This window comes from Schistocerca serialis, chromosome 2, assembly GCF_023864345.2.
Source record: "Schistocerca serialis cubense isolate TAMUIC-IGC-003099 chromosome 2, iqSchSeri2.2, whole genome shotgun sequence".
NCBI classification, from domain to species: domain Eukaryota; kingdom Metazoa; phylum Arthropoda; class Insecta; order Orthoptera; family Acrididae; genus Schistocerca; species Schistocerca serialis.
Genome location: NC_064639.1, coordinates 884,888,354 through 885,032,532, shown reverse-complemented (window position 1 = coordinate 885,032,532; position 144,179 = coordinate 884,888,354). Strand labels below are relative to the sequence as shown.

Sequence of the window (144,179 nt, the reverse complement as noted above, 5' to 3'; positions counted from 1 at the left end):
TTTCGTCTGTGGAGGCAACAAGGACAACGTTTACAGCCTGAATATGCCATAGACTGCTACCCTTATCAAGGTGGTTCTGTCATGTTTTGGGGTGGAATCATATGTGACCGCAGGACACCCCTTGTGGCATAAAGTGGTACGATAACCAATGTGTTCACTAAATGGAACCATAATGCGTGCAAGGATGTAAACCCTACACCACACACCAATGTGAGATTCGTGCTGATGGATGACAGTGCACGCCTCCACCGCCAAAGTCTTGTGTACCCCTTCCTAATGGAGCATAGAATGAACTGGATGGAGTGGCATCCACATTCTCTGTAGTGTCCCTTTTGCAATATTCACCATTATCGAGGTGCAACATAAATAAAATGACTGTATGTGACTCAAAATGATTTACAAACATTGATTTATCTGCGAAAGGTAATAAGACTAACTGTAAAAATATACAATATAGATCGATAAATGCAGAAAAGACATTATTTTTATTGTATGAGATTATAATGTGATTACCTTTGTAAGAGTATAAAATACAATGCAATGCTCATTCTTCTGTCTAGTCTGTTTTGTTCTGTTTGTTCTGGTGTTAGCTGGAATAAGGCACCCAAGCTATTGTGCTGCGCTAGCATTTGTTTCTGTCGTAACGTAATTGGAAATATTTAGTGGTGTAAACTATAACCTAGTAAGAATATATTAGTATAAAGTGATCTCCGTGTGTTATTTCAAGAACCTACGCCACATTTATCTTATGAAAAGAATATTTAATGAAAATTATTTAGCATGTTTCCAGCTGCTGCGGAGCGAGTAACAGTGATCTCTGACTGTTAACAATTAGTCGCCATTACGCGGTACATTTAAAAATATTTTTTCACAGCACAATGTCTGATAGCCGGAGCGGAAGAAATTATGTAAAAATATTCAGTGAGATTAATTGAAGTAACCCAGTGAAATAATTTTATTAAAACTTGTCTATATTCTATGATAGTGAACTGGAGCTGAGTAATACTACGCTATTGCAGTTACAGTAATTTGTAGGGAGCCTAGCGCTCGATAAAACCAGATATAATACGTAATTGGCAACCTACGAAATTAATTATTTTGCTTATTATATCTCTTTTGTATTTTTTTTAAAGCTAAAAGTAAAAACTAACTCCACTAAAAATCAGTAACAGATCACGATAAATCAAAGGACAAACAAATTTACTAGGAGAGTGTTTCTTCTAAATAAATAGTTACATTATTTTTTTTAAGAGGTATAATATCTCCAGACCTCAACTGCATTGAGCGGTTTGCAATTACCCTGTCACAGTGAGACCTTACAGGACATCATAGAGACCACTGTGGAAGAATGTGAAAATATTAAAAGGCTTAGCTGTACAATTTGATACGGAGTATGCATAACCACATTTAAAAATGTCTCCAATTATGAGGGTGGCCAATTGGTTCAACAAAAATGTCTTATGCAAAATGGTGGTGAAATAAAACTTTGCAGTGGAACGTTTTGTAAGGTTTTGTTTTTATTACTTGTTTTTTTTGTGTTCATCTAGTGCAAATGTGTTTACTTGTGTATTATTATGACTGTGCCTGACACAACAAAATCAGTTTCGTACCGTATTCTATTACGTCCAGTATTGACAATGAAACAGTACCCAACAAATATTTTCCCACTGTATATGTTATGACGTTGCTGTCGCATGTCGCTACGCGATATGGATTCATTTTTGTCACCATTTTGTGGCTAATTTTACTTAGTGTACTGGGCACATTCTCTAGGAGGAAAGCTATGCATTTTTCTCACTGGGAAGGTAGTTTCCTGGTGTGGTCTCTTTGTCCTTGTCATCGACGGGAGACAGTCAGTGAATCTCCTGAAGTTAATAATGCGTGATTTTTTGCAACCTTATTGGGTCTTCCTATAGCAACCCTTACTTTCACCCCTATTACTGGCGTTCAGCAGAATCTTCTCCATTCACAATTTTGTCTCTAAGTTTTTCAGTTGTTCCTGAAATTGAGTTTCCCATATCACTTACTTTTCCCCTCCCACACATTAGTTTTAACTGTAACGTATGGGTGACTTAGCTCATTACGTTCTTCTTTTTCTTCAGAATCTTCATGTAACAAATCATTTTTGATTTCCTTGAAATTCATTTCTTTTGTCTTTTTCTCCAATTTTTTCTTTCTCAGTTTTTAACAAATTAATACACATTCCAGACCTTTAACATATGTTGGTTAAAAACAATTAGTTACACATTTTTGTTTAGTCCATTTCTAATTTTTTCCTGTCGGTTTAGATATAATCCTTTACTGATTCTTCCAAGTTTTTTCAGAACTCTTCCCAAACATCATTCCCATAGCAAATCTACAATACTCTGTAAAAATCTGTGTCCTGTGGCTTCTAAGCCTATATGGGCACTGCTCATAATGTAGTCTACAGATAAAGAAACTCTGAATACCGGGTAATACAAAAGGCGTTCAAAAAGTTTTACATAGTCGTCTCTAACTTTTTTATTTTTTGCAGGAGGAGAATGAAATTTTTTGTGAACACACTTGGAACATTTAACTGTAAGTTTGTATATAAAAGTATTTGATTTACAGGTGAGCAATAACACGTCAGGTTGCGACAACGGTCGTTGATGGAGTTGTTCTTCAAGGCTGGCGATCATTCTGCACATCGATTCACAGGATTCGCTCCCTGTTTATGGGGAGGCCACAGTGGATCGCAGCCGTATCCAGCGGTGCTTGCAGATGTTTAAAGAAGGCGATTTCTCGCTACTGCACAGTCCACGGTGCAGTAGACCATCGAAGGCAGTGGGTGATGTCAATAAGGAGACCACTGATCAAATCATTCAAAATGACAGATGTGTGACGACACGACAGCTTGCTGAAATGACTCGTTTGTCATTGGGTAGTGTAGTATCACTGGTACAGCAACTAGGGTGCAGAAAAATTTGTGTACTTTGGGTGCCTAGATTATTGACAAGAGAAATGAAGATGATGAGGAAGAATGTGTGCGAGGGTCTCATGAAGACCTTTACTGAAGAGTGGATACAGTGTTTTGACAGCGTCATTACCCAGGATGAAACATAGTTGTTTTTTTTTTCTAAACTTGAGGGCAAACCCAATCCATGGAATGGCGTCATCTAGGTTCCCCTTGGAAGAAGAAACTAAGACTTTCATGAACAGCAGGCCTAAAGCTGATGGCATCCAGCTTCTGGGATCAATGTGGTGTCATTTCCATTGACTTTTTGGAACCTTGCTCCACAATTAATTGGGACCGTTACTATTTGTCATTGGACAAGCTGCGACATGCCATCAAGGCCCACAGACCACTGCTTCAGGGTCAGCTCATCAGACTACACCATGACAATGCAAAACCCCATACAGCCCTTATGATGCAGGAGAAAATCAGGAAAATGGGTTGGAAAATTGTTCCTCATCCATCCTACAGTCCGGACTTGGATTTGTCTGATTTTTACCTCTATGGTCGTCTGAAAGCCCACGGGTGTGGTACAGCATTTGATAGTGAGAAAGACCTTATTTCCTGTGTCAAGCTATGGTGTAAAAGTCAATCGCCAGAATTTTACCAAAGTGCAGTTACATCATGGAAAGAACGTTGGTCCAGATGTGTCACAGCTGATGGAGGCTACATTGAGTAGGCTCAATGTACAGCTAAATGTTCAAAGGATGTTCATATAAAATTTCATTCTCCTCCTGCCAAAAATAAAAAAAATTAGAGATGACTGTGCAAAACTGTTTGAATGCCCTTTGTAATTGTTTATTTTATTGATCGCTTGAAAATACCCACTTAATATATAAACAGAAAACTGTCAAAAACATTAAAATAAAGTATAAAGGATAAATGGGGAAACAAAACTCAATATTTGTAGCTCATGCATCCCATATCTACATATACTTTGACTTCTCTCAAATCTGCATAATTCTCATTTCAATATCCTTTATTAAGTAGTGATTGGCCAACACTGGTACATAACTGATTTTCAGATATGATTTCCCCAATAATCTTCATTTCCCTAACCTCATCACTACAATCATAAATAGTTAACTTCATTAATTCATCTTCATTTATCTCAACAAAAGCTTAATTATAAATATCAGGTTCCTCATTACTTTTATTTCGTTCCTCCCTTTATATCTGATGTTCAGGATCATGTATTTCATTATTTGCAACCGCTAAATTGAATCTTATTTCATTAAACAGTCCCCTTCCCCCATTTCAGAACTAAGATATTGTTTATTTTCGTTTTTGTTATTTTATACTTCACTCTCATCCCAATTACAAAAATTTTGAATACCATCAATAGCCAAATCAGAATTTCTACAATCTTTTGTTATTATATTTAATGTATCACTAGCCATCATTGCATTACAAAACATTTCACCACAATTCAATCTTTTCATATGGTGGTTTGTACCTGATACCTATGGTTGTAACTCCCTTCTATATTCGAGGAAAAGGCATTGGCCCTTTCGTTATTTAATTTATGTGCCCCAGATGTGTGGACCCTCAGTGGAGCTCACTGAAGTCCCCAACTGGTTTCCCCTATTATCCTGTCTTTCATTTATTGCCATCTTATTTTCTCTTTCCGTCCTCTATATCTATTATCAATACCTCTTTCCTAATATCTTTATCTTCCATTTCCATTGAAATATCTTCTTATTTCACCATTCTGATAATCATTTCCACGATTTCTATATTATCTTCTCCCAGAGTTTACCTTATTAAAACCTGAATTCCATTTCCAATGCTGAAAACTTCCCCCACTGAAATGTTGACTATTTGCTCTTCCAAAACCCTGTGTGGTATAACATACTTCAAAAACTGATCTGTGGAATCATTCAAAAAACCTTTCTCATAGTGATCAAATGTTACCCATTGGCCAAAGTTTAGGTTTGTCTATGGCAGTGCTTCTACTTCAAGAAACTTTTCGACAAATTTGTTAAACTTTCTATCATAGTGCAGGCAAAGTTATCTTTACAATTTTGCAAAAAATCAACAGTATGTAAGTTATAGCAGGGAAAACTTTTAACTGGTAACTTGGACCACATAGTACCACTGTTCACACATGAATTTTTAGACACAATGTTTTCCTGAATTTGTTAAATTTTTTATCTAACACATTATCATTAGCTACAGTCCTTTCTACCACCTTCAGTTTTATATTTAATTGAATAACTTTTCCCTCTGTTTCGGTACTTGTATTACACTTTTTCTTCTGCACTTTTTTTACATTCGGCAATTTATCAAAATTTTTCCCTTGCTTACAACTTTCTTTAATAAATTCATTCTCAAAGACAATAACTCTATCTGAAATCCGTACCGTTTAAGCCAGCCTAAAACTGAATTTTTATTTCTGACAGGTATCTGCTAAGTTGCTGACTGATTTCATCTTCAAAAATTTTTAGTTGATTACTGTTTATCGCTAATTTAATTTCTACCAGTTCACTATTCTTTTTTATTTGATTTCAGTTCAGAGACATCAGTTCAGAGACATCATTACTAGCTTTCAGCTGTTTACCTGTTTGAATGAAATCTTTTCCAATAAACTTTCCCTGTTTGGATTCTTCACCTCATCTTATATATATATATATTGTCTGCTTCACTAAATGAACATTCAATTTTCGTCATTTTTACTGATTTAGTTACCCAATGACTGCAAAATAAAGGGATTTTATAGTTATTGTCCTTTTCTGTTTTCATAGCAGACTTGTGCTTGATGTTGTTTTTTCACTTTCATTTACCAGCAGTATTTCTCAGACAATTCAATCCACAAAGTATATTCTCCTCCAAAATTATGTCCAATACCTTATTTTCTTCCATGGCCCTCAAAAAAAATTATTTTTCAGGATAATTTACTTCTGAAACACGTAGCCAACATAAGTAGTCCAATCTATTGTTTCTTGTTTCCCAGTTAGAAATCACACTTAGAATATACCCTTGGATGTACTATTAAGATTCCAATCATGCATTTCTAGTGAACATCATTTTTGCAACATGCATTTCAATGCTCCAAGATGACAGGTTAGACAAGTATTTAACTTGTTTATGGCATCAGCATCTAGTGGTTTGTTTCGAATAAAAAATCTCAATTAGGTTGCATATCATTTAGCTTTTTTTAGTTGATTAAGTTGAAATTATTCAGGTAGTGAAGGGAGACGAAAATTTAATAGTCATGGGTGACTGGAATTCGTCGGTAGGAAAAGGGAGAGAAGGAAACATAGTAGGTGAATATGGATTGGGGGGAAGAAATGAAAGAGGAAGCCGCCTTGTAGAATTTTGCACAGAGCATAACTTAATCATAGCTAACACTTGGTTCAAGAATCATGAAAGAAGGTTGTATACCTGGAAGAATCCTGGAGATACTAAAAGGTATCAGATAGATTACATAATGGTAAGACAGAGATTTAGGAACCAGGTTTTAAATTGTAAGACATATCCAGGGGCAGATGTGGATTCTGACCACAATCTATTGGTTATGAACTGCAGATTGAAACTGAAGAAACTGCAAAAAGGCGGGAATTTAAGGAGATGGGACCTGGATAAACTGAAAGAACCAGAGGTGGTACAGAGTTTCAGGGAGAGCATAAGGGAACAATTGACAGGAATGGGGGAAAGAAATACAGTAGAAGAAGAATGGGTAGCTCTGAGGGATGAAGTAGTGAAGGCAGCAGAGGATCAAGTAGGAAAAAGGACGAGGGCTAATAGAAATCCTTGGATAACAGAAGAAATATTGAATTTAATTGATGAAAGGAGAAAATATAAAAATGCAGTAAATGAAGCAGGCAAAAAGGAATACAAACGTCTCAAAAATGAGATCGACAGGAAGTGCAAAATGGCTAAGCAGGGATGGCTAGAGGACAAATGTACGGATGTAGAGGCTTGTCTCACTAGGGGTAAGATAGATACTGCCTACAGGGAAATTAAAGAGACCTTTGGAGAGAAGAGAACCACTTGTATGAATATCAAGAGCTCAGATGGAAACCCAGTTCTAAGCAAAGAAGGGAAGGCAGAAAGGTGGAAGGAGTATATAGAGGGTCTATACAAGGGCGATGTACTTGAGGACAATATTATGGAAATGGAAGAGGATGTAGATGAAGATGAAATGGGAGATAAGATACTGCGTGAAGAGTTTGACAGAGCACTGAAAGACCTGAGTTGAAACAAGGCCCCGGGAGTAGACAACATTCCATTAGAACTACTGATGGCCTTGGGAGAGCCAGTCATGACAAAACTCTACCATCTGTTGAGCAAGATGTATGAGACTGGCGAAATACCCTCAGACTTCAAGAAGAATATAATAATTCCAATCCCAAAGAAAGCAGGTGTTGACAGATGTGAAAATTGCCGAACAATCAGTTTAATAAGTCACAGCTGCAAAATACTAACGCGAATTCTTTACAGACGAACGGAAAAACTGGTAGAAGCGGACCTCAGGGAAGATCAGTTTGGATTCCGTAGAAATGTTGGAACACGTGAGGCAATACTAACCTTACGACTTATCTTAGAAGAAAGATTAAGAAAAGGCAAACCTACGTTTCTAGCATTTGCAGACTTAGAGAAAGCTTTTGACAACGTTAACTGGAATACTCTCTTTCAAATTCTGAAGGTGGCAGGGGTAAAATACAGGGAGCGAAAGGCTATTTACAATTTGTACAGAAACCAGATGGCAGTTATAAGAGTCGAGGGGCATGAAAGGGAAGCAGTGGTTGGGAAAGGAGTGAGACAGTGTTGTAGCCTCTCTCCGATGTTATTCAATCTGTATATTGAGCAAGCAGTAAAGGAAACAAAAGAAAAATTCGGAGTTGGTATTAAAATCCACCGAGAAGAAATAAAAACTTTGAGGTTCGCCGATTGCATTGTAATTCTGTCAGAGACAGCAAAGGACTTGGAAGAGCAGTTGAACGGAATGGACAGTGTCTTGAAAGGAGGATATAAGATGAACATCAACAAAAGCAAAACGAGGATAATGGAATGTAGTCAAATTAAATCGGGTGATGCTGAGGGGATTAGATTAGGAAATGAGACACTTAAAGTAGTAAAGGAGTTTTGCTATTTAGGGAGTAAAATAACTGATGATGGTCGAAGTAGAGATGATATAAAATGTAGACTGGCAATGGCAAGGAAATAGTTTCTGAAGAAGAGAAATTTGTTAACATCGAGTATAGATTTAAGTGTCAAGAAGTCGTTTCTGAAAGTATTTGTATGGAGTGTAGCCATGTATGGAAGTGAAACATGGGCGGTAACCAGTTTGGACAAGAAGAGAATAGAAGCTTTCGAAATGTGGTGCTACAGAAGAATGCTGAACATAAGGTGCGTAGATCACGTAACTAATGAGGAGGTATTGAATAGGATTGGGGAGAAGAGAAGTTTGTGGCACAACTTGACTAGAAGAAGGGATCGGTTGGTAGGACATGTTTTGAGGCATCAATGGATCACAAATTTAGCATTGGAGGGCAGCGTGGAGGGTAAAAATCGTAGAGGGAGACCAAGAGATGAATACACTAAGCAGATTCAGAAGGATGTAGGTTGCAGTAGGTACTGGGAGATGAAGAAGCTTGCACAGGATAGAGTAGCATGGAGAGCTGCATCAAACCAGTCTCAGGACTGAAGACAACAACAACAACAAGTTGATTAAGACTTAAACACAATATTGACTTTTGATTTTAACATATTTTATTTTTGTTTTCTCATCTCAAGTTTGTCACGAAGCATCATAGGTCACATCACAAAAGAAACAATTTTAACACGGACCAAAAAAATTTACGTGCGGAATTTTCCATAGTTATAAAATGCGGCCTATATGTGCAATACACACAGAGTGCATAAAGAAGTTTTTGAACTGAAGTACGAAAATAAAGTGTGCATTTTGGTGTGTATCTCATGGTATGTAAAAAAAGTGTTACTTTCAAAAGCATGTAGAAACATCAATGTGTTAAGTTAGTAAGTTACACAAATTTTGCTTTGTGGAACAGCTACAAGCTTAAGTGTAATTTCATTTTTTTACTGCAAAATTCTCAGAAATACAATAGAAACAAAATGTGCTTATACAATTAATACAAAAATAAGTCTTTATTTAGCAAGCAATAACATTTTGCAAGGCATTACATAAATTAAATCTGAAAAATAATCATATATAAGTGCCATTTATTATGGTTCATATGAGTTGAAACCTGTAGGATAATTATGTTGTATAAACAAAAACCTTTATATTGAATTATAAAAACAAATTTCAATATGTTGTGTAATTTTTTGGAAAATTATAGAATATTTGTATACACTTCAGTATAATTGTTTAATCCAATAGACATGAATCCTGCACTTTATAATTGTAATCAGAGAAAATAACATTGCTGAAAAAAAGAGATAAAGTCGCAGTTTTCGTTAAAGGATCGTATCAGAAAATGGAAATGAGCGTTTGGCGTCTGGCTGGGAGGCCCATTGCAAGGTAGGTCTGGCCGCCTTGGTGCAGGTCTTATTACATTTGACACCACGTTGGGCGACCTGCGTGCCAGATTGGGATGAAATGATGAAGACAGCACAACACCCAGTCCCTGAATGGAGAAAATCCCCGACCCAGCTGGGAATCGAACCGAGGCCCATAGGACGGCAGTCCGTTACTCTGACCACTCGGCTATAGTGGCAGACATGGTATCAGAAACTGTTGGTGACTTAGGAATCCCATCATCTTGGTTTGTTACAGAACATTATGAACTATCATCAACCAAATCATCTCTTAGACAGGAACCAAGTTCTCCCTGTAAATAATTGTAAGTAAAATGCCCTACCTGTTACTACAAGAGTGCCACAAGTTTCTGTCCTGGGCCTTTTCTTTTCCTTGTATATATGAATGATCTGCCTGGTTCTTTGCCCTAAAAACAGCAATATATGCTGATGTTACAAACATCATAAAGTCTGACCCTAATACAGATGATGTAAAAAGGAAAACCCTGACAATGGTTGATGTCTATACATGGCTACCAAAAATCAACAAATGCTAAATGAAAACAAAATTGAAATATATACTTGTATCTCCACAAAATGAGTGAAAAAGTAAGACAGTGAGAATCTGTCAGACTATTAGGAATTCATTTGGACCAACAACTGAAATGGGATACATACACAGACCAATTGTGATTTACTTACTATGAATACGAAAATCCTGTCTTAGTAAGGAACAGCTTCAGTCTTCATATTACACTTTCTTCCTATCTCACTTGAGTTATGGGAGTATCCTATGGGACATGTCTTCTGGGGTGAAGCCAGTGTCCAGGTGGTTAAAAAAAATGGAAAGAATTCCAGGCACCTCAAGCAGAGAGTTGTGACGAGCACATTTAAAAGAATTAAAAAAATTAACTGTACCTTCCATCTGTATTAAAGCCACTCTCCCTCCCCCCCCTCCCCCCTCAAAAAAAGGGCAGAGACTTCAGTTTAACAGAAGTTCTATTTGGTACAAGGAACAGAAATGATACAGACTAAGACTGTATTAGATTAAGTAACTTCCAAAATATTTTCAAACTTTCTGACAGAGAGCTGTGTAATAAACTACCCCAACAGTAAGAGACCTATTTCACATTTCCTTTGTGTCATATGTAGAGAACTTCCTAATCGACATATGTGTTAATGAAGTAGAATTATTCTATAATAGAAAAGTATACTAAGCCAAACTTATATGTTTATGGGAAAACAGAAAACACACACGCACGCACGCACACACACACACACACACTCACTCACTATATAGGGTGTTTAGAAATGAATATCGGGGTTTTAACACTTAATAATATTTATAACATTAAACTTACAGTTATAACAAATGAAAGAGCAACTGAAACAGTTTTACCATGAACCTTATAAATGTTCCATGTGACTGTTTTTTGTGCTGTATCCTGGCGGAAAGTTTATGGGCCTTTCTTTTTTGGTGAACCTACTGTAACTGGCACTTCTTACCTTGATAAACTAGAGCAGTGGCTCTTCCCTCAGTTGGAAGAAGATGAATCAGAGAACTTCATTTTCCAGCAAGATGGTGCGCCACCTCACTGGCATAGCGAAGTATGTGATTGGTTGAACTTTACTGTACCCAAGCGCTGGATAGGCCACACGGGGTCCAACGACAGGGCTTGCTTTGCATGGGCTCCACGTTCACCCAAACTAACGCCATGCGATTTTTTCCTTCGTGTGTACGTGCCTCCACTACCAGCAGATCTCCCTGAATTAAGAAATTGGACTGAAGCAGCTGTTGCTACAATCACTGAAGACACACTTACCAACATTTTGGAAGAACTCTGCTATAGGCTTGATGTGTGCCATGTGACAAATGGTGCTCACATTGAACATTAATAAGTTTCTTGGTAAAACTGTTTGAGCTTCTCTTTCATTTGACATATCATTTATAACTATAAGTTTAATATAATAAATATTATGAAGCGTTAAACCTCTAATTCGTTTATAAACACCCTGTATAATGTTGTTGTTGTTGTTGTTGTTGTTGTTGTTGTCTTCGGTCCAGAGACTGGTTTGATGCAGCTCTCCATGATACTCTATCCTGCGCAAGCCTCTTCATCTCTGAATAACTACTGCAACCTACATCCTTCTGAATCTGCTCAGTACATTCATCTCTTGGTCTCCCTCTACAATTTTTATTCCCCATGCTTCCCTACAATACTATATTGGTGATCCCTTGATGCCTCACCATGTGTCCTACCAACTGATCCCTTCTTCTAGTCAAGTAGTGCCACAAATTCCTCTTCTTTCCAATTCTGTTTAGTACCCCCTCAGTAATTATGTGATCGGCCTATCTAATCCCTAGCATTCTTCTGTTGCATCGCATTTCAAAAGCATCTCTTTTCTTCTTGTCTAAACTGTTTATCGTCTGTTTCACTTCCATATATGGCTACATTCCACACAAATACTTTCAGAAAGGACTTCCTGACAGATTAATTTATACTCGATATTAACAAATTTCTCTTCATCAGAAGTGCATTCCTCGCCATAGCCATAGCCAACATCAGTCATTTTGCTATCCAAATAGCAGAACTCATCTACTACTTTGTGTGTCTCATTTCCTAATCTAATTCCCTCAGCATCACCTGATTTAATTCGACTACATTGCATTATCGTCGTTTCGGTTTTGTTGATGTTCATTTCCTATCCTCCTTTTAAGAGACTGTCCATACCGTTCAGCTGCTCTTCAAGGTCCTTTGCTGTCCCTGACAAAATTACAATGTCGTCGGCAAATCGCAGTTTTTATTTCTTCCCCTTGGTTTTTATTTCTGCTCCAAATTTTTCTTTTCTTTCCTTTGCTGCTTGCTCAATATACAGATTGAATAACATCAGGGATAGGCTACAACCCTGTCTCACTCCCTTCCCAACGACTGCTTCCCTTTCATGGCCCTCGACTCTTATAACTGCCTTCATTTTCTGTCCAAATTGTAAATAGCCTTTCGCTCTTATTTTACCCCTGCCACCTTCAGAATGTGAAAGAGAGTATTCCAGTCAACATTGTCAAAAGCTTTCTCTAAGTCTACAAATGCTAGAAACGTAGGTTTGCTTTTCCTTAACCTATCTTCTAAGATAAGTCGTAGGGTCAGTATTGCCTCACGTGTTCCAGCATTTCTATGGAATCCAAATTGATCTTCCCCGAGGTCAGTTTCTACCAGGTCTCCATTCGTCTGTAAACAAAATTTGTGTCAGTATTTTGCAGCCGTGACTTATTAAACTGATAATTCGGTAATTTTCACACCTGTCAACACCCGCTTTCTTTGGAATTGGAATTATTACACTACTGGCCATTAAAATTGCTACACCAAGAAGAAATGCAGATGATAAACGGGTATTCATTGGACAAATATATTATGACATGTGATTACATTTTCACGCAATTTGGGTGCATAGATCCTGAGAAATCAGTACCCAGAACAACCACCTCTGGCCGTAATAACGGCCTTGGTACGCCTGGGCATTGAGTCAAACAGAACTTGGTGTGTTCATGTACAGCTACCCATGCAGCTTCAACATGATACCACAGTTCATCAAGAGTAGTGACTGGCGTAATGTGACGAGCCAGTTGCTCGGCCACCATTGACCAGACGTTTTCAATTGGTGAGAGATCTGGAGAATGTGCTGGCCAGGGCAGCAGTCGAACATTTTCTGTATCCAGAAAGATCCGAACAGGACCTGCAACGTGCGGTCGTGCATTATCCTGCTGAAATGCAGGGTTTCGCATGGATCGAATGAAGGGTAGAGCCACGGGTCGTAACACATCTGAAATGTAACGTCCACTGTTCAAAGTGCGGTCAATGCGAACAAGAGGTGACCGAGACGTGTAACCAATGGCACCCCATACCATCACGCTGGGTGATACGCCAGTATGGCGATGACGAATACATGCTTCCAAAGTGCAGTGCGTTCACCGCGATGTCGCCAAACATGGATGCGACCATCATGATGCTGTAAACAGAACCTGGATGCCTCCGAAAAAAATGACGTTTTGCCATTCGTGCAACCAGGTTCGTTGTTGAGTACACCATCGCAGGCGCTCCTGTTTGTGATGCAGCGTCAAGAGTAATTGCAGCCATGGTCTCCGAAGTGATAGTCCATGCTGCTGCTGCAAACGTCGTCGAACTGTTCGGGCAGATGGTTGTTGTCTTGCAAACGTCCCCATCTGTTGACTCAGGGATCGAGACGTGGCTGCACGATCCGTTACAGCCATGTGGGTAAGACGGCTGTCATCTCGACTGCTAGTGATACGAGGCCGTTGGGATCCAGCACGGCGTTCCATATTACCCTCCTGAACCCACCGATTCCATATTCTGCTAACTGTCATTGGATCTCGACCAACACGAGCAGCAATGTCGCGATACGATAAACCGCAATCGCGATAGGCTACAATCCAACCCTTATCAAAGTCGGAAACGTGATCGTACGCATTTCTCCTTACACGAGGCATCACAACAACGTTTCACCAGGCAACGCCGGTCAACTGCTGTTTGTGTATGAGAAATCGGTTGGAAACTTTCCTCATATCGGCACGTTGTAGGTGTCGCCACCGGCGCCAACCTGGTGTGAATGCTCTGAAAAGCTAATCATTTGCATATCACCGTATCTTCGTCCCGTCAGTTAAATTTCGCGTCTGTAGCACGTCATCTTCGTGGTGCAGCAATTTTAATGGCCAGTAGTGTATTTCTCGGTGAGATTTAGGAATTAGTCACATCTACCGTCAGCATGGCATTGTCATGAGGTAAGATATCATTGTCATCACCATAAACTGAATGTGTGTGACACAAGGTGTGATTGGAAAGTTTTAAGAATGGACTTGTAACTGTTCAATACTGGCACTTAAATGCTACTGTGATGCATCTCCTTCAAAATAGTCCCCTTCTCACTGAACACACCAGCTCCAACGGTGTTTCTACTTTTGGAAATATTTCTGGGAATTTTTTTCTTGTAGTGTGTTAAGGACGTTATCAGTATTTGCCTGGATGTCTTCAATCGAGTCAAATCGCTTCTCTTTCAGTGAAAATTTCAATTTAGGAAACAGGTCGCAGGGGCCAAATCAGGGGATTATGACGGTTGTGGAAGCACAGGAATTTTGTATTTGGTAAAAAATTCAACGATAGAGAAGGTACGATTAGCTGGAGCATTGTCATGGTGTAGCATCCAACTCCTGTCTTTCCACAATGTAGGCGTTTTCTTCTGCACCTTTTCGCGCAAACACTCAAGGAAATATTTATAGTATTCCTGGTCAATTGTCTGTCCTCAAGGGGTAAATTCTTGATGCACAATACCAGTAGAATCGAAAATAATCACCAACATTGTCTTCACCCTCGACAGACTTTGCCGTGCTTTTTTCGGTCATGGTGAACCTGGAGTCTCCAACTGCGAAACTGCACTTTGATTTCAGGATCATATCCATGTACCCATGATTCTTCACCTATAATTACCCTATGTAACAAATCTGGGTCACTTTTAGTCCAATTAATCAGTTCTTGGCACACTTCAAGTCGGTATTGTCTCTGGGCACTTGACAACAATTTGGTTGGTTGGTTGGTTGGTTCTGGGGAAGGAGACCAGACAGCGTGGTCATCGGTCTCATCGGATTGGGGAAGGAAGTCGGCCGTGCCCTTTCAGAGGAACCATCCCGGCATTTGCCTGGAGTGATTTAGGGAAATCACGGAAAACCTAAATCTGGATGGCCGGACGCGGGATTGAACCGTCGTCCTCCCGAATGCGAGTCCAGTGTGACAACAATTTTGGAATGAACTTAGCGACACTCGACGCATGTTCAGATCTTCAGTTAAAATTGACTGAACTGCATAGAAACTCATCAGCCATCTCCCTAATTGTATGTCTACGATCAGAGCGCACTAAGCCGCGAACTTTCACAACATTTTCATTCGTTTTTGAGGTGGAAGGGCGGCTGGACCGTGGTCCATCTTCAAATGATTTGCGGTCATTTTTTAAATCTGTTGAACCAGACAAGAACATTTGACTGGCTCATACAAGTATCTCCAAAAGCTGTTTTTAATAGTTCATAAGTATCAGAAGCTGATTTTCCGGTTTTAAAACAAAATTTCACACAAACTTGTTGATCCGTTTTTACATCCGTTTTACGCAGACAGAATCCGGCAACAAGCCCTAAGAGACCCGCAGTCAACCAGCTGTCATAATGAACGCAATAAAGGAAACTCAGTATCCTGGCAGAGGGCGTTCAAGGGCAAGACAATGACTCACTCCCCACCCTCCGTGTACCTGCCCACCAAAGCAGTAAGCAGTAGCGGATCCACTCTTAAAACTTCCCAATCACACCTCTTATTCCCGTCTCTCGTCGATATAATCGACATTTTCGGTGTCACTATCATTTGTCGTTGTACCCATTGCGGCGAGATTTTGTATCTCTACACTATTTTCAGTAGCTGGCACAAACTTTTTACTCTGGATCCATTTTGTAAATCTTTTTTAAAGTTATAAATATAAAATAAAGTTGAATTTTAATTTTAAAACTGACTGTGAGGATTTTCCCGATCAGTACATGATGTAATCCACGTCAGTATTGCACCTTGCATTTGCAGTTTATGTATCCGCATTCCAAAACATTATTTTAATGTTAACTCAAATGTCTCTTGCTTTAAACAAAATGCTTCATATTTGACTGGATAGCGTGAGGTACTGATACTACACTTGATCGAGGCGTTACCATGCACAGTAATGCGAGCTGTAAGTTGGAGTTCCATCCTATCTTATAGATGATCTTCTTAAATGTTGTTGGTACAATTCCTCCGGTTAACCATTTGTAATTTATGCATACCACGTGGTGTTTGCACTTGGTTTTCTGTTGGCAGTGTTGTTTCTGTATGAAACAAAGTAAATAAAAAAATTAATACGATGGAATGTTAAACAAAATGTTTTATATCATTTAATGATTGCACCTGTCTAATTTGTTTGGCACCGTCCAGGGAAGGAAAGGACGCCAGTTCTACTGATTAATTAAAAATTTTAAGAATAATAGTTATGATTGAATTTTGCTGGCGCCACACAAGAGGTGCAACGATAGCAGATTCGCTGGGGAGCGTGTGTCTCGGCTAATTTACGGACAACGACGCACACTCCAGACATGCTTATGATTTTTCGTACACACGAAAAATCACGATTTTGTTTTGATATTGAATGGGCACACAAACTGAAAAAAAAATCTTTTTTACTATCTTCATCCAATAACTGATCTCAAACCAATATGTTACACCTACTGCAATTTTTTGCCTTTCTGGTTATGTACTCAATATTGTACAAAACCTTCCAACATACGTCAATTTTTTTCTTGGGGGCGGTTCATAATCTGCGATGTAGTAACCAAAAGCCTCTCGACGAGCAAGAATGGCTACAGCGCTATAGGGCCCAATTTCAAGTCTTTTCACATGACATTTTGAAGTAGGTAATACACCAGAATTTACTGCAATGGTGTGTCGGCGATCTGACCATCTTAAGGTAGACGATTGCCTTGTCACGAGCATTAATGCATACCACACCGCAGGTTGAAATTTGAAACTACACGTGTGATACACTTTGAAATTGCTGTAAGATTTGGACGGTGGTTATACGATCTCAAGGTAGCCAAATGCCTCGTCATGTGTATGAATGGTTGCTATAGGCCTCAATTCGAAAATACTCTCATGAGACACATGGAGTTTACTGTATGGATTTAGCCGACGATCAGACTATCTTAAGGTAGCCAAACACCGCGGCTCCGGCATGAATGGTGTAACGCTACCATTTCGTCAGTTTCCTTCAGTTACTTTGTATTCAACATTGTAATACACATATACAGTATTTCCGAGTCGCCTTGACGTTGACATTCTGTATAAACCCACTTGTAAATAGAACGTATGAAACGCTTCACGAATTTCGATGAAGCAAAGTAAACCATAATAAGCTATAAGGACTTTCTAAGATCACAGTGAATGGTGTCCTGTTCTTAGGCATAGATGAACTCGGGTTCGGTCGTCGTGGTGGCGTTATACTCCACTGGCATCGACAGCTGCAGCCGCCACGCACCGCGCGAACAGAACTCGCATTAGTAACGACCTAAATCGGGCAGACTTGAAATCCCCTCCAACCGAGTTAAGCCGGTTTGGTAACTCGAATTGACCAATCTCTACACATGTGATTCGCTACAGTCCACATTCCTCACAGAGTGTAAGTTTAATAACGTTGAGTGTCAGCGAATTTGTTGCTGTGGTAAGATAACCGATGGTACCTATTGGAGTGCAGGCACGCGTAGTTTTGCCTCTTGTGTGCAATCGGGAAGTATATAACAAACTAACATATCGTAACAGTTAAATACACTGTAGAGAAATACTTCGTACCGCCAAAAACAGACGCCAATTCCTTGGCGTACACACCTGATATGTCGTAACCAGACAACTCATGTAGGTAGCTTTAACCATTCATTCAGTCCAAATATGAAGGCGAATCAATATGTGTTTGCTTCTATTTTTTATTAGAAAAAGTAAGATACATACAGGTAATGACAAATATATAGTCGGACGGTGTGGCCGAGCGGTTCTAGGCGCTTCAGTCTGGAACCGCGCGACCGCTACGGTCGCAGGTTCGAATCCTGCCTCGGGCATGGATGTGTGTGATGTCCTTAGGTTAGTTAGGTTTAAGTAGTTCTAAGTTCTAAGGGACTGATGACCTCAGATGTTAAGTCCCATAGTGCTCATAGCCATTTGAACAAATATGTATCCTATTCTACGTATCTTACTGTTTTTCCACATTGTTCACACACAGATTCACATATTTGTCCCATCGCAGCACTAAATTCGAGATGCGCCTTCAATAGAATTCTTCTGGCTGACTATGGAACCACCATCGGACTGCTTGTCTTGGCTTCATCGTTACTTGTGAATCGTTGTCCTGCCAGGAACTTCTTCAGCAGTCCGAAAACGTGGAAATCACTAGGAGCGAGACCTGGACCGTATGGCAGGTGGTCCAGAATCTCCCAGCGAAATGCCCAGATCTTTCCGACAGTTCTGATTGCCACATGTAGTCTCGCATTGTCGTGAAGCAGAGTCACGTTGTTCACATCGATAATCCCTCGGTGCCTTCGCCTGATGGCAACCCTCAGACGTCACAGTGTGGAACAATAACTGTCTGCATTGATGGTTGCACCTTGTGGCACGAAATCCAGCAGGAGCAGTCCACAGCTATCCTAGAAGACTGTTATCACTTTCCCAACAGACGGTGCTGAATGGAATTTTTTTGTCGCAGCTGCACCCAGATGTTTTCACGCCATGCTCTGCTGCTTGTATTCTGTCGAGAAATGCAGTATTCATGTTTCATTGTCAGCAACAATGCAGTTCAACAAATCTTCACCTTCCTAGGAGTATCGTTCCATATGATTCTGTGAAGACATCATACGCTTGCCTTTCATCATGTCATCCAACTGCTTAGGCACCCACTACATGAAACCTTCCGGTACCCTAAAGACCCGTGAACAATGTCGTAAAGTACTCCCATACGATCTGCCAAGCTCCTGGAAAATGGACATTATGTACATACACGAGAAATGTTGTCATCAGTCAGCGACGAACGTGGCCTCCCCGACTGCTCATTGTCGTGCAAGACTTAACAGCCTTTGTCGAACTCGCAACACCACCATCTCACAGTTCTCAAAGCAAGACAGTTTTCCCCATATGTGGGGTCGTCCATCTACCTGTAGATCTCGATATACCTTCAACCCGCTTCATAGAAAACGAATCACATTTCATTGCTTTAGCGCTGTGGACGTGTACAGCACAACCGCCATCTTTAACAACTGACAGCAGTGCCATGCGGCGGAGCTACCAGCAGATAACGCCGGCACGAACCGGGAAAGGTCCAACACCGAGAATGGATATATTGACTTCGCATTTACAGCTGTAATTTGCCTAAAAAAGAGTAGGGGCTAAGACTTTCTGATTTGTCCTCATATTATAGCAAACACACTTTAAAATCTGTTGTAGAGGTACTTTAATTATTTCCTTTCTTTCATTGAGGAGCGTAGGAAAAACGTTCAGCAGTTATTCATCTAGTTTATTTTCATGTAGGCCACGACGGCAAAGAATAGTTGTTTGCTCTGCTCTGATAAGCCGTTTGTCGAGTTTCATTAGGACGACATACTAGTCTGTAGATCACACAATGTAATAACATTTGGGAGGCAGAAAACAGCAGTTTAATCTACACTCCTGGAAATTGAAATAAGAACACCGTGAATTCATTGTCCCAGGAAGGGGAAACTTTATTGACACATTCCTGGGGTCAGATACATCACATGATCACACTGACAGAACCACAGGCACATAGACACAGGCAACAGAGCATGCACAATGTGGGCACTAGTACAGTGTATATCCACCTTTCGCAGCAATGCAGGCTGCTATTCTCCCATGGAGACGATCGTAGAGATGCTGGATGTAGTCCTGTGGAACGGCTTGCCATGCCATTTCCCCCTGGCGCCTCAGTTGGACCAGCGTTCGTGCTGGACGTGCAGACCGCGTGAGACGACGCTTCATCCAGTCCCAAACATGCTCAATGGGGGACAGATCCGGAGATCTTGCTGGCCAGGGTAGTTGACTTACACCTTCTAGAGCACGTTGGGTGGCACGGGATACATGCGGGCGTGCATTGTCCTGTTGGAACAGCAAGTTCCCTTGCCGGTCTAGGAATGGTAGAACGATGGGTTCGATGACGGTTTGGATGTACCGTGCACTATTCAGTGTCCCCTCGACGATCACCAGTGGTGTACAGCCAGTGTAGGAGATCGCTCCCCACACCATGATGCCGGGTGTTGGCCCTGTGTGCCTCGGTCGTATGCAGTCCTGATTGTGGCGCTCACCTGCACGGCGCCAAACACGCATACGACCATCATTGGCACCAAGGCAGAAGCGACTCTCATCGCTGAAGACGACATTTCTCCATTCGTCCCTCCATTCACGCCTGTCGCGACACCACTGGAGGCGGGCTGCACGATGTTGGGGCGTGAGCGGAAGACGGCCTAACGGTGTGCGGGACCGTAGCCCAGCTTCACGGAGACGGTTGCGAATGGTCCTCGCCGATACCCCAGGAGCAACAGTGTCCCTAATTTGCTGGGAAGTGGCGGTGCGGTCCCCTACGGCACTGCGTAGGATCCTACGGTCTTGGCGTGCATCCGTGCGTCGCTGCGGTCCGGTCCCAGGTCGACGGGCACGTGCACCTTCCGCCGACCACTGGCGACAACATCGATGTACTGTGGAGACCTCACGCCCCACGTGTTGAGCAATTCGGCGGTACGTCCACCCGGCCTCCCGCATGCCCACTATACACCCTCGCTCAAAGTCCGTCAACTGCACATACGGTTCACGTCCACGCTGTCGGGGCAAGCTACCAGTGTTAAAGACTGCGATGGAGCTCCGTATGCCACGGCAAACTGGCTGACACTGACGGCGGCGGTGCACAAATGCTGCGCAGCTAGCGCCATTCGACGGCCAACACCGCGGTTCCTGGTGTGTCCGCTGTGCCGTGCGTGTGATCATTGCTTGTACAGCCCTCTCGCAGTGTCCGGAGCAAGTATGGTGGGTCTGACACGCTGGTGTCAATGTGTTCTTTTTTTCCATTTCCAGGAGTGTATTATCCATGATTGACAACGAAATACCACGCAGTATCGCAGGAAATACTTTTTGCACATTTTTATTGTTGACTTCTTTATCTAAATCACTCCCGGATTCTGCACCAAAAATTTCGTAAACATTCTTTTTGGTGCGAGTGAGTGAAACTTTTTATCCTTCAGAAATATCAGAATGCGCAACGAGAGGCTTAAGGCCCATCCACGCCAAAATCTGTTAGTGCAATATATCTGTACAGATGTTTGTGCGTGCAATAAGTCCTTGCAAATATGATTGTGTTCACACGACGTTAAGTTCCAGTCTGCTGCTCGAAATGGAGAGAACGATAATGCCAAAACGATCTTCTACTAACATACGCCTGGAGTTTATGCCACATTTCATCAAAATCGAAACACATGTAATCATAAATTTATTTATTTGAATACTCTGATACTGTTCTGTAGGCATAGATGCAACTCGGGTTCGGTCGGCGCGTTGGCGGTGCACTCCACTGTCTAATATCCACGACACTATGTTATAGCCACAAGATGTTAAAATGAACTAAGTGTACGAACTTCAACAAATATTATCTATACTACATATAAAAAAAGACTGTATCGTGTACAAATGACGATAATTATTTCATTATTTCTGTAATAATTAAATTTCTGTGTGAATTAAAACTATTAACAGAGAACTACTTTCATAGACAATGACAATCGTAATCTTTTTTGTTATCTGTGGTTCTGCTGTTCTTCCTGTGCTAACCAATGAACTGTTCGGACGTCAAACGTGTGAGGTCTGTAAAGAGAAAACCTGTAACTATATATTGATGCTGAGCGATTCTAGGCGCTACAGTCTGGAACCGCACGACTGCTACGGTCGCAGGTTCGAATCCTGCCTTGGGCATGGGTGTGTGTGATGTCCTTAGGTTAGTTAGGTTTCAGTAGATCTAAGTTCTAGGGGACTGATGACCTCAGCAGTTAAGTCCCATAGTGCTCAGAGCCATTTGAACCATTTATAATATGTTAATTATTATTTGAAAAACAGTTGCTATTGTCTATATGTGGATTTGTATTTATTCCAGTTGTAATCCAATCTAATTAATGTTTTTAAGTGTTAATTTTCTGCTCTGCAATTAGGAGCGCAGCCAATAGCGCTAGTAACTTACAGCGGAGTTTACTAGTAGCTGGTATAAAAAAAATATGAAGTATTTTTCATTGAGAATAATTTTAAATGCTAAAGAATAGAAAGCAGAAGGCTTAAAGACTTTTATCTAAATATATTAACTTGATATAAAAGGAATCGAGAATAACAATAGACAAATTGACTATCGTCTGTCTGCCGCCATCTTAGCAAAAATATATCCGTGGCAGTTTTGAATCGAGAATTTTAACAAACAAAAATGTTGTTGGACATAAATGAATGGAAGTAAATGTGCACTAGTGATCCCGAATCTACTTTAAAAGACAGAATTCAACTCAGATTGAATCTTCAAAAATAGTGCTCACAGCACATTACGTAATATAAATTTCTTATTTGCTGATGCATGAAACCTAATTATTTCGGGCGATTTACATGAAATATTTTAATAGGAGACATAGTCAGTGTTGCGTGTGGGTAGTATTTTGTGCAGGGGCGGCTCCTGTATAGGTTTGCATGTTTGTGCTACCCCCAAGTAATAATTTTTTTCAACTGGCTTTGCCTTCTGAGCGTTCTATACTGGTGGAGAAGTAGCGCTCCGTTTATCTCTTTTGAAATGCCCGGGCTCCAAACGCCGAACGCAGTGGAGTTGGACGGAATGTGTCGGCGGCGACAGGCCTTGTGAGTATAAACACCTCACCCGGGCCATCTTGCCAGACACAGGAAGAGGGCCCGAACTCTTTCGAAGGGAAACGGAACTATCGGATCTTCGAACAAAGAGGGATTCTCGCGCCACCTTACCAGTTCGCGAGCGAACTATTTCCTGTGCGTTGTGTTGGTTATTTTAGCGTGTGCTACAGTAAATTTTGAGGCTCAAGTGACAAGTGCATACATGAAATAATGAATCGGGTAATTTCATTGCTCTCTGAACCCTCCAGTTCACGGAAGTTTGAAGAAAAATTAGAAATCAAGAGGCTAGTTAGGCCGACTCCTGCTTTAACAAATCTGCAAACCGTTAAAACGAAAAGTCTGAATTGTACAACAAGCATGAATGAATGGCTGTGTGGTTGTGACACGAAAAATGCATTATTTTGTTTTCCTTGTTTATTATTTGGAGGAGATCTTTCATGGTCTAAATACGGAGTCTGTGACATTCAACACCTCTATGACAAAATTAGAAAACACGAACTTTCTTCAGTCCATGTAAATAACGTTTTGAATATGGCAAGTCTGGGCAATGTAAATATAGCTAACCAATTAGACAGTGGGTACAGAAGGTCCGTGGCAGTACACAACCAAAAAGTTACCGATAATAGGTACATATTTAATCTAATTATTAACTGTATTCGTTTCTGTGGTGCGTTGGAACTTGCCCTTAGAGGACATGATAAGACTGAGTCATCTTCCAATCCTGGTATTTTTCGTTCCTTGATTAATTTTAGTGCAGAATTAGACTCTGTATTAAAATCGCATTTAGAGAAAGCTACAGTTTTCAAAGGAACCTCAAAAACCAACCAGAATGAACTCCTCCAGTGCATGCTTAAAGTCTGCCAAGAGGAAATTAGAAAGGAAATTAAGGGTGCTGAGATTTGGCCATAATATCTGACGTAGTGACGTAACCTGTGTTTTCCAGATGGTTACAATATATAGGTAAATCATTAACGGAAAACCAGCTGAAAGATTTTGGGACTTCATAGCACCAGAAAAGCATGATGCCCAGTCTTTGGCAACGTCCGTCATCGAACAGATAAATAATCATTTGGGGAACTGTCCACATAAGCTAATAGCGCAAACATATGATGGTGCAGCAGTCATGAGTGGTTCGTCACGTGGCGTGCAGACTCTTGTTAACGAAAAGTTTCCCAATGCTTCATAAATCATTGTTATGCCCACCAGTTGAATCTCATTATGCTTAAAGTATTAATAAAAATGTGCGAATATTCTTCACTAAACTTCACGGACTTTGCAGCTTCTTTTCAGCATTTCTTCAAAGAACAGCAGTTCTCGACGAAATAGTACGAAAACGACTGCCACGTTCAGTGCCTAACCGTTGGAATTTTCAGTCAAGGAGTGTCAATGTTTTCGAATATGGGGAAGATATTATCACTTGCATGAATAATATGAGCCAGGGGTAAAAACTGTGTAATGAGAACATGATCCTGCAAGCCTGTGGCTTAGTAACAATTTTGAAGGATGAAAAGTTCATTTTTTGGCTTTCATTTTTTCATAAAATCATGATCCATATGGATATTTTGAATAACCAGCTACAAAAAAGAGATATTGACCCAACATACGCACTAAATCAGCTGACAGCTTTTGAGCGTGAAATTGCGATCATTAGGGAAGGAGTGAGTGAAAATTCAACAGGTTTACACGAATACCATAAAAGAGGGAGAAGTGAACATGGCGCAGTGATGTGTAATCTCCTGCGGGCGGCAAAAGAAGTATGTGATGTCATAAGTTACGAGGCAAAAAGAAAGATTCAGGTTCACTGGACATCTAGTTGCAACCTCTCTCTTTCTACCAGAGAAATTCGCTATTTACTCTTCCAGTTTTCCAGAAACTTCTTTCAGAGCTGCTGTTGAATTCTACTCCTTTTTGGAAGCAAAGAAACTTCGAACAGAACTCTGTTATTTATGGAAGAGAGGAATTCAAGAGCATGTGTGGAACCTAGAGTTTTCTGGATTACATAACAGACAATAATCTTTGTGATACCCTGAGCGAATCTGTGAAGCTCCTGAAAGCGATAATTCCAATTCCAATGACCACATCAGAAGCAGAACGTTGTTTTTCTTCGCTGAAACGCATCAAAACCTTCTTGCGGAATACTATGGACCAAGAAAGACAATCAGCACTCGCGATGCTCTCTATTGAGCGAGACCTCATTTTAGGAATTGTAGACTTTAATCAAAGAGTAATTGAACGATTAGCAAATGAAGGAAAGAAGAATAGAGTTCCTGTACAAGTGATCACCACCACATCCAAATTCAGAGATAAAATCGAGCGGCGTTAGCATCAGTCCTGCTGAAAAAGGTTAGTAAGGCATGCCTACCACTTTTTGAGTGCACAGAGCTGCAGTTGATTTTAATTCCTTTTATTCTGCGAAAGTAATACTTTTTCCTTTGTACATCTTTTGGCTTTATTATGAGTAGATGCAGGAGTGACACGAGCGAGCGGTCTGTTTATATCAGGCGTACAAAAACATGGGCAGTGTACTGATTTTCTCTCTTTTGTTGATGTTTTCCTTCGTGAGCAAAGTGCACCACCATCTTCCGTGGTCACGAGCCACCACTGATTTTGTGACTAATTGTTCCTTTTGCTAGAGAAAAGTGCTTCTATCTTAAGTAACAGTTCTGTAAAATCTGATAAATGATATGCAATTTGATGCCACTCACACGACTTTACAGACAACATTTCTACACAACGTCAAGTGCAGATTACTTTAGCAGAGTGACAATTAGTCGGGATAATCATTTTTCAGAGCAAACGAATTGTTACGCTGACAATAGGTAACTGGACTGATATTGTTTTCGATTTACCTGAAATATCTTTTACAAGTAATTAAAGTCACGAAATACTATAAACCGGTTCCGCCACAATTGGCATCGATAGTAGCGGCTGCCACGCACCGCGCGTATGTGCAATTCAAGTATCTATCTCATTTCTCAGAAACTTGTAACTTTAAAAACCGTATCAAAGAAACGTAGTCACCTACTATGTTATGATTCTCACCATAAAAAAGTGCTTTGACAATTTGCTGGCTTTTGTTAACGCTTGCCATTAACAGCGAAAATTTTCATTTGCATTTTTATCAGTAAAGAGACTAATGACAATCAGACAGCACATGCAGTTTTTACTCTAAACTCACATTGTTGTGCGGTAGTAAAGTAGTCTTGTTGTTGTTGTTGTTGTGGTCTTCAGTCCTGAGACTGGTTTGATGCAGCTCTCCATGCTACTCTATTCTGTGCAAGCTTTTTCATCTCCCAGTACCTACTGCAACCTACATCCTTCTGAATCTGCTTAGTGTATTCATCTCTTGGTCTCCCTCTACGATTTTTACCCTCCACGCTGCCCTCCAATACTAAATTGGTGATCCCTTGATGCCTCAGAACATGTCCTACCAACCGATCCCTTCTTCTGGTCAAGTTGTGCCACAAACTTCTCTTCTCCCCAATCCTATTCAATACTTCCTCATTAGTTATGTGATCTACCCATCTAATCTTCAGCATTCTTCTGTAGCACCACATTTCGAAAGCTTCTATTCTCTTCTTGTCTAAACTATTTATCGTCCATGTTTCACTTCCATACATGGCTACACTCCATACGAATACTTTCAGAAATGACTTCCTGACACTTAAATTAATACTGGATGTTAACAAATTTCTCTTCTTCAGAAACGCTTTCCTTGCCATTGCCAGCCTACATTTTATATCCTCTCTACTTCGACCATCATCAGTTATTTTGCTCCCCAAATAGCAAAACTCCTTTACTACTTTAAGTGCCTCATTTCCTAATCTAATTCCCTCAGCATCACCCGACTTAATTAGACTACATTCCATTATCCTTGTTTTGCTTTTGTTGATGTTCATCTTATATCCTCCTTTCAAGACACTGTCCATTCCATTCAACTGCTCTTCCAAGTCCTTTGCTGTCTCTGACAGAATTACAATGTCATCGGCGAACCTCAAAGTTTTTATTTCTTCTCCATGAATTTTAATACCTACTCCTAATTTTTCTTTTGTTTCCTTTACTGCTTGCTCAATATACAGATTGAACAACATCGGGGAGAGGCTACAACCCTGTCTTACTCCCTTCCCAACCACTGCTTCCCTTTCATGTCCCTCGACTCTTATAACTGCCATCTGGTTTCTGTACAAATTGTAAATAGCCTTTCGCTCCCTGTATTTTACCCCTGCCATCTTTAGAATTTGAAAGAGAGTATTCCAGTCAACATTGTCAAAAGCTTTCTCTAAGTCTACAAATGCTAGAAACGTAGGTTTGCCTTTCCTTAATCTTTCTTTTAAGATAAGTCGTAAGGTCAGTATTGCCTCACGTGTTCCAGTGTTTCTACGGAATCCAAACTGATCTTCCCCGAGGTTGGCTTCTACTAGTTTTTCCATTCGTCTGTAAAGAATTCGTGTTAGTATTTTGCAGCTGTGACTTATTAAGCTGATAGTTCGGTAATTTTCACATCTGTCAACACCTGCTTTCTTTGGGATTGGAATTATTATATTCTTCTTGAAGTCTGAGGGTATTTCGCCTGTTTCATACATCTTGCTCACCAGATGGTAGAGTTTTGCCAGGACTGGCTCTCCCACGGCCGTCAGTAGTTCCAATGGAATATTGTCTACTCCGGGGGCCTTGTTTCGACTCAGGTCTTTCAGTGCTCTGTCAAACTCTTCACGCAGTATCATATCTCCCATTTCATCTTCATCTACATCCTCTTCCATTTCCATAATATTGTCCTCAAGTACATCGCCCTTGTATAGATCCTCTATATACTCCTTCCAACTTTCTGCTTTCCCTTCTTTGCTTAGAATTGGGTTTCCATCTGAGCTCTTGATATTCATACAAGTCGTTCTCTTATCTCCAAAGGTCTCTTTAATTTTCCTGTAAACGGTATCTATCTTACCCCTAGTGAGATAGGCCTCTACATCCTTACATTTGTCCTCTAGCCATCCCTGCTTAGCCATTTTGCACTTCCTGTCGATCTCATTTTTGAGACGTTTGTATTCCTTTTTGCCTGTTTCACTTACTGCATTTTTATATTTTCTCCTTTCATCAATTAAATTCAATATTTCTTCTGTTACCCAAGGATTTCTACTAGCCCTCGTCTTTTTACCTACTTGATCCTCTGCTGCCTTCACTACTTCATCCCTCAAAGCTACCCATTCTTCTTCTACTGTATTTATTTCCCCCAGTCCTGTCAATTGCTTCCTTATGCTCTCCCTGAATCTCTGTACAACCTCTGGTTCTTTTAGTTTATCCAGGTCCCATCTCCTTAAATTCCCACCTTTTTGCAGTTTCTTCAGTTTTCATCTACAGGTCATAACCAATAGATTGTGGTCAGAGTCCACATCTGCCCCTGGAAATGTCTTACAATTTAAAACCTGGTTCCTAAATCTCTGTCTTACCATTATATAATCTATCTGATACCTTTTAGTATCTCCAGGGTTCTTCCATGTTAGTCTTAATAATCCTGAATTCCTGCAACACAGTTTAAACCTTACTGGCGATTTCTTATCCGAGGCAGCTTTAGAAAGGAAGTTTCGTTGGTCACTAAAACAGTGTGCCCGATTTTGAAAGTAAAATTGATTCGCGTTTTACGAATCCGGATTGATGTCAGTTTCCCGCTTACCGCGAGCAGTCACCTCAACAACTTTTTTTATCCGTGCATGTCTCCAGGACCATATTTCCACATGTCAAAGGGTCCCCATCCCTTATGATTGTCATTTTATGTCGTAGGGGCATGAACACACCATTGATACTAGTTACAATGTCCATTATAATTGTCCGGGCTGTTATGCCGTGGTCGGTTGATGAATTCTGTGGTGATTCCCAACGTTTCGTCTCCGACTGAGGGAGACATCTTCAAGGGGGTCCGTAGCTTGATGGAAGGTCCAACACACACACTGGTTCGCTACTGACGGCCGCTAAATTCCGTGTCCGCGCGCCCCCGCGCCGCGGCGTAACGTCACGTGTTTTGAAAACGTCAGTGCAATTGGCCGCTGTCCGTCACCGTCGATCACCGTTGCCATCACCCAGTAGTGGACGAGTGGTACACATCTTCTTTAACACCGGCATCCATATACCGTTTAATTTGACGCCCTCCTCCTTTCGGTTGAAATTATTTGGGTGTTTAGCGATTTCGATTGCCTCCCTGTAGAGCCTTTCGTAATATCCGCTCGTGGCCGCTAGTACTTGCGTCTCCTCGAAACGAATATTGTGGTTCCCCGGCTGAAAAGCATGCTCCGCAACAGCTGATCGTTCCGTTTCTACTCTTCTACAATTTCCCTTGTGCTCTTCCAAACGTTTAAGAAACAGTTCTTTTTGTGGTACCCACATAAACATCACCACAGCTGCATGGGATCCTATACACTCCAGATTTTTCCAATGGTTTACGAGCGTCCTTGGCAGGCCTAAGGTATTCCTGTATCTTCCTGGTGGGCTTGTAAATTACGGTAATATTCCGCTTCGTCAAGATCCTCCCTATTCTTTCCGTTACATTTTTAACAAACGGCAGGAAAACCTTAGATTTTGCAGTAGCCTGTACGTCAGTATGATTTCTGCGTGGCTGCCTCAACGCACGTTTTATTTCGGCGGACGAATATCCGTTCTTCGTTAGTGCATTGTGGAGATGTTCCATCTAAGCGTCGAGCAACTCAGGTTCACAAATATTTCTAGCTCTGTCCGCTAACGTCTTGATAACACCCCGCTTCTGTTGTGGGTGGTGGTTCGAATCCCGGTGCAAATAACGGTCCGTGTGCGTGGGTTTGCGGTACACTGAGTGGCCCAAACTACCATTTTCGTTTCTAAACACAAGCACATCGAGGAAATGTAGTTTGCCCTCTACCTCCTCCTCCATTGTAAACTGAATTCTTGAGTTTATACTGTTCAGATGTTCGTGGAACCGGCTTAGTTCCTCCCTACCATGTCTCCACAACACAAACGTGTCATCCACGTATCGGAACCATACATTTGGTTTCTTGCTGGCAGTACCTAAGGCCTGTTGTTCGAATTTCTCCATAAAGAAGTTTGCAATTACGGGACTTAGGGGGCTTCCCATAGCCACGCCATCCGTTTGCTCATAAAACTGTTCATTCCACTTGAAGTATGTGGTCGTCAAACAACACTTAAACAGCTCTAAAATATCGGCAGGAAAAATTCGATCCAGCTGTTCCAATACATCATTAAGTGGAACCAGAACCATGGTAAACAGCGATACCACATCGAAGCTGACCAATATGTCCTCCGGCTGGACCACTATGCCATTCAATCTGCTGATAAAATGTGTCGAATTCTTTATATAAGAGTCCGAACGGCCCACATGTGGTTTTAACAGCGTAGTCAAAAACTTGGCTAACGAGTAGGTGGGCGAACCAATGGCACTTAGTATCGGTCTTAACGGAACATTTTCTTTATGAATTTTGGGCAATCCATAAAGCCTCGGTGGTAGCGCAACCGAATTGCAGAGACCTTTCTGTACACTCTCTTCAATGGAGGACTTTTTTATTAACCGCGACACAGTTCTGAGAACGTTGTTAGTGGGGTCCTTATTCAGCTTCCTATATGCTTGCGGATCCAGTAGATCCGTAATTTTTCTCTGATAGTCGGCCACATCCATAACCACCGTTGCGCTTCCTTTGTCAGCTGGGAGAACCAAAATACTATCGTCGTCATTCAGGAGTTTTAAAGCTGTTCTCTCACCCACAGTTATATTACTTTTCGGCGGTTTTGCATTGGCTAATATTCTCACTATTTCTATACGGATTTCTTCAGCTGTTACAGAATCTACACTGCGAATTCCTGCTTCTACATTGGCTATAATTTCTTCCGTGGGCACAAAACGCGGACTAACAGCAAAATTTCCTCCCTTGGCAAGCACAGATGTCTCATCGTCAGATAACGAACGTTTGGACAAATTGATAACGGTCCGGGAAACGTCTAAACGCCGAACAGTCTGATTAGGTAGCAAATTATCAAACTTCTTTTTCTGTCTACTAGACGTCGTCAACATACGCTTCCCCATGGTATCATGCAGTAGTCTATCAATTTTATCCCAGTCACCGCTGCACAGTTTACTACTGATCGTAATATGGAGAGACATTAACTTACAGTTTGTGCTTGCCAAGTCCCGTCGGGTCTGCTGAATGCGCTCTCGTAGTAAGGCCTCCTCAGTCCGTTTGAAAATGCGTTGTGCCTTTCCCGAATAGAACAGTCGCTTTATCTTCAGAAACTTCGGTATAACGCCGACGGCTCTGCAACGAGACAGGAATGTGAGGGAACACAAAAGCTGCACTCTCTTCTTCTGGAGTCCTTCCAGGCGTCGCACTTCTCTTGACATCTCCTCCCCGTAGAGCCGTCTGATACTAAAATGTAAACTTTCACGGCCGTAAATATCATGTCCATTATAATTATCCGCGCTGTTATGCCGTGGTCGGTTGATGAATTCTGTGGTGATTTCCAACGTTTCGTCTCCGACTGCGGGAGACATCTTCAAGGGGGTCCGTAGCTTGATGGAAGGTCCAACACACACACTGGCTCGCTACTGACTGCCGCTAAATTCCGTGTCCGCGCGCCCCCGCGACGCGGCGTGACGTCACGTGTTTTGAAAACGTCAGTGCAATTGGCCGCTGTCCGTCACCGTCGATCGCCGTTGCCATCACCCAGTAGTGGACGAGTGGTACACATCTTCTTTAACACCGGCATCCATATACCGTTTAATTTGACGCCCTCCTTTCGGTTGAAATTATTTGGGTGTTTAGCGATTTCGATTGCCTCCCTGTAGAGCATTTCGTAATATCCGCTGGTGGCCGCTAGTACTTGCGTCTCCTCGAAACGAATATTGTGGTTCCCCGGCTGGAAAGCATGCTCCGCAACAGCTGATCGTTCGGTTTCTACTCTTCTACAATTTCCCTTGTGCTCTTCCAAACGTTTAGAAACTGTTCAACGTTGGGAATCACCACAGAATTCATCAACCGACCACGGCATAACAGCCCGGATAATTATAATGGACATGATATTTACGGCCGTGAAAGTTTACATTTTAGTATCAGACGGCTCTACGGGGAGGAGATGTCAAGAGAAGTGCGACGCCTGGAAGGACTCCAGAAGAAGAGAGTGCAGCTTTTGTGTTCCCTCACATTCCTGTCTCGTTGCAGAGCCGTCGGCGTTATACCGAAGTTTCTGAAGATAAAGCGACTGTTCTATTCGGGAAAGGCACAACGCATTTTCAAACGGACTTAGGAGGCCTTACTACGAGAGCGCATTCAGCAGACCCGACGGGACTTGGCAAGCACAAACTGTAAGTTAATGTCTCTCCATATTACGATCAGTAATAAACTGTGCAGCGGTGACTGGGAAAAAATTGATAGACTACTGCATGATACCATGGGGAAGCGTATGTTGACGACGTCTAGTAGACAGAAAAAGAAGTTTGATAATTTGCTACCTAATCAGACTGTTCGGCGTTTAGACGTTTCCCGGACCGTTATCAATTTGTCCAAACGTTCGTTATCTGACGATGAGACATCTGTGCTTGCCAAGGGAGGAAATTTTGCTGTTAGTCCGCGTTTTGTGCCCACGGAAGAAATTATAGCCAATGTAGAAGCAGGAATTCGCAGTGTAGATTCTGTAACAGCTGAAGAAATCCGTATAGAAACAGTGAGAATATTAGCCAATGCAAAACCGCCGAAAAGTAATATAACTGTGGGTGAGAGAACAGCTTTAAAACTCCTGAATGACGACGATAGTATTTTGGTTTTCCCAGCTGACAAAGGAAGCGCAACGGTGGTTATGGATCTGGCCGACTATCAGAGAAAAATTACGGATCCACTGGATCCGCAAGCATATAGGAAGCTGAATAAGGACCCCACTAACAACGTTCTCAGAACTGTGTCGCGGTTAATAAAAAAGTCCTCCATTGAAGAGAGTGTACAGAAAGGTCTCTGCAATTCGGTTGCGCTACCACCGAGGCTTTATGGATTGCCCAAAATTCATAAAGAAAATGTTCCGTTAAGACCGATACTAAGTGCCATTGGTTCGCCCACCTACTCGTTAGCCAAGTTTTTGACTACGCTGTTAAAACCACATGTGGGCCGTTCGGACTCTTATATAAAGAATTCGACACATTTTATCAGCAGATTGAATGGCATAGTGGTCCAGCCGGAGGACATATTGGTCAGCTTCGATGTGGTATCGCTGTTTACCATGGTTCTGGTTCCACTTAATGATGTATTGGAACAGCTGGATCGAATTTTTCCTGCCGATATTTTAGAGCTGTTTAAGTGTTGTTTGACGACCACATACTTCAAGTGGAATGAACAGTTTTATGAGCAAACGGATGGCGTGGCTATGGGAAGCCCCCTAAGTCCCGTAATTGCAAACTTCTTTATGGAGAAATTCGAACAACAGGCCTTAGGTACTGCCAGCAAGAAACCAAATGTATGGTTCCGATACGTGGATGACACGTTTGTGTTGTGGAGACATGGTAGGGAGGAACTAAGCCGGTTCCACGAACATCTGAACAGTATAAACTCAAGAATTCAGTTTACAATGGAGGAGGAGGTAGAGGGCAAACTACATTTCCTCGATGTGCTTGTGTTTAGAAACGAAAATGGTAGTTTGGGCCACTCAGTGTACCGCAAACCCACGCACACGGACCGTTATTTGCACCGGGATTCGAACCACCACCCACAACAGAAGCGGGGTGTTATCAAGACGTTAGCGGACAGAGCTAGAAATATTTGTGAACCTGAGTTGCTCGACGCTTAGATGGAACATCTCCACAATGCACTAACGAAGAACGGATATTCGTCCGCCGAAATAAAACGTGCGTTGAGGCAGCCACGCAGAAATCATACTGACGTACAGGCTACTGCAAAATCTAAGGTTTTCCTGCCGTTTGTTAAAAATGTAACGGAAAGAATAGGGAGGATCTTGACGAAGCGGAATATTACCGTAATTTACAAGCCCACCAGGAAGATACAGGACTACCTTAGGCCTGCCAAAGACGCTCGTAAACTATTGGAAAAATCTGGAGTGTATAGGATCCCATGCAGCTGTGGTGATGTTTATGTGGGTACCACAAAAAGAACTGTTTCTAAACGTTTGGAAGAGCACAAGGGAAATTGTAGAAGAGGAGAAACGGAACGATCAGCTGTTGCGGAGCATGCTTTCCAGCCGGGGAACCACAATATTCGTTTCGAGGAGACGCAAGTACTAGCGGCCACGAGCGGATATTACGAAAGGCTCTACAGGGAGGCAATCGAAATCGCTAAACACCCAAATAATTTCAACCGAAAGGAGGAGGGCGTCAAATTAAACGGTATATGGATGCCGGTGTTAAAGAAGATGTGTACCACTCGTCCACTACTGGGTGATGGCAACGGCGATCGACGGTGACGGACAGCGGCCAATTGCACTGACGTTTTCAAAACACGTGACGTCACGCCGCGGCGCGGGGGCGCGCGGACACGGAATTTAGCGGCAGTCAGTAGCGAGCCAGTGTGTGTGTTGCACCTTCCATCAAGCTACGGACCCCCTTGAAGATGTCTCCCGCAGTTGGAGACGAAACGTTGGGAATCATCACAGAATTCATCAACCGACCACGGCATAACAGCGCGGATAATTATAATGGACATGATATTTCCGGCCGTGAAAGTTTACATTTTAGTACTAGTTACAATGTCTGTGTTTATACAGCGTCTGTATCTGCACATTACAATGTCCTTTCAGACATGCAAGCATACAAAATATTTCATACTCAGACAAAAACTACATAAACACTGGTATAGTGTAGAACTTGCTCTAATAATAGACTCATGAAGCTAATTAGATTATATCACAAAGTCTGTCAGCTGTTTCTGATTCTCCACTCCACTGCAATACATTAGTAAATGCTTCTGCACCTCCAGGTTGTGACATATAATTACGACAGTCTTTGTGTTATTTGCAGAGTCAGTCCGTTGAAATGAATATTACATAAAAATATAGAGCTACACGTAAGCTTCTGTAGTTGGATAGGAATGTCTCGAGAGAATTATATGAAGTTGTGCTACAAGTTAAAATTCAACTCTAGGTTAATGAAGAAAACTGGTGGCCACTAAGTTTGTGCAGCCATTGGCAATAAACACTGGATTCTGATCAATCTGCCTGCATAGTTCCCTGCAGTCAGAAACGTGTAGTGTTAGGCATTTAAGATAATAAGAATTGTAACGCTTTAACTGTGAAAAATTACTCGCAGTTTCGGGAGAAGTTACCTATATTTTTAGGAGTTGTGGGATATATTTTGGAGGAATTTGTTTTGTAAATTCTTTCATTACTGTCAACTGTAGATCCCAAAACAGCAAAAGCGGTCAAGGTAGTTTACAAACAATTTTAAATTTTGCGCGGACTAAATCAATCAGCTCCTTGTCCTGGGCGAATGTAATCGATGTGTGCTTTCACCGTCTGCCACCAACAAGCGCCACGAGTTGCAGACACGAAGCCAGCCGAGTGCAACCGATCGGCACCAAGATTTTCTAATCCCGGGCCTAAGTCAATATTGGCAACTCTGGGAAAAGGAGTTTGAAAACGTCGTTGTATCTCTGATTTTTTAAAAGTGTTTTGTAAACGAAAATAGTGTTTGCTTCATATTTCGATTGTGGTAACTGCAAAGTATTAATTCAACAATATTTAAAGGTCAGTGTTTTTGCATAAAGTACGTGAAATAGGTAATCATAATTCTCACTAGTGCATTATTAGAGTTAGAAGTTTAGTGTCCATATCCTATTCGAAACTCATTTGTGATATATAGCTACAGTCAAGTTCAATAAGGCCACTTAGTATTACCTTTTTACAGCTTTCCGAAGTTACTTATTTCCTACCGTCAAGTGCAACTTTTCCTTTGAAAAATCGTGGTATTTCCTCGCTTCATGTTCGTGTGCATGTCTCCATCCCATATTTAGATGATCCTGGACGGAAGAAACTGTATAAAATGGAAATGTGTCACTACAGTACTATCCCGCCCAACTCGAAGGCGGCTACGCACGTAGCTTCTAGGGATACATGCGCAAGCTTGTACACTCATTATTTTATCAGAAAATGTCATTCAGACGAGGATGCGCTTGCCTTGGCAACCTTTTCTGCTTGTGTTAGGAAAACTACAAAAGCTAAAACGTGAATGTGAAGCAAAGAGTGGCTAAAGAAACGAAAATATTATTTCCATATTAACTATTCGTTGTAGACACACTATGGAAACTGCCTCATAGTATTGTTGATTTTCTTCTCTTTTTTTCTCCATGTATTCTTTGAGTTGATCTACAATGCAGTACAGCGTTTGTACAGAATATAATTTAACAAGATCTAATAAAAATTCAATCAAACCAGATCACTGGCACGTGCTCGCACAAGCCTCTCTATTCCCAGTACACACGGTCAAGCGTACACACGCTTGAAAGGTTGCACAAGCATGTGTAATCGAAATCGGATAAGCATCAATGTGCTTGCACTGTCCTGAATCGTGCATAGATTTATTCTTCACACTCTCGAGCAAACTTGGGCAAGCTTTCTTGCGCAAGCGTGCTTGTCAAGCATGGTGCTCGCCATAGGTGATACTTCGGGATGAGCATCGAAATATGAGAAGGAGACATGAAAAAGATCAGGGACCAAAGAAATACCATGATTTTTCGGGGGTAAAATTGCGCTTGACAGTTAGAAATAAGCAACTTTGAAAAACTGTAGAAAGATATGGAGCTCCAGAAAATACTAATTGCACTTGCACTTGAAGGTTAGAAATAAGCAACTTTGAAAAACTGTAGAAAGATATAGAGCTCCAGAAAATACTAACAAAGATGGCAATTATGGCCGACCTGCTCTGAGCTCTACAGAGGAACATTGTTTTGTGGAAAACCAAGCAGCGGCAAAATGGGGCCTCCTTCAAACCTAATTCTACATGTGGCTTACAGATGGGTCATTCCATATCAGTTCAACCACGGGCTCCAGCTCATAGCCTCAGATTTGACTGAAATTCAGTACAGTAATTCTACCATGTGTGGAACACTCGTGTACAAAGTATTAGTTTCCCCTGCCAATTAGTTCCAGAATTATGACTTGTGAAAGAAGGTGTCGTGACCCGGAAATTGCAACCCGCATCAGACCCAACTTTAGCTCTTAATAACTTAGGAACTATTCCACACAGTCCAGTGAAATTTTTACAACTCAGTAACATCCATTTAGAGAACACACTCCTTGAATCCAAACACCAGCAACATATTTCTGAGGGAAAATAAAAAATTTCAAAATTTGATTAAAAAGATTTAATACATTAAAAGTTACATATTGTAGATGCCCTGTATGCCAAATATAATTTACTCAAAAAGGGAATAAATTTTTTGTGTTAAGCTTAATGTGGCCTAAACACACACATAACTCATCATGCCCATATTAGTCACAAAAACAGAGTTACATGCACACGAAAATACAAAAATTCGAAAAATTACCTCAAAAACATGCATTTTCAAAGTGTGGTAGCACAAAAGGGACAAGTGGTATCCAAGTCAAATTTCACACACTGCATAAGTAGACCATAATGATATATATCTCAAAATTTCAGCATGTTATTGCAAGACATTTGTGTACAGTGGAAGTTGACAGATATGTATTTGGTGATGTGGTCATTGTTCCACAACACAATTTTGTAAAAACATATCGTAAACTATTCTGCCTCTTCTTATCCTCTCCCACAACTGTTTAATCACTAAGCAACAACATATAGACAGATTAACACAACCTATAATTAATGTTTACTGCACCTTAACTGCTAAAAACCAGTTGATTGTGCTTCGAACAAAAGTTCTCCCACAATTCAGCTACTGTAATCTGTACACTGAGTGGCTAATTGTACTGTCTTCCTGACACTGTGGTAGGAACTGGAACTGCCATAAGAATATGTTCATAAGGAATCCAACACCTGTCTGCCAAATGTGGCCAATGAAATGATCTTGCTGGTCCTGCTGGTGCTATGAAGTTCACAAATACATCACCTTCTGCTTCACAGCACTCTGCAACACATAGTAAGTACCATTTGTCATCATAAACAGCAATAACATAGCAACCTGGTTGTATGTTACTGCTTTTGCTTCTGAATCCTGAGTCAGACACACTGTGAAGACACACATTGTGCAAGAACCTATAGTTATAGCCGGACAGTCTGCTCATCTACACATTGTCAGAGTCCGCTGGAGAGAAGTGATGATGGCTCCTTGTGCCTGCAACAGTTTTAATGTGTTCTAGTCTGCTTTTTAGCAACTCTTCGACTGATTTCACCTCATCTTTCGAAACATAGAATGATTGTATGCCAGAGATATTTTTCTTTACCCAGATAAATAACTGAAGAGGTGTTAGAATGTGACCTTCTGTAGGGTGCTGCAGACTAGCTCGTGATGCCATGCACTTAATGGTAGCACCAATAACATCACATACATTTTAACCATGAACTTGTTGCGAAAAAATTTCATTCTGCATGAATCTGAAAATCCAGGTAATGCATGTATAAATTTTTGAGATTTTTACAGTTTTTGTACTGACTAGCTGCCCAATCACTGAAATATTTCGGAAAATGTATGTGAGGCAGCTTGTTTTTCGCATATGCCATGACAGTGCGAATGTGGGCATGAACTGCAATGGCATCATGAATTAAACAGTCACTAAAAACGCACAGGTTCATGACAGACACATCACCTGATTCACCTCTATAGTAAATCACAATTGCTGGAGAGTTGCTTGACTGTTGTCCCAATGATATCCTTGGATGACATCTTGAACTATAAATGCATAATTTTCAGAAAAGTCTGGTATTACTATAATTTCATCTTGTTTCAAATCATCCTTACAAAACTGAAGATAAGCCGATTGTGCTGTTGCTGTGAAGCTGTGTGTGGTCAGTTTGTTCATTTTTTGACAACACGTTTCAACAAAATCTTCCACTATACTTTGCTTTGCTTCAAGACTTGTGCAATCCATGTGTGTCCATTGTTTATAAGAAACAAGTTCATCGTCATCCACAAGGAGTTCACCATACAGTTTGTTATTCATGTGTTCTGCAAGTTTTGCCTTACCAGGACACTTTTCACAACTGTGTATCATGCACTGGTAGGAACTGATGTCACACACTACCAGCTTCATTGCACCTTTGTAATCCAGACCAGAACCCTTTATAGCAGCAAACATCAGCTTAGCATTTTGATGGATCTCATATACACAAACATTGTGTGTGCCCCATTCACTTACAGGCACAACCCATTTTGGCTGAATATTGAAAAAAGGTAATAAACCTACTTTGATATTGGGATACTTTTCCTTGAATTCTACATATAGTTCTGATATGTTGCATAGCAACAGTCTTTTTTGCATCTGTACACATACATTTCCCATTTTCGCTGTTACATAGTCTTTTTTTCCAGGCATTATTTGGCTGTAGTCAAGGGTAAGAATAGCTACTTTTTTCTGGCATGTGGATTGTGGTGTCACCGCCAGACACCACACTTGCTAGGTGGTAGCTTAAATCGGCCGCGGTCCATGTAGTACATGTCGGACCCGCGTGTCGCCACTGTGATCGCAGACCTAGCGCCACCACCAAGGCAGGTCTCGTGATACGAGAGTGGACTCGACCCAGTTGTACGAGAACCTAGCTACAGCCCAGTTGTACGAGAACCTAGCTACAGCCCAGTTGTACGAGAACCTAGCTACCGCCCAGTTGTACGAGAACCTAGCTACCGACCAGATGTACGAAGCCTTTCTCTCTCATTAGCCGAGAGACAGAATAGCCATCAGCTAAGTTAATGGCTACGAACTAGCAAGGCGCCATTTGTATCAGTGCCTATAGCTTACGAGTATTCAAGAGAGATGTATTCCAAGGACTAATAAAAAGATAAGTAATAAGCATCTACATACTTTTCTTCTTATTCATTTATAAGTTCTCATGTTCCAGACTTCACGCCCGTCGGCGTCCACCTTGCGTGCCCTATCGGCTACAGCGTTAGTCTAGAGTTCATTTTCAGCCATCTCAACTTCCCGGTGTCGGCCCAGCTACTGACACAACATGGATATGGCACGTTTTTCTTTCAAATCATGCACAATTTTGTCCAAATCAGAGCATTTCTGACATGATTTTTGTTCCTTTGGAGCAGATAGTTCTTCCTATTCCATCATTAGTGTGTCAGCTATTTTGTGTTTTAATTCCATTTGAGTTTCTTGTAGCTTTCTTCTACCATGGCTGGGCCTGTCTCTTTTCCCAACTTTGTGTGTCTTCATGGGACACAAACCAAGAGCAGTCACTGAAGTATTTAATTGCTCACCCGCTGTGGTTGTAGGTGGCTGATACTCTTCGTCACTGGCATGTAAATTATCAGAATATTCTTCATTTTTTAGCAGTGTAACACACCTGGAACATAACTTTTGTCCTGATTTCATGTAAAGTCCCATTCACTGATTCACTTTCAATACTGATTTTACATCAGTTTCTCTGTGGCTACACTTCACTGTCTTCTTATGAATCCGAAATGGATCAAAACAACTTCTTTGTAGGAAAGAATACTTATCCAGAAACACTTTCATATGATGATAACAAACACTGAAGTTTCCTAGAACTGTACTTCTTGTGCCCACAGGGTGTATCTCGGATCTCCGTAGCAACAAATCTTGGTCCGATTCATCCAGATCATACAGTACAAAGCAAATGCCACATTTTGTTCCATATGTTGTTTTATGACATTCAGATGCTTGTGCTCTACCAATACTGCAACTTGTGTGAACAAAAGCACCACTAGTACACTCTTCTGCCTCCATACTGACTTTTCCACAACAGTACTGACCAGTCTGAACTAGAATCTTAAAAACATGAGTAACCTGTAATTGTTGCTTGTTTCCTTTGTTGTTACTGCCTAAGAATGACTCATTCTGTCCCTGAAAACTACCATTGTTTAACTTTCTGTTGCCTATTGGTTCCCAACAATTGCTGCAGCTTTATCTGAAACAAGCTGTCTGCATCATTACTATTACTTTCTAAATCGTGTTAAAAGAAACGCAACAAAATACATCTGTCAACTTTTATTGTGTAAAAATGCCTTTCAATAACAAGTTGAAATTTTACCATATATTATATTATGTCCTACTTATGCAATGTTTGAAATTTGGCTTGGATATTACTTGTTCCTTTTGTGCTACCACACTTAGAAAATCCTTGTTTTTCAGGTAATTTTTCAAATTTTTGTATTTTCGTGTGCATGTAACTCTGTTTGTGTGACTGATATGGGCAAGATAAGTTCTGTGTGTGTTTAGGCCACATTAAGCTTACCACAAAAAATTTATACCCTTTTTGAGTGAATTATATTTGGCATAGAGGGCACCTACAATATGTACCTTTTAACATATTACATTTTTAATCACATTTCAGCCAAATCTGAGACTATCAGCTGGAACATTTTCTCAAATTGGTTGATTGGACATGGAATGACCCAGATGTTATTTTAAAATATTTTAATAAAATTACCATCAAAACACTCAGTAAAATACATTATTGTGTCTCGGAAATATGTTGTTGGTGTTTTGATTCATAGAGTGTGTTCTCTAAGTGGATGTTACTGGGTTGTAAAAATTTCACTGGACTGTGTGGAATAGTTCCAAAGTTATTAAGACCTGAAGTTGGGTCTGAAGATAGATTGCCAGATGCGGGTTGCAATTTCCGGGTCACGCCACCTTCTTTCACAAGCCATAATTCTGGAACTAATTGGCAGGGGAACTTAAAGTTTGTACATGAGTGTTCCACACTTGGTAGCATTGGTGTGCTAAATTTCAGCCAAATCTGAGACTATCAGCTGGAACATTTTCTCAAATTGGTTGATTGGACATGGAATGACCCAGATGTTATTTTAAAATATTTTAATAAAATTACCATCAAAACACTCAGTAAAATACATTATTGTGTCCCAAATATTGTGAATATTGTTATTTACTCAGAACATTTTGTTTACTCGAAACATTAAAAGACTGAACAACAAAATTGAGATTTGTTGCGTCCTGTCTTAGGTATACTCACTGTGAGGGGGGAGGGGGTTAACATGGGACAGCATCAAAAATTTATTTTACTCAGTTCTGGAGTTCAAAATAGCAGTTCTTTAATGTCAGTCAGCAGTACTTAGAGCAACTGGAATATAGGTGAAAGTAGTAGTTCAATTCGTGAACAACTATAAAATTTTCTGTTAGCTTTCAGAACTTTTAAAGTGCTTCCTGTGCACCTACTCAATGGTAGTTTTTCTTTTCTCAGTTTCTGTCATTTCTTGAGATGGTCATAAACTGAAAGGAGGAACCGAAGTACTGCCCTATTAAGTTAATTGGTTTACAAATTAGGGAAATTAGTATTTCGCCTTTAAGTTTCAGTGCTAGTATGATCACTGAGCTACTGAATAGATTTTAGTTCATTTACTGACTAGATCACACAAAAAAGAGTACTTTTAAAAGTTTTGACACGTGTTATCTGTAAATTTGTTTTTTGGTTTTTCGTACTAGTACTTCTGTTATTACCTAGCGTTCATTGGATGCTGTCTTTATTGCTTGTGTTTATTGTTTATGTTATGTGGTTGTAGATATTATGAGTCATAGATCGCTAATAACACACTTTTGCAGTCAAATGAACATTTATTTACACACTGAACAAGGCGAATACAATATGGCTGTACAAACATAGCATGCAGAGAGATAGACAAAAGTAAAGTCAAAGATCATCAGGTCCAAAGAAATGGTGCTACACCAGAGGTGCCAAGGAGCCCCTGCCCCCCCCCCCCCCAGCAGTGGGGAGCACAGTGGGGCAAAGCTATGCCACTGACCTTGCCGGGCTGGAATGGCATGGGCGGTGCATTGCCGGAAGATGACAACTGAGGGCGTGGTGTGGCAGCCACACGCAATGCAAAGGATCCTGCAAAGTGGGAACATGTGCATCCTTGCTGAGCCGGAGTGACGTGGGCGGGGCGGCGGCGACAGACGACAACAGAAGGTGTGGCTTGGCAGCCGTGCGATGTGAGGGATCCCGCGGAGGCGAGAACATGAGCGTCCTGCAGATTCAACTGCAATGGCATGGAACTGGCAGCAGGGGAAGGGAAGCTTGACATACGAGTGATGCAGAGTGAAGACACAGCAGAAGCAGATGACAGTTCCAAAAGAAGCGACTCTGCAGACAGGCTGTGTACAGTACTCCATGCGTGAGCCAATTCAGCAGAGGCAGCAGTAATGTGGGAACGAAACTCCTTGTTATGTGTGTGGAACCCATCGATCTGTGTGCGGACGTCTGATAAATCAGAGAGACTTGCAGAAATACCTTCGAGCAGAGATGAAAATGCGGAAAGCATAGCCAAGGAGGTAGATATTGGAGTTGTGCCAAACTCGTTTGAGCAGAGAATGGTAGAATCAGATGTGTTGTGGAGCGTTGCGGCCCGCAGGTCAGGCGAAAGTTCGTAATGGTGTCAAAAGTCCAACCTGATCACAGGTTCATCCACATCGGCGATGTGGAAAGTCCAAGGAAAAGTCGCGACCGATGATAGGCGAAGTGACATCTTTATAGAGCCGAGGACCGCGATAGGAGAGAGATTTGAGTCATCAAAACAAGGTTAGCAGGAGAAAGCATGTTGCCCACTTGCTTGGCTGGGGGTAACACTGACGTCAGCGCTGGTGTTGATGAGAAAGTCCATGACATGGAGGTGTCACGCTGCTGGAGCAAGCGGTGCGGCATCGGAAGGTAGGTGCCCTGGACGATTGTGGTACGAAGTGGCGCTTAAATGTGCCCGCTGGAATCGTTTGGGTATGCACAAGTTCTGAGCGAAGTTCCCAACACAGGCAGCATAGCAGGTAAGCTCGGAGGCAAGGCGGTGCGGAGTGGGCCCAAGACTGCTTTAGGCCGCTGAGGAGCGTGCGCTGGCCCCTACTGGCAGGGCGCAGAGCCGAAGGTGCAGGTGTGGCAACTGAAGGTGATGTTGTCTGTGACAGTCGATGTTGGTGACATATGATTGTGTATGCCCGATTGGCCACGCATAGGGTTGGCGACGTGAGATAGCAGGTGCAGTTGTAGGTCTGATGGCAGTTTGACCATACACATAGTCCAAATTGTGGCGTCTGGTAGTGTTTGATCATCAATTAATGCATGAAGGTGCTGCCAGAGCTGCGAAGGTGTGCGGTTGTCGAGGTGCTAGTCATGGATGATGTGGTGGATAGCCTCTGCTGGTGGCCGAGAAAGGCGTTCAATGAGCAATTTTTTCGCTGATAAATACTTGGGCGAAGTGGGCTGTGAGAGGAGCAGATCACTGATGAGGTGTGGATGAACGTGGAGGTGACTCACCATGCAGACAAAACATGTGTCGTCATCTGAAATCCCGTGGATAGCCAGTAGATAATCCCCCAATGCAAACCAAGTCTTAGGGTTGTCCTTTTGCAACACAGGCAGCTTAGGACACATGCCGGGTAACACATGTTGATGCAGCACTGGGAGGCGAAGATGTGCGTGAGCAGTGTAGGAAGCCCCTGACGCCGGGAGTGCAGTAGTGGTGGACGATGCATTGCTCGAGGTCTGCGTGGGTGGGCAGCTGCTAGCGGTGGTCGTGGAAACCGGCATGGTTGCAGTGATCGGAGTCACTGAGACAGCATGCGGGGAGGGGGTGCAATGATGTCGGGCATATAAGTATGTGCAACCCCGTGCGCATGGACATTCGAATTGCAGTTCTTGAACGTCATTGGCACATCAGGCCAAACTGAAGGCGACTGGTTAGCTGAGGGGTGAAACACAATGTCCTTCACTCGGTTATTGTTCATAATGTCACTAAGCGACCTGCGCTGTCCATGTAGCAGCCGTTGCTGTTTAGTAGCATTCGACGGTGTATATGTTGGGCCGGTTACAGTTAAATGGCCGCCGGCATGACTTTTAACCAAATGTACACTAGGAACACTAGAAAAAAATGCAAGCACAGTTAATTAGGGTGTGAGGCACTGGCACAAATCGACACTAGTAGATCCATTGTTCTGAAGACAATGTGGACCGGCACACGAAGTCCGTTAATGATGATAAGAAGCACAAAATCATTCCCGAACACACAATGACGATGTCGGAGTCAACACTGTGGGTATTACGATTCGTAGATCGGTAATAACATACTTTTGCAGCCAAATGAACATTTGTTTACACACTGAGTGAGGTGAATACAATATGGCTGTATGAACATAGCACGCAGAGAGATAGACAAAGTCAAGTCACAGATCATCGGGTCCAAAGACATGGTGCTTCACACCAGAGCGCCACATGGTTTTTCTTATTACTGTGTATTTTTATTTTGTCAGATTATGGTACCATTTGTGTAAACTTACTATATTTTTTGTGCATAGTCAAATGAACATAGCATTGTGGTGATAAAAATAATTATTGAACTCATCACTGATATATATTAAACACTATTCTTTCTTCTTTTCTGTTACTCTCCCCTGTTGAACAGTTTTCCGTGGACTCTTCCAATCTACTGATCCAATTTCGAAACTTGACAGTTGCTTATCATATGCCCCTTTGGAATTGTGGCTCGGGTAACAAAACAGCATTGACACTGCTAGTGTCACATGTATTCTTCGATATTTTTGTAATTGAAGTTATTAGGTTTTGTACAAAGACTAACTGATATTTTTAAACATTTCACTCCAGCTGTATGTTATTTAGGATAGTTTGTGCACTGTGTAATTAATGAAGAATGAAAGTTTAGTGAACATAGGAAACGAGTTTTGTTATAAAGTTTATTGTTCATCCATTAGGAGGAAACTGCGTGTACGGAATGTTGCATGAAGGTGTATATAGGTATATATCATATGAATTGTGTGAAGAGTGATGGGTGTAAAGGGACTGTAATATCACACTAAAGAGAACAGTGGATTGGAAAGATCAGAATGATAGACAAATTTTTACTTTATTGAGGACTGTGTGTGTTATCTGGTGGGCAGCAGTGGAATATGCTGGCTCAGGAAACAAAGCAAGAGAGAACAAAATGTAATGTGCAGGAAGACTGTAGTATGGAAAGGAAATAACCATTCTGGTTAATATTAAAAACAGCCATAGGTTGCACAATGTTCTTTATTAGTTCAAATGTAACGCTTTTCACCTGGGTAAGTCATCATCAGGTTATCTTGCACGATGTCTGTCATCAGTCGTAGCAGCATAGAATAAGACCACGCTCATAAACTGTAAGCCTGACCCCTAATCAAAGTGCCATGGGCCAATCCACACTCACACGATGTATACACAGTAATGCTTTACTAATTATGAGTGATGATTGGTGATCCACATCACAAGAGATAACCTCATGATGCCCTACCCAGGTGAAATGCATCATTTCTTAAACAATAAAGAACATTGTGCAACTGAGGACTGTTTTCAGTATTAATCACAATATGAGGTTGCTGTACCATCGTGTCACAATGAATTGCAATAAATTTTGATTATTCTGACACCTTTTTGTTTGGGATAGAGTTGCACCAAGGCACAATTTTGTGAAACCTGTAATGCTTGTGGACAAACAATGTTGCTGCTTCCATTCCTCTTGCCTTTGTTTCGTGATCTGCTTTGAACTGCTATAAGTTGACACTTCTATTGAGGCCAGGACACATTATGACATTGTGGGAAACATATGTGTTTGTGTAATAGTGATTGCATGGGCTTGGATGATGAGACTTAATACCGGAGAGGTGATATTCTTATCTGGTTGTACTCGACAAAAATGGAAAGACTTCAGTAGTCCGTTACGTAAGTAATGTGGAGAGATGTAGAATATATAGCAGTTACATACAAACAAACAAGAAAGGAAAGTACAGAAGCTGCAATTGGGTTTTATGAGTGGTTCAGCTGATTCAGGGAGTGAGAGCTCCAAATTAACAGGTCAGAGGAGTATTCCACACCAAGTAAGTGATGTATGTTTGACATACAGGCATCACGAAACTTTGTGCGTGACAGAATTTCGCTTTGTCTTTTTTTGAATAGAGTCTTCTCATTTGAGACATCCTGACTGTTAAAATTAAAGAAACACACCTGCAGGGCTCCACACAAGGAGGCCATCTAAACCAGGGCTTTCCTTTCTGCTAGCATACCATATGAAACCAAGCCCACTGCATGAAGTTTTCAACACCAAAACATAGAAAATTCCAAGAGAAATCCAAACAGTCTAGACAGTAAGTATATCTAGCTCTCAGTACTAGAAGAGATCAGACAGAAGCACATGTAAACAACCAGTTATTTAAACCCAACCCCCCTCTCAACCAATGGGCAAGCCCAAGTGACACACCTAAGGCAACTGTGTTGGATGCCTTCTAAGCTCATCAAGTGGCACTGGTTAGAGGCTGTTGAAGTACTCTCTTTCTGATGACTTGGGTTTGTCTGTTGCGGGTAGCAGACAGAGGTTCAACACTGATCCTCTCATCTTGGGTCCATCGTGAATGGTTCAGTTAGCAAGAATGGTCCCCACAAAAGACAGACGACCAGTTTTCAGTCATAGGCCAGCTCACAGTTTTTGTGTGTCGGATAGTTCCACTATAGTACACAGTGAAGATTTCATTCAGCAGACAGACATTAATGTGACTGTTAATAACAGATAGAAACAAAGTGTGATTCACCAATGTGATTTACTCTTCCAATATTTTTTAGATTATGTCATACTATGCACTGATTTGTCACACATTTTATGACATAGTAATGGTCAGTATATGTATTTGCAATTTTGGCTGCTGTTTATCACTGACAAAAATGATTAATGAGTATCAGGAAAGGTTCATTTTATTGAACTGCTTTATTATTTTCTCTGTGTCTTGTATAGCATCTATGGAAAAAAAGGTGTTATTGATTCCTGAATGAATGATTTGTGGAGTTCATTAGCTATTTGCATGTTCTAGGGGTTGTGACTCATAATCCGTTGCAGTGTTGTATAGTGTAAATCAGTTTACATACATAATACTTGGTATGTTGAAAAAGGGAACATGCTGACCATTCACATGCTTGTTTTGACATTAAGCTGTACAGTGGGTGGATTTTAAATAGAGCCCATCCTTCCACTTTGATAGGCGATGAAAGTAAAAGGTGAAGAACAAGGACCTTCCAGTTTTGAATGTGTGTTTTGTTTTGTTTTTTTTGACTGATGATATAAACAATACACCTCTTTCTCCATTCACTCTTCACACAAGTGTACATTCAGCAACTACACAGGTCATGATTTGCAAAGAAAAGAAACTTGAATTTCCAGGTTTTCTTGGTGTGCTTGATTAATAGTGCTTTCAGCTGCCATCTATAACTGAGTGCAACTCATACTGGCCCTTGCTCTCTTTGATCCTCATTTGTATGTTGGAGTCATCATTGTTATTCTGTGAAATGCACATTCCCTTGGCATTTTACAGATCTTTGAACTCTGATTGAAATAGCAGTGACACCAATAATACTTCAAACTAATTTGGGTCTAAGCAGTGAGTATGCATAACAACACAGGTCACAACACTTGAAGAAGCCAATTGGGTACAAAAATTGTATCTGAAACTTGACTGAAGACACAACACGTTAAAAAAAAAAAAAAAAAAAAAAAAAAAAAAAAAAAAAAAAAAAAAAAAAAAAAAAAAGAAAAAAGGTAGTTTGGGATCTTGAAGTGAGAAATTCTGTGAACTTTATATTCTCCTCAAAGTAATTTATGCTGTTTTTACATGTCATACTCTGTTGTGGCAGAAGATTAATACATGACACTGAGCTTTAAGAGTAACTAGTAAAGAATTTTAAAGTTGTGTTTTGGCAATTTCAGGTCAGAATATGCAACAGCCACAGGGAAGCCTACCAAACAACCTGAGATCTTTGTTGGAGTCGGGACTGGGTGCTGACGTCTTGGTGGTGGCTGCGGATGGCCACCTGGCTGCCCACAGCTCGATACTGGTGGCTCGCAGCCCAGTGTTCGGTGCGTTACTCCGCCGGATGAAGCGGATGGTCTCGATCCGCGACATGCCCGTGGACGTGGTGCGGCAACTACTGACCTTCATGTACACAGATGAGGTGCCACAGCTGCAGAGTGTGGCACCCCAGCTGCTGGCACTTGCGGACAGATTCGAGCTGCCAGTGCTGAAGGAGAAGTGCGAGCAACATCTGATTGAGAACTTACGTGTGGAGAACACGCCACTGTACTGCGTGCTCGCCCGGCGGCACTCGTGTCCGCTGCTCCATAGCGCAGCCATTGATTACTTTGCGAGGCATGCTCATCAAGTGGTGTGCTCACAGGGATGGATCGAGGAGCTGAGGAAGGACCCTAAGCTGCTGGCAGAGATACCCCACCTAGTGGCCAACCACGCTGTTTCGATAGCCAGGTTTGTGTGACTTAGGCTTCTGCCCACTGTGTTTGTGCCTGGTTCTAATTAATGCCCTGAAGGCTGTTGTGAACCTGCTGCATGAAAATTACTTGCAGTTTGTATGGGTGATGCAGATGTTAATCTTCTTTTCAATACGAGGCGCAAAGCAAAAATGTTGCTGGTCTTCATTTTTATTGTAGATATTGTAACAACTGTGCTCGTGTTTTAACAACTGTAAGGTACACATTAGGTTTGAGTTAGGTGCAAGAGTAATTTCGTATATTTACGACTCATCTCGCAAGACACTGTACTTCCCCTGCTATCTGTTAATTTGGATTAGTTTTTGTAGGCCTCACACCCCTGAATCAGCTGATCCACTCATTAAACCCAATAGCAGTTTCTATACTGTCCTATCTTGTTTTTATGTAACAGCTCTCATATTGCCATCAAACACAAGGTTATTAATTGTTTAGTTATATTTCAGTTTACTGAGGATTGGGAAGAAACATATTCAGCAGTCCACATTAAATTTACAACAGTTTGCATTCCATTTTAAACTGCTCACAGTAAAATTTGTAGCCGGCCGGTGTGACTGTGCGGTTCTGTGCACTTCAGTCTGGAACCGTGTGACCGCTACGGTCGCAGGTTCGAATCCTGCCTCGGGTATGGATGTATGTGATGTCCTTAGGTTAGTTAGGTTTAAGTAGTTCTAAGTTCTAGGGGACTGATGACCACAGATGTTAAGTCCCATAGTGCTCAGAGCCAGTAAAATTTGTAAATGGCAAACAAGCATCAACCTCAGTGCACTTATGTACTTTAAGGAGAAGGAAATACATGTTAGAATATGGCAGGATACAGATTAGCTGGCTGTTTTTCAAGGATTTCCCTGCATGGTGGGGAAGTGGCTATGTACGTAAAAAACAGTATTACATTTGCGTCCATAGACATATCACGGCACTGCACTGAACAGGTATTTGACTGTTGTGCAGAGTCAGTTCAATTTAGTGAAACTAAACTTCTAATTGTTCTTGTTTACAGATCCTCTAACTCTGACTTAAGAGAATTGTTGCTCAAGCTAGAGATGGTTCTTTATTCACTTTGTAGGAAGTACTGGAAATTAGTTATATGTGGTGGCTTCAATATAAATTTTGTATATGATTGTGCATGATCTGAGGCAGACTGTGTTTTTGTAAAGTAGGGTGCAGGGGAACAGTAGCACAGCTATAGATATTATTTTTATTCATTCTTCATTACTAGATATAAAGTCAGTTCATAGTAAAAATATTTCTGTAACTGATAAATCAGATATATGTACAGTATTTAACAATAATTTTCTGAGCATTGTTGGTGAATTAAATAAATAATTAGTTTCTACAGGGAATCATATAACTTCCTTGCCAAATACCTTTCCGAGATTGACCTCTGAAATACTCCTCTGTGATACAAACAAGGGGGAGATTGACTCAATAATTAAATCACTGAAGACTAAGGATTCTCATGGATATGATGGAGGGCATAGCAGAATATGCTGCACATTTAGCCCTGTATTTAGCCATATTTGTAAATTTTTCCTTTAGGCATGGTCAATTTCCTGAATGATTAAAGTACTCAGTAGTAAAGCCGCTTTATAAAAATGGAGAAAGGAATAATGTAGACGATTTTAGACCTATTTCTATGCTATCATTGTTTGCTAAAGTTATTTGAAAGGCGGCATACGTAAGGATAATTGATCATTTTATACTGCATGATTTGCTATCAAATGTACAGTTCGGCTTTAGAAGTCATCTAAGATGGGTTAAAGAAAAGGTTTCAAACACTAGGCATATTTTTTGATTTAACTAAGGTGTTTAATTGTGTTGATCATAAAATACTGCTCCAGAAGTTGGACCATTACGGAATACGGAGAGTAGCTCACGAATGGTTCACCTCTTACTTTAGCAACAGACAGCAAAAGGTCATTATTCACAATGCTGAGAATGGCTGTGGAGTGGAGTCTAAATGGGGTATGGTCAAGTGGGGGTGCCCCAGGGATCAGTGTTGGGGCCACTCCTCTTCCTTATTTATACAAAGGATATGCCCTCTAGTATTATGGGTAACTCTAAAATATTTCTGTTTGCTGATGGCACTAGCTTGGTAGTAAAGGGTGTTGTGTGCAACATTGGCTTGGTTTAAAAAAGTGCTGCTCATGACCTAAGTTCATGGCTTGTAGAGAATAAACTAACACTAAATCACAGTAAGACTCTGTTTTTACAGTTTCTGACACACAGTTCAACAAAACCTGAAGTTTTAATTTCACAGAATGGGCATATGATTAGTGAAACTGAACAGTTCAGATTCCTAGGTGTTCAGATAGATAGCAAACTGTCATTGAAAGCCTACATACAGGATCTTGTTCAGAGACTTAATTATGCCATTTTTACTGTTCGAAAGGTATCTGAAGTGAGTGATCATTCAGCATGAAAATTTGTGCTGGCCATGCACCAAGGCATGCACCCAACAATTACGTTTGTTATTGTCACTGTTGCATTTCGAAATCTTTTCTGTCGTCTTATTTTCTCTCTCTGTTTTTGCCACTACTTTCACTTTTTATTCACCTTCTCCTTTTTACCGTAATCTACTATGCCTTGGTGCATGGCCAGCACATCTTGGCACAGTGTTACACCGTCCGGGTTATCTGGATACTCCCCACTAACACCAACCTGTCAGAACTCCGGAGATGGGAACTTGCCCTTCAGTATATCCTCTCTTCTCATTATCCGCCAGGCCTCAACCTCCGCTAATTTCAAGTTGCCACCACTCATACCTCACCTGTCTTTCAACAACATCTTTGCATTTGTACTTCTGCCTCGACTGACATCTCTGCCCAAACTCTTTGCCTTTACAAATGCCTGCTTGTGTCTGTGTATGTGCGGTTGGATATGGGTGTGTGTGTGCGAGTGTATACCTGTCCTTTTTTCCCCCTAAGGTAAGTCTTTCCGCTCCCGAGATTGGAATGACTCCTTAACCTCTCCCTTAAAACCCACGTCCTTTCATCTTTCCCTCTCCTTCCCTCTTTTCTGATGAAGCAACCATTGGTTGCGAAAGCTTGAATTTTGTGTGTATGTTTGTGTGTCTATCGGCCTACCAGTGCTTTCATTTGGTAAGTCACATCATCTTTGTTTTTCAATAAGCTACCACTCGAATTCAAAAATCTTAGCAGTAATCCACGCGCTTTCAAATCGAAACTGGAGAGTTCCCTCATGGGTCACTCCTTCTATTCTGTTGAGAAGTTCCTTGAAAAATTAAGCTGATTCTTGTTGTATTGTTGATTGCACTTACTTAAACATATGGATCGACTTTTTTGGATTCATAAACATTTTTTTATCTGTTACTACTTTTATGCTGTAATTTCATGTACTGACACATTCCATGACCTTGGAGATTTGGTTCTCAGTTTGGTACTAGGGAACTTGATGTGTAAATAAATAAAGAAATAAATAGAGAATGTTCATTGCAATCTTGTGCCACCAACAAAATGTTCCCTTGTAACCAAATCAATACATTTTCCAAATCAGCGCAAATACTTCTCACTTGTCATTTGTTCCTCCAAAATCACATGGTCTATGAGGGTGTCAACAGTCATGCAGCACCACACAGTGAAAGAGAAACTTGTAAATTTGTTTCCAGTGCACCATGCGGTTTGATGATCGTTGTTACATAGGCTATATTACTGATTGCAAGCCATGTGAATGTGTCTTGATCAGTAAATAATAGAAGTGAGAAAAACATTCAAAAGACAGCATTTGTCCATATGAACGCATCTGCTGCAAATGACCATTCTGTGTCCCAGATTCCTCATGGGACAGCCTGCGTATATGTCCCATGTAAGTCTAATATCCCCGATATGTCCGACTGTATACTGACACACTCGAACTTATTTTACTGAATTATATTTTGTGTACTTAACAATTGCCCATGTGCAGAGTCAAACAGTGGAAAGTCCAGGATGGAATTATGACAATGTTATGAAAAGGACTCACCATATAGCAGAGATGTTGAGTCACAGACAGGCACAACAAAAACAGTAGTAAACACGCAAGCTTTTTGCCAGACGGCCACCCCCTAAACACACACACACACACACACACACACACACACACACACACACACACACATGCCAACCTAGCTCACACACACACACACACACACACACACACATACACATACACATGACCACAGTCTCTGGCTGCTGAGGGCAGACTTTGAGCTGTGGCACATGATGATAGAAGCGATCTGGGTGGTTGTGGGTAAGAATGCTGGGGCGGGGAGGGGGAATGGGAGGGACACCATGTATGTGTGTGATATGATAATGTAGTGTATGCAGGGATGAGGTGGAGAGAGGGTAGGGCAGCTAGGTGCAGTAGGGAAGTTAGGAGATTGTGGGGAAGGGGGGGGGGGGGGTGAGGGGGGCATAAAAGGAGAAAATTAAAAAGACTGTGGGTGTGTTTGTGGAATAGAAGGCTGTGGAGTGGCAAAAGGGAAGGGGATAGGTAGGTGAAGGACAGGGTGACTAAGGAAGGCTGACGCCAGGAGGGTTACAGGAACGTAGGATATGTTCCATGGAGAGTTCCCACCTGCACATGTCAGAGAATCTGTTGTTTGTAGGAAGGACCCATATTGCACAGGCTGTGAAGCAGTCATTGAAATGAAGAAAGTTGTATTGGTCAGCATGCCCAGAAACTAGCTGGTCCAGCTATTTCTTGGCCACAGTTTGTTGGTGGACATTCCTGTGGACATACAGTTTGTGAGCTGTCATGCACACATAGAATGGAATGAAGCACAGTGGTTTCAGCACACATGACTGGTTTCACATCATTTCAAGACATGTCAAGAGATAAGTCAAAACCCTGGCAGACAATGTGATTCATGTGCTTCAGTCCTGGATGGTAATGAGTCATGAGAGGAATTCCCCTCTGTGGCTGGACAATGGGACTTATATAGATGGTGGGTGACTAGAGAGACAAGGCATGGGAGATCAGTTTCTGTACAAGGTTGGGAGGGCAATTACGGTCTGTGAAGGCATCAGTGAGACCCTTAGTGTATTTTGAGTGGCTGCTTGTCCGTACAGATGCAATGGACAAAACTGCTTCACTCCATTTCAGTTTTCTACATCTCTCATTGTTTTTCCCATGTATTTTTCATCACCCCCTCCCACCTCTGTTCAGTACAATGCACTTAGCTTTTCACTCTTATTAACTCATGCATGATGTTTTAGTAGTAATCTCTGTCTTCCGTATTACCCTGTCTTACACCTTTAAGCTCTCAGGTTTTCAAATCTCGACCGATGCAGTCCCCAACAATCAGTCTTTCCTTCTCATCCCTACGGTAAGTCTCCCCTGACCCGCAGTTCTGGGTGACTTTCCCAAAATGTACCCCTTTTCCTAGACCTCTCCAGTCCTTTTCCTTCAGTCTTGTTCCTTCCCCTTCCACCGTTCTGCCTGAAGAAGGAGCCACTGGCTCCAAAAGCTTACCAATCGCAACAGTCTTTTATGTGTGTGTTCTGCTGCTACTTGATGAGTATCCAATTAAATATTTTTATCAGTAATTGATTGTTTTCATTGTTATTAAGCAAGAAAGGGAACACTAATACAGTCTGTAGGGGTCTCAGAATATGGTGATAATCTTCTTAATACATATGGATTGTTTTTTTTTTTCCAAACATAATCGGCTTGCTGCTTCCATGAAAGTTGATCATGTATGCATAAACCTAAGAATTTACAATCTATACAGGTTTTTAATAGAGTCTGATCAGCCACAGTATTTTGCCTGTTTGGACCACTTGGTTTAAAATGAATAATATTGGTTTTTATGTGTTTAGTTTTAGGTTTTCTCTTTCAATGTGAGCTCTTGCCTTTTCAATAAAGTTATGTATCTCTTTAACTAGGTGGGCCTCACTGTCTGCATAGCAGACACCAGATGTGTTGTCTGCATACATAGTGATCAATTTCTTATTGTCAAGAGAACTTGGAAAATCACTTACATAGCATATGAATAGGACTGGACCTGAAATGGAGCCCTGAGGAACACCAAAATTTATATCTCTTATAGTTAACCTTCTCCTCTCCAGTATTTCTCCATTAGAGTATATCATCTCCATGCACTGCTGTATACCTTTTAAGTATGTTTCTAGCAATTGTGTGAGTTTTCCAGTGACACCACTCTTCTCAGTTTTTGATAAGAGCATGTCATGATGTACTCTATCAAAAGCCCTTGAGAGGTCCAGGAATACTCCTGCTGCTTGGGATTTTTCATTTATTTTTTCAATTACATAATGGACAAGTTTTACTGCTGCTGACATGGTACTTCGACCTCTTCTGAACCATGCTGGAATCCAGTTAATATGTCAGCATTGTTGTAATGGTCCAGGATTTCTTTGATTTTGAAGGTTGATTTTTCTGGATACTCACTTTTTTTGTTGTCATTGCTCTATTTAAGTGCTCAGTCAGAATTTCTGTGGACATGTTCCATTTATTGTTGACCCCAATGGTAGTTATAACTGATTCCCATGATTGCTGGCTTAAACTATGTGTTAGTGTAGCAATGCTTATTGAAATCAACCGACTAAAAGTAGGGTAAATTAGAATGTCAGTGGTTTTTGTTTTTGGATTCTAGTGCAAGCCATTTATGAGAGATTGTGTTTTAAAAAGTTTCCATGCCAACACTTGTTTGTACCATTCAACCTGTGGGAGTTTGGGTCCTTACCATTATAAATAACAACCCGTTGATCCACTTGTTAAAACAATGAGCACATTTATTGTCACACTTCAGATATACGTCATTACACATTGAAAGTATCCCATAGACAGAACATAATGGCCGCCTAGGTCCAAAGAGTTTTTTGCATGCCAGAGATGTTATGGCACATCAGTATTGCCACAGAGCCCCCCCCTCCCCCCCCCCCCCCCCACAGTGCGGAGCACGAGGCTCTGGTTGTTGTGGGGAGAGGGTGCAGGTGTCGCGCCGTCTTTGTCCGGAGGGGGAACTCGGCGGGGCCAGGGTTCGAGCCCTTTTGGATGGAAAAATGTAATCACGGTGCCACATCAGTGGGAGTATGTGGCGACCGGTTCATGAGGTGACAGAGGGGGTGGGGGAATAGATGGAGACACGAGGTACAACAGTTACAGTGTCCCTGTGACGTCAATGAAAGATTGAATGAGGAAAGGATCTAAGGAATTGGGTATCGGTGAGGAGTGGAGAACGGAAAGTTGGAAGGTGTCGTCAGCGGAGTGGGGGATGACTAAGAGAGAATCATTTGTGGTAGTTATACAGATGTCAAAGGGTAAAAAGTGAGACGTCGATGGAGACAGTAGTGGGTTGTTGAATGTCGGGTGAGAAGTGTGTGATGGGCGTAAGAGGAGAGGGTAGGGTGAAAGGTGTGGACCCCGGACTCTGACAGTGAGGTTCCCGGCGTTGGGGAAGGGGACGTGGCCAGCGTGTTGTCCCTTGAGGGGGCGGTGGTGTGGAAGTCGTCGTCCGTCGTGGTTGGTGGTGTCGGGTCACTGGAGGTGTTGTTGTCTGCAGTGACCCATGCTGGCATCCCTAAGCATCACAGCTTCACACATGGCTAACCACTGGTGCACGAATGTTTTAGGCGGAGTGTGTACTTTTGGAGCGGGTGCTCTCTGCAACCGTATTGTCTGTCGTATGTTCTCGATTAGCACGGGGTATTTGATAGTATCTTGGAGCGGTGAAGGCTCGAAAAGCTCAGCTGGTAGGGTCAATGGCTCGCCATAGTGCAGTTCGGTCACCAAGCACTGCAGGTCAACTTTATATACAGAATGGAGGCCTAGCAGTACCCACGGGAGGGTGTGTAACCACCGTTCCCTGGGGCACATTAGCATTGTCTTTAATGTGCAGTTCCATCGTTCCACTAAGCCATTTGATTGGGGGTGGTAGGCTGTCGTGTGAATGTGGCTGACGCCAAAGAGCTCGCACATTTTTGTGAAGAGGACAGCCTCAAACTGACGGCCTTGGTCTGTAGTAATGGTTTCGGGGCAGCCGAAATGTGCGAACCGTGTGGAGAGGACAGCGTTGACGACTGTTTTGGCCAAAATATCGGCTAGAGGGGTTGCCCTGACCCATCTAGTTGTTCTGAAGTATTGGTAACCATCCACCTGGGGAAGGGGGCCGACAATGTAGTGGAGTCTGCCAGAAGGAGAGTGGAAGACGCCTGAGGAGGGCGTTGAGTTGTGTCCGACTTCGGACCGCTGGCACAAAATACAAGTGCAACACCAGTTGCGACGGTCTTTGCAAAGTGAAGGCCATACGAAACGCTCAGCGATGATGTGCTTAGTTGTGCGAATGCTCGGGTGGTCGAGACTGTGCAGTGCGTCAAACACCGAGTGACACAAAGAGGAGGGGACGTGGCATGCCAGTGGAAGTGTCACACCATAGCTCCAAGCATGTGCCAGGGATCGTCTTGCGCGCCAGTCGCTGAGAGTGATTATTGTCAGATAATAGGCTCATCAAGGAGTCATCATTTGTTTGCGTTCGAGCAAGATATGCCCGAGATCCGGGAGAAATAATCAGGGGCTATGTTGTCAGATCCCTGAATGTATTGTACATTACTTGTGTATTGTGAAATGATGTCGAAATAACGGAACCTCCTAGGAGGTGGGTCGGCTGTAGAATTTGAGTGCTTGAGCGAGAGGTTTGTGGTCTCTCAAGATCGTGAGGGAGCATCCCTCGACATCTTTGCAGAAATATCTAATGGCTTCGTAAACGCTAAGAGCTCTCTGTCGAAAGCGGACCTTTTGCACTGAGAGAGAGAAAGATATTTCGCTAGCGTCCGTGGTGAGCAAAAGTGTTGCATCTGGGTGTGGATGGGCAAGCGTGATGGCTTCCGCGAGTGCGGTTTTGAGTTTTTTGAAAGACACATGCATGACCTCTGTCCACGGCACGTGCCTGTTGCTTGATGCTTGTTGCCCGCACAGTGTGTCTGTGAGGGGGACCTGTAATACGGCGGCTCTTGGAATGTGGCGGTGGAAAAACTGATCATTCCTAAGAACCGGTGGAGTTCTTGGTATGTTTCTGGTATTGGCAGCTGTTTGATAATGTCTATTTTCTCTTGCGTGGGCCGGATACCATCGACTGAAACTGTGTGTCCCAGAAAACCAACAGAATCCTGTCTCAGTTTGCATTTGTCTTTGTTGACAATCACACCGTGGGATTGTAATGTGTCAAACAGCATCCGGATGTGAAGCTCGTGTTCCTCTGGAGAGGAAGAAAAGATCAAAATGTCATCCAGGTACGCGTAGCAGAAAGGTAGGGGTCGTAACACTGTATCTAAGAACCTCTGCCAGGTTTGGGGAAAGTTTTTCAATCCGTAAGGCATGTAAACGTATTCGAAGAGGCCGAAGGGTGTGGTGATGGCGGTTTTAGGGATATCTTGTTCATACATTGGTATTTGGTGATATGCTTTGTCACAGACTGTTGTTGTTGTTGTGGTCTTCAGTTCTGAGACTGGTTTGATACAGCTCTCCATGCTACTCTATCCTGTGCAAGCTTCTTCATCTCCCAGTACTTACTGCATCCAACATCCTTTGGAATCTGCTTAGTGTATTCATCTCTTGGTCTCCCTCTACAATTTTTACCCTCCATGCTGCCCTCCAATACTAAATTGGTGATCCTTCGATGTCTCAGAACATGTCCTACCAACCGATCCCTTCTTCTAATCAAGTTGTGCCATAAGCTCCTCTTCTCCCCAGTTCTATTCAATACCTCCTCATTAGTTATGTGATCTACCCACCAATCTTCAGCATTCTTCTGTAGCACCACATTTCAAAAGCTTCTATTCTCTTCTTGTCTAAACTATTTATCATCCACGTTTCACTTCCATACATGGCTACACTCCATACAAATACTTTCAGAAACGACTTCCTGACATTTAAATCTATACTCGATGTTAACAAATTTTTCTTCTTCAGAAACGCTTTCCTTGCTATTGCCAGTCTACATTTTATATCCTCTCTACTTCGACCATCATCAGTTATTTTGCTCCCCAAATAGCAAAACTCCTGTACTACTTTAAGTGTCTCATTTCCTAATCTAATTCCCTCAGCATCACCTGACTTAATTCGAACTACATTCCATTATCTTCGTTTTGCTTTTGTTGATGTTCATATGATACCCTCCTTTCAAGACACTGTCCATTTCGTTCAACTGCTCTTCCAAGTCCTTTGCTGTCTCTGACAGAATTGCAATGTCATCGACCAGTCACTGGAGGATGGGCATACAATGCCTGCTTTCAATAGGTCCAAGATGATTGCTTTCGCCGCTTTGAGTTTGTGTGGATTCAGGCATTGTGGTCGCTGTCTGACCGGAAGGCCCTCAGTCGTATTGAGTTTGTGACATGCGTCACTCGTGATTGATAACATGCTACGTGCGCGGGCTGTGTCGTTAGCATTCGAACATTCGTGCAATGAGTCAATGGTTTGAGTGCATGCTGGTTTGTGCGAAGAGCGAATACCTCGAAGTGAGGCGAGTTCGGATTTCATGCTCTGTAATGTCTGTTCTGTACGTTCGATAAGGGAGGTGAGCTTGGCCTGCGTTTGCTTGAGTTCACTGATTTCTTGTCATTGTAGTAGCATGTTGCAACGTTTACTAGTTAACTTGCCCGCAAGAAGAGCACATTCAATCTGCAATAGTGAAATGTCAATGTTTGTTGACCGAATGGGTGATACAGACACAGTGGCTGTGAGGGCAATAGTCTATAGCGAAGGTTGGTGGACTAACGTACTTCGCGTAATGTCTAGCGAAAATTTGTGGTGTCGCAGAAAGTCAATGCCTAAGACCGGATAAGTCACTTGTGCCATATGAAAAGTCCATGAAAACTTCAAATCTTTTGACAGTTTGAGCGTTAAAGGTGCGCTGTACCTAACACTTTGATATGAGAGTTATTAGCCACGCAGAACAGTCTGGGCGAAGAAGTGAACATGGTAGGTGCGAGAGCTGGGGGTATTACACTCGTATCAGCACCACTGTCAATGAGGAATTTAGTTCCTGAGACAAGGTTAAGAGCGAATAGACAACAGTCGGCGCTTACCGTGTTAGATGCTGTTGCTGCTGTAAGGCGTCTTTTTTCCTGTGCGTGAGATGCTGCGCCTATGGCGCCTCATGAGCTGCATTTCCCGCCACGCAAGGGCTGCAACATTTCCTGGCCGCGTCGCCGAATTTGGCGTGGAACCAACACAGCAGCCATGGCTTATGTCGTGGAGGCTGTATCTGGTTCCCCGTGATGGCGGGCAGATATCGCCACTGTCGTAGCATGAGCGCTGAGGAAGCGAGCTCGCCCGAATCCTGGAGGGGGAAGGAGGGTTGACATGCTGTTGAGATTGCTACCCCCACTCTTCATGCTGTGCGCTCGCCTGTTAATAAACTTGAAAGCTCGATCCGCGACTGAAAGCTTCTCATCCAAGGTGCTGTTGGTGAGTGGCAGGAGCTGTAGTTGTATTGCTTCCGACATTTTGACGAGCCACATCAACCATAATGCTGTATCGGGTAGCAAATCCACAGGTGCGAGGGCATGGAGTCGTCACCATAGTCCCAATAGGGTGAGGTCGTGCAGGTGTTCCTCATGAATGATGTGAAGAATAATCTTGTCCGGAGCTCGAGAAAGTCTTTCACAAATGAGTCTTTTCGCGTTCGTATATTTCAGTGAAGTCGGCGGGTTGATCATAATGTCACTCATCAAATCCAAATGGTCATGCAAATGTCCCACCAAACACACGAAGTGTGATTCTTCTGAGTCAATGCCTGTGGCGGTGAATATAGAGTCGATTAACTCGAACCATGAGTTGGGCTGCGTTTTTGCAAAAGTCGGCAGTTTAGGTAACTTAGTAGGTTTGGAATCTACGACTACTGGGTGTGTAAGAGCCACAGGTGTGGGAGCAGTCAATATGGCATGGCATCTGCTGGGGCAGGAGGAGGGGGGGGGGGGGGGTGGAGGCCCGGGGGCCTGTAAACTGTTAAACCCCTGGGATCGGTCGTTATTGCTGTCTGATGTCTAGCAAAGTGGGTGCGGTACTAGGAGAGGTCACATTCACTATACACAGTTCAGTTCGATCAGAAAATTGAGGCTGTGTGTAGCCTGGTGTGGAACTGATTTGCAGCGTGGATGATGTAGCAGCCGTGTAGTGGCACTGCTTCGAAAGTTGGTGCAAAGTTCTGAGGGGGGTTGTGCACCCCTGAGCGTGCAACGTTAGCGGTGGAAAGTCCGGATCTCTTTTCACACTTTGTCCTGTATGTTCAAAAGAATGATCATGAGGCAAGATGGCGGGTGGTACGTACGTGTTGTCTGAGAGTGTTGTGGTACTGCAATCCACTCGCAGGTCGGAGGGCCTCGAAATGTTCGATGTATAGAGTCCACGCGTGGTGCAGGTGGGTGGCATGGTCGGATTCTGACCGTAGAAATCATATGGCGGTACACCTCGTTGCGTAGGCCACATGACGATACAGGCGGTTCACTCGTACACACACAATTGTTATTGTTATTGAACTCGAGTAGAACACGGGAAGAGCTTAACAAACTGTCGTCAGGGTCACCAATGTAGGAGCTTGGGTCCTTATCGTTATAAATATCAACCTGTTGATCCACTTGTTAAAACAATGAGCACATTTATTGTCACATGTCAGATGTACGTCATTACACATCGAAAGTATCACATATACAGAACATAATGGCCGCCTTGGCCCAAAGAGTTTTTTGCGTGCCAGAGATGTTATGGCACGTCAGTGTTGCTGCAAACCTTTGTAGTTCCTAGGTACAAATTTGTTATGTTTGCTTACAGTGTACTTGTTTGTTCCTTGAGTGAATTATGACTTGTTAGTCAGTGTGTGATCGTCCAAGCATATGTACATGTTGTAAATTTTACAACAGACACATGCTCATGTGACAACAATAGGTGTTAATTTTAACCCTCTTCTGTCATCACATGTTTCCTTGTGTTATGTTGTCTAAGAATTGCACTACCACTTTCATATAACTGGCTGAAGAGGTGATGGTTGACATCTATTGGGGTATCTAGCCACATACACTGTACAAGAGTACCCCAACAGATGTCAACCGTCACCTCTTCAGCCAGTTATGTAAAAGTGGTAGTGCAACTCTTAGACAACATAACACAAGGAAACATGTGATAACAGAAGAGGGTTAAAATTAACCTTCTGGCAGGCACACCTATTGTTGCCACATGAGCAGGTGTCTGTTGTAAAATTTACAACATGGACATATGTCAATAAAAAGAAGCCTGTGCTGAACAAACTATTATATTTATTGAAGAAAGCAGTTCATATTTACTGTCTTCAGCATTAATAACAAGATCTTTTGCTCTTTTCGTTTCTTGAATAACAATTTAGCCAGATATTCTGACATATGTTCATTTTCATAGCAGGTTTCGCAGACAGTTTGCTTCTTAGTGTGCTGTTTACAAGTGGACTTATTACATCTATCACATTTAATTGATGTGCATGAATTTTTTTGATGTCCACAAAAGATACATACACACCCTGCATTTTCCCATTGAGGTTCACAGTACTGATCTTCAGAAGTTGATGTTTCAGCATGAAATATGGTAAGATGGGCTGGCAACAATTTGAGTTGAGTTCTAGATATGAGTTGTTCTTTCATTAGACCTGCTAACTTCTTGAGATAAAAATGTCTTTGTGATTTTATCTCTGGCTTTGTGAAGGAAAACAGTATTTGTGAATTAATTCCAGAAATTTCAAAAAAATGAAAGAAAAACATAGCCATAGTGGCTATCTCCTTGTAATTGGTGAAACTGTGACAGACAGATGTCTTGATTTATCCAAAGCTTTTGACATCATTGACCATAATGCCCTACTACAGAAGCTGGACCAATTAGGAATTAGAGGTATACCCAGCTAGTGACTCAGGACATACATATGTAGATGCAAACTGGTGGTTGAAGTGCAATATTCTGACCATAACAAAATCAGCTACTGCTATTCAGGATATGAAAATGTGAAATACAGGGTCCCTCAAGGATCAGTATGAGGACACATTCTGTTTCTCCTCTATGTCAATGAGTATTGCCAAGTATTTGCAAAGTATTGCAACAAGTATTGCCAAACTACGCTCCAGTTTGCAGGTGATAAAAGCCTCCTTATTAGTGGGAAAACAGAAGAAAAACTAAAAGACTGCTATCCAAACAATGAACAGCATAGAACAGTGGTTCAGCTATAACAACCTAATTATAAAGAAAGAAAAGACAGTATCACTGAACTTCTGCAATCTAAAAGGAATGCACCACCAAGATATACAAATAGAACTAAGGGATAGAGTTCTTGAAAGTGTTGACAGCACAAAATTTCTGGGACTCTACCTCCAGAACAGCACAAAATGGGAGGTACACATTGAATACCTGCAAAGAAAACTAAGCAAAACCTGCTACATGATCAGGATCTTAAAGAGTTGTTGCAGAAAAGCCAGCGTGTTAAATGTATACTACTCCTATGTGCATTCTGTAATTAAAAATGGCATAAACTTCTGGAGAAATGCAAGAAGAATTATTAAACTTTTCAGGATGCAAAAGAGAATATTAAGAATTATTGAAGGGGTAAAAAATAGGAAATAATGCAGACTCATTTTCAAAAAAGTCTATTCTTCCTCTTCCTTGTATTTTTGTTTATGAAATGTCAGTTTTCTTAAAACAATATATTGATAGACACCCAGATACCTTATTAAAAATGAAGATATACATTCATACAATACAAGAGAAAAATCTGATCTTCATATGGAGCAGGTGAGAACATCATTGTGCCAAAATGGCACTCTGCATATTGGGATAAAAATTTACAATAATCTGCGTAACCATATTAAATCAGTAATTCGACTCCATAGTTTTAAGGCTGAACTAAAGGCATATTTAATTGATCATTACTTTTACAGTCTGACAGAGTATCTAAAAAGCAAACAACAAAAATAAACATGCATTATGAATATTCTACTTAGTATGTTGTCTCCAGTGTTTATTGTTTATATGATTCTTTGCTAAATTACTTAAATATCTAGTCCATAGGAAAGCAATACAAACTGTATTTTATGTTGTAAAGACTCAACTGTATCCAGTATCCTTGTATATATTCTATACATGTAGAATTAGAAAGAACTAAAATAAAGAAATAAAATAAACTGAGTAACAGGCAAACATTTTATCCACAACATCAACTACACCTTTTGTCACATTGTAGTCAGTTATGATTCACGTTTGTGTGTTTCATCATCAACTGTGGCTGTGTCATGCATAGTGGATAAAAGTATGACAGCGTGGTATTTATGAGGAACCTATGAAACTAAGGTGTTATGCTGCTGAAATCTAAACATTGCACTTCCAATTTTTATGTTTCGTTTAGGAGAAATTCTGCAGGAATTTCATGTCTATTCTTCGTTGTTGTATCAATGCAAGTGATTTTCTTCTGCAGCAAATATTTAGAACATAGATAGTTTGTGTACCAATTGTCAGTTGTCAGGTTCCTGTTAGACTTTTGTTTGGGCACCACAGGTATTTTCAGCATGTCTTTAGGAGCACTAGATAATCGATATGGACCTTCCGGTTGCATGCCACAGTAAACTTCATGTAGTGCAAATATTTTTATCCCATATTTAGTTGGTTTGTTGCGTATGTACTGAATCCATCCACAACATCCTCAGAAGCATGCAGCAATTCATTTTTCGTGGTGGATTCACTCAGACTGTAATAACTTTGACAGTTAGCAACAAAAGCAACCAATACTGTATGGAATGCAGCCAAATTATCAGATTTTCAGTGTCATCAAACCACATACAGCAAGGAAGAAACAGAAACCTTTTGTAACTCATAACAGTCCTATCAGTTACATTCCTGCTCCATCTGTCGCCCAGAGACATGGCATGGTGGTCTTTTCTTGTACCAGTCAAAAGAAAAGAATCCCGAACACAGCCATTATTTCGTGTCTTGGTGTCACATTACTATCTCTTTTGTGTGAGAATTAATGTGTGTCTCACTGTCTATTTATATATGTATTTGTATAGTTTATAATTTCATCAATAATGTCAAGGTCAGTTATTTTCAGAAAAGCACAACCTCATCAATCAAATTCATCACATTTCTCTTTGGACCTGATAAAATTTCCATAATGTTTTTTCTCTTCATCTTTGATGTTTTTGTTTTTTCTCTTGGTTTTTGACATTTTAATACAGTTGCTTTTGCACCAATACATAACTTTGTCTTTTCTAATAAAGGGCTGTATTCATTATGCTTCAAATCCACTTCACTTTTCTCCAGGTCTGAAAAGTCTGGATAGAATTCATCATCACTTTCTTCGAGTAGTTCACGAATTTCCTTATCTGATACATTCTTTTAACTGAAATAAAACATTAAAATAAGGGAAGTGAATAAATCAATTCAGATGTTCATATAACCAAATTAATGTTTAATGTGCATCTATACAAAATTTTAAAAACTGAATAACTATAGTTAACTTTTTATTACTCTTACCTTTGCATACTGACTGCTGGAACAAACCTAGTAGCTGTCATGCCAGCAGGCACATATTGTACTTTTTACAACATTCAACACCTCATTGCTTACAATTCAGAAAACAAACTGAGAAAGCTATCCAAAGGAACTGAAGCCACCTTAACACTGCCAAGAAAAGGTTGAGAATGGAATACATGGCAGTGTGGCGCAATAGCTCAACATTAAGGCATCGTTTAGGCACAAAAATTGCTGCTGTTGTACATTTTACAACAGCCCACACACTCAAGGGTTAATGTTCTTTCTGCTGTTGCAGTTAATCTGGACATTAGCACCCACGCAATCACACGAGGAAGTGGCACGAGTCAGGCAAGTGCCCTGTGCTTTCTCCATCAACACAGATTCCATCCCTATCACATCTCTGTCCATCAAGAACTGCATGGAAACGATTATGGAATCATATTAACTCCTGTATGTGGGTATTACAACAGGATACTCCAGATGTATCATGTATCTTGTTTACTGATGAAGCCACATTTAACAATCAAGGAGAGGTAAACCACCAAAACAAGCACTGTTAGTCTGTTGACAGTTCCTATTGACGTCATCCAGAACACCAGCATCCATGTAGTGTAAATGTATGGTGTGGGATGCCTCCTAACAGACCTCCTTCCACAGATGCGAGAAGACATTGCTGTGCAGACTAGGAGGAGCCTGTGGTACCAACATGATGGCTGTCTAACCCATAGTGCATGAAGTACTATAGCTTGTCTTCAGTAATTGTTTCCAAATCATTGGATTGGATGCAGAGAACCTGTATCTTGGCTGTCCTGAAAGCTGAAAGACACTGTCTACAGGGACAAACCAATTACACCCAATGATATGCAACAATGTATTACTACATCCTGCTCAGACATCTCCACTGAAATGCTGGCATATGTGCAGCAGTCATTCCGGTGTTCTTTAGTGTGTATTATACCAGTGTCAGTGTGGGAACTTCTCAAAATACGTATCTTATAAACAACTCTCACTAGAATCCATCAACAAACACGACTGACATTCTAGTTTACCCTACTTTTAGTCTGTTAATATCAGTAGGCATTGTTCCATTTAAAAAAGTGTGTGTTTGCACAAAAAATACACTTTCTAAGTATTACTACAATCTGTTAACTGCCTAACAATATGAGCCTCTGACTACCATTCAGTGAAAACTGCATATCAGTATCACTTTTCATTTCCTCAATATTTGCAGTGCAGGTTTTAGGTGATTCTCTATGTATACAGACATGTGAATATACACATGCATTAACTGAGGAGGGGATAGGACAGGGTGGACAAGGATGGCATTGGTCACAGTGAAGAAGTAAATAGACATTTGCTCGAAGTGATTTAGGAAAACCACAGAAAACATAAATGAAGATTTCTGGATACATCACAAACCTCCATTCTCCTAAATCTGACATCAGTGTCCTAACAAATGCACTGCCTCAGTCTGTTACACCTAATGTATAGTTATTTTAAGTTTGTGTGTACTTGAAACAAGGTACTGTAATAGCATGACAGAGACAGAGAGAGAGAGAGAGAGAGAGAGAGAGAGAGAGAGAGAGAGAGAAACATTTAATTTTTTCCATTGGGATCTCTTATAATAGTTGTATAATTATGAAACAGAGCTATTTCTGCTTGTTGGGTATATGGTGCCCCCTCCACTTGAATGGTCCCCCTAAAAATTGTTGTCAGTTTTTATGGTTTGTTCAGAACATGAACTGCCCTTCCCAAAACCATCTTGATATTCAACTAAATTACTCTCCAGTGGTGTTTCTTTTCTGTTTAGCACAGTCTGGGAAAATATGTTATACGCAACTGGTTGCAAAGAAATTCCTGTGTTGTTGTTAACATTTCTTGTGTAGTTGATATATCTACTCTCCTGGAAGCTTGCTTTTTTTTTTAGCTCATTTTTCTATTTTTGGTGGAAACCATTTCAAAAGTTCTGCTGTAATAGGCTCCTTCATTAGCTTTATAACATTTTAAAAACTTCTTCAATTCCGGTGATAGTTGGGGATAAATCTTCATCTAGGTTTTCATGGGTGTTTGAGTAGTTGAGCTTATGGATTGGTTCTGGACAATTAAGGAGCTGATCAAAATATTTTGCAAATATTTTGAAATGTTTAGTGCTATGTAAGCCAAATTGGTGAGCCTTGACCAATGCCCCTATGTTGTTAGATTTACATTTGAAGTACATTTACCTAACTCTTTTTAATCTCATGTTCGCCTTCAAACATCTACTGGAAGGGCCTCTTTAGCAGATCATTTACAGAAAACACTTTCATGCTGTTTCCTTGCACACTCACTTGTTTTACCAGCTTCTAGCCTATAGCCTTTTGACTGAAACGGGTAGTAATCATAACTAAATCGAATATATTATTTTTACGTGTATAAACTGAACTGTTGTTTTCAAATTTCATAATTAATAATTTAACACTGAGAGGAAGAAAAGAAAATGAAAATGGAAAAGAAGCTTTTTATCGATAGGAATCGGACCTAGGTCTGCTAATTATCAGTCCACACTTTCGACCACTTGACCACAGTGTATTCATTACAATGGGGCTTTAAAAACCCCTCATACTCTACACTTGCATAATACACTACATGCAATTTCAAATAAAAATACTGAGCTGGCGTTGTGAGCAACATAACACTCAGTGCCGAAGGGATGATGTGACACCAGAACCTGTCCAGTAGGAAACAGGCAGTTGTATCGCTTCCCTGAGTTGATCATAGCAGGACTGACTGTCGTTTCAGCATTCAGCTTTGGTTTCTAGCTTTTGCAAAGAGGGCGCTGCAAAACACATTTTATTTGTATATCAGCATGCATTTGAAGAGAAACTGTAATTTTAGTGCCATTTGTGGGTCACATTCCAAGTGAAATGGCATAATTTTAGTGCAATATATAGGGTGCACTGTGCACATTCTCATTTGACAACCAGCACCATTGGTGGGATGTGAGGAACATTAGGTGCTATGTTCATGACTGTTGTGTTTACTGTCTCCAAAAAGACATCTTGCCTTGTAATTACATTTTATGAGTTTTCTGATGTTTTGCTGTGAGTCAGTGTTTTGAATTTAATAATTCTTTTATGACCTTTTGTTTGACTATTTGATCTCCGTTACATAGTGGTATGACTTTTATTTAACTTAATCCACATTTTCTCTAGTGTAAATTATGACAATTTCCTTATTTTCATCAACATCCTTAAGTGTACAGTCAAACAATGGAAAATCCATGATGGAATGTAACAATATTATGAGAAGGAAAGTTGCTACTCACCATATAGTGGAGATGCTGTGTCGCAGAGAGGCACAACAAAAAGATTTTCACACTTAAAGCTTTCAGCCAATGGCCTTTGTCTATTGTTGGCCGAAAGCTTTAAGTGTGAAAATCTTTTTTGGTGACGACCGCTGGCCTGGCACACGGGGTGCAAGCAGAGCTTGTTATTTGCAGCATCGTTCCCATAGTGGATCAGGGTCATTTGGTTTGGAGCCGAGTGGAGGGTCTCAAACAGAGGCTTCATTGACTTTGTGACGGTCTTGGCTGCAGATTTCTAGACTTGCGCTATTGGGTGGGGAATTGTAGGACGCCCCTAGATAGGTCAGGGGTGCACTACACAAAGGAAGTGGCTACTCGGGTAGCAGAGTACTTGTGGCGTGCACATGGTTTTTTTTTTTAGGGTAGGCAGTAGTGCAAAGTGTCCCGATGAACACTCACCAGTCGATGTGCAGGCAGGGCAATCAGGACACGCTCAGTGTAAAGACACATCAGCTATCAAGATATTAGCAGTAAATTTTCAGAGTGTTCGGAACAAAGTTCCTGAATTTACTGCCCTCCAGGAAGCGTGTGGGCCGCAAATTACTCTCGGGACTGAGACCTGGCTGAACCCTGAGATGGGAAGTTCTGAAATATTTAGTGAGGGTTGGAACGTGTATCAGAAAGACAGATTAGACACCGTAGGAGGTGGTGTCTTCATTGCAGTTGACAAAAATATTGTGTCTACTGAGGTTGAAGTAGGGTGTGAGTGTGAAGTTATCTGGGCACATTTAACAGGGCTAGAAGAAATAAAGTTAATTGTTGGGTGTTATTACCGGCCAACAGGTTCCACCATGATAGTTCTATACTCATTCAAAGGGAGTCTACACTCTGTATTGCAGAAGTACCCGGATCATGCTATATTAGTCGGGGGCTACTTCAGCTTACCTAGTATAGACTGGGATGTCTATGGATTCATTACAGGTGGTACAGACAAGCCATTGTGTGAATTACTTTTGAACACATTATCCAAAAACTGTCTTGAGCAGCTAAGTTGACAGCCAACGCGTAATGGAAATATTTTAGATCTGGCAGCCACAAACAGACCAGATCTCACCGACGTTGTCAGTGTTGAGACAGGGATTAGTGATCATGATGTTGTCATTGTGACTATGGTTATGAAAGTTAAAAAGTTGGTCAAGAAGGCTAGGAGGGTATTCTTACTAGAAAGAGCAGATAAGCAGTTGTTAGCATCCCACTTAGTAAATGAATCTACTTCATTTACTTCCGGTACGATGGACGTGGAAGAATTATGGGCACATTTTAAACACATTGTAAATCAGGCATTGGACAAGTATGTGCCAAAAAAGTAGGTTACGGATGTAAAAGACCCACCGCGGTTTAGCAGAGCAATTCGGAGAATGCTCTGGAAGCAAAGACAGTTGCACTCGCGGTACAAGAAAGATCGGGAGAATGAGGACAGGCAAAAGTTAGTAGAGATTCGTGCTGCTGTAAAAAGAGCGATGCGCGAAGCATACAACCACTACCACCATCATACCTTAGCAAAAGATCTTACTGAAAACCCAAGAAAATTCTGGTCTTACGTAAAATTGGTAAGCGGGTTGAAGGCCTCCATCCAGTCACTCACTGATCAGTCTGGCCTGGCAATGGAAGACAGCAAAACGAAAGCTGAAATTTTAAATTTAGCATTTGAGAAATCTTTCACGCGGGAGCATTGTACAAACATACCGTTGTTTGAGTCTCGTACAGATTCCCGTATGGAGGACATAGTGATTGACATCCTTGGGGTTGTGAAGCAGCTGAATGGGTTGAAAATAAATAAATCGCCAGGCCCTGATGGGATTCCAATTCGGTTTTACAGAGAGTATGCTAGTGCATTGGCTCCTTACGTAGCTTGCATATATCACAAATCTCTTGCCCAACATAAAGTCCCGAGCGACTGGAGAAAAGTGCAGGTGACGCCTGTATATAAGAAGGGTAGAAGGATGGATCCTCAAAATTGCAGACCAATATTCTTAACATCGGTTTGTTGCAGGATTCTCAAACATATTCTCAGTTCCAATATATTAATTTCCTTGAGACAGAGAAGTTGCTGTCCATGCATCAGCACAGCTTTAGAAAGCATCGCTCCTGCGAAACGCAACTCGCCCTTTTTTCACATGATATCTTGCGAACCATGGATGAAGGGTATCAGACGGATGCCATATTCCTTGACTTCCAGAAAGCGTTTGACTCGGTGCCCCACTGCAGACTCCTAACTAAGGTACGAGCATATGGGATTGGTTCCCAAATGTGTGAGTGGCTCGAAGACTTCTTAAGTAATAGAACTGAGTACGTTGTCCTCGATGGTGAATGTTCATCGGAGGTGAGGGTATCATCTGGAGTGCCCCAGGGAAGTGTGGTAGGTCCATTGTTGTTTTCTATCTACATAAATGATCTTTTGGATAGGGTTGATAGCAATGTGTGGCTGTTTGTTGATGATGCTGTGGTGTACGGGAAGGTGTTGTCGTTGAGTGACTGTAGGAGGATACAAGATGACTTGGACTGGATTTGTGATTGATGTAAAGAGTGGCAGCTAACTCTAAATATAGATAAATGTAAATTAATGCAGATGAATAGGAAAAAGAATCCTGTAATATTTGAATACTCCATTTGTAGTGTAGCGCTTGACACCGTCACGTCGATTAAATATTTGGGTGTAACATTGCAGGGGGATATGAAGTGGGACAGGCATGTAATGGCAGTTGTGGGGAAGGTGGATAGTCATCTTTGGTTCATTGGTAGAATTTTGGGAAGATGTGATTCATCTGTAAAGGAGACCATTTATAAAACACTAATAGGCCTAGTCTTGAGTATTGCTCGAGCGTTTGGGATCCCTATCAGGTCAGATTGAGGGAGGACATAGAAGCAATTCAGAGGTGGGCTGCTAGATTTGTTACTGGTAGGTTTGATCATCACACGAGCATTATGGAAATGCTTCAGGAACTCGGGTGGCAGTCTCTAGAGGAAAGGAGGCGTTCTTTTCGTGAATCGCTACTGAGGAAATTTAGAGAACCAGCATTTGAGGCTGACTGCAGTACAATTTTACTGCCGCCAACTTATATTTTGCGGAAAGACCACAAAGATAAGATGAGAGAGATTAGGGCTCATACAGAGGCATATAGGCAGTCATTTTTCCCTCGTTCTGTTTGGGAGTGGAACAGGGAGAGAAGATGCTAGTTGTGGTACGAGGTACCCTCCCCATGCACCTTATGGTTGATTGCGGAGTATGTATGTAGATGTAGATGTAGATGCCTATCTGCAACTCAGCGTCTCCACTATATGATGAGTAGCAACTTCCCTTCTCATAATATTCTTAAGTGTACAGTCTTAGGCATAAAACGTGGCCACTGCAGAGACTAAGTGGGAGTTGTTCACTTAAGGTGACCAATAAAACCAGCTGTCTCTCACTAAACTAAGTCCAGCCATATGCCCAATATGACAACACTGCAGGATGCAGAAGTGTATGGAGGAAGTGCTGCCATTCTTTGCAAGGCATTTCAGAGCTCCATATGCTCATTGTCTAGTAGTAAACATTGCACAGTATAGATATAAAGTTGCGAGTTGGAGACTCCCTCCAGTGTCTTATTTTTTTAAATCGTATTTCTTGTATCTGCTGAAATTCTGCCTGATAAATCCTCAAAGATAATTTGCTTCACTGTCTAGCACACCAGTAATAGTAAAAACTTCTAGAAACAGTTCCGCCAAATAGCCCATTGCTGATCAAGATCAGAACAACTCACGCCCGGTACTCACAGCTTTACTTCTGCCAGTACCTCGTCTCCTACCTTCCAAACTTTACAGAAGCTCTCCTGCGAACCTTGCAGAACTAGCACTCCTGAAAGAAAGGATATTGCGGAGACATGGCTTAGCCACAGCCTGGGGGATGTTTCCAGAATGAGATTTTCACTCTGCAGCGGAGTGTGCGCTGATATGAAACTTCCTGGCAGATTAAAACTGTGTGCCCGACCGAGACTCGAACTCGGGACCTTTGCCTTTCGCGGGCAAGTGCTCTACCAACTGAGCTACCGAAGCACGACTCACGCCCGGTACTCACAGCTTTACTTCTGCCAGTACCTCGTCGCCTACCTTCCAAACTTTACAGAAGCTCTCCTGCGAACCTTGCAGAACTAGCACTCCTGAAAGAATGGATATTGCAGAGACATGGCTTAGCCACAGCCTGGGGAATGTTTCCAGAATGACATTTTCACTCTGCAGCGGAGTGTGCGCTGATATGAAACTTCCTGGCAGATTAAAACTGTGTGCCCGACCGAGACTCGAACTCGGGACCTTTGCCTTTCGCGGGCAAGTGCTCTATCAACTGAGCTACCGAAGCACGACTCACGCCCGGTACTCACAGCTTTACTTCTGCCAGTACCTCGTCTCCTACCTTCCAAACTTTACAGAAGCTCTCCTGCGAACCTTGCAGAACTAGCACTCCTGAAAGAAAGGATATTGCGGAGACATGGCTTAGCCACAGCCTGGGGGATGTTTCCAGAATGAGATTTTCACTCTGCAGCGGAGTGTGCGCTGATATGAAACTTCCTGGCAGATTAAAACTGTGTGCCCGACCGAGACTCGAACTCGGGACCTTTGCCTTTCGCGGGCAAGTGCTCTACCAACTGAGCTACCGAAGCACGACTCACGCCCGGTACTCACAGCTTTACTTCTGCCAGTACCTCGTCTCCTACCTTCCAAACTTTACAGAAGCTCTCCTGCGAACCTTGCAGAACTAGCACTCCTGAAAGAAAGGATATTGCGGAGACATGGCTTAGCCACAGCCTGGGGGATGTTTCCAGAATGAGATTTTCACTCTGCAGCGGAGTGTGCGCTGATATGAAACTTCCTGACAGATTAAAACTGTGTGCCCGACCGAGACTCGAACTCGGGACCTTTGCCTTTCGCGGGCAAGTGCTCTATCAACTGAGCTACCGAAGCACGACTCACGCCCGGTACTCACAGCTTTACTTCTGCCAGTACCTCGTCTCCTACCTTCCAAACTTTACAGAAGCTCTCCTGCGAACCTTGCAGAACTAGCACTCCTGAAAGAAAGGATATTGCGGAGACATGGCTTAGCCACAGCCTGGGGGATGTTTCCAGAATGAGATTTTCACTCTGCAGCGGAGTGTGCGCTGATATGAAACTTCCTGGCAGATTAAAACTGTGTGCCCGACTGAGACTCGAACTCGGGACCTTTGCCTTTCGCGGGCAAGTGCTCTATCAACTGAGCTACCGAAGCACGACTCACGCCCGGTACTCACAGCTTTACTTCTGCCAGTACCTCGTCTCCTACCTTCCAAACTTTACAGAAGCTCTCCTGCGAACCTTGCAGAACTAGCACTCCTGAAAGAAAGGATATTGCGGAGACATGGCTTAGCCACAGCCTGGGGGATGTTTCCAGAATGAGATTTTCACTCTGCAGCGGAGTGTGCGCTGATATGAAACTTCCTGGCAGATTAAAACTGTGTGCCCGATCGAGACTCGAACTCGGGACCTTTGCCTTTCGCGGGCAAGTGCTCTATCAACTGAGCTACCGAAGCACGACTCACGCCCGGTACTCACAGCTTTACTTCTGCCAGTACCTCGTCTCCTACCTTCCAAACTTTACAGAAGCTCTCCTGCGAACCTTGCAGAACTAGCACTCCTGAAAGAAAGGATATTGCGGAGACATGGCTTAGCCACAGCCTGGGGGATGTTTCCAGAATGAGATTTTCACTCTGCAGCGGAGTGTGCGCTGATATGAAACTTCCTGGCAGATTAAAACTGTGTGCCCGACCGAGACTCGAACTCGGGACCTTTGCCTTTCGCGGGCAAGTGCTCTACCAACTGAGCTACCGAAGCACGACTCACGCCCGGTACTCACAGCTTTGCTTCTGCCAGTACCTCGTCTCCTACCTTCCAAACTTTACAGAAGCTCTCCTGCGAACCTTGCAGAACTAGCACTCCTGAAAGAAACGATATTGCGGAGACATGGCTTAGCCACAGCCTGGGGGATGTTTCCAGAATGAGATTTTCACTCTGCAGCGGAGTGTGCGCTGATATGAAACTTCCTGACAGATTAAAACTGTGTGCCCGACCGAGACTCGAACTCGGGACCTTTGCCTTTCGCGGGCAAGTGCTCTATCAACTGAGCTACCGAAGCACGACTCACGCCCGGTACTCACAGCTTTACTTCTGCCAGTACCTCGTCTCCTACCTTCCAAACTTTACAGAAGCTCTCCTGCGAACCTTGCAGAACTAGCACTCCTGAAAGAAACGATATTGCGGAGACATGGCTTAGCCACAGCCTGGGGGATGTTTCCAGAATGAGATTTTCACTCTGCAGCGGAGTGTGCGCTGATATGAAACTTCCTGGCAGATTAAAACTGTGTGCCCGACCGAGACTCGAACTCGGGACCTTTGCCTTTCGCGGGCAAGTGCTCTATCAACTGAGCTACCGAAGCACGACTCACGCCCGGTACTCACAGCTTTACTTCTGCCAGTACCTCGTCTCCTACCTTCCAAACTTTACAGAAGCTCTCCTGCGAACCTTGCAGAACTAGCACTCATGAAAGAAAGGATATTGCGGAGACATGGCTTAGCCACAGCCTGGGGGATGTTTCCAGAATGAGATTTTCACTCTGCAGCGGAGTGTGCGCTGATATGAAACTTCCTGGCAGATTAAAACTGTGTGCCCGACCGAGACTCGAACTCGGGACCTTTGCCTTTCGCGGGCAAGTGCTCTACCAACTGAGCTACCGAAGCACGACTCACGCCCAGTACTCACAGCTTTACTTCTGCCAGTACCTCGTCCCCTACCTTCCAAACTTTACAGAAGCTCTCCTGCGAACCTTGCAGAACTAGCACTCCTGAAAGAAAGGATATTGCGGAGACATGGCTTAGCCACAGCCTGGGGGATGTTTCCAGAATGAGATTTTCACTCTGCAGCGGAGTGTGCGCTGATATGAAACTTCCTGACAGATTAAAACTGTGTGCCCGACCGAGACTCGAACTCGGGACCTTTGCCTTTCGCGGGCAAGTGCTCTATCAACTGAGCTACCGAAGCACGACTCACGCCCGGTACTCACAGCTTTACTTCTGCCAGTACCTCGTCTCCTACCTTCCAAACTTTACAGAAGCTCTCCTGCGAACCTTGCAGAACTAGCACTCCTGAAAGAAAGGATATTGCGGAGACATGGCTTAGCCACAGCCTGGGGGATGTTTCCAGAATGAGATTTTCACTCTGCAGCGGAGTGTGCGCTGATATGAAACTTCCTGGCAGATTAAAACTGTGTGCCCGACCGAGACTCGAACTCGGGACCTTTGCCTTTCGCGGGCAAGTGCTCTATCAACTGAGCTACCGAAGCACGACTCACGCCCGGTACTCACAGCTTTACTTCTGCCAGTACCTCGTCTCCTACCTTCCAAACTTTACAGAAGCTCTCCTGCGAACCTTGCAGAACTAGCACTCCTGAAAGAAAGGATATTGCGGAGACATGGCTTAGCCACAGCCTGGGGGATGTTTCCAGAATGAGATTTTCACTCTGCAGCGGAGTGTGCGCTGATATGAAACTTCCTGGCAGATTAAAACTGTGTGCCCGACCGAGACTCGAACTCGGGACCTTTGCCTTTCGCGGGCAAGTGCTCTACCAACTGAGCTACCGAAGCACGACTCACGCCCAGTACTCACAGCTTTACTTCTGCCAGTACCTCGTCCCCTACCTTCCAAACTTTACAGAAGCTCTCCTGCGAACCTTGCAGAACTAGCACTCCTGAAAGAAAGGATATTGCGGAGACATGGCTTAGCCACAGCCTGGGGGATGTTTCCAGAATGAGATTTTCACTCTGCAGCGGAGTGTGCGCTGATATGAAACTTCCTGGCAGATTAAAACTGTGTGCCCGACCGAGACTCGAACTCGGGACCTTTGCCTTTCGCGGGCAAGTGCTCTACCAACTGAGCTACCGAAGCACGACTCACGCCCAGTACTCACAGCTTTACTTCTGCCAGTACCTTTTCCCCTACCTTCCAAACTTTACAGAAGCACACTCCGCTGCAGAGTGAAAATCTCATTCTGGAAACATCCCCCAGGCTGTGGCTAAGCCATGTCTCCGCAATATCCTTTCTTTCAGGAGTGCTAGTTCTGCAAGGTTCGCAGGAGAGCTTCTGTAAAGTTTGGAAGGTAGGAGACGAGGTACTGGCAGAAGTAAAGCTGTGAGTACCGGGCGTGAGTCGTGCTTCGGTAGCTCAGTTGGTAGAGCACTTGCCCGCGAAAGGCAAAGGTCCCGAGTTCGAGTCTCGGTCGGGCACACAGTTTTAATCTGCCAGGAAGTTTCATATCAGTGCACACTCCGCTGCAGAGTGAAAATCTCATTCTGGAAGATCAGAACAGCTCACACTCGAGAGTTTCGTTACCCTACAGCGACCATCAAACGCTACTTGTCATATGCCACCTGCTGCTTGACGCCAGGTGATGAGATGAATGTGGCTCATACTACAAATGTTTCATCAACCATCATTCTCTTATTTGCAGTTCGAGTATTTATCTTGCAGTTGTTCAAGAGTTATAAAATAGTCACAAGTGCAAAAGATCTACATTTGTGACAATTATTCAATATGGGTTTAATAGAGAGATGAAGGCAACAGAGGCAGCCCAAAACCTTTGTATTGTGTATGGGGTGACTGCTTTTGGAAAACATGTCTGTAAAGGATTTTCTTGGTTTGGAAAAGATCGTTCTGGAATGAATGATTTTCTACATTCAGGCAGTCTCAATAACAGGGGCATGTGGTGAACTGCAACCATTTAAATGTGCAGCATTTGCTTTCAATAGACAAAGTTCAGAAGTCTGGAATAGAAGTACTGGATGCTCTAACTCAAAGCAACAAAAGTCAAAGGGATGAGAATTGCTGCAATTTTGCTTGAACATCATCAGTTTCCTGATTGAAAATTCCTCTGCATTATTGTTATTGGTGAAGTGTTATGGTGGTGCCTTTATGTCAACTTCTTAAGATGAAATTAATGGCTGAGTGGTAACAAAAGACATATGCTTGAGCAAAGGGAGTTTGAATGTAATATTTTGCTCATGTTTGATTCCATGGGATTGATTTTGCCCCATGACAGTGATGTAATCTGGACAAAAAGGAGGTCAAGAAAGGTCATAAGATCATCTAATGCTTAGACTAATACTTGTACATGCCTGTGTTAGAGTGGAATGTGTGTCGTTATAATTATGTTCAGCCTACATGACTATTTATAAAGCACTGATGATAGCTGCACCAGATGAGGGCCTGCAAGCAACCTGTCTGCATGCTAGACACACATGGAGTTGTGGTTTGGGATGCAATTTCATATGACAGCAGGAGCACTCTTCTTCATTATCCCATGCACCTTGACTGCTAATTTGTACATCAGTCTCATGATTCAACCTGTTGTCCCGAGCACGGTGTTCCGGGTTCGATTCCCGGCAGGGTCAGGGATTTTCACCTGCCTCGAGATGACTGGGTGTTTGTGTTGTCCTCATCATTTCATCATCATTCATGACACTGGCAAGTTTGAACTGGGTAAAGGTTGGGAATTTGTACAGGCACTGATAACCACGCAGTTGAGTGCCCCACAAACCATACATCATCATCATCGACCTATTGTGCTGCCGTTCATAAACAGCATTCCAGTGGATGTTTACCAACAGGATAACACCCACCCACACTCCACTGTTGCAGCCCAACTTTCCCTATAGAGTGCCAATGAGACAGGTTCTTTTTTTTATTAGGTTAAGCAGATTGACTGGTATTTCCTTTCATATGTTAGGAGTTTTTGGTTCCATTCTTCCATGACATGGGACAGCAAGTAAACATAGACCATTTCGAAGTCCATTATGAGTAATACCTTGCTAATTCATGTAGGCTCATTTGTGTTATAGATACCTTACGTATTATTACTATTGGTGTATGGTTTTCGTGGTAAGCAGCATTTCCTTTGTATTAGTACAGTGCATGATCTAATAGTGTTTTCCCTTAATTTAAATCAGACAGAAATTAATCATCAACAGACTATTCTCTCACATTATCTAAAACAGTCTGACAGTGCTCAGATAGTTTACTGATTCCATGACTGTAGAATTCTACTGGATCTGAGTTAAAGATGTTGTCACACCAGGTTTGAAATGAATTTTTGTCCAGAAAGGTGTTTTCCTGATGGTTTATTGATAAGGAGGAAGAATGGTAAAAATCTGAGGGTAAAAGATCAGAAGAATAAGTGGGAGATGACTTTTAAAACAAACTCATGGATGGTTTTGTTTGTGAAATCACAGAGTGCATTATCTTATAGTAACAACATGTGTTGCAGTTTTGTAGGTTATTTTATTATACTGCGACCAAAAGGTGTGTTAGTGCACAACATCCTTTTAGAGCCACCGGAAGCAAAATATTATGTTGAGAATGCCCTTTGCTCGAATATACATTTTTTGTTAGGGTTTAGACATTATTTTCTTCTTCAGAAGCTAACATCAAGGCATCATAACATTAACAATACTGAATAGGGATTTTCAATGAGCAAACTGATGACATTCAAACAAAAATGCAGCAATAGTCATCCCTTTGACTCATGTTGCTTTGAGTTAGAGCATCCAGTACTGCTACTCCAGACTCCTGAACCTTGCCTATTAAATGCAAATGTCACACAACATTTAAATGGTCACAGGTCACCACATATATCTGTTATTGAGACTGCCTGAAGGTGGAAAATCATTTATGCCAGAATGATCTTTCTTGAAACAAGAAAACCCTTAGCTTACATATTTCCCAAATGCATTCACCCCACATGCAACACAAAGGTTCCAAGCTACCTTGTTGCAGTCATCCCTCCATTAAATCCTTAACAAATAATATCCCAGGTAGCACAGTAAGTCGGTTTCAAACTTGTTTCCAGATGTAAAGTTCAAGTATATAAGCTTGATCAAAGCTGGAATATTCAGGTCTGTTAGTTGGATTCAAGCTTGAAACAAACATCAAAGTTGGCAGAGTTCAAGCTATATTTCAAGCTTGACTTATCAAGTTTGGCTCCAGCTGTATCTACACACGTGGAATGCAGCCTGGTATTTACAGCTTGTTTTAAGCTATATAATTATTAATCTGAATTTATTGAACCTAATTAATTAAATAAATATCAGAATGGAAATGGTGTGAAAAAATTATCAAGACATTTATGTTTAAAAATTTTTATTTTCAAAGTGCTTAAAATTGTTTTATTTCAAAATTTAATTATTCTGATGCCCCTCCGGCCCCAGCACACAGACCAGAGCAGGATCAAATTTCGCTGACTTCTGCTGGTATAATGATCCTGTTAGCCACACCTAAACATAACAAATGTAAAAAGTTGAAACTGATCAACCTAAATATGAAAAGTAATGTTATGCTTATTATGAATATGCTTAACTTTTGCCAAGCATGAGTCACAAGAAATTTTGTGTCCATCACCACAGAAAGAATTAACAGCTTCAACAAAATCTCTCAAGACTGATGGCGTAATAACAGACTGCAACTCTGATTTTACTGTTGCCCCAACTTTAAGACTTCTTTGACTTGAATTTTTTGAGCATGTTTACTTTGTGCAAGAGTGTCATACTAACAGGAAGAAATTTCATATTACCGCAATTGAAGAGCAGTCAAAGCTATGTAAATATAAGAGACTGACACCTATGTAGTGACTGGTTCTTGATGTACTTTTTCCCGTTCACCATGTCATTACTATTCGTATTCACAAAGAAACTTTTTGCACTTCACGATTATTCATTCATGGTGTGACACACGCGAGTACTTACAAGTAAACAAATGTAATAGGGCGATATATATAAAAAGGCGAGATTTTAAAAATAACATTAAGTTTTAATTTATTGGTGCCACGTACTAGAGAGCTATTTTAAAATGATCTCTTTTTGCTGAACAACTTGTAATATGTATTCTTAGCTGGTAATCCATTTCACTTTCATCCAGGCTCAATTTTTCTACGTAAAAGAATATGATATTTCTTTATGTTATGTAATAGTATTTAACATTTGTAATATTAACGTACCACTAGAGAAAAATGCACCAATGTACCTGTAATACACTATATATCCTCTTCAGACCTGGTGTACCAGTAAGGTACAAGACGCCACACACTTACTGAACTATTTTCCAGTATAAAACAAACTTCACAACAGTCAACAATCATTAACGCGTGTCACAAAGGTAAAATGGCCGTAAACCTAGCAGAGTCAGTGCAAGGCTTATAAACGCTTGTGGCGCTTCCTGTGGACATCTATGGAAGCTATGCTGCATGCGCATCTGCTGTACAGCCTTCCAGGGAAATTACAGTTTATTTCAAGCTTGGGAAAATTATTTTAATTCAAGCTAAATTTTTACAGCTTGATGTAAACTGTGTAACAGGTTGATTTTTCAGTCTTGAATTTTCAGCTGAACCTAAACTCAATATCCACCCTGAAATAAGCTGTGTAACAGGTTGATTTTTCAATCTTGAATTTTCAACTGAACCTAAGCTCAATATCCACCTTAAAATTAGCTTGAGTGCTAGCTGGGATGTGTCTGATGTAGATCTTTTTGCACTTGTGATTCTATTTTACAACTCTTGAACAATCCAATATCTAACTGCAGGATAAATATTAGAGCTGCAAAGAAGAAAATGATGGTTGATAAAACACATATAGCACTGTGCTGTATTTGCCTTGTTGGACAGCTTCTTGCATCAGGTGGTGGATGGCATATAGCCAACAGCCTATGGTTGTTGTAGGGCAAAGAAACTCTCAAACATTAACTATTCTGATCTTGATGTAGCCATGAGCTCGTCAGTGGAATTGTTTCTAGAAGGCTGTTACTGGTGTGTTAGACAGTGAAGAAATTATATTTGAGGAACCAGCAGATAGAAGTGTAGTAGACAGGAGAAATGTGATTTGAAAAAATAAGGCATTGAGGGATCTTGAACTTGTGATTCCTATCTATGTTGCATTATGCTTACCACCAGATCATGAATGGTTAGAGCTCTGTAATGGCTCATGAAGAATGACAGCATTTCCTCTTTTCAATTCTGCATTCTGCAGTGTTGCCAGATTGTGCATATGGCTGGACTTGGAATTCTGAGGGTGGCCGGTTATATTGGCCACCTTAAGTGAACGACTCCAACACTGTCTCTGCAGTGACCAGCTGGGTTTTATATCTAAGACTGTACATAAAAGTTCTAAAAAATCTTGACTTTGGTCAAGAATTATGTACAGGAAAGTAAACACTTCATAAGTAGGATAAAACAATCAGAAAGTTAGAGTCCCATTGTTGACTTGTGCCATGATAGTAAAGGGTACTTCAAGAAGAAGAAAGTTAGTGTTAAACTTATATTGTTCCACCTGCTAGGTGTGAGATCTGCATTGCATTCTTATGATTTGTTGCGTGATGTGCACTTGTGAAGTTGATACATGGATGCACTGAGAGGCTGTCTATATGCATTCCATGCCCTTCTGCATGGGTAAAAGCATGTGGTCTAGCCCAGTGGTAGAGAAGGATGAGAACTCAGTTTTGGGAAACATACGTAAATATCTTTGCAAAGTCAGTGTGACTTTATGGCATCATAGTTAATCATCACTGTTTGATACTGAGTTGCAATGAAGGCAAATGTCATGCAGGAGTGATATGTTGCCCTGTGAAAGGAAACCAATGACTACCACAAAACAACAAATCAGAGAATCTTGCTGCATGTAGGCTCTGAAGTGGAAGTGTGGTCCCTCCACACATACTGATGATGGCAGAGGGACAAAATGGACTTCACTTTCCTCAAAACGAAAATAGGAACACTGCTGATGCAACTAATAAACATTGCTGGAGGTACACAAAGCAATCAGGGCAATGTTATCATACCAGGAAATGTTATCATGACATTTTATAGGGCCATTAACAATGTGGAAGGTACCCATCATCAATATAATTGCACCTCGCAGGCGGCTGATGGCCCTTTCATGAGTTCATGCATGGCGCATATGGGGCCCCAAGCTATTGCGACCCACTTTCCCTTCCTGGGCAGTATTTCCTTCCATGTGCTCCTCCCTCCCTGTCCCCCTCCTCCTCCTCTGCCCCCTCCTTCCTCTCTGTGTTCTTACATATGTCAACATGGCTATCCATCTGGTTTCTTGTATTCATTCTGGCTTTTGTTCATCTTGTCTTTTCTTTTTTGCCTTTCCATTTTGGCATGTTTCATCCACCTTTGGGTTTTGACTTCCAACTTCAAGTTTTCTCTCCGTAAAGTGAGCCATTTGGGCATGAACTCCCCACCTAGCATCTATGGTGTGGATTCCTCTTCCCCCCTCCTTCCCCTCTTCCCTCACTGCTGTAATCCTCCCATTGCCCTGCTAGATCACCAGCATGTGTAACCAGTCCATGTGCTGGGACTGTTATGTACCCATCTGGTTGAGCCCCCTTGAAAACACAGGGGTCACACTTCTGATAACATAGATGTTGCCTCCCTGTGCATGCACAGGAGTGATTGCTTATCATTCTGGAGCATCGGAACTCCTAGCAATGGTCATCTTGCCAGAAGGCCCTTGCTATCGCTGGGTGGTGCCCATGGGAATAGCCTGTGATTGGAGTGGGCGGTGTCAGGATGGATGCTTTGTGTATGAAACACATAAAGCTCCAAAAACTGGCTGTCCTTGTACAGCCATCTCTTCAGTTGACAATGGATCATTTAATACTGCTTCTTATGACCTATGATCCTGCAGCTTTCCCTTCCCTGACTACACCCTGGAAGGAGGGCCAGGCTTGATTGCTTGGAGTTAAACACTTCTCCTGCATCCTGGTCTGCACTAGATTGATGGGGGCACTTTCACCACCATGAAGTCATCATTTGTTATGGAAAATATCAAAGAAAAGTTTGGTGAAGTGGAGTCTCTCATTAAGACTGGTCACGTTTGTTGCTGATCAGAACTACTTCTGCTGACAAATCTGCAGCCCTTTGGCTTGTGTCCATTTTAGCAACATCTCAGAGTCTGTTACTCATCACCAGTCTTTCAATATGGTTCAGGGAGTCATTTTTCATAGAGACCCCATCTTTTAAAATGATGTACTCCGGGCCAATCTGGAAAGAGGGGACATTTATTTTGTTCGGCATGTTCAGCAAGGTTGAAAGGACAATTGCACTGATACTGGCATCTTTATTCTGGCATTCATGGGAGATGCCCTCCCAGAGAAGGTCAAGGTTGTGTGTTTTTGGTTTGAGATGAAACCATAAATCCTGCCACCCATAAGGTGATTTTGGTGTTTGCATTTCAGGCACATGTCTTCCTGCTGTATATGAAGGACCTTCTATGTGGTGAATGTGGATACCCACTCCCTGAGGGGAGTCTCTGTGTTCAACTGCCCTAGTGTGTTTATTATCATGACAGTCACTCTCCACACTTGCCATATTGCCCGGCTTATAAGAAAGAAAGGGAGATACAGGAGTATAAGACCCCTGATCATTTATCCTACACTGAGGGTCATGTCATCTTCACCCTGTGTTGATGACATCTAACTTTGCCTCTGTTATGTCCTTTCCCCTCCTTCCTCCTCCTTATCCCAGTCCCACCCACCTCCTCTCTCCTCCTTCCCTGCAATTCCCTCACCCTCTCCTCCAAGTGCGGTTCCCCCACCCCAGCCTGAGAAGTGTCTCCCTTCTTTGGCACCCACCAGGGTGCAGCTCCCTCCAGGAACCCCCCCCCCCCTCTTGGCCCCTTCCAGACCAGAGGAAGTCCCAGGACAAGGCTCCTCAGGTGCCACAGAGGTGCCATCTCACCCCACTGAATCTGACCTCTTATTCAGGGATTTCACCCAATCCTCACTGGTGACACGGATGGTGACTTGATTAGCTCCAACTCATCCCCCCCCCCCCCCCCCCCCATTTGGATCCTTGGTCTGTGCTTATTGAGTGAAACTGTAATGGATGCTACTACCACTTACCAGAGTTGCAATCCCTTATTTCCTTTTATTCAGCAGCTTGTGTCGTTCTCCAGGAATTTCATTTTATTGATGCTCACTCACTGTCCCTTGTTGGGTCCCAAGCATTCAGTTGGACTGGGTCAGTCTTTTTAGGGCTTCCGGTGGAGCTTGCCTGTTGGTTTGTATGGATGATGTTCATGTGGGGATTCGAGTTCCTTGGTGGAGCACAGCCATTGTCACCACCATCCCTGATCCCTGTTGTGCCTTGCAACATCTTAAGCATCACCTGTCTTTCACTGGACATAATACCTTTAAATGTCTTCGCGCCATAGCCTGTTACTTAACCAGACAGATCAAATGGGTGTGTTGGGAATGCTTTGTCTCCTCCCTAGATTCTTCTGTACCTTCATCACAGGGGTGTGCTATGCTCTACACCCTCCAAGGTTGTCAGTGGCAGTCATCCATTCTGGGACTTGCCCTTCCAGATGGCCTTTGTGCTGATGCATCATTTCTCATGGATCTCCTCTCAACCCGTTTTGAAATAGCATCAGCAATGGCTTCCTATCCAGCCACCTACCTCCTCTGGAAACAGCGGACTGAAACTTCCCATTTATGTTTTGCTCCTTGTCAGGCAGAATCCTACAATTAACCTTTTACTGAATGGAAGCTACTTCTGGCCTTCTCTTCTTCCCACAATTCAGTCCCTGGCCCTGGATCCATCCATAACCAATTGCTTCAACTCCTCTATCCTCCATGACAACAATATCTCCTCCAGAGTGTTTAACTGTATTTGGCTCCAAGACATTTTCCCCTCTCAATGAAGAGGCAGTATTGTGGTTCTTCTCTTTAAGCCCGACAAGGATCCATTATCCCTTGATAGTTACCGACCAATGAGTTTGACCAATGTCCCCTGCAAGTTATTTGAACAGATGGTGGTTTGTTGGCTTGTGATGGTGCTCAGCCTGCTTTCTTTCTTCTTTTGTTGTCCTTGGTGTCAATGTATTGGCTAAAAAAATAGGGGGTGGATGTACACTACTGTCTACTGTAAATGATGTAGCTGACAGATGCTCAGTTGCATTTCACAGTCTTTACATTCACTTTTCACAACCCCCCCCCCCCCCCCCCCAATAATACACAGTTATATATGGCCAGTGCACTATTGTTCTAACTTTCCATAAGCCTCATTAATAGGTTGCAGGCGAACATACACATATTGCTACAATGGTTAACTGTTGAATATCTATGAGCAGTAAAACCATAACCACATAATTCACAGTTCTTTTGGAATGGTCAGGTACATATGGCACAGACACTGTCATTGCTTTAACACATGGCCTATTGGTGTAGCACTTATTATACTGTTAAGTTGATGCATTGTTGTCATTCTAACCAACACAGGTTCCTCGTCTGAAACTCGGCTGTAGACTGATTGTCTCGTGACCGAAAATCAGGCCCTTATATATCCTCACAATAATAGGTGCTGAAACTAAACATTGTTCGAAGTTTAATTTACAGAAATTACAATTAAAACTCATTAAATTAACTGAATACATCGAAAAATTGGTTCTTTTTAACAGTTTCTTCTGCTACAAGGGTTAAACCAAATTATTTGTTTACGTCATGAAATTAACATATATAGTTATGCAAACAATACTTTTATCAAAACTGTTAATTACTTTGGGATTAATTAAGGGCTGGCTTTGCTAAGATGTTTTCGAAGAGAGCGAAATAGATACTTTAACATTACTAGCATTTCGTCTTCCAAATGTTTATAATTAGTACAGAATTTGTATTTGTCTATACATCAACAATAGAATTTAAGTTACAAAACAATTACTGATTTCACCCTATAATGAAAGTATTAACTAGGAATAGTCAAAATAAATTAGAAAATCAATTACCTACATAAAACTAAGGACAAAATTAGATCTGGTGTTATATTCTTTAAAACTGAGGGCCAATCATTCCCTTTTATGAAAATGCAGATTATATTCATGTATGGTGATGGTAATTAGTTAAAATTTAAACCGAGTGAGGTGGCGCAGTGGTTAGCACACTGGACTCGCATTCAGGAGGACGACAGTTCAATCCCGCGTCTGGCCATCCTGATTTAGGTTTTACGTGATTTCCCTAAATTGCTCCAGGCAAATGCCGGGATGGTTCCTCTGAAAGACCATGGCCAACATCCTTCCCTAATCCAATGAAACCAATGACCTCACTGTCTGGTCTCCTCCCCCAAACAACCCAACCCTTAAAATTGAAAAAATGAATTTAAGGAGACAGATGGCAAAACAAGAGGGTTTTATATCATTTTACTGCTCAAAAGAAGAGTTAATGTTTTTAAGCTGGTAATATTAAACTTGTTACTGAACTAGTGTGTGTAGTGTCTCTGTTTGCTATGTCTGTGAAGAAAACTATGTCTATCAGCGTCGATGATCCCGATAGTGTACATTATTTTGTACATGTTGCCAAGTTACTCTCATGGTGGAGAAGCAGCTGCCGACTCAGATGCTCACCTGTAAAATTCTTGAAATGTAAGAGAAAGAAAACTTCTATAGGATCTTCTCAAATTGGAATGCTGCCATTTGCGTTTGGTCATTTGACGATTAGTGAAATGAGTTCTTTTTATCAGAGAAAACTTTCTCTATGCTTTGACCATGTGATAGAAGCAGGTTCTACTGCATACATTGACCACCAAATGTTTGAAGTCCTGTACAAGCTTATAGTGCATAATAGTTCCTCACAGAATCCTTTGATAAAAATGAAATACGCACAATTACCTTTAAAATGCAACAGACTGCATTCTGACCATTACTAAACTCCACATTAACATTACATACTTTTTGTGAATCTCAAAAACACAAATTATATAATATGGTAGCTAACAATGACTGTTTCATTGTACACACTTCCTACATGTCCTCTCGTTATAGTGTCTGTTAACAAAGTCCAGTCACATTCCGATTTTCTTACTTTCCTTTGCTCACCATGGAGCACCACGATGTGAAATAGTAAATGTTTCACTTGTGCAGACGAAACGCACCACCTCGTGATATATATTTGCCTTAATCGAAAACAATAGGAAGGTCACTGAACCGATCAGTTCCTTCAGCCAGCACGGGCCAAGGCAAATTTCATGGCCCCTGTGGGAGCGAAATTGTATTTGCAACTTTTTGTGAACCCACTCTGTGCTGGCTGTATGCAACTATCTTTACTCCAGGTTGGACTATGTTTACCAAACACTGTTGACAATAGATGATTGGTAGGGCCATGGCCTTTTTAGATTTCAGACCTCCACATCTGGGCAAAGCCTCCATGGGAAACCATGGAAAACCAGGAATGGGGTCAGCCAATTTGGTTTCCGAATCCCATTTTGCATTTTAGTAGTTTTAACTGAAATTTCTCAATTTAAAATACAATCTTCTTGTTCAGTTTTTTCACAATTAGGTATTGCAGAGAAGCTGGGTGATGTTGGTCGATCTCGCAGGGAAGCTGGGTTCTGCAGGGCGGGCTGGTCTCAAATGATGACTCTCTCCCCCATGACTGCTGCCGGTGTGTAGTCAATGTATCGGGATCCGGTTGTCTCTCGTGGTGGACCAGGTGGTTACGGGCTTACATCAGGATCAGGAATGGGATGTGGTAGACATGAAACAGAATGACCAGTCTGAGCCTTCTGACCCCTTACTCTGAATTTCTTCTTGGCCCTGAAATTGTTAGTAGATTGGCATGCTAACATGTTTCTACACTAACATAATAGATTAGGATCGAGTTTTTCTTTGTTCATTTCTCACATTTAGAACACTTTTGTTAAATGTCACTGTATTTATATCCTATTTTCATCAAATTATACCGTGGATCAGTCTCAACACGATATGAATTCTCACAATGTCCCTAATTATGGTGCATTGTTTGTACCCTATCAACAGTCAAAGGTGTCCATGGGCATGCACAATTACACTGCACTTATAGTTCGATAATTTCATACCTAATTTAATCGGTCATATATTCCCTTATTTACAATGTCACATTACTTTGCTTGCTTCACTGGAAATCCATTTTCTCAAGTAATATAAACATTTAACCACTAATACATGGTAATTTCTCACTAGCATCTGAATCTAGCATAACTCAGCTCAGCCACTGTTAGTTTACCTTTTACATGACACTGAAAATTTTGTTGTATAGCAAACGTCCACCTAATTGTAGCCACAAGATGACATGCACACCCCATGCTCTTCTGGACTTCGTTGTCCAGTATCCCCAGAAAAATTATTCTGCCTTAGCACACTTCTCAGATAAGTGCATGAAGTTCACTGTCTAAGAGCTACTTGGAATCATTTCCTGTCAAAATAATTGCTTCCAGAAAGTACTGGCACTATCACTCATAAACTACATTACTCTTTAAACTTAATCGAGAACATGAACACGTACAAAATTAAAATTCGTTCTGGAAGTAAACACAAAAATTATTCATATCACATAAAAGTATACAATCAGCTTCAGCTCTCCTCCTGTGGTTCTGCTGAAAAGAAGCATCAATACACTTACTTTTCTAACTAAACCTACCCATACCTAAAAACTCGATGAAATAAAATCTCCTTAATATGTACAATCTTTACTAGAGACTGGACTAATTCTAATTTTCACTTCAAATTGTACTTTTTAATATCACGATGAGGATAGTACCTTCACCTTTCCAATCACTGGGCAGGCCAACAGATATGCCCTAGGATGCGGAATCTTTGTTTCAAATGGTCCAACAAATAACAATTTCCATTTCTTATTCCTCTTCTTCAATAAAGATGCCTGTGAAGAGCTCACAACAACACACTATTCCCTAAAGCAAAAGTTTGTACTTTCTTTAACTTGTTGTCGTATTTTACCTTGCTCTTTCTGGCCATTTCAGTCATGTTCACTAAAGCCAATTTAATCTTTTCTTCCCAGGTGGGCTTATCCTGTGACAACTTTGATAGACTGTTCACCCCCTCATTCCTTTCTTCCTTTAGAATCATCAATTCCTCTGGTTTAGGTACAACTAAGAGTAGACTGCAATGTGGACTGACCCATGGTTCTATCAGGTCCCAGATTATCATCCTGTTCTTCACTTAGTGATTTCTTCAATCTCCATGGGATTGGATATGATTTATTACAATACATCTCATGAGGAAACACCTCCAAATGGCTAACTCCCTTAATAATTCCTGGCCTTTCTTCCAAAACCTGGATATATTTCTCCATAAGATCTACCAACTGATCATTTTGTTTTCCAATCCATCAACATCCTATGTCTTTTCTTCCACTTGTTCTGCTATCCCAAGTTTCTTGCTTTCCTTTATCTGTTCTGTACATTACATCTCCTTCTTTTCTAACGAGCTTAATACCATGCCCAGGACAGTAATTTACAATGCTCCTTTCTTCCATGATCAGATCAACTTTTGCCATTTACCCATTATCACAAAAACTGATTTTACCAGACGAGAAGTCTATTTTTAAGTCGGTCCTCCTTTTGGTCTCTAATCCGATGATACAATCTTCTATTAATTTTTGAATTACTAGGAACACGCATCTTATTGCTGTATTTCCTATTCTTACATCTAGCAAAGTTTGTATCCAGACTGGTTGCGAGCAGGTACCTTAGGCTCCAATGATCTTACAGTTTCGGATTGGCAACATTGGTAACTCTGTCTTCTGGGATAACCATTTAAATAAATTGTTGGAGATCGCATTTATCAAGGCTCCGTTACCCAAGATTACTCTGATAGGTATGTCTAATATTTTGGCATGGATCGTTGATATTGGCACTTCATTAGAAATTTGTTCCCCAATATTTATGTCTTCTGTTAACTCCTCAATTATCCTCATTCCATCATTGTATCTAAAACAGTTTACAGGTGATTGCTTGTCCCACATTACTCTTTTATTGACCAAACGTCTGGGGTGTAATCCGGTTGGATTCAGTTTAAATTTTGTGGTCTAGCTGGTCCGTTGTTGTCATTGGTTGCTTCAACTATGACCCGTGGTTATTCTCGCCAGGCTTGATTGATTATTTGTTGGCCTTGGCCTCGCCTCATATATGGTTTGATTACTCTTTCTTTCATTTCTACTGTCATTATACGCAGGATTGTACCTCCTTTCAAATCGCCTCTGTCAGTTTCTGTTCGGCTCATAATTTCTTCCATTATTCTGCTGTTCCATAGAGTTTACTCCATTGTTGTAACCATTATTCATATTGGTTCGATGCAAATTATCCATTTGTCTTCTATTCATTCTTCCGTTATTACTGTTATAATGTATCTGCCTATTTTCCATTTGACAGGTTTTATTGTAATTATTTCTTCCTCTTCGTTCCTCCTGCAGCAAATCTATTGAATCTACTGCAGACATGAATTCTTCCAGATTATCTTCTGAAACATGCAGCAGTTTTTCCCTGATCTCTGTTGGAAGCTGAGCTGTGATGATCATTATCACACTTGTGTGATCTGTTGGTTGATCCCAATATCTTGCTTGATTCAAATATTTTTCGAAGTATCTCCTTAAGTTACCTATTCGGTAAGAGAATGGTTCCGGTTTATGTACTTCCTCCTTCAATCTCTCCTGAATGCCTCTTAACCAATATCTATTTTGGTATGCCTTCTCAGATTCTTTGTAGGTGTGACACTTGTCTATTACGTCAATCACCCACAGACTACATTGCCTTGGATGTATCCTGATACATATTTGATTTTCTGTCGGTCAGACCAAGCTCGTGCTAACACTCCTCTGAATGGTCTGATAAAATACGATAGGATTTAATGTCTTCTTTTCTGGAAAAAATATTTGGAATTGCCTATGCTTTAACATTTTCTCTTCCATGACAGATCTGGTATAATCACTCACAGGTGACATATTTTCATACAAATGTTTGTTTGGGCTTGTATCTGGGTACTACTTCTGACGCCCATAATTATACATAGAGGCCTGATTTTTACCTTTAGATCTCTTCCTTGGTTTCTTCTGTAGCCTCCCCCCCCCCCCCCCCCCCCCCCCTCCAGAGCAGTTCTTCTATCCTTTGAGTGCACATTTGCAAATTCTGGTCAACTTCTCCTTTCCATCATTGGAACTCGGTTCCTATCTGCTCGTGAACTTCCTTCCCCTCTTGAACTATTTGACAAAATAACGGTAGGCCTTCACTCACTATTTTCTCTACTGCTTCCTTGATACCTTTATTAACAGTCAATATTACCTGCTGTTCCTTATCTACTACCCAGTTGTCTAATTGTTGCTTAAACTGCTGGGTTTTTGTCTTGGAACTTTTGTTCCATCCACTCTTCACATCCGGACGCTAATTCCTTTACTGTTGAGGCCAGGTTTCGTACCTCTACTTCTACCATTTGTTGTCTCCCCCACACGGTTTCCATTTCACTGTTTACTCTGTTTATTTCGATCATAAATTGTTCATGGGTTTGATTCATACTATTTATTCCTTTCCTAATTTCTGTCTGTTCATTTGTCAAAGTATTCACATCAGCTAATACTTTAACAAAATGTTCCTTTGTGGGCAGAATGTTCACGTTATTTGTTATACCCTTTACTTCTCATCTAAATCTGCCTGTTCTGTTACTAAATTGCCCAGAGTGGTGGTCAGATTTGTTACTTTAACCACTTAATTTGCCTGTTCCACAGCTATGGTTTCTACATTTGCAGAAATAGCCATCTGTGCAGCTCACATATCCGCTTGATTAGCAGATATGCGAGACTGCTCCGAAGCTAAATTTTCAATTGTTGTTGAAATATTCACTTGTGTAGCAGATATGTGAGACTGTTCCGAAGCTAAGATTTCAACTGTCGTTGAAATATTTGCTTGAATAGCAAACATGTGAGACTGTTTTGCAGCTAAACTAGCCACAGTATTCACCAACAGTTTCATTTGATTTAAAAGATTAGCCATAGGATCTTTAGATTCTCTTTGGCCAGCATCTACGGTTTGCCCTGGGTTTCGTTCATCACCACTAGGCTGCAAATTTGCTTCCTGTTCCCTCTGCGTTTTAAACTGTGATCTGGTATTATCCATAAAAATTTAATTGTTCACTATTCTTGTAATTACTTTACTCTGGACACAATTCAATTTTTCCCCACGAAAATACACATCAGGTTCTATACCCCAGAATATCTAAAAAAGAACGGATATCACTGCACATATACTAAAGCATATAATAACTAAATCTATAGATATTCATAACCTAGTCATTATCTACCCAGACCAGACTAATATGTGCAGTGAGTTAGCATGTCATTCTTGTGCTTGTCTTTACTGCCGTATGAAGTTCGTATGAGATAGACCCGTGTTGTCGTGGCTGCCTGATGTTGGATGTAGCTCACATAGAATGATTCCACCAGTCATACATGAAATTATACAAAGCACAACATTAGTACATATGCATAACATAAAAAACATATTTATCACAATAAATCACAATCCATACAATAAATACGTATAACTAAATGATTGTTAATTTGTTTTTGTTCATGAAATGCTTGGCAGTGTCTGTGTTTCACTCCTTGTAGGTCCTGACACAGTTTAGCTATTTTTATATCATTTTACTACTCAAAAGAAGAGTTAATGTTTTTAAGCTGGTAATATTAAACTCGCTGTTACTGAAGTGTCTCAGTTTGTATGTCTGTGAAGAACACTATCTCTATCAGCATCGATTATCACCACAGTGTACGTAATTTTGTACATGTAGACAAGTTACTTTTGTGGTGGAGAAGCAGCTGCTGACTCTGACGGTCGCCTGTAAAATTCTTGAAATGTAAGAGAAACAAAACTTCTATAGGATCTTCTCAAATTGGAATGCTGCCATTCGCATTTGGTCATTTGACGATTGTTGGTGAGTGAAATGAGTTCTTTTTATCAGAGAAAACTTTCTCTATGCTTTGACCATGTGATAGAAGCAGGTTCTACCGCAAACATCGATCACCAAATGTTCGAAGTCCTATACAAGCTTGTAATGCATAACAGTCCCTCACAGAATCCTTTGATAAAAATTAAATACACGCAATTACCTTTGAAATGCAACAGACTGTATTCTGGCCATTACTAAACTCCACATTAACATTATATGCTGCTTGTGAATCTCAAAAACAGAAATTATATAATATGGTGGCTAACAATGACCTCTTCATTGTACACCCTTCCTACACATCCTCTCATTATCATGTCTCGTAATAAAGTCCAGTCACATTCCGATTTTCTTACTTTCCTTCACTCGCCATGGAGCACCACGATGTCAAAGAGTAAATGTTTCGCTCACGCAGGCAAAACGCACCACCTCGCGATATATATTCACTTTAACTGAAAGCAATAGGAAGGTCGTTGAACCGCTCACTTCCTTTGTCCAGCACGGGCCTTCTGAAAGTTGTCTTTTTTCATAAACTCATTGTCGTTTGCTTTTTTCCCCATACCTCTTGGAGTGTCTGCCCCCTTAGGTGAGTGGTTAGCATGTCTGACTGCCAAGAAGTGGGCCTAGGTTTGATTCCCAGCCGGTTAGAGATTTTCTTCGCCCAGAGACTGAGTGATGCATTTTCCTCATTGTCTTTTCATCTTCATCAACATGCACGTCGCCCAAAGTGGCATCAACTGAAAAGACTTGCAGCTCAGCAGCGAAATTTCCCAGGTGGGGCCTCCCAGCCGTCAAAGCATACCACCTCTTGGGCTGCGGATCATTTGACACTTCTCCGCGTTTTTTGGGCATTAGTTCTGTCTCATCTGGACTATGGTTGTCAAGTTTATGGATCAGCTGCCCCTTCCACTCTGCTTCTCTGGGCCCAGTTTACCATTTTGGTATCCTTCTAGCCAATGCCTTTTGCACTAGCCACATTGATAGTCTTCTAGTTGACGTTGTGAACCTTCCCCTTTTCTTCAGTGGCTCCGGCTCCTGGTTTCCTATGCCATCACTATCTGCTCCTCCCCTGATCACCACTCCTATTCTATTCCTTCTGCAGCTCTAGGATGTAGCCTGCCCACTGCCTGCCATTGGGTGGGTTTGCCAATTGGGCTCTACCTTGCTTCTCTCTGCCATGATTTCCAACTCCCCTCTTTGTCCTCTTCCCCATATTCTCTTCTTATCACCCCCCCCCCCCCCCCCTCCCCATTGGCTAGTTCCTCAGCCCCGGATTCCAATGGATCTCTTCCAGAGTTTGAAAGCCTACATTGCTCCAGTGGTGTTCCATTGTTTGTTGTGCCCATTCATACAGGAGTTTCAGGATGCAATTGTTTTCTTCACTGATGGCTCTAAATCTAGCAATCGTGTGGGATATGCCTTCATGTCTTCTGTTGGCATGGAACACCATCTCTTGCCTGCCACATGTGGGGTGTTTACTGCAAACTTGCTGACCATCTGTTGGGCCCTCTGCTTTATGAAATGGTCCTTTCTTGCCAGAGTTTTGTTGTGTATGTATGCAATGAGTGGCCTTCAGTCTATTGCTCAGAGTTTTCCCGCCACTCATTATGATGTCAGCTTGCCTCCCAATACCTATATGAAAGATATATCAGAACTTTTATGTGTGACAATAATAAGGCTCAGCAAAGCCCATCTTATTGCCTTCTCTTCAAAATGCACTACACAGAGCTTTGTCACACTGATAAGACGTTAGGTCTCATTGGTGTGCCACATGTTGGTTGCTCATAAGTCTACCAAATGGAAGGGTTGTTGAGAGTAGGTTTTTACAGCTACATCTACATCCATAGTGTGCAAATCATCGTGAAGTGCTTGGCTGAGGGTATGTTCTATTGTACCAGTTATTAGTATTTCTTCCCATTCCATTCACATATGAAATGTGGGAAGAGTGATTGTTTGAATGCCTCTGTGTGTGCTATAATTATTCTGATCTTGTACTCATGATGCCTTTGTGAGCAATACATAGGAAGTTGTAGTATTCCTAGAGTCATCACTGAAAGACATTTCTTGAAATTTTGTTAGTAGACTTTACGTCTGTCTTCAGGAGTCTGCCAGCTCAGTTTTTTCAGCATCATTGTAAGTCTCCCATAGCTCAGACAAACCTATGACCACTTGTGTTGCTGCTCTCTGTATACATTCAATATCCCCTGTTAGTCCTATTTGGGATGGGTCCCACACACTTGAGCAATTTTCTAGAATAGGTTGCACAAGTTATTTGTAAGCAATCTCCTTTGTAGACTGATAGCACTTCCCAGTATTTTACCAATAAACTGAAGTCTTCCATGTGCTTTACCCACAACGGAGCATATGCATTCATTCCATTTCATATCCCTATAAAGTGTTAGACCGAGGTATTTAACAATATTATGAACAGGAAAGTTGCTACTCACAATATAGCGGAGATGCTGAGTCGCAGATAGGCACAACAAGAAGACTGTCACAAATAAGCTTTTGCCCAGCAAGGCCTTTGTCAAAAATAGACAACACACACACACACACACACACACACACACACACACACACACACACACTCATGCAAATGCAACTCACACACATATGATGGCAATCTCTGGCAACTGAAGCCACACTTCAAGCAGCAGCAGCAGTGCATGTTGGGGGTGGCAACTGGGTGGGGGTAATGAGGAGGCTGGGGCAGGATGGAGAGAGGGAGGGCAGCTAGGTGCAGTCGGGAGGTTAGAAGGGCGTGGGAGAGGTGGGGTGGGGGGTAGTGGAACAGGAGAGAAGTAAAAAGACTGGGTGTGATACTGAAATAAGGTCTGTGTAGTGCTGGAATGGGAGCAGTAAAGGGGCTGGGTGGGTGAGGACAATGACTAACGAAGATTGAGGCCAGGAGGGTTACAGTAACGTAGGAAATATTGCAGTGAAAGTTCCCACATGTACAATTCAGAAAATCTGGTGTTGGTGGGAAGGATCCATATGGCACAGGCTATGAAGCACTCATTGAAATGAAGGATGTTATGTTGGGCAGCATGCTCAGCAACAGGGTGTACCAAATGCACAGTGGTTGCAGCTTAATTTGTAGATCGCATGACTGGTTTCACAGGTAGCTCAGCCTTTGATGGGGTAGGTGATGTTTATAACCAGACTGGAGTAGGTGATGGTGGTGGGAGCGTGTATGGGATAGATCTTGCACCTAGGTCTGTTATACGGATATGAGTCATGAGGTAAGGGGTTGGGACCAGGGATTGTGTGGAGATGGGTGAGTGTATTGTGTAGGTTTGGTGGATGTCGGAATATCACCGTGAGAGGGGCGGAAAGGGTAGTGGGCAGGACATTTCTCATTTCAGGGCACAACGAGAGGTAAATCAAAACCATGGCGGAGAATGTAATTCAGTTGCTCCAGTCCTGGGTGGTGCTGAGTTATGAGGGGAATGCTCCTCTATGGTTGGACGGTGAGACTTTGGGAGGTGGTGGGAGACTGAAAAGATAAGGCACAGGAGATTTGTTTTTGTACAAAGTTGGGGGAATAATTACAGTCTGTGAAAGCTTCAGTGCGACACTTGGTATATTTTCAAAGGGACTGCTCATCACTGCAGATGTGACGACCAACAGTGGCTAGGCTATATGGAAGGAACTTCTTGGTGTGGAATGGGTGGCAGCTGTCGAAGTGGAGGTATTGCTGGTGGTTAGTAGGTTTGATATGGACAGAGGTACTGATGCGGCCATTCTTGAGGTGGAGGTCAATATCAAGGAAGATGATTTGTTTCAGTAGAACCAGGTGAAGCAAATTGCGGAGAAGCTGTTGAGGTTCTGGATCCCTTGATCCAGATCACAAAGATGTCATGAATGAATCTGAACCAGCTTTAGGATTCTGTGTGTTTAGGAAGAATTCCTCTAGATGGCCCATGAATAGGTTGGCATAGGATGGTGCCATGCAGGTGCCCATAGCCGTACTCTAGATTCATTTGTAGGTAATGCCTTCAAAGGAGAAGTAATTGTGGGTGAGGGTATAGTTGGTCATGGCAACTAGAAAGGAGGTTGTTGGTTTGGAATTCATCGAGCATTGGGAAAGGTAGTGTTCAATAGTGGTAAGGCCATGGGCATTAGGGATGTTAGTGTAAAGGGAGGTGGCATCAGTAGTGATGAGCAGGGCACTGTGTGGTAAAGGGACAGGAATTGTGGAGAGCTGTAAAAACCTATTCTCAATAACCCATCCATATGAGCAACCAACATGTGGCACACCAATGAGACCTAATCTCTTCTCAATGTGACAAAGCTCTGATTAGGGCATTTTGAAAAGAAGGCAATAAGATGGGCTTTGCTGATCCTTATTACTGTCACATGTAAAAGTTCTGATATGTTTTTCATATAGGAGGGTAGGTTCTGGATAACAGGTTGAAGGTTTTAGCCTATGAGAGCAGAGATTCTGTCAGTGGGGCCACAGTAACCAGCCACAATGGGACCTACTGGGTGGTTGGGTTCATGGACTTCAGGAAGCATGTAGAAGGTAGGAGTGCAGGGAGTGGTAGGGGTGAGCAGAGAGATGGACAATGGGAAGAGATTCCGGGATGGGCCTAAGGATTTGAAGAGTGACAGGAGATCCTGCTGGATTCTGGAATGGGGTCATTGTGGCAAGGTTTGTAAGTGAATGTATCTGACAGCTGGTGGAGTCCTTCTGCCAGGTAATCGTTGGAGTTTAAAACAACAGTGGTGGAACTTTTGTTCTCAGGTAGGTGTGTAAGGTCAGGATTAGATTTTAGATGGTACACTGTGGTTCTTTCTGTGGATATAGGGTTGGTTTGCATGTTGAGTGATTTGGGGAATGATGGTGAGGCAAGGTTCAAGGTTAAGAAATTCTGGAAAGTTAATGGGGGGTGATTTGGGGTCAGTGAGGGTATATCACGGTTGGATGGAAGAGTGAACTAAGCCAGGCAGCGTTCAACATTTGTCTTGGGTTGAGTCTGATTGGTAGGGTTGATGGCCAAAAAGTGTTTCCACTGTAGAGAAGAGAGAAGATCTTTAACAAGTTCTGCATGATTAAATTTGGAAGTGGGGCAAAAGGTGATGCATTTGAAAAGGACTGATATTTCTGCGAGGGCTAACACATCTGGAGGAAAGGTTTATGACTGTTTCGGGTCTGCTTAGGTTCTGGATTGTGTGTGGTGTTTTTGGGGGGGAGTTTTGGAGGGTGGGTTAAATGTAGTAGGTTTGCGAGACAGGATTTGTCAGCTATGAGGGGATGTGGGGGAGGTTTGTCGGTTGTTGTAGAGGTGATGGACAGTGGTACACTAAGTCTGGAGTAGGAAGTGAGCAGGGTGGAGAGCTTTTTGAGGTGGTGTTGCACATGTTGCTCTAATTCCTGGAGGGCAAGAGTTTCAGTGTGTGTTATGGGTTCCAGGAATTTGGGATTACATAGCAGGAGAATCCTCCCCCATGAACCATGGACCTTGCCGTGGGTGGGGAGGCTTGCGTGCCTCAGCAATACAGATAGCCAAACTGTAGGTGCAACCAAAACGGAGGGGTATCTGTTGAGAGGCCAGACAAATGTGTTGTTCCTGAAGAGGGGCAGCAGCCTTTTCAGTAGTTGCAGGGGCAACAGTCTGGATGATTGACTGATCTGGCCTTGCAACACTAATCAAAATGGTCTTGCTGTGCTGGTACTGTAAATGGCTGAAAGCAAGGGGAAACTACAGCCGTAATTTTTCCTGAGGGCATGCAGCTTTACTGTATGGTTAAATGATGATGATGTCCTCTTGGGTAAAATATTCCAGAGGTAAAATAGTCCCCCATTCGGATCTCCGGGCGGGGACTACTGAGGTGCACATCATTATCAGGAGAAAGAAAACTGGCATTCTACTGATCGGAGCGTGGAATGGTAGATCCCTTAATAGGGCAGGTAGGTTAGAAAATTTAAAAAGGGAAATGGATAGGTTAAGGTTAGATGTAGTGGGAATTAGTGAAGTTTGGTGGCAGGAGGAACAAGACTTTTGGTCAGGTGAGTACAGGGCTATAAATACAAAATCAAATAGGGGTAATGCAGAAGTAGGTTTAATAATGAACAAAAAAATAGGAGAGCAGGTAAGCTACTACAAACAGCATAGTGAATGCATTATTGTGGACAAGGAAGACATAAAGCGCAAACTCCCCACAGTAGTAAAAGTTTATATGCCAACTAGCTCCACAGATGATGAAGAGATTGGTGAAATGTATGACGAAATAAAAGAAATTATTCAGATAGTGAAGGGAGATGGAAATTTAATAGTCATGGGTGACTGGAATTTGATAATAGGAAAAGAAAGAGAAGGAAACATAGTAGGTGAATATGGAATGGAAATAAGCAATGAAAGAGGAAGCCCTTCTGGTAGAATTTTGTACAGAGCATAACTTAATCATAGCTAACACTCGGTTCAAGAATCATGAACGAAGGTTGTATACATGGAAGAGGCCTGGAGGTACTGGAAGGTTTCAGATAGATTATATAATGGTCAGACAGAGATTTAGGAACCAGGTTTTAAATTGTAAGACATTTCCAGGGGTAGATATGGACTTTGACCACAATCTATTGGATATGAACTGTAGATTAAAACTGAAGAAACTGCAAGAAGGTGGGAATTTATGGAGATGGGACCTGGATAAATTGACAGAACCAGAGGTTGTAGAGAGTTTCAGAGAGAGCATTAGCGAACAATTGACAAGAATGGGGGAAAGAAATACAGTAGATGAAGAATGGGTAGCTCTGAAAGATGAAATAGTGAAGGCAGCAGAGGGTGAAGTAGGTAAAAGGACAAGGCTTAGTAGAAATCCTTGGGTAACAGAAGAAAAATTGAATTTAACTGAGGAAAGGAGAAAATATAAAAAGGCAGTAAATGAAGAAGGCAAAAAGGAATACAATCATCTAAAAAATGAGATCGCCGGGAAGTGCAAAATGGCTAAGCAGCAATGGCTAGAGAACAAATGTAAGGATGTAGAGGCTTATCTCACTAGGGGTAAAATAGATACTGCCTACAGGAAAATTAAAGAGACCTTCGGAGAAAAGAGAACCACTTGTATGAATAACAAGAGCTCAGATGGAAACCCAGTTCTAAGCAAAGAAGGGAAAGCAGAAAGTTGGAAGGAGTATATGGAGGATCTATACAAGGATGATGTACTTGAGGACAGTATTATGGAAATGGAAGAGCATGTAGATGAAGATGAAATGGGAGATATGATACTGCATGAAGAGTTTGACAGAGCACTGAAAGATCTAAGCCGAAACAGGGCCCCGGGAATAGACAATATTCCATCAGAATTACTGATAGCCTTGGGACAGCCAGCCCTGACAAAACTCTTCCATCTGGTGAGCAAGATGTATGAGGCAGGCGAAATACCCTCGGACTTCAAGACTAATACAATAATTCCAACTCCAAAGAAAGCAGGTGTTGACAGATTTGAAAATTGCCGAACTATCAGTTCAGTAAGTCACAGCTGCAAAATACTAACACAATTTCTTTACAGACAAATGGAAAACCTGGTAGAAGCCGACCTCAGGGAAGATCAGTTTTGCTTCTTTAGAAATGCTGGAACACGTGTGGCAGTACTGACCCTATGACTTATCTTAGAAGATAGATTAATGAAAGGCAAACCTACATTTCTAGCATTTGTAGACTTAGAGAAAGCTTTTGACAATGTTGACTGGAATACTCTCTTTCAAATTCTGAAGGTGGCAGGGGTAAAATACAGGGAGCGAAAGGCTATTTGTAACTTGTACAGAAACCAGGTGGCAGTTATAAGAGTCGAGGGGCATGAAAGGGAAGCAGTGGTTGGGAAGGGAGTGAGACAGTGTTTTAGCCTATCCTCTATCTGTATACTGAGCAAGCAGTAAAGGAAACAAAAGAAAAATTCAGAGTAGGAATTAAAACCCATGGAAAAGAAATAAAAACTTTGAGGTTCGCCGATGACATTGTAATTCTGTCAGAGACAGCAAAGGACCTGGAAGAGCAGTTGAATGGAATGGACAGTGTCTTGAAAGGAGGATATAAGATGAACATCAACAAAACCAAAATGAGGATAATGGAATGTAGTTGAATTAAATTGGGTGATGCTGAGGGAATTAGATTAGGAAATGAGACACTTAAAGTAGTAAAGGAGTTTTGCTATGTGGCGAGCAAAATAACTGATGATGGTCGAAGTAGAGGGGATATAAAATGTAGACTGACAATGGCAAGGAAAGCGTTTCTGAAGAAGAGAAATTTGTTAACATTGAGTATAGATTTAAATGTCAGGAAGTCATATCTGAAAGTATTTGTATGGAAGTGAAACATGGACGATAAATAGTTTAGACAAGAAGCAAATTGAAGCTTTCAAAATGTTGTGCTACAGAAGAATGCTGAAGATTAGATGGGTTGACCACATAACTAACGAGGAGTTATTGAATAGAATTGAGGGGAAGACAAAATTTGTGGAACAACTTGACTAAAAGAAGGGATCGGTTGCTAGGACATGTTCTGAGGTATCAAGTGATCACCAATTTAGTATTGGAATGCAGTGTGGAGGGTAAAAATCGTAGAGGGAGACCAAGAGATGAATACACTAAGCAGATTCAGAAAGATGTAGGTTGCAGTATGTACTGGGAGATGAAGAAGCTTGCACAGGATAGAGTGGCATGGAGAGCTGCATAAAACCAATCCCTGGACTGAAGGCCACAACAACAATAGCAGGAGAATCTTGCGAATAAGAGAGAAGCTACTGCAAGGAGTTTTGGGCTTGGTTGATGTGGTTTTGCGGGACTACGTTGGTGAGGGCTGAGTACTGGTGGAATCTGAATAGATGGAGGTTGTTTTGGAAGGAGGGGTGGCATCCAGAGATGGGTAATTTGATGGCAAGGGCATTTGGGGGGGGGGGGGGGGGGGGGGTGGGATTCCATGAGCCAGGCAACAATGCAGGAACAGTATGTGGGACTGGGTTTTGGCTGGGGATAAGGAAACTTTTCTCTATTGATGCAGATGGAAGGAGCAAGGATCTATGGTGGTGGAACATATTTGAAAAATTATGTAAATAACGTAGTATTACATCCAAGAAACTTCACAAAAATACACCCAAATACATGGGAAAAAATCATGAGACAGATGCAAAGGATTTAAAAGGTGGAAACAAGAAGAAATCTGAGGGTGTCGACAATAGTGAAAGACAAAACCTCACTAAAATTGGTGTGAAGTCACAATGAGCTCAAGGAAAAGATATCAATAATAAAAAAAATATATTGCTGTGGATAGCAGGTCTGAGGGTGGATAAGTGTGAGGAAGGGGGACGGCAGATGTGACTGGATGAGGTGGAATTAGTGGGTGAGAACTGGGATATAATGAAGACAGAGTGGCAGGTGGGGAGGGGTTTGTAGGATGAGATACAAAATCAAGTGGCACCCTTTTGCTTTTCTCCTGTTCCACACTACGCCCCCCCCCCCCCCCCCCCAACCTCCCAACTGCACTTAGCCTAGCTGCCCTAGCCTCTCTCCACCTTGCTCTTGCACACTCCACAGCAGCACTTCACTGTCCCCCATCCCTGCCCTACTATCCCTCTCCTTCTTTGCCTGAGCCTCATTACCCCAATCACCCGTCACCCATCATGCACTGCTGCTGCTCGCAGTGTGGCTTCAGTTAGCAGAGATTGCAGTCATGTGTGTGTGAGATGCTTGTGTGTGTGTGTGTGTGTGTGTGTGTGTGTGTGTGTGTGTGTGTGTGTGTGTGTTTGCCATATTTTTGATGAAGGCCTTGCTGGGTGAAAGCTTATTTGTGATAGTTGTCTTGTTGTGGCTATCTGCGACTCAGCATCTCTGCTATATAGTGAGTAGCAACTTTCCTTTTCATAATATTGTTACATTCCATCCTCAATTTTCAGTTGTTAAACTGAGGTGTTTGTATGAGTTGGCTGAATCAAACTGTGACACACTGATGTTAAAGTCATAGGTTACTATATTTTTTTTGTTTTGCTGAGTGCACAATTTTAAGTTTATGAACATGTAATACTAGTTGCCAGTCTTTGTATCACTTTGAAATCTTATCAGGTTATGGCTGAGTATTTAGCTTCTTTCACACAGTACATGATTATAGATAACTGCATCATCTGCAAAAAGTATGAGGTTACTACTGATATTGTCTGCAAGGTTATTAATATACAACATGATCAACAAGTGTCCCAACACACTTCCCTGGGCAGACCTGAAATTACCTCTACCTCTTATGACTCTCCATCCAAGATAATATGCTGCATCCTACGTACCAAAAAGTCCTCAATCTAGTCACAAATTTCACTTGATACCTCATTTGATCAAAATTTTGACAGTAAGAGTAGGTTTGGTACTGAGTCAAATGCTTTTAGGAGATCAAGAAATACTGTGTCTACCTGACTACCTTGATCCAAAGTTTTCAGTATAAGCCCAGAATATGTTCTAAGATTCTATAACAAATCTATGTCAATGATATTGGACAGTAGTTTTCTGGATCACTTATATTACCCTTCTTATAGATGTTTGTTGCCTGTGCTTTCTTTCAACTACTGGGAATGTTCTTTTTTTTTTCAATGGATCTACAGTAGATTATAGTTCAAGGAGGTGCTAACTCAGCCACAAATTCAATATAGAATCTGATACGGATTCCATCAGGCCCTGAAGCTTTGTTCAGTTTTAACAATTTCAGTTTCTCAACATTACTGACACTAATGCTGATTTCATTCATCTTTCAGTGGTATGAGGATTAAAATGGGGGTAATTCTCCAAAATTTTCCTTTGTAAAAAGGGACATTTGAAACATGAGTTAAGGATTTCAGCTTTTTCTTTGCTACCATCAATTTCAGTTCCTGTCTCATTGGGTAAGGACTTCAGTGACACTAACAGCCTTAACACATGACCTGAATTTCTTTGGGTTTTGTGAAAGATCATTTGACAATCTTATGCTGTGACGGTCACTGAAGGCTTCACGCATTGCCCTCTTGACAGCCAAACATGTTTCATTCAGCTTCTCTCTATCTTCAGTCCTATGCTTTGTTTGACCACCTATTATGATGTAGTCTCTGTTTCTTTAGAAGTTTCCTTACAGGGACTGTATTCCATGGAAGGTCCTTCCCATTATGAACTCTTATAATGGGTAAATATCTATCCAGCGGATGCTCAGCTATTCTTTTAAACTTGAGCCATAGTTCCTCTACAATGTTCTGCCCTGTGCAGAAAGTTTCAAATTCCTCATTGAGGTACAACACTACTGATTTTTTTATCCAGTTTACTGAACACAGATATCTTTCTGTTCGCTTTAGTTGTCTTTTGTACTTTGGTAATCATTGTTACGACAACTGTGTCATGGTCACTGAAACCGGTTTGATGGGACATCGTCAAAGAGGTCAGGTCTATTTGTTGCCATTAGATCCAATATAGTTTTGTCATCAGTGGAGTTCATAACTATCTATTCTGGGTAGTTTTTACAGAAGGCATTTAGTAAAGTTTCACAGAATGTCTTATCACACCGACCACTGATGTAACTGTAATTTTCCCAATTAACTATTTGATGATTAAAGTCTCTGCTGTTGATTTCAGTATGACTGGGGAACTTACCTACAAGTGTATGGAAGTTTTCAGTTACATCAGGAGATGCATCTGGCAGATGATAGAAGGATCAAATTATCATTTTATGCCAACTCCTGATACTGGGTTTTGCCCAAGCAGTCTCACTTGCAGCTTCAACTTCTGTGTCAGTGGATTTGAGTTTCTTGTCTACTGTGACAAATACACCACCTTCATTTCCCATTAACCTATTCTTTCGACATACATTCAAAATTTTTTCAAAAAAATTCACTACTATCAATTTATGGTTTCAACCAGCATTCTGTACCTAGTACTGTGCAAGATTCACTGCTTTTCAGGAGCGTTTCAGACTCTGCCACTCTGTTGGAATAATTTGGCAGTTAACCACTAGGATCTTAATATTCTCATCTGTGTGAGGCTTGTCAAAATGCATCTAGGAAGCCAGTTTAGAAACTGATAATGATTTATTTAATGTGACTGACATATAGACAGAGCATAACTACATTCTTGATTCACAGTTGCTTAAGATGGCAGCCTCACACACAAAAGTTTTATTTGTATGGTACACACATTTCAGAATAAAAGAATGATCCAATAAATTGAGTTCTGATACAATTTTTTCAAACTTTAAAGGGGTTACTAATTAGTGGAAGTGTCCTGACTAAAATACACACTTGCCCAGGGACTAAGCAGTTTTGAGGCATGCTGGACATTATGCTGAACATATAAAATGTAGTTAAAAATATAGATGTGAGAACCCTTCAAAATGATAGTAGCTGTTTATCTGTCACAGTATCAGTTTAGTAATTTTTATAAATATGTTGTTTAATGGTAACATGTTTCTAATGGGTGGTATGTGATTTTTTTTTCAGTTCTATGGAGGAAATGAGGACGTGGATGGGCTATGGGATTCAAGTGGACAAGGAGAAGATTTCTGCTTGAGAGGAGGAAATGTGACTTTGTAAATATGTCAACAGAAGCACATGTGTTTTGTCATGGTTTATGTGAGTGTAGCCTAAACAATTGTTGGCCCCACTATTGAACAAACAAGGATCTTGATGGTATATAGAAGTATCATAATAATCTCTTTTCCACTAACATTGCATGTTCTTAAACACTTACGGTGTAATGTAAAGATTTCATGTTGTACTAGAACACAGAGACAAAAAATTAATTGCAATTCAAGAGGCATAAAAATTAAGTTCAACTAGTTGCTGTTCAGTTTTATTAAAAGTTAAATTACTGAGACAAATATAGGATTACATGGAGCTGAAAAATTTTCTTTTCACTTAAGTTGTGCCAAAATTATTACAATGACTGAAGAACTTCATTTAAACAGTTTTTGTATAAATGCTTTTTAGTGTAGTAAATGCATTAATTTTCAAGGACTTGTGAATAAAATTTAATTCCAAAGTTTTCCCCAGTTTTTTACAGCATCATCATGTTGAAACCAGTGATAATGCTTGCCCACAAGAAATCAGCAAAGAGAAAATTTAAAATAGAAATGTTTTCCTTATCAATGTCTTTTAAAAGATACATTTTGTCAAAACTGTGGGTATTACATGCATTGAGCATTGCCACCTGTCAACTAAACATTGGTAACATATCATGGTAGATTGCCATTCAGCTACTACTTATGGACAGGACATTTCTGCATGGCTACTGTGGCTTAACCAGTAGTCTGTCCTCCCCAGCTGACTCATCATTGAGATGTGTCATCATACAAAAATTGTGGAAATGCAAAAGGAATTGAAATACAAGGTGCATCTGAAAAGTTTGGTGAATGATCTCAGAAAATAAACGAAACAAGAGATACAAACAAAACATCTTTACTCACCTTCAAATTAATCACAATCAGCTACAACACACTTGTAACATCGGTTGTAAAGCTGTTGCAAACTGTCGGCAAACCCTTTTTGGGGAAGCACTAGAAGTACCATGGTTGTGCATTGTTGGACATCATCATCAGAGGAGATGAGACCTGGTGCTACCAATATGATGCAGAGACCAAATGACAGTCAATGGCATGGTGCTCATCATCGTACCTGCTTCCCAAGGAAAGTCAGCTGACAAAATCCAAGATTAAACCATTGTTGATCGACTTTTTCAACTGCAAGGACTTGCTGTATCATTAATTTCAACCCAAGGGAGGCAGGGAAGAGGATGAAAATGATGCCACTGACTATTGCTTGGTCCATAGATTCTATTGTTTGCACCATGTTTCATCTCCTATAATGATGTGGATGTCCAACAGCATGTGATGACAGTGGGTTGAGTGATTGGACTAGAAGCATTGGCTAAAAGTTTCAAAAGCTTCACAGTCAATGTTAGAAGTGTGTTGTCTCTGGCAGTGAGTAGTTTTAAGTGCCAGTAAATGTATTTTGTTTGTAACTCTTGTTTGCTTCATTTTCTGAGACCATTCACTGAACTTTTCAGATGCACCTTGTTTGTCAATCTTATATGTAAATTGAAGGTGGAGAGGAGAAAAAAGGAAAGGAAATGGAGAGGATCACTGCTGTCAGCTGCATTGGGACATTATGCAGAATCAGTGGGGATGAGTGAAAATGTGTACTGGACCGGGATTAGAACGTGGGATCTCATACTTACTACTCAGGTATGGTAACCACTGCACCATCCATGACACAGTGTTATCGCAACTGCATAGACTGTCTCGGCACATGTCACTCCTGATCCACACTCCCATCGAGCACCTCCTATCCACAATCCCTGCCTATTTCCTCCATGTTCGATCTGAGATTCCCACAGGAGGTCAGATGTATTTGTGCACCCGCACTGAAGATGGTGCATCCACTGCCCAGCTGGATCCGTCAAATTATATGAATGCGTGCTGCGTGTTCTTTTGACCATGTCCAAAAGGACAGACACAACACATCCATATAATGTCAGTCTTATTTTACAGGTGAGTAATGGTCGTTGAACATTTAACCCTGCAAAAATGCGTTGAAGACGTTACATCAGTGGGTTTGTCCAGCATTCAGTGGAGCCTAACTTTAAATATCATTTAACAGAAATATGGTAGAATTATTAGATGGCACTATAAGGAAGATTATTCTTAATTATTTTATAGAATCTGCATACAAATATACAAGATGAAATAAATGAAAATGTACATGAGCTGATTAAACTGTTACAGAATATCTGACAGATAAGTTTCCAGAAAGTTTCCTCAGCACAACTTGAGCAACAAATTATAAATAAATTATAACCACAAATTAAGTGCTATTACTATGCCTGTTTTCACCGGTATCTATTTATTCCACCTATGGTTGTGCATTGTAGTCCAAATTTACAACAGACTTGTTTTTAGTTGTATCTGTACCATCAGTTTCCTGCACTGATGGCAGGAAAAGCACAGCCTTGTTTCTTTTCATCTGGCATGAGGGAAGACAGAAGTCATCTTGAAATCTGAAAAAACAGTTTCCATTTTCCTGCGATCCATTTAGCAAAAATTTCTTTTATGTTCTTTTTCAGTGTCCCTATGAATGTTAGCCCATTTTCTAGAAGATACACTGCTAAAGGATAACTACTATAATAGTTATATTACTGTGAGTGCCCTTGATTGGTTCAGCTGATACCTTCCTAATATCTGTTGGCTGGTTAGATGCAAGATATATTACAGGATTCTCTCTCCTACAGTATACTTCAAAATTACAAGTGTAAAATGTCTTGCTATTACACAATGCACACAACTTCAAACCATACTTGGTACACTTGTTGGGAATGTACTGCTCAAAACCACAACATCTGCAAAATGGAACAAGCTTTATGTTTGTGGTTGTAAATTGGCCTGGGCTGCAGTTATTTCTTCAGTTGTTCAAAAATATAGAGTGGAGGTTACAGTTGGTAGCAAGTTTGATAATTGCAAGTCATTCTTTCCTCATTGATTTATCATCAAACATCAGTGACCGGAGCAAGAGGAGGAAGTGCAAGTAGTTAAATGCTGCCCTTATAACAATTCTGTGTTTATCATTTCTTCTGTTTCTGTTTGTACCACTGGTTGACAATGCCATCAATCCCATAAAATTTCAATTTACGTAGGAGAATACACAAGTATTGGAAGGTATTATACACTATGTGATCAGAAGTACCAGGACATCTAGCTGAAAATGACTTAAAAGTTCATGGCGCCCTACGTTGGTAATTCTGGAATTCATTATTGTGTTGGCTGAGTCTTAACCTTGATGACAGCTTCCACTCTCACAGGGATACGTTCAATCAGGTGCTGGAAGATTTCTTGGGGAATGGCAGCCCATTCTTGATGGAGTACTGCGCTGAGGAGAGGTATCAATGTCGGTTGGTGAGGCCTGGCATGAAGTCGGCACTCCAAACCATCTCAAAGAAGTTCTATAGGATTCCGGTTAGGACTCTGTTCAGACCAGTCCATTACAGGGATGTTATTGTCATGTAGCCACTCCACCACAGGCCGTGCATTATGAACAGTTGCTCGATCATGTTGAAAAATACAGTCACCATCCCCGAATTGCTCTTCAACAATGGGAAGCAAGAAGGTGCTTAAAACATCAATGTAGGCTTGTGCTGTGATAGTGCCACACAAAACAACAAGGGGTGCAAGCCCCCTCCATGAATAACACGATCACACTGTAACACCACCACCTCTGAATTTTACTGTTGGCACTACACACGCTGGCAGATGACGTTCACTGGCCGTTTGCCACGCCCACACCCTGCCATCGGATCACCGCATTGTGTATCATGATTCATCACTCCACACAACATTTTTCCACTGTTCAGTCTTCCAATGTTTACGCTCCGTAACCAAGTGAGGCATTGTTCAGCTTTTACCAGTGTGATGTGTGGCTTGTGAGCAGCCGCTCGACCATGAAATTCAAGTTTTCTCACCTCCCGCCTAACTGTCATAGTACTTGTAGTGGATCCTGATGCAGTTTGGAATTCCTGTGTGCCGGTCTGCATAGATGTCTGCCTATTACACATTATGACCCTCTACAACTGTTGGTGGTCTGTCAGTCAACAGACAAGGTCGGCCTTTACGCTTTTGTGCTGTATGTGTCTCTTCACTTTTCCACTTCACTATCACGTTAGAAACAATGGAGCTAGAGATGTTTAGGAGTGTGGAAATTTTGCTTACAGGCATATGACACAAGTGGCTCCCAATCACCTGACCACGTTCGAAGTCGGTGAGTTCCGCGAAGCGCCCCATTCTGCTCTCTCACAATGTATAATGACTTCTGAGGTCACTGATATGGAGTACCTGGCCGTAGATGGCAGCACAGTGCACCTAATATGAAAAACATATGTTTTTGGGGGTGTCCGAATACTATTGATCACATAGTGTACTTGAATGTGTGTGCAGCCATGTTGGTTGTTTCCAGTGTGAGTTTCCTCTCCCACACCCACATCAACAGCTTTGAGAAGTGATGATGGCGACATGGCTCCCAATAGCTGTGCAGATATATCAAAATTTTATGTATGACAATAATATGGCTTGGCAAAGCCCATCTTATTGACTGCTTTTCAAAATTCAGTGCACAGAGCTTGGTCACAGCTAAGAAGAGGTTAGGTCTCATTGGTGTGCCACATGTCCATTGCTCATATGTCTTACAAATGGAAGGGGCATTGATAGTAGGTTATGTAAAATTTCATCCAGGAAGCCAGTTCAAAAACTGATTGTGATTTGTGTAATGTGACTGATGTATAGACAGAGCATGAATAAGCATTCTTGATTTACGGGTGGTGAAGGTACCAGTACTTTCGTGTATGGTACACGTATTTCAATGTGGAAGAACAAAGATATAATAATACAGCAGTAAAAGACCTTCAAAGTGAGCATAGCTTTACATTTGTCATTACCAGTTTAGTAATTTTATAAATATTTTGTTTGATGGTAACATGTTCCTAAATGTTGCTATATTATTGGGTGATATTTTTGTTTAGTGTGTATGAATTGCAGACATTGCTGGCCAGTGGGATTTGGATGGATGAAGAGATGATCTATGCTTGAGGGAGAAAATGGGACTTTGAAAAGATGACATCAGAAACAGACATGTGACATGTTTTGTTATGGTCTCTGTGAATGTTCCTAAATGATTATTGGTCCCAATGCTGGATGAACAAGACTCTTGACAGTATGTAGAACTGCTGTGATAATCTCTTCCACTTACATTACTTGCGTTGCATGTGTAACTTTTTAGAGTCCATGGGTTACTCCAATATAATGGCAAATATTTGGTCGCAGTTCAGGTGACATAAAAAAAGTTTTAATAGATGCTGTTGATTTTTACTAAAAGTTGGACAGCTGCAATAAATATTGGAATTTTTCTTTTCAGGCAATTTGTGCCAAAATATTTTATGATGACTGAGAAACTTCATTAAAATAGTTTTTGTGTAAACACATTGTAATGTAATAAATGCATAAATTTTCAAGCACTCATTACTGATTTAATTCCAAAGTTTACCATGGTTCTTTCTAGTATCTTTATGTTGAAACCAGTGATAAAAGTTGACCACAGCAAATAAGCAAAGAGAAAATTTGAAATAGAAATTTTTCCATGTGTTAATGTCCTAAAAAAATATGTTTTGTGTCAAGTGTGAATACTATATCCCTTGAGCATTGTCACCTGTCAATTAAACAGTTGTAACTTGCAATCGCAATTCAGCTGCTACCTATGTACAGAGCATTTCTGCGTGGCTACTGTAGCCACTAGTTGCCAGTCCATCCCAGTTGGCTCATCCTTGAGATGTGTCGTATGAATGCACAAGGAATTGAAAAGTGTAAGTTAACAGGTAAGTAATGGTTGTTGAACATTGCTGAAGACAGTTAAGAGTGTGGGCACATGCAACACTCAGTTCTGCTAACTTTAAATACCATTTAACAAGAAAATTTTGGCCGGCCGGAGTGGCCATGCGGTTCTAGCTGCTACAGTCTGGAACCGGGTGACTGCTACGGTCGCAGGTTCGAATCCTGCCTCGGGCATGGATGTGTATGATGTCCTTAGGTTAGTTAGGTTTAAGTAGTTCTAAGTTCTAGGCGACTCATGACCTCAGAAGTTAAGTCGCATAGTGCTCAGAGCCATTTGAACCAAGAAAATTTTTTAATTTTCTGGTAAAATTAGTAGACGGGGTTATAAGCAATAAGAAAGATTGTTTGTAATGTCAGCATTTAACAGGATCTGAACACAAATACACATGGTGAAATAAATGAAAATGTACAGTGACAAATTAAAATTATTTCCATAGATCTGACAGTGAAATTTCCAGGAAGTTTTCTCAATGTTACTCTAATGACAAATAATAAATAAATTTTAACCATAGATTATAGTGCTCTCATCGGCCTTTATTAAAGCAAGTTTTATAAAAATACATAATCAATTGAAACAGAAATACAATATAGTCATTATCAAGAACAAGATAGCCCCCTCCCCTTTTTTTTTTAAATCATTACGTGTAACAATGTTGTTTGCAAACTAATCTCTTGAAACCATTGCAGGTCGTAGTACTTATATTATTATTATTATTATTATTTACCGCCACAAAGATGACACCACTCGCACCTTTCAACCACCTCTTAATTACTTTTGGAAGCGGATCTGTAAGGTGACAGAAATCCTTTGATATAACCCTTGGTAGAATAGTGTGTTGAGCCTTTTCTTTCAAAAGGCGCTCTATTGGAGCTGAGGCCATGCTTGTAAGGTATGTTCTTCATCTGAGTTTTTTTTCTGGATTGTTTGCAAAGAATAATGCTTGGGAACTTATACCAGCAATACCCAGATAATGGAAAAACAAGGCCAGTAGCCATCTTCTTATTGTCCTTTGTGCGGAGTAGGATGTACACATGTAATTAACAGTGTCTGCTTCACCTTTGATTGCACTGCAGTCCAAATTTTTAACAGACTTACATGTAGTCATGTTTATTCCATCAGTTTCATGCATTGATGGTAAGAAACACACAACATTGTTTCCTTTTGTTTGGAATGAAACAAGACAGAAGTCATAATGAAATCCAAAAAGACAGTTTCCAGTTTCTTGTGACCTGTTCGGCAAATATTTCGTTCTTGTTTGTGCATGTGTCTTTTTATGTCCAGTGTCCTAATGAAGATTAGCCTGTTTCCCAGAAGATGCCTTGTTAAAGGAATAACTACTATAACAGATACCTGTACTTATATATCTGTTAGTGCCCTTGATGGTTTCAGATAATACCTTCACAATTTCCTAGTTCGATGCAAGATATTTTCCAGGTTTCTCTCTTGCAGAGTGCACTTCAGAATTATAAGTGTAAAATGTCTTACTATCAGACAGTGCATACAGCTTCAACCCGTACTTGACAGGCTTATTGGGTACGTATCGCATGAAACTAAAACATCTGCAAAATGGAACAAGCTTTTTGTATGTGATTCTAAAGTGCTCTGGGCTGTAGTTACTTCTGCGGTTGTTCAAAAATGCAGAGTGGTGGTTGCAGATGGCATCAAGTTTGATAATTGCAAGTAATTCTTTTCTTGCTGAATTGTTATAAAATGTGAGCAAGAATAGAAAGAGCATGTAGCTAAATGCTGCCCTTATAATAAACATTCTTGCTCCATTTGACGCCCAAAGCTCTAATACATTTGTGTGTCCTCTTGCAACATTGACTTATACTACCATTTTTTTGGTATGCAATGCCATTTGCATAGTTGTCCACTTCACAGATCAATCACAGCCAGGGTGTGATAGTGTGACAAGTGAAATTTGGCTCCTGACTAAACCATCAAAGCATACATAGCATCATTGATGTCACAGTAATTTAATTATTGGAAGAAAACTAAATTGGCGATATTGTATGCTACCACACTCTCGCCACAGGGTCAATTGAAAGAAAAACCCTGTATACTTTTTCCTTCAGTATAAAATTTATAACAGGTATTTAGTAAATATCAGTTAATCTGATATAGGGCACTTATTAAATTGGGGGTGGGTGCATAAAGATAATGAAGAAGAAAGGGAGACCCTTATAGGAAGGAATGAACAACAAATTTATTCATGGACAGCTGCGACATTTCTGAGTCCATTGGTCTTTATATGTAGAATAATTACATAACAAATTGAAATAATAAGAAAAATAATAATAATAAAAACTCTTCAAAACAATTTGCTAATCAGCAGTGATGTCTTGTCAAGAAAAGACTGGCAGGCGACAGGTGGGAAGGGTGGAAGCATGTTAATAGTTTGAATTCTGTATTTCAGACAATGGAAATTCCAGGATGGAACGTAACAATACTATGAGAAGGAAAGTTGCTACTCACCATATAGTGGAGGTGCTGAGTCGCAGGTAGGTACAACAGAAAGACTCTCACAAGTAAAGCTTTCTGCTAATAAGGCCTTCGTCAAGGCAGTGCGGATTCAGTTGCCTGAGACTGCAGTCATGTGTGGTGTGTGTGAGTTGCATTTCCGTGAGTTTTGTGTGTGTGTGTGTGTGTGTGTGTGTGTGTGTGTGTCTAGTGTTGACGAAGGTGTTAATGGCTGAAAGATTTAATTGTGATAATCTCTTTGTTGTGTCTATCTGGGACTCATCATCTCCGCTATATGGTGAGTAGTGACTTTCCTGCTCATAATATTGTAAAATTCAAACAATGGAAACTCCAGGATGGAATGTAACAATATTAGAGAAGGAAATTTGCTACTCACCATTTAGCGGAGATGCTGAGTCATGATAGGCACAACAAAAAGATTCACACAATTACAGCGTTCAGCCATTGTGAAATTCTGTATTTGGTAGAGGATGTCCTAGCAATTTTTTCAAAAAATTTTTGTGACATGTTCATAGGATTTGTTTGTCTAGAGAAAGCATTTGCCAATGTTAAATGATGCAAAATGTTGGAAATTTTGAGAGAAACATGAGTGAGCTATGGGAAAACAGGTAAAATACAATGTGTGCAGGGACCAAGACAGAATAATTAGAAGGAAGACAAATGTAGTGCCCGCATTGAAAAGGATGTAAGACAGAAATGCAGTCTTTCACCCCTACTGTTCAATCCATATGTCAAAGAAGCAATGAAGTAAATAAAAAGAAAGTTCAAGAGTAGGATCAAAATTTGAGATGAAAGGATATTGTTGATAGGATTTGCTCATGACATTGCTGTCTTCAGTGAAGGGGAAGACCTATTATAGGATCTGTTGAATGGAATGGACATTCTAGAGAGTACCAAATATGGATTGAGAATAAATGGAAGAAAGAGGAAAGTAATGTGGAGTAACAGAAATGAGATTAACAATAGTTTAATAACCAAAATTGATGACCATGAAGTAGGCAAAGATAAGGAATTCTGCTACTGTAAGAGCAAAATAATTCTTGGAAGTCAAAACAAGGAAAATTATATAAGGGAGCCTACAATGGCATTCATGGCCAAAAAGTGTATTAATACAGAACATAGGGGTCGATTGGAGGAAGAAACTTCTGAGAATGTACATCTGGATCACAGAATTATATGGTAGTGAATCATGGACTGTGGGTACAATGAAAAGAAGAGAACTGAAGTGTTTGAAATTTGGTACTAAAATTTGTTGGACTGATAAGGAATAAGGATGTTCCTTGCAGAATCAGCGAAGAAAGGTATAAGTGAAAAACATTGACAAGAAGAAGGAACTAAGTGTTACAGCATGAGTGGATAACCTCCATGGTATTAGATGGAACTGTAGATGGTAAAAACTGAAGGGGAAGACAGAGGTTGGAATACATTTATGAATAATTGAGAATGTAGAATGCAAGTGCTTCTCTGAGATGAGGAAGTTGACACGAGAGGAATTTTATGACAAAAAATAGGTTCTGTGACCAGTATTTTAGCTCCACATAGGCAAGCTGTTTTGTGTAATGTCCTTTTATCAAGTGCACATTAAGCATGTGTTTTACATGGCAGATTTTACTATGTTATCTAGTGTGGGAGCTAACGGGCATTAGTTACATTTGTTGCTTACACTAGTGCATATGAATTTGGCATATTACAGCCAGACTGACTAATTAAAGTAATGTCTTCAATTGCAGGATTTGCAATCAGTAAAATTAAAATATAAAACAGGAAGATTAAAGTTCAGTTTCTTGTTCAACAAGGTACTCAGTATAAAGGAAGCACAAACTTGGGTTGGGAAGAAAACAGTGTGTATCTTTTTCAAAGGAGTCATTGTGAAAGTACGTCATACTAGCTTTGTGCCACATAAAGTATCCATTTTGGGCCATAACTGCACTGATCAGCCAGAACGTTATGACCACTGACCTACTATCAGTATAAGAGTGTCCAAGTGATAGCAGTGTCACCTGGTGAGGAATGACATGATCTGTCCGTCATCTTCCAGGGGAACAGCTCCTTGACTCATGTACTGCAAGACAGAGACAAGCTGGTGGCAACTTCATTATGCTTTTGGAATGTTCACATGGGCAACCATGGGTCCAATGGAGCTTGTGCAAGGCAAGGAGTATTGTGCACTGGTTGCAGATTCCACATACCCCTTCATGACAATCAAGTTTCCCAATAGCAGTGGCATTTTTCAACAAGATAACACACCATGCCACAAGGCCAGGAGTATGATGGAGTGGTTTGAGGAACACAGTGGTGAGTTCCAATTCATGTGCTGCCCCCCCCCCCCCCCTCTCCCCCAGCGTGCCAGATCTGAACCTGACTGAACACACCTAGGATGTGATTAAACATGGCATCAGAGCTCATCTTCCCCCTCCCCAGAATTTATGGGAATTAGGTGACTTGTGTGTGAAGATGTGGTACCATCTCCCTCCAGTGACCCATCAAGGCTCCATGCTTCCATGTTATGATGTGTTGATGCTGTTATCTGTGCCAAAGGTGGACACACTGCCTATTAGGAAGGTGGTCATAACGTTCTGGCTGATCAGTGTATAATGATAGCGATTTAGTCTTTACAAAATGACTTAAACTTCTTTTTGAACTGTATGAAGCAAGAAAGTAACATCTTTCCACTAAAAAGTAACTTCTAGAATCAGTAATGTGCTCATTGTATAAGGACGAATCAAATCAAAACAAGAGAGATGGGAAAAAATCTAAGTAAACTGTTTATTATTTCAAAAGAAATTGCCAGAACTGTTAATATTGGGTTGGTACATAAATTTGTAGCATTTTTTGGTAAGTTTAATAAGCACAAAAAGATATGCATAACAGAGACTTTAGTCATCAATAATGTATTCTTCTTCACTATGTAAAACAGTTTGCCAAAGCTGGGATAATTTTTCAATTTCATGACGACAGAAATCGTGTGAAGAACTTGTTGAGCCATGTTTGGAGCACATTTTTATCCAGAGAGGAAGTTCCTTGAAGGTTATTTGAAAAGAGTGGCAAGGGTCAAAATCTGGGGGTGCAAGATCAGATGAATCAAGTGGGTGAGGGATGACTTTCCAACCCAACTCTTGTATAGAGTTTTTTGTCACTAGCAGAAAGCTGGCAAGCATTATCGTGGAGTAGCATCAATTCAGCAGTTTTCCTGGTCGGTGTTCTTGGTTTGTATCTGCAAGACATCTCAATTGTTGACAGCAAATGTCAGCAGTGATGGTTACACCTCGGGGAAGCAATTTGTAGTACACCACACCATCGCTGTTCCAGCAGGTGGATAACATTATCTTTTGTGGCATTGCTCAGATCTTTGTATGTGGAGTTGCTCCTTTGTTTGGCCTCAACCATTCCTCTTGCTTCCTTATGGCACCATAAATACACTATGTACTGTCACCAGTAATAATACAGGATAGGAATCATCAGTGTTGTTCATGAGCCAATTGATAATCAGCAAGCAAAGTTGCACCTATGACCACCTGCTGATTTTTGTAGCTTTGGCTTAGAGTGTGTGGCACCCATACACCTCACTTTTGAACCCTCCCCATTGCGTGCAAATGTCACACAATGAAGGAATGATCACAGTTCATCACATTTGTCAGTTTGCAATTACATTGATGTTGATCTTTCTGATTTAATGTGTTTAGACAATCTTGCATCAAACACCGAATGTCTTCACGAAGATGGAGAATTGCTAATGTAAAAAGGAGCTTCATTTAAATCAGAGAACCAATTTATTGCCATGCTCTGTTCAACAGTATTATTGCCATACATGGTGCAAATGTTTCTGGCTACCTCTGCTGCTATCACCCCTCTATTGAACTCAAACAGAAGAATATGTCAGAAATGTTCCTGTTTCTCCACTTGGCATTCAATTTTCAAGCATCCACAGCTCCATTCACCATTTCCAAATAACAAAATGTATACTCAAATGGCAACATTGAACTACAAATTTAAAAAATGACAATCAATAAATAAACCCATAGCCATTGGAATACCAATGTACAAAACAAAAATGCTATGAATTTACGAACCAACTGAATGCATTTATTGCACTGTGAGACAAAACAGTCAATGCTTTCATGGAAAAATGTTTTTGGTTGCATAAGGAGTTACAATTGTACCCAGAAAATCGACAGCCATGAATGACTTAGTTCAGGACTCTAAAAACATGGAAATAGCTTGGGGAGAGGCTGGGTCTATATGCAGGATGTGTAATGACTTTTGAGCAAAACTTGTGCAGTGTCCATCCACATGTTGTCAGCATAGTTTCAGATGTGGTGCAGAAGTTTTGCTGGGAAGCCATTAGACACCTTCCATACAGTCCTAATTTCTCCTCACGTGATTTCCGTATTTTTGGAGCCTTGAAGAAAGACATCTGCAGGTGCTGATTTGCTCAGATGAAGATGTGAATGCGTGGGTACTGTCATGGTTCCAAAGGTAACTGCAAACATTTTTCCATGAAGGCATGACCACCCTGTCTCACAGTGGGATAATTGTATTGATAGTTGTGGGGATACTCTTGAAATAATAAACAGTTTACTTACATTTTCATCTGTCTTGCTTTCATTTGACTGCCCCTTGTATTAATGTTAATCTCTGAGTTGTGTTTCAGGATGTTAGTTATTTTGAGGTGAACAAAATACTGAGGTGCTTTATCACATTTTTATTACCTTGTGTTACATCTCCAAAGTGTTGGTGTCCTTCAGTTTGTTGCTTTCACATTGTGTGAGAGATGGGAGGTGGTGGCAGTTGTCCACATGGCTGCTGCCTGGCTGGATGAGAACTGGTGGAACTCCTAGAAGACATGGGCATCTAACATCAGGCGTGGCAAGTAGTGTTCCAATTAGGATGATCTTGCTAGGGGTAAGATAGATACTGCCTACAGGAAAATTAAAGAGACCTTTGGAGAAAAGAGAACCACTTGTATGAATATCAAGAGCTCAGAAGGAAACCCAGTTTTAAGCAAAGAAGGGAAAGCAGAAAGGTGGAAGGAGTCTATAGAGGGGCAATATAAGGGCGATGTACTTGAGGACAATATTATGGAAATGGAAGAGGATGCAGATGAGGATGAAATGGGAGATATGATACACTTCAAGAAGAGTATAATAATTAAAATCCAAAGAAAGCAGGTGTTGACAGATGTGAAAATTACAAAACTATCAGTTTAATAAATCACGGCTGCAAAATACTAACGCAAATTCTTTACAGACGAATGGAAAAACTGGTAGAAGCCTACCTCACAGAAGATCAGTTTGGATTCTGTAGAAATGTTGGAACATGTGAGGTAATACTGACCCTATGACTCTTAGAAGATAGATTAAGGAAAGGCGAACCTACATTTCTATCATTTGCAGACTTAGAGGAAGCTTTTGAAAATGTTGACTGGAACACTCTCTTTAAAATTCTGAAGGTGGCAGGAGTAAAATACAGGGAGCGAAAGGCTATTTACAAATTGTACAGAAACCTGATGGCAGTTATAAGAGTTGAGGGGCATGAAAGGGAAGGGAGTGACACAGGGTTGTAGCTTATCCCCAATGTTATTCAATCTGTATATTGGGCAAGCAGTAAAGGAAACAAAAGAAAAATTCGAAGTAGGAATTAAAACCCATGGAGAAGAAATAAATACTTTGAGGTTCACCAATGACATTGTAATTCTGTCAGAGACAGCAAAGGACTTGGAAGAGCAGTTGAACAGAATGGACAGTGTCTTGAAAGGAGGATATAAGATGAACAACAACAAAAGCAAAACGAGTATAATGGAATGTAGTTGGAATTAAGTCGAGTGATGCTGAGGGAATTAGATTAGGAAATCAGACACTTAAAGTAGATGAGGTTTGCTATTTGGGGAACAAAATAACTGATGATGGTCGAAGTAGAGAGGATATAAAATGTAGACTGGCAATGGCAAGGAACGTGTTTCTGAAGAAGAGAAATTTGTTAACATTGAGTATAGATTTAAGTGTCAGGAAGTCATTTCTGAAAGTATTTGTATGGACTGTAGCCATGTATGAAAGTGAAACATGGGCGATAAGTAGTTTGGACAAGAAGAGAATAGAAGCTTTTATGATGTGGTACTAGAAAAGAATGCTGAAGATTAGATCACATAACTAATGACGAGGTATTGAATAGAATTGGGGAGAAGAGAAATTTGTGGCACTACTTGACTAGAAAAGGTATTGGTTGGAAGGACATGTTCTGAGGCATCAAGGGATCACCAATTTAGTATTAGAGGGCAGTATGGAGGGTAAAAATCGTAGATGGAGAGAATACACTAAGCTGATTCAGAAGGGTGTAGGTTGCAGTAGGTACTGGGAGATGAAGAAGCTTGCACCAGATAGTGTAGCATGGAGAGCTGCATCAAACCAGTCTCTGCACTGAAGACCACAACAACGACAATGGTATCTCATTTTCACCCCAACAATCTGATCCCCCCCCCCCTCCCCCCTCCCTCTTGTGTCTGATTTGTTGTGGCATACCACGATCTTGTCTTTCGCGTTAACCTCTTCATAATAGAGTAGCACTTAATCAAAAGCCTTGATTATTTGTTGGATATTTTCTAGTAACAGATTTCTCCTTCATTTTTTACCCTCTAAAGCTCCCTCTGCTGCCATGAAGAATGACATTTCAAGGTATTGTGAGGGAGTATGTAATGTCAGTCGACTTCTGTACATGGTGAATTCAGGTCACAGCAATGTATTGGCTGTAAATTACGCATTGAAGTACATAAATCTTTATTTCTTTCTCACAATTGAGGCAATGAGATCAAAAAGGAGACTTGTCATTATTTTATTGGTAGAATACTGGGGAAGTGCACTCAGTCTATGAAGGAGGTTGCTTACAAATCACTTGTGTGGCTGGGTCTAGAATATTGCTCAAGTGTTTGGGACCTGTACCAAATAGGACTTACAGGGGATATTGTACATATACAAAGAAGGGCCGCACAAATGGTCACAGGTTTGTGTCTTTAGGAAAGTGTCAGAGATACTGAACTGGCAGACTCTTGAACATAGATGTAAACTATCCTGAGAAAGTCTATTAATGAAGCTTCAAGAACCAGCTTTAAATGATGAGCCTAGGAATATACTGCAATGCCCCTACGTATCACTCACATAAAGATTGTGAGAATAAGATTAGAATAATTACAGTGCACAAAAAGGCATTCAAACAGTCATTCTTCCAGAGCTCCATATGTGTATGGAATGGGAAGAAACCATAATAACTGGTACAATGGGACATATCCTCTGCCATGCACTTTACAGATGTTTGCAGAATATAGATGTAGATTCTCTGATGTCTTAACATGTGTCCTATCATTGTGTCCCTTCTTCCACTCACTGTTTTCCACATATTACTCATTGATTCTGCACATAATATGTTCTGTTACCTTATCAGTTGACCTAAATTTCACAATCTTGTATGACACATCTGAAATACTTTGATTCTCTTCTTTTTGGGTTTTTGTACTGTGCATAAGTCTTTTCCATATACTGCTGTGCTCCAGATTTGTATTCTTAGAAATTTGATTCCTGCATGGCTTAATTTCTGTTTTCCTTTCTTTTCATTAACACTTCTGTATTTTCTTCTTTCATCAATCAATTGAATTATTTTTTTCTGTTATTCAAGGTTTCTTCAGTTACCTTCATATTTGTTTTCCAACTACTGCAAATGGACTTTAGGGGATATCTATTCCTCTTCACCCGAACTGCTTACTGTGGTATTAGATATCATAGTATTTACTGCATTGAAGAACTTCAAATGCACATCATCATTTTTCAGCCCTTTAGTATCATACTTTTTTTACTCATTGATTCTTCCTAATGATTCTCTTAAACATCAGCCAATCCTTCTTCATTGTTTAATTTTGATCTTGGTCTAAATGTGCACCTGGCTATGCTTTGCAGTACAATATTTGATTTCAGAATCTCTCTCACCACCTGTAATCCTGCTGGTTTATTGTTATGTTCTAAAAATATGGTTCAAATGGCTCTGAACACTATGGGACTTAACATCTGTGGTCATCAGTCCCCTAGAACTTAATACTACTTAAACCTAACTAACCTAAGGACATCACACACATCCATGCCTGAGGCAGGATTCGAACCTGCGACCGTAGCAGTCACGCGGTTCCGGACTGAACGCCTAGAACTGCTAGACCACCGCGGCCAGCTGTTATGTTCTAGGCCATTTCCTCCTCTTCTGATTCTTGACAATGTATTTGCTATGACTAGCTGATATTCTTGTACAACTAAGAGTGTTCCTCTTCTCTGATCCTTAGTACTGAGCCTGTATTCTCCTGTAACTGTGCCTTTTATTCCTGCTCCTAGTATAGCATTCCAGTCCCCTATGTTTATTAGATATTTATAGCCTTTTACATACTGAGTTACCCCTCCAGAGCTTTCATATACTCAGTCTCCATGTTCTGCATGTGTTGTCAGCTTGTATATATGAAATATTGTTGTTGGTTCCAATTTTATGTTGATGTTGATGAGGATAATCATTTCACTGAACTGTTCAGTGACTCACTATTTGTACTTTATTCATCTACCGGACATCTTTGTCTTATTTCTTCTTGTGTTTTGATAAATTCCATCCTAGGCATGTTCTTACTTTAGATTGGCCAGTTCCAGTCCTTTACACCATCAATCAAATTCTTTATGAGATTTTGTTGTTTCTTAGGAATGCCATATTTTCCCATGCTAATACCCACCCACTTGCCATGTAATGTTCCTTCTTAAATTTAATACAATCTATAGATATGCTTAATTTGCCGTTCTCTTTCTCAGAATATGAAAACTTGATGTTCTGTTGAGTCCTGATGTTTACTGCTTTGAGGCAGAAGGGGTCATCTTGGAGGCACCTAAAAGAGAATTATACATTGAGAAGCTTTCTTTTCTTGTCTTCGGGCTTCCTTTTCAAAAGTCACAACCTCATATAAAAGGAAGAAGGAAGGTGAGTCCTTGCTGCTTATATTCATGAGGCACATAAAAAGGATAATTCACTTTGGGAAAATATAACATTATGTGACAGAATGACTCATCAGTACTTACCTTCAGGAAATGAAGTTATTAGTACCTCCAACAGACTCATTGAAATTAGAATGGCTGTTCTATCTTTTGGAGCTATTAGTTCCACGTACGGAGATGAAACAGAGATTATATATGGGGAAGGGAAACCGATCTGAAGTGAGGACCGTTGGATTTGAGTGAACGTCTACTCTCCCTTTCTAAATTTCCCCAATCAAGACCCCTTTCCCTCCTGAGGAACAGACTCACAGTTCTGAACGCTCAGTTAGTGGTTTGCACTTTTGTATGTGATTCTAAACTACTGAGAAGAGCGCCTGCCCATAGTAAAAAGTGTTTGTTCACAGTGAGCAAGTCTTCCAAACTACTTCGGCAATCTGAAGTTAATTTGTAATTATGAAAAGGACAGATCGCTGCTCACTGTAAAGATAACACATTGAGTTGCGGACAAGCACAACAAAAGGACTAGTCCACATTAAGCTTTCAGGCGGTGCCTACTTCAGAAAAGAAAACACACACGCACACACACACACACACACACACACACATTCACACACACATTCACACAAGCAGGTACATCTCACACACAAACGACCACTATCTCTGACCAGACTGCAACTTTAACATTGAACAAAAGCAGCAATTGCAAGTGGGGCAGCAAAGGGGGAGGGTTAGCAAAGTATGTGTGGGGGAAGAGAAGAGTGCTGTCTGTTGGAGCATGCACAGGGACTAGAAGGTGGTAGGAGGACAATGCTACATGGTGGGGAGGGGAAGGGTCGGTGCGGAAAATTTGGGGGGGGGGGGGGGGTGAGGGGAAAAGACTGTTCCGTGCATTGGCAGGGAGTGGTCGACATTGAGGGTGATGGATGGAGATTACAGGACAGAGAGGGTGGAAACTTTTGGGTGGAGGATGTGGTACAGTAGGTTGTCATTCCCTGGGACTGGAATAATTTCGGGAGAGGAGAAGGTGCTGTAAGGATAACTCAAAACTGCACAGTTCAGAAAAGCTGGTGGGGGGGTGAGGATCCAGATTGGCCAAATGGCAAATGATTTAATTCAAGAGTTGTGTTTACAGAGCTCTAGTTCAGTAACTTTATGTAATCCAAATAGTTTTTAGATTTAGGGTAAATCAGTCTGTATGCACTTTGGTGCGGATTTTTCTTTACTTAAAAGGAATCCATGTAAATACCACAAAATTTATTTCAGAAGTCATTAATTTAGATTTTTTGTGAGTCTTAACTAAGTCTAAATTTCCCACATTAAACTGTGTTATTTTATGTTTTTCACAAACTCTTTTTTTTCTTTATTCAATTTGTTTTTCATGATTTCTAACAATTTCCTCTTATTCCTGTGTGCAAACTGGCTATTCTGTATTTTCAGAAATGAGATTGGCAGGTCTTTAAAACTTTCACTGCTTGAGAAGGCACCAATGAAAAACAAATGAACTTAGGACAGTGAAACTGTGGAAACATTTGTAAGAACATGTGGAAGAGAAATAATGAATGAGTCATTAAAAGAAACACATTTTGATTTCCACATGAGAGGGTAATAATTATTAACTGCATACCATTGTCTACTTTCCAGGTTACAAATGTTGCTCAATGTAAAGATCATCTGCATCCATGACAGCCTGCAACTGCACTGGAGATACCAATTTGCGACACATTTCGAATGGTAGAATGTTCAGCTGTCATTACACAGCTCATGCAGTGCTTGAAGATCACAGATTGCATCCAGCATTCTCAGCCATGGGAACAGTAATTTCTTCTACAATTTGTGGCACAATTGGCAGCCAGCATCTCTGAGGAGCAGTTCCCAAATTTCCATTTAATTTGAAATTCTGAATCATTTTCTTCGACCCCTGTGTGGAAAGAGAACCTTTCTCTATTTCTTTATGCACCAGTATTCATGAAGAACAGCAGCATAGATACTTTTCTTTTCATAAAACACCTTTAGGGGTCAAGCACGTTCACTTCGTCCAGATACATGCCGACAGTCTGTAACTGTAATGTACTGTGATGCTTGTGTTTCAAACCTATGTCACTGTACTAGTACCAGCTCAAGTTATGAAAGTTTAATTGTAACTATTTTTTACTTAATTTCAAATGGTGAAAATCCTGTAGAGGTAGGTATGTTGTAAGCTGTTCGTTATATTTTCAAAATAGTAGACATATTATGTTTATGTCATTGTAACTACTAAGACAGCTAAACAGGTGACATTTCAACTGATTTGTTGTGGTCCTCTTCAGGGTGGTTTACTGTCAACTGCCCTGAAGAGGACCACAGCAAGTTTGTCAAAATGTCAGCAATTTAGCTGTTTTCTTACTTACAATGATGAGATCCAACATCCAAAATTATTTTATCCAAAATGATAATGGCTATGGAAGCCTATGAACTTACTCTATCCAGTTAACATGGTCCCCATACATCTTTGAGCTGGATTGCTTTAAGGGTGATAAAGTCTTTACATAGTTCAGATGTAAACTGAGACCCATTGTCAGGAAGTATTACTTCTGGAATACCAATATTAGTGAAATAATTACCTGTAATTTTATAAACAATCTGTTTGCTTAAGTGGAAGTAGTTTTATAAATTCTTAAAATATGTCAACTATCGCAAAGATATGACAAAATTCACCCTTTGTATTTGGTAATAACCCTGACTGCTGAAAGATGTATTTTTTTTTATTTTTTTATTTATTTTTTATTTTTTTTTATTTTTTTTATTTTTTATTTTTATTTTTTTTTTTTTTTGGCAAAATATTCTGCTTTAACCCTCTGCAAGACAGATTGCTAGATTTTACTCTTTGGCATCTATCAGAAGTAAGAAGTTTCTTTTTTACTCTTCTACTGATGTTATAAAAATGTTTTTTTGTATATCTTGGATACACTTTGTTGTGCCATGACATTCAAATTTTTAATGTACATATTTAATTAAATTGCCAATGTTTTATTCAGACTAGCATAATTTCCAGTCATCCAAATCTGATCTGGTCTTCTAAGCAAAATTCCTTTATGTACCTTGTAATATTGCTCAACCTTTTCTTTCCCCTTTTTCCCTAAATAACTCGTTAACTAATTTCCATTTCTCATAATGATTTTGGTTTCTCTTAATACCATAGAAAATACCCAAAATTTCTTCATCTTTTGCTCCTTTTAAATACATAATTTTGAATTCCCTTTCACCTTCCCTGCTATCCACCTTCCCCTTTCTCAGGTAATCCTGAAAGAGCATCAGCGTTAACACTATTCTTCCCTTGAATGTATTAAATATCGTAGTCAACTTTTGCAGAAATAAGGCCTATTAGACTGTGGTAACATATTTCTCTAAGTAACATAATGCTTTGCAATCAGAATAAGCAATTACTTTATAACAAAAAAGCTATTTTTTTAAAATTATTAAATGCCCAATGTATTGACAGGACATCCTTTTCAGTTGCTGTATAAGATTCTTCATGTTTTTGCAATACCCTGCTTATAGACACTATGGACGTATATTCTATTTATCCCTGTATTTTGTTTTCCTTAAATAAATGTGCAGCTACCCCAGTATCACCGCTGTCTGTCATAATACAAAAAGAAAGACATATATCTGGTATAGATAAGATTTGACGTTGATGCAGTTGCTTTTTTATTTGATCAAATGCATCCTGATATTCTTGATTCCAATCCCAAACATATTTTTCTTCTATAAGTTACAAAGACAAGGGGCATATAAAGCTTGGTTACTGTTGAATTTTGTATAGAATCCTGTTAATCTAAAACATTATTTTAATTGGGTGTTATTATTTGGAACTGGAAATTTTACAGTAGCTTCAATTTGGTCTCTATCTGGTAAAATTATGTTTTCATAATAATTTGTCCAAAATTTTAATTTACTTACTCCAAATTTGCATTTTACCAATTTCAGTGTCATTCTCCTCTTCCTTAATATAAGAAAAACTTTCCTCAGTAATTCAAAATGGCCATCCCATGTTTTTTTGGTTATTAAGATATCTTCTACAAAGACAGTAATTCGGTCAGAAATTTCACTTGATACCCCATATGATCATACTTTTGACAGTAAGCATAGGTGTGGTACTAAATCAAATCCTTTTTGGAAATCAATACTTACTTACATCTACATGCCTACCTTGATTTAAAGCTTTCTGTATGTCATGTGAGAAAAGTGCGATGCAGGATTCACATGATCAATGTTTTAGGAATCTGTGCTGGTGGCATTGAGTTGAGGATGTCAGACTGGTGTATGTGGAGTGTTCGCTGATATGAAACTTTCCTGGCAGAGTAAAATTGTGTCCTGGACCAAGACTTGAACTCGGGACATTTGCCTTCTGCAGCCAAGTGCTGTACTAACTGAGCTACCCAAACATGACTCGCGACACATCCTGACAGCTTTAATTCCACCAGTACCTTGCTTCCTAGCTTCCAGACTTCACAGAAGCTCTCCTGCGAACCTTGGAGCACTAGCACTTCTGAAAGAAAGGATATTGGGGAGACATGGGTTAGCCATTGGCGGAATTAATGCTGAGAATGGGTCGCGAGTCATACTTGGGTAGCTCAGTTGGTAGAGCAAAGGTCCCAAGTTCGAATCTTGGTCCAGCACACAGTTTTAATCTGTCAGGAAAGTTTCAGATCAGCGAACACTCCGCTGCAGAATGAAAATTTCATTCTGGATAGACCAAGTGAGGTGGCGCAGTGGTTAGCACACTGGACTCGCATTCAGGAGTATGACGGTTCAATCCCATGTCCGGCCATCCTGATTTAGGTTTTCCGTGATTTCCCTAAATCACTCCAGGCAAATGCTGGGATGGTTCCTTTGAAAGAGCATGGCCGACTTCCTTCCCCATCCATCCCCAATCCGAAGAGACCGATGACCTTGCTGTTTGGTCTCTTCCTAAACAACCCAACCCAACTCATTCTGGATATCTCACTACGTTTGAGCTCAGAATACATTCTATATAACAAATCAATGTTATCGGATGGTAGTTTTGTGGATAACTTATTCTATGCTTCTTGTAGTCAGATGTGACTTGGGCTTTTTCCCAAGAATTGGGCTCAGTTTTTCGTTCAAGGGATCTATGCTAGATTATAGTTAGAAGGGGGGCTAAGTCAGCTGCAAATTCAGTACAGTGTCTGACAGGAATTCCATTTGGCCCTGTCGGTGCAGAAAAGGAATTTCAGTGGCAAGTGACTACACTCTCGTACAGTAATCTCAAAGCTTTTGTTATTTATTCAGAAATGGAAAAAATGTTTAGCAAACAAAGCATCAGCAACAGAAAGACAAATAAAAATGGTTTACGTGCTGCCTTCTTAAGCCAAGGTAGTTTTTGCACAAAAATTTACTTTGTGAGTTGTAGTGCGAACTCGATGATGGGTGTAATTATTTGAGGTTGGACTTAGAAACATGTATTTATCTTTTGACACTCGTAACTCCTAGCACAATGTGGAAAAAAAAAAAAAAAAAACCTTGTATGAGAAGAGCAATTTCTCCATAAGGGTTGCTGATGATGCTTATGTATATTAGAGATGAAATTAACAACTTGGCAATAAAATCAAATCAATATGGAATGTTGTTAGAAGAAAAATAGGAAAAGTAACCACTGGGGTAGGTAGTGTTACTATTAAAGAGAATGAGACTATATTAACAAACGGTATACAAGTAGCTAATGTATTTAACAGCCATTTCTTAAGCATGGGTGAAAAAACTGGTGAGAACAGTTCAAAAGAAAAAGCCAAGCAGTACATGAAAGAAATCTCTTGTGAAATATGAGAAATCATTAAATCTTTGAAATATAAATTTTCTGTTGGAGTAGATGACATCTCTAACAAGATTTATTTTTAAAATAAATGTATTTATTTATTCATCCATCCTTAAACAATATACATTGTATGTATGTCATCAGTAAATGTACAAATTATGGTATGAAGTCTAAATATTTTCTTAACAAATGGCATTTACATTGTTTAATAAGCATAGGTATATTGATGTAGAACTAAAATACATACATACAAAGCCCTGCATACATATTACATAAATGAAAAAAACATAATTTATATTGTTTAAATAAATGTACTAGGTATGTTGATATGGAACTAGCAGACATAAATACATAGGCATAAATACATAACACATGAATGAAAAAAAATGATGTCAGGTGCAACTTAAGCTAGGTGTTACCAACAATTCTTTGGTTTTCATTTGGAGGCAATGACTCAGCCTTGTGTTATCATCATGGATAATGTTATTCAAGCTATAATTGTCAAGATTTTTTCTGATCTACATTATGGTCTGAAAAATAAACTCACAAGGAACTGTCAAAATGCCCAGGTTTTTAAATAATTTTTTGCAGTGAGCCCATTTATTACATTTTTTCATTATTCTTACATCTCTCCTTTGGAATCTGAAAACTGTTTGTAGATTCTGGGTACTATTTCCCCAAAAGATTACTCCATAGCTAAGGATGGTATGCACATGTCCAAAGTAAACTGATCTTACACAGATTTCACTGATTACTGATGCAAGAACTCTAAGTGCTCAGCATGCTGTGGAGACCCTCTTAGCGATAATCACGACATGTTCATTCCATTTTAGTTGGCTGTCAATGTTCAGAAAAGCATTAGTAACACTGTCTATTTTTGCTGTGTTAATGTTAAGATCTCCACATAGCAGTATGCTACTTTCAGTGTTTGAAGCCTGTTCTAGACTCTGTATTAGTTTTGCACAGAATATGTCAAAATCACCACTAGGAGAATGATATACACATAATATGACAAACCTTTTGAGATGTTAGCTCTATTGCTGACACTTGAAAGTGTTTTTCTTTACCAAGAGGGACAACGTCACTTCTTACCTTATATTGGAGTTCATTCTTAATATAAATACATGACCCTCCTCCTTTAATTGAAACTCTACAGTAAGAAGATGCTAGTATACAGTGCCTCCCATTTATCTTGACCACCCTAAATATCTGTTTGTCCAGATGCAAATTACAAATTGTTTCAAGCAAATGTTTTTTAGCTGTCAGGGGGACATCAATCAGTATGATTGCCTTCATTGTGGCTTTGGTTTTTACAAAGATAGGAGCAGCAGTATGACTCTTTTAAATAGCACCCTGTATTTTTTGTTTGGTTATTCATTTCATGTATCACGGTGTACCATTCACTGAAACACCACGTTATTAATTACATTACATAACACAACATTGACTTTGAGCCTGGGATCACAAACTCATCCACTTGCTGAAGTTGTCAGAAAACAAATGAAAACCAAGTAAAAACATAACAAAAAATTGACTTTGACTCTCGTGTACCATTGCCCAGGAGTAGAACAACTCCGCCACACACCGTCAGGTGGCTTGCGGAGTATGGATGTAGATGTAGATATATGCAAAGTGGTGATCCTGGACACCAATTCACTGGTGCACTCGTTGAATGAAAAAATTATTTACTGCTTCCAGTGTTGCCTGCTGAAGAGAATTACAAGCAAGCACGATACATTCCTGCATGTCCTCTGGAGTTGTTGGAATATTGTGATAGACAACATCTTTAATGCATCACCAAAGAAAAAAATCCAGAGGATCTAAATCAGGAGACCTAGCAGGGCAAGTAACTGCAACTCCTCGACCAATCCATCTGGCAGGATACCTTCAGTTCAGAACACGATGAGCACACAAGGCATTATGTGCTGGACATCCATTGTGTTGAAACCACATAAGCATTCTGGTTCTTAGTGGCACTTCATCCAGAAGAGAAGGAAGAATTCATCTCAGGAAGTTGGTATACACTGTACCATTTAGACTACCACTGATGAAATAAGGGCTAATAATTGTAGTACCAAGCATCTCACACCAGACGTTAACTCTCCATTGACGTTGATGTTCCACCTGTCTAAGCCATCGTGGGTTGTTGCTGGACCAATAATGCTTGTTCCTTGTTATCTATCTGTCCTTTGTTTGAGAAGGAACACTCATTGGTAAATTGAACATTGGAGAAGAAATTCGGGTTGGCGAGGATTTGCTGCTGTGCCCACTGACAGAACTGTACACGATTCTGGAAATCATTTCCATACAATTCTTGATGTAGGTGTGCATGGTAAGGATGGAACCGGTGACATGTAAGAATATGATGTACACTGGTTTTAGAAATGCCAATCTTGTGTTCAAGCTTTTGTCATGTGCTCATATGAGGATTCATAGCAATGGAAGCGAGTACAGTAACTTCGGCAGCTTCATCTGTGCGAGTGCTATTATGATTGCATTGTCGTGGGTTGAAACTTCCCATTTCCTGAAGCATCACTACAAGACAATAAACATCTGTCTGGAAGGTGGTTCTTGTCAGGATATTGGTCTCTGTACAGTTCCGCTACCTGTGTAGCATTTCGCCTACCTTCAACAACAACAATAAAAGAAATGTTATGTCGATGCAGTTTGTAGGAAGGACAGCCTTTACTGTATGCCTACTCTACACAAAAATATTAATAACGACTAAGCTACTGTGCTAAATGTACCCATACATAAGAAAACAGTGTTGCAATTACTGTTCTACTAACTTACATTCCCCACAGATGAGCAGCATTTCTACCTTCTCTTCATTGGTGTACATTCTACTTACACAATTCTTCAACTGACGATGGTTGATGGAATGACAGGTGTGCATTCTACTTATGTTTACATTTGTCCTATGTCAATGTCAGCATGTGGATGTATTCCATTACCCCAAGTACCTGCAATAAGTGCTGGGAGCGTCAACATCAATGTTGTGTTATGTAATTAATAATGTTGTGTTTCAGTGAATGGTATACTGTGATACATTTTCGAATAGGTCTTTAGGAGAGGAAATGAACTACCAAATAAAAAATACAGGGTGCCATTTAAAAAAGTCATACCGCTATTCATATCTTTGTAAAAAAACAAAACTACAACAAAGGCAATCATGCTGATGGATGTCCACCTGACGGCTAAAAAACATTTGCTTGAGATATTTTGTAATTTGCATCTGGACAAACAGTTATTTAGGGTGGTCAAAATAAATGCGACACCCTGTATATGAGGGTAAAGTTACATAGGTAATTTCACTTTCCTTGCACCAGTGCTCAGTTATGCATATAACAGAGCTATCTAGGGTTTGCAGCTTTATTTCAAGCTGCTGCACTTTGTTTTTGATGCACTGAATGTTTTGGTTGAACACTGTAAGACATTTAATTGTGTGTGTATTGTTTTTTTTTACAAAAGCACAGCTACCGATAAGTGCTTCACTGCAGTTACCACTAGACACTAATGCATTGCTTAAGCTTAAGCTACTAGAAGTATCAGCTACATTACATAAATTAATTTGCATAAGACCATAGCTGTTAAGCCAGTTTTTTCTTGTTCAGGGGTGCTTGGCTGTTGGTCTATGCTACTATTTACTCTAAAAAAAGCATTCCTAATACCTCTGATATTTAGATATTAAAACAATGTGGAGCAGTTACAACCAATGTTCTGAATCACATCTGTAATGCATTGCCCTAACTCAAGGTATTTTCTGGGATAGGTTCAAATATATCATTGTCAAGCCTCTCTACAGAAAGGGGGACACCCCATATGTCAATAATTACCAGCCAGTATCTTTGCTTACAGCATTTTCAAAAATCTCAAGTAATGGGATACTTAGTAAATCACAGTTTGGATTTCAAAAATGCAGTTGTACTGAAACAATTTCACTGCCCATGTAATAGTCTTTAAATAGTAAAATGTCGCCAATAGGATTTTTCTGTGACTTATCCAAAGCATTTGTTTGAACCAAGACATTGTTACAGAAATTACAATTCTAGAGTATAGATGGAACAGAATATGAGTGGTTTAAGTCATATCTACAGAACAGGAAGCAAGAAGTTTCTTTATATGGATTAAGTGATTTAAGGAAGTTTCCTACTTCATCCAACTGAGGTGCAATTACATTATGTGTTCCACACAGCTCGATCATGGGTCCCCTTCTGATCTTGATATATGTGAATGACCTACTTTCTCACCTCCTTTCTTATCGGAAACAAGAAACTAAATTGACACTGTTTGCTCATGACACAAGCTTCATTATTAATCCAGTAAAAGACACTCCAATAGAAAATGATACAAAAAATGTCTTTGGAAAGTTATTGATTGGTTTTCTGGAAATGGGCTTGCTCTGAACTTTGAAAAACACAGTACACCCAATTTTCTGCTGCAAGGAGTACAGTTCCTTCATTACATATAACACATCAACAGAAGTCAGTAGCCATGTTTGAGCATACTAAGTTTCTGGGTGTACATATAGATGACAATCTTAATTGGAAAATTCATATTTTAGATCTCCTAAAGTGACCAGGTTCACAACTTTTGCAATCAGAATAACTGCTAATTCTGAGGATATAGAAATTAGCAAGCTATCATACTTTGTATACTTTGATTCTCTGATGTCATATGGAATAATATGTTGGGGTAGCTCAACATTTAGGAAAAAAGTATTCACTGCTTAAAAGAAAGTGGTTAAAATAATGTGTGGCGCTCATAGTTGCACATCTTGTAGGCATCTGTTTAAAGGGCTAGGAATTCTTACAGAAGTCTCACAGTACCTTCACTCATTAATGAAATTTGTTCTCAACAAGACATGGACCAGTTTAAAAACAACAATGACATTCGTGATTATAATGCCAGAAGAAAGAAAGACTTGCACTATCCTCTGCTTAACTATCTTTGGCAGAGAATAGGGTAAAATGGGCTGCTGTAAAGATTTTCGATAAATTACCAGATGAAATAAAATGTCTGACAGACAGCAGTAATAGTTTCAAAAATAAATGGAAATCATGTCTCCTTGACAAGTCCTTCTATACCATAGATGAATTCTTGAATAGGAATAAATAAATCTATAGGTATAATACATGCATTTTGTGTCATTTAAGAGGATAGCATAACTAAAAAAATTAAGTTAAAAAAAAAAGCCCTTGAGTCAAGTGTGCGTTTCTTATGCACTTGACACGTTCCACATCATAACGGTTTCCATGAGACTGATCAATGGAACACGTAACTAACTAACTTAAGATTCCTGTCAACTGGAGCTACAAGAATCTAGAATTTGTTATTGCAGTTTCGAAACAAGTATTGAGTGAAATCATAACCAACACGCATGAGCTATTTAAGCTGTCCTGAAGGATGATTTCATGAAGGCAATTAAAATACTGTGCCTCGATTCTGACAAGTTACAGGACATATTTTTACAGCTTTAAATGTGTTTGAGGCATAGTATATTCTTAGAAGTTATATACATGCCCAGTGAGCTATATAGTTCAGTTTGTGTCTGAGTCGAGATTTTCAGTTCCCTGCCTGAAGTCTATAGCAACTTTTTCACCAGAATATAAAATTCCATTCTGAACTCTATAGAGGGCTTCATAGTAATGGGTGGTTATAATTTAACTTTCCCTACTTAACACGTTATAACATGACGTAACATGGAAAATAATTACTGTACAAGAACCAAACGTGGTAGCATTAATATTCAGAGTACAGGGTGAATGATTTCCATGTGTCACAGTGCCACCATCCAGTTCCAACTATGGCCACCAGGTGCAGTGATCAGTTATTGTTGATTCATAGTCTCATACACCTCAACAGTCGCAGTGCACTTGTTGATGTGTCAGCAAGAGCTTGGACAGAAGGAGCAGGACATTATCAGTGAAGCTCTGTTATCAAAACAACAGTAATGCTGCATCTGCACTTCGAGAATATCGCCAGCTGAAAAGATTATGGAAGTCCGAATCAACTGGAGAACAGGGCATTGCTCTGGGAAGAAGCGACGACTGGTTGCACCACAAGCAGTTGATTAAATTGTTGTTGTTATGGCAGACAACGCTCCGTGCAATTTCCGATCATCAAGCAGTGTGTATGCTGTGTCACTACAGTTGAACATCCTGTGGTCCACTGTATGGAAGATGTCTAAAACTATTTTCAAATGGTATCTATACAAGATCCATAATTGTACAGCAGCTTGCACCACAATATGCACAATGACGTGTTGATTTCACTCTCCACTTTCTCGCAGGGATTGAAGTTGACGAGGGCTGGCCCTGGACCATCCTATGGACAGACAAAGCTCATTTGTCTCTGACGGGTGAGGTGGACACACAGAATTGCCGAGTGTGGGCTTCTTTATGTCCAGTCACTGTGCACGATGTTCCTCTGTATGGTGAAAGTGTCACTGTGTGGTGTGGCTTCACGGCTATATTCGGCATTGGCCCACTTTTGTGGTGTCTTGGGGTTCTATAATTATAATGGTAACATCATCAGTGCAGGCATTTACAGTGAATCACTGTGCACCTTTTATTGAAATGGTGATTGTATGGGTTAATGGTGACAAACAGTGTCACTGATACGGGACAAACGTGCCAGACAGAATATTGGACTGGGAATGCCTTCATGAAATATCCATTGATTTGCACCTTGGTAAACATTTCTGATGACTGACTTTATCAAAGGCTTTCTCTAAATCCATGTTCAATAGCCATAGTGTTAGTTCCTGATGCTCCCATGAGTAGAAGGTCATATCTTTTCAGGAGTAGATTCTATCTACAATACGTTCATTAGGTATGCTACATGTTTGTTTTCGTCCAGTACTGTCTGGAAGGGTTTGCTTTAATCTTGCCGCTATAGCACGAGAAACTGTCTTCGAGTCTGTGCACAACAACATTATTGGCCTGAAATCCATTATTCTTTGAGGGATCTGATACTTAGGAATGAGTATGAGAATTTTTATTCTTTTTTGGTATATAGGTGTCTGTATTCTTGTTTCTATCTCGCTACTTCCATGAATTCCTTTTTAACAACTGACCAGAAGATTTAATAAGATTCATAGGGAATACTGCCTCCTTATGGGCTCCTTCATTTTGCAAAATTTTTGACATTATCTTCAATCACCCCACATTGCAAGAGGGAAGCACACATTCAAGGGCAAAACTATTGTCTTCTTTTGGTTGGTAGATCCTTAACCTATTGTTCTGCTAAGATTATGATCCACTAGTGATAATCCTTCCTTTCAATTGACAGGTCCTTAACCTATTGTTCCACCCCATCCCCATCCCTCTCCTCCTCTCCCTCCCCCACTTCCCCCATCCCTCTGGAACTTTCCTCACCAATACAAGCACTGATATCAATTTGATTGACTAATTAACTAAATCAATCAATTAATTAACCACTCCTGCTCTGGGAATGCTACCAGCCCTCACACTTCCCTCCTCCACCTGGAAATTGGCGGGAAAAAGACTCAGTTGATTGTTCATTTGCAGGGAAATTGATTGAAGCATATGGAATATTATTTAAACTATTTAGACAATAAATTTTATTTATTCTCTTAAAGAATTTGGTGGGAAATCTATTGCACTGTATGGAGTATTGTTTAAACAATTTAGACAATGTGTGGAATATTGTTTATTTAAACAATTTATGGGGATAGAAGGTTATATATGGAATATTTAAAGAATTGCGATGCTTTTTCATTCTTATTGCACAAGGAATACCCTCATGAAACATGCATCACACCCTTAAAAATCGCGAAGCACAAACTGTCCATCATCCCGCATCCAGTGCCAGCTTGCGATACTACACATGCAGGATTGCTCAGGGACTCGCAAAGTGAAAGTCTACATCAGTGGCCGCACCATTATAAATTATGCGTATTGTTTGGAAGTCATATCTGGAAGCTGAGGAGACTGAATAAGAGTCACTAACCGTTCTTTCCACCAACCTGTCGTCTTATAAAGTTGTGTCCCCAGCAAAGAAGACAGCTCGTCAGTCGTGGGATCTTCTTTAGTGGTGGCTGCTATACCGTCATCTCGAACCTGTGATTGTGCTTTTTTATGGAATGCACTTGCCTGGGTTAGACTCTGTATCTACAGAGGGAAAGATCTGTAATACTGACAATGATCGTAGGCGACACTTCTCATTACATATTCTGTTTTGTTATACTTAAATAATCACACTTTTTACAGTCTTTTAGAACACTTGACATAGCTTTCTTAGTTGTATGGTAAGTTTCCCATTCAGGTTCCGATGTAGAGTATGACATGTCCGCACTGAAACAGGGATACATGTCCGTTCTGAAGAATGCTCGAAACAGTCTTATACGACCAGCCCTCCAGGCGACTGAAACAGAGTTGCATGAACAGACCTTCAGAACGCCCGAAACAGTCTGACTAGCACAGCCGAAGTACTTATCTCCCAGGTGCACCAAAGTGACCCAAAGGTGTCTGAAGCACTCCAGTTGCAATATTGTTAGCCTCATGTTTCTCAAGACTGGTGAAATTTAATAAACAACAACGGTAGACTTGTAGGGTAACCATGAGAGATTGTCATATTGAAACTGGATTAAATACAATGAACAGTAAATAAACAATAAATAAGAGAACTTTGGCATTTTGGCACCTAGCACCCGAATGTGCCGACCAGTCAGAAGCAAGTTCAGTACAATTCGCGGACTCTCCCACGGAACTGGTACATGCTGTACCATCTGACCCTTGTACCTCACTCCACTTTGGTACCATATTCTACTTCAGAAATATTAAGCTGCATCAAGGCAAGCTTCTAGCACAATAAAATACTGGTGGCTACAGCCAGGAATTTCACACATCCTCCTCCTTTGTTGATTTCCAAAACTGGCCTGTTCTCGTAGACAACTAACAAGTTTGGAAATGAGAAAATTTTGCCCTAAATTAAAAAAAAGAAATGGAAGTTTCCAATCTCTCAGTAGCTCTCCTAATCTCTTATTCATGGAAATTCTTTTAAAAAACTAGGAAATTATGGTTCCTAAAATATTACCCCAATTAACCAAAACAATCTCATCTTAATTGTATCAAAAAACATTAACTAAGCAGACATTACATAATGAACTTCTTGCTACAAAATATCATTTATGATTTTCAGCTCATACCTGTCCTTTAAATTTTCTGTAGTCGTGTTATTCAACAATAAACATCAGCACCTGGGCCATTAAATCTCCTCATAAACACTCACTACACTTATTGATGTTTATATATGATAGGAACTAAACAATATATGTTGTCGGCACAGTGCCGCCCATCTTTACGTAACACACTGTTTTCATGTGACATCAGTACAGTGCCGTCCACTTTTACCTAATAACACTCACTTCTTTTAATTATTATTTTTCATTTGTTTACATCGGTGTAGCAGTAGTCCGTCCATATATTTTGTTTGTTATCACATAGCTCAGAAATATTCTATATTATGTCAGCTCATAGGTGTCCTTACATAATATTCATACATAGATGTTACATAGTTTTACAGTGTACACAATGTTGCATTGAACATAATACAATAATATTTACAATGTCTTTGTTACTGCTATGGTGACTACAGGGCATTAATTTGAGGTGTCTCCTCGCACTGCTAATGTTCCTAACCTTGACTCATCGGTCAGTGCACTCTCGCACCACCAGCTAATATTTTGCTGTTACCCATCTGGCGTGACTCATCCCAGTCAGTGCTCACTTTCATTCAAGTTAATAATACGCTATGGTCCTGAGACGCACCACTATCTTATGTCTATGAATTGAAAATGGAAATGATAGCCAGCCGTTGTGGCCAAGCAGTTGTAGGCGCTTCAATCTGGGACCGTGCTGCTGCTACGGTCGCAGGTTCGAATCCTGCCTCGGTCATGGATGTGTGTGAAGTCCTTAGGTTAGTTAGGTTTAAGTAGTTCTAAGCCTAGGGGACTGATGACGTCAGATTTTAAGTCCCATAGTGCTCAGAGCCATTTGAACCATTTTGGGAATGATATGAGAATAGCTCTCATGTTATCTTTCAGATTTTACTTTTATTTCATTTGATAACTTAACTAGGCATTCAAACAAGATTCACAGGTCTTTTGAGAGAACTGAAGATACCCTAGATCCTGATAACAGAGAAAAATAGCAAAACAAGTCCTGTTGCTTTAATTTGCTTGTAGCTTATTATAGACTTTGCTGCCCAAATATGTAAACACTATGAATATAACAAACATTTCTCATGTATTTGTACCTCAGTATTTATTGTTGTCTGTGTCCTATGTGAGATTCATTTCTTGTGTTCGTTAGCTGTGTAGGTAACATTTCTGCACCGTTATACAATTAATAATAATGCATCGGCGGAAAAATCTGGCCTACTAATCCCTAAACATGTGGCTGTCTCTCACTTTGCCTAATGCCTATTACCTTTCAATCATTTTAACCGATCAGCTTATTTGCCTCTCAGAATGCAAATGTATATTTTGTTTCCTGTTTTCTCTCCAACAATTTTGCGTTCCGCTTTTCATCTCTTAGAAATCACAATAGCACAAAGCCTATTGCTGAGTTACTACAACAGTTCCATGCTGCATCTACCACCTCGACGAAAACAATAACAAACACAGATCTTTCTGCCAGCCAAAAATTTCATCTTCAAAGTTAATGCTTGCAACGTCTTCAACTGTATGTGGTAGATTCTGTGAACTATGTAACTTCCTGTGTTTCGCTGTCACTAGAGTCTTGTTCATATTAGCAGTGGCTTGGCCCATCCTAGCCGAAATAAATATGTATTGCAGCGGGAACCTCATCACTGCTTGTAATCACTCGCAGACCATCTACCAATTGTTGCTAATAAAGTTTAATCTAATTGTCTCAGAACCATAGTGCACTGTTTGTTGTGATTGTGTCCACTTACTTGGTCTGGCGCCGTCCTCTTCCTCTGCGTCAGCTGCAAGCAAGCTAGCTAGCTAGCTAAATAAAGAAATATAGAATACTGTTTTCTCTGCATACACACATATGTAATTATTTTGTATTTTATAACATGCATAAAAAGTATCTGTACGTAATTTATAGGGTGTTCTCCTGCCTGTATGAATGATGATATTAGGTCTTATAGCCTAGGTTCTGTACTTGTTTTGCAAACTTTGTGCTGCATGTTATCTTTTGTTATGCATAAGTATAGTCTATGATTGATTGCTTAACTATTCAATTAGTGTGTCTTTTGTTTCAGTTGATCCCTTTTTTGTCTCCTTTTTTTAAATTTTTATTTTGAATAGAGAAGAAGGATAGACAGATTTCAGTTCAGAATGATGAAGAGGGAAGAACTAACAGTGTGAAAAGAAATCAAGTAAACGGTTAGTTAACTTGGGTACCTGGTAGGCATCAGCTACCTAGCAATGCAAAGAGTGCTATTGCCCCTGAGGTTGTCCATGCTGTGGTCTGCACGCCGCCTGTATTTACGTCAGCCTTCCGGCTCTTCTCTGTTGCCTGAAAGTGCATCCAGCTGTTCTAATACAAACAGGAGGTTGTTAACCTCACCCTTGTTGATATGAATTAGTTTCTCCTGTGCAGACACTGGAAACTTTAGAACTATTATTTCGACTTATTAGTTTAAGAATGCTCTAACAAATTCTTGCTGTCTTTTACATGTGTTACTGGCTCGAGTTCCCCATGATATTGCATCCCCTTCAAAATGACTGGCTACAAATTTGATTTTTTGCAGTTCTGTCATGTTGTCAGATGTGATGCCCTCAAACTGATGAATGAAAGCAACAGGATGTATGCTACCTATGCTATAAAAATTATGATATTTGTAACTATTGTCATTACTGACTACTTCATTAATATGATGAACACCCTCATGGTTTTCCTGTTCAATCCACACTTCGAGTTTCTGTTTTAACACAACTTCCATGTTATCTTTACTTTTACACACCTCACTTAGTTAAGGTATGTTTTCTATCTTTTGTTCTATTTGTCTCAAACTACCCTGAATCGTATTTGTATTACCATTACAAACAGATTCTTATCGTAATGCTTTATGCCTGAGTACTGTATTTTCGTCCTTTAAGTCTATGACTTGTTTGTTTTGGCTTTCATGGGTATCTTTGCAAGTTTTGTTTATTTTACCCTGATTATTACTTAATTTTATGACTTCATCCCTAACTGACAATACCAAAGTATCTTGAGCTTGCATGAGATCGTTTATTTTTGCTACTTCATCAACAATCTTATGATTAACCTCTTGCTTACACTTATGTAATTTTTGACCCCTTTCTTCACTGTCATGTTCAGTTCTTTTCTCACAAGCCCCTATTCTAGCTTCATGAGAATCTACCCTGTTCTATAATGTTTAGACTCATGTTTAATATTTGCTAACTCCTCATTTGTTGCTTCTATTTTATTGGCAAGTAATTTTTGTCCTTGTTCAATCTTTTCTTGTAGCCATATTTCAATTCTTTTTGCCCCTGTTCTATCTTTTCTTGTAGTCATATTTTAATTCTTTTTGCCCCTGTTCTATCTTTTCTTGTAGCCCTATTTTTAATTCTTTTTGCTCAGATACTAATTCCATTAATAGTTCAAATATACTTTTGTTATTATCTTGTGTAGGCAATGTATCAGCTGAAGCTGTTTTACTTATGTTATCAATTTTATCTGGCATGCACTGTAATTGGCTTGCCTCTTCCATTTAATTACCCTGAGGCTGCACTGCCTCTCTACTTCTAAGATTTCACTGCATTTCACTTTCCCACAATATTTTGTTATTGAGGAAATTATTATGAAACAATTTAACAATATTCCTGAAAAATTCCTATGGTTGTCAATACTAGCTTCCTATCGCTAGCTATAAAGTGGTTAGCGTAGACTCTAACTTCTTCTCTGGCGCAATGATGCTGCTCATCACATTGTTTTTGTCATGTTGGGTGTTTTTGGCTGTCGTAGTCAGACACAGATGCCTATCCCTGCCATTCACCGCTCTCTGACGTTGGACTGGAGCTGGTGGAGGTGACAGGTGTTGCTTCCAAGTCATTCGCCTTGCCTGCTGTACGCTGATCTGATAACTGTTCCCTGAAGCATTATTTCTCATAGCAGTGAAATAAAACGTAATCCCTCTGGACTGCGCACACACAACATAATCCCTTTAGACCGTGCACACACTTATAATTTTGCACTTTGATTTGCTTTTTCGCGTTTTCACTTTCAATTACATGAAGCCGAATAATTAGCGGTATTTATAAATTTTGTTGCCTAACAGTTCAAAGAAACTTACAAAAGTACAAACAGGATATAATTTCAACATTCACGCAGTGTCGCTTTTCATCTTTTACACTGTTCACAAACCATTAATTTGGGCATTTTATGATAATCATTACAGTCCACTGTTCTCACTATGATTTTCACGTCTCACCCAGTTAACAGTTCTCGTTAACGGATAGTAGCATCTTCTTCAAATACACATTACCCACCATGGATGCCATGTATAAATTACTCGTATTGTGTGGAAGTCAGATCTGGTAGCTGGAGAGACTAAATAGAGTGTCCCTAACCATCCTTTCGACCAATCTGTCATCTTCTAAGGTTTGGTCCCCAGCACAGAAGACAGCTCGTCAGTCGTGGGATCTTCTTTAGTGGTGGCTGCTATGCCGTCATCTCGAACCTGTGTTTGTGCTTTTTTATGGAATGCACTTGCCTGGGTTAGACTCTGTATCTACAGAGGGCAAGATCTGTAATACTGACAATGATCGTAGGTGACACTTCTCATTACATATTCTGTTTTGTTATACTTAAATAATCACACTTTTTACACTGTCTTTTAGAACACTTGACATAGCTTTCTTAGTTGTATGGTAAGTTTCCCATTCAGGTTCCGATGTAGAGTATGACATGTCCGCCCTGAAACCGTGATACATGTCCAGCTCTGAAGAATGGTCGGAACAGTCTTACACGTTCGGCCCTCCGAACGAGTGAAACAGAGTTGGATGACCGGACCTTCAGAACGCCCGAAACAATCTGACTAGTGCAGTCGAAGTACTTATCTCCCAGGTGCACCAAAGTGACCCAGAGGTGTCTGAAGCACTTCGGTTGCAATATGGTTACTCTCATGTTTCTCAAAACTAGTGAAATTTAATAAACAACAACAGTAGACTTGTAGGGTAACCATGATAGATTGTCATAATGGAACTGTATTAAATACAATGACCAGTATATAAACAATAAATAAGAGAACTTAGGCATTTTGGCACCTAACACCCGCATGTGTCAACCAATCAGAAGCAAGTTCAGTACAATTGGTACATATTGTACCATCTGTCCCTTGTACCGCTACTTCACGCATATCAAGCTGCATCAAGGCGAGCTTCTAACAAAATAAAATACTGGCGGCCACAGCCAGGAATATCACACTTTGCACCGGTTCCAAGTGTGTCCACTAGGGCTCTGAGACTGACA

The 144,179-nt window shown here is 40.7% G+C and overlaps 1 protein-coding gene across 2 annotated transcripts; it reads left to right on the top strand.

The window, feature by feature from the left end:
* Positions 1 to 35,455: 35,455 nt before the first annotated feature.
* LOC126456176 (speckle-type POZ protein B-like) lies at positions 35,456 to 111,926 on the top strand. 2 transcript variants are annotated; one of them, XR_007585366.1, is made up of 4 exons: positions 35,456 to 35,673; positions 48,822 to 49,374; positions 106,480 to 106,668; positions 111,558 to 111,926. XR_007585366.1 is itself a non-coding variant. In XM_050091930.1 (3 exons), the coding sequence occupies exons 2-3, from the start codon at positions 48,830 to 48,832 to the stop codon at positions 106,547 to 106,549; spliced, it is 615 nt and encodes a 204-aa protein (XP_049947887.1). In that variant the 5' UTR covers positions 35,456 to 35,673; positions 48,822 to 48,829; the 3' UTR covers positions 106,550 to 106,923. The 2 variants fall into 2 exon arrangements, 1 of the variants encoding a protein (XP_049947887.1); XM_050091930.1 differs by lacking the exon at positions 111,558 to 111,926 and having other exon boundaries at positions 106,480 to 106,923.
* Positions 111,927 to 144,179: the final 32,253 nt, after the last annotated feature.

What these genes read in the sequence shown, in the direction of transcription:
- LOC126456176 (XM_050091930.1), top strand. Translation starts at nt 48,830, where the DNA reads ATGCAACAGCCACAGGGAAGCCTACCAAACAACCTGAGATCTTTGTTG. An exon ending in CACGCTGTTTCGATAGCCAG is followed by an intron (nt 49,375 to 106,479) that starts GTTTGTGTGACT and finishes TTTTTTTTTCAG; the next exon opens with TTCTATGGAGGAAATGAGGA.